We start from the raw sequence: 132,701 nt of genomic DNA, 5'->3' as shown, positions 1-132,701 counted from the left end.
AAAGAAAAAATATGACACTAAACAAGAAAGGAAAAAAAAAAAAAAAGCCTCATTGTATGCGCAAAGTGCGTGTGATGAGGCTAGTATACAATAAGAAAATTATCAAATCAGCCTTCTTTATTTCTGTTTTCTACTATTTGTATTAAACATCCAAATATTCTTTTTTTTTTAATTAAATTTTTTTTAAAAAAGGTCCTTATCTATCATGAACTTTCTAATTTCTATAACTGAGATTATTAGACCCTAATGACAATATAAGTTGTACTTGCGTATGTGTATGTATGTATCTTCAGTTTTAAATAAACAAAAATCAAATCATTTTAAATTATAAAAGTATAACACAATAAATAATGTAATAAACCTTATATTTTAAAACATTCTAATTTAAAGCTTAAAGCCTTAAAAGTTTTAAATGATTAACTAAAAGTAACAGAAAACCGAATAAACTGCATTTTAGACTTATCTCGGTACTACAAGACTCGTCACACGAGTAACAAATGATATTTTGCTACCAAAATGTTATGTCTGATTTGCATGGAAGGACATGTTGTGTCTATACAGATTCTTAGTTACAAACTTATATGCTTACAAGGTCAAATAGTTAACCAGTAGATTAGCGGACCAAAAATTCCCATTTCAGTAGTTCAACAAATCTGACTAATTCCAATTTTTATAATAAAAAATAAAAAAAAATCTGATTCCACCTTGTCAAAATAAAAATTAAAAAAAAAAAAAAATGATTCCTGACACACGTATGATTAATTTGTATGATCTTTTTTTTTTTTTTTTGGGGGTAAACCAACGCTGAAATAGATTAAACACTAATAAGTCTATTACAAAAAAGCTCGGTCTTGTCAAAAGCCAGCAAGTCCTCTACCACAAGTGGTGGATTAACAAAATTAACATAGTTTGAAGAAAAGGTGGCTCCAAACTTAGCCAATGCATCAGCAGATTGGTTTGCCTCCCTGAAAATGTGATGGACAGTTGAACTATGGAATTTCTTCAGTAGGGTCCTGCAATCATCAAGCAAAGACTCTAACATGAGATTATTTATCGAGTAATTAGTAAGAAGTAAAACAATAAGCTCGGCATCAAGCTCTACACATATGTCAGAAATTCTAAGTTGAGAAGATAGTGTGAGACCATAATTTAGAACCCATAACTCAGCCATGACTCCAGAAGTTATGATTAGTAATTTAGTATCCATTTTATAAATGGGTGCTGTTTAATGTGATAAAATTTAAACTAAACTATTCACGTTTTTTTAGAAATATGGAAAAAACTAAATATGTATTAAATGTGTGTCAGTTTAGATGGTGTATTGAAAAAATCAAAGTACAAGTCTAACATAAACCACAGTTGAAAAGTAAAATTTTGCCAATTTCCTATGCAGGTGGGATTTGTGATAGATCATAAATGAACCACAGCTGATTCATTAAAAGGTGCTGGCTAGCACTTGTTAACAAAGTCCTTTATAAATTAATTGACATGGGCTAATATTAATATGCCATTATGAATTAATAATATATATCATGATGCATAATTATTTACGCAGACAGTGACGAAGTTAGGATTTTGATTTAGGGGACAAGATTAAGATAAAATTAATTTTTTAAAAAAATTCTAAGTAAAAAAAAAATTAAGTTATTAAAAAAAAAAAATACTTGATTAACATAGAAAAATTATAATATAAATGTAAGTTATAATTTTTTCTTTTCATGCTTGGTTTCAAAAAAACATTTTTGAGCCTAGTGTTGTAGGAATTAGTATAATCATTATTATGTTTAAGATATTTCATAATTTAAACTAACTATAAATGTATATTTCAAACAAGTAAAAATGAAAACCATCAAATAGTAATTAATTCTTCTAAAAAAATAGTAATTAATATATGAAGTTAAAAATTAATCAAAGTATAAGTGTAAGGACTCAATTTGTAACGACCCCAAAATGATATCGGGTTCGCACGTTAACAGTCCCAAACAATATAATTTGTAGAGTGTGGGTTTGAAAGGCTAGACTTTGGTTATCAAACGGTAGTCAGTCATGGTGTTCATACAGAATTAAACTGTGTTCTCTCAAGGAGTCTTTCTCCTCGAGACGGTCTGGGAGGCTCTGGTTCCTGGTCTTTTTTTCCAGCCTCTTTCCCTGGACTGCTTATTTTTCCTTTTATATGAGCTTTCACTTCCTTTCCTTCGTCCACGTGTAGGTTCAACTTTTCAGGACTGATACTTGTCCCATCAACCCATACCCAGAGTGGTTAGGGGTGGTTGTAAAAGCTGAAAAGCATTGCTCTACCTGGCGCAGAGTATTCAATGGCATTAATGGCAACTTTTCCTTTGTCCTTTGTCGCCATACTGTCTAGGGGTCTTTTTTCTATCAACGCAGATATTTTAGGTTTTTCCCAAAACTGTTCCTATACCGTTCTTTCCCTTTCCTTCAGGAGGGCCTCGGGATGCCGAGGATAGAGTCATCCTCGGCTATGCCTCAAGGTCACTTGGACTTTTATTATATGTCCTCGGCCATATCCCACCTCGGCTCGGGCCTTAGGCCCCAAGGTAAACTGGGCCTGGGTCACAATTTCTATGGCCCCACAATAACCCCTCAAAATCCTGCTGCCTGACCTCTTGGTCGGGGATGAGGGTTTTGGTGATGTTAGGCCTGTATCATGACTTGCACAGCTTTGTCCCTCATTAATGTCGGTGTCTCTTCATCTGCCTAGAAAATGCGCCAGGTTACGAGATATTCTTCTAGATTTACTCACGATGCGTTCCTGCCGTTTCCGTGTACGAGGCGCGTCTTTAATAACTTCCCTTTACGAGGCCAATCAAATCTGACGGTCATAGACGGCGTTGGGGAGTTGAGTGGACACTATCTCGTTTGCAGCTCTTCTTGGAAATCTGTACGGATTAAATGCCACTGAACTTACCTTCCATATAAGAAGGAAGGCAAGAGGGTACTTCCTTTACATAAAGACCCTTTAACCTCTCTGAAGCCTTAAACCTCAAGTTGCGCTCAAAGTTTTCCTTATCAGTGCAATCAAACCTTAGAGTGTGATATGTCTAAGGTAAAAGCGGGGGTGAAGGAACCACACCCTCTCCAGAAGCACCGTGTCCTTCTGAAACTTAAGATGGCTCGGTCAGGACAGGGTAGGCAGAGACTCAAGATATTTTTCATCTTCCTTCAGCCAAAATTCGAAGCAGGTGTTAATCGCATCAAATTTTTGGTGCAACTGAGCTAGGGTTGCTCATCATCAGTACCATCTGATCTCTTTCGAGCATAGCTAATATAGTACCAGCATGATAGGAGTCAGGGCTGACGCAGGGATTAAGTATCCCTGCTTCTTCCTCTCTTCCTTCACTGGTGCCTCCTTTTGCCTCCCCTTCTTCTTCTTTCCCATCACCGGATCCATCCTAGTGCTTTTACTTCTTCCTCTTCTTTTCCTCTTCCATTGTAGGGGGTCACCCTCTCATACACGATCGCTACTGGAGCAGAGTTTTAGAAAGATTTATCATTTCATTGTATATATATATATATATATATATTTTTTTTTTTTTGCTTTTGTAATTAGCTTCCTGTATAGGCTTGTTTAAGCTCCTCATTGTACGCTGTACTACTTCTTTATATTAATAAAAGTTGACATTATTTTATTCTATGTATTCTTTCTTTTCTGCAATAGTTATGCTGTGAATGGATGTGCTACTGTATGACCTTTTTTTTTAATTATTCTAAGCGATACATAGGGCCGAAACCCTGTTAAGAAAAAGATATCTTTATGAGCTTATTGAAACTATTCGGCACAATAATACCGACCTGAAAAAAGGTTACACACCCAAGACTAACCAAGATGACAGCTGAATGCTCGGTACTGTGTAGGAGGTAATCGTCCGAGGAGGGGTAACCCCAAAATGAGCTGCCCATGCGGGTCGCCAAGTATTAGGGTGCTTTGCCACCTTCTTAACATCCTTCATAGCCTTAGCCATTTTTGGCATCCAGTCCGAGGATTGAAGTACGATCGTACTGAACTTAAACGCTCGTTTGCATCAGTTCCTTTAAAATTGAGGATCTGAGGACTGGTTGGGATCTTTATTCCGTCTAGGACTTAATCCGACTTTTAGTATATAATCATCCCGTAGGTCTGAGCAATCTAGAATTCTCCTTAAGTGATTGGTTTCTCCATAGGTTTGAGTCGGAGGACCATGCAATACCTTGGTTCTGTCCAAAATTTAGCTTTTTAAGTAGTTGGTTTCTCCATAGGTTTGAGTCCGAGGACCATGCAATACCTTGATTCTGTCCAAAACTTAGCTTTTTAAGTAGTTGGTTTTCCCATAGGTTTGAGTCCGAGGACCATGCAATACCTTGGTTCTGTCCAAAACTTAGCTTTTTAAGTAGTTGGTTTCCCCATAGGTTTGAGTCCGAGGACCATGTAATACCTTGGTTCTGTCCAAAACTTAGTTTTTAAGTAGTTGGTTTCCCCATAGGTTTGAGTCCGAGGACCATGTAATACCTTGGTTCTGTCAAAAACTTAGTTTTTAAGTAGTTGGTTTCCTCATAGGTTTGAGTCCGAGGACCATGCAATATCTTGGTTCTGTTCAAAACTTAGTTTTTAAGTAGTTGGGGAGATTAGCCCCTCGGCCAAGCCCCTAGAACCATCTGTGCTACTGGCGCTTTGAAGCGTAGCCCCTAATGGAAAAATGTAGCCCCTAGTGGAACTTTATGTTAGGGCACTACAACGGGCTGTTGGAAGTGATGGCTGGACTTTCTCGACCCACCGCCTGTGCCAACGCACAAGCCTCCCCACAGACGGCGCTAATTGTAAGGACTCAATTTGTAACGACCCCAAAATGATATTGGGTTCGCATGTTAACAGGCCCAAACAATATAATTTGTAGAGCGTGGGTTTGAAAGGCTAGACCTTGGTCATTGAACGGTGGTCAGTCATGGTGTTCATATAGAATTAAACTATATTCGCTCAAGGAGTCTTTCTCCTCGAGACGGTCTGGGAGGCTTTGGTTCCTGGCCTTTTTTCCCAGCCTCTTTCTTTGGACTGCTTATTTTTCCTTTTATATGAGCTTTCACTTCCCTTCCTTCGTCCACGTGTAGGTTTAACTTTCCAAGACTGATACTTGTCCCATCAGCCCATACCTAGAGTAGTTAGGGGTGGTTGTAAAAGCTGAAAAGCATTGCTCTGCCTGGCGCAGAGTATTCAATGGCAGTAATGACAGCTTTTCCTTTGTCCTTTGTCGCCATACTGTCCAGGGGTCCTTTTTCTATCAACACAGATATTTTAGATTTTTCCCAAAACTGTTCCTATACAGTTCTTACCTTTTCTTTCAGAAAGGCCTCGGGATGCCGAGGACAGAGTCATCCTCGACTATGCCTTAAGGTCACTTGGACTTTTATTATATGTCCTCAGCCATATCCCACCTCGTCTCGGGCCTTGGGCCCCAAGGTAAACTGGGCCTGTGTCACAATTTCTATGGCCCCACAATAAGATATTCAAAAAAATCTTATGAATACTTAAAAGTAAAGTTGATCACATAATTTTTATTTTTATTTTTATTTTATTTTTTAAAAGAGAGAAGAAGTAGAGTTGAAAAATAAAATAACTTAGAAGTTAACAGTATGATCAAATATTGAAAACTTCTAAAATATTATATGTATGCCTTGATTTCTTAAAGACGTTAGATGTTTTTATTATGAATTAATCTAAATACTCAAATAAACGTAGAATTCCAATCAAAATTAAAGAATTATTTGTACAATCAAGTGAGCCATAATACAAATTTAAAATTGGCAGTTCATGTAGTAATCGTACAGAGACCAGTGAATCTATTTAAAGAAAATTTATATGGAAAAAGAAAAAAAATGTTTTAATATTTTTTTCATTTCTCATAAAAGTGGTGTAAAAAATTTCTTAAAATAGATTATTAACCATTGCCTTAAGGATACTTGCTAGCATGACCCTTATATTATTTTCTTTTCTACTTTCTTTCTCTCTCCTAATTAATTTACCCCTAACCTTGCACAATTGCCTATTCTCAATGTTCTTGAGTTGCAGATTTTCTTTCTCATGGATATATTCTTATCTGGTATTTACGTATTGATTATTTGATATGTGAGGCCGTTTATTTTAATTTACCCGTAACCTTGCACAAGTGTCTATTCTTAACGTTCTAGAGTTGCATATTTTCTTTCTCACGGACATATTCTTATTTGGTATTTACGTATTGATTATTTGATATGTGATGCCGTTTTGCAAATGATTATTTGGGTCTATGTTTAAATTTCTTTATCTTCGATTCACAAATCTTGGGGTAGAAGGCGAAAATCAACGGCAGGTGGATGCTCTTAATAAGGGAGATATTTATCTTAGTGAGGAAGAGTTACAGTTAAATGAGCTTAGGATCTTAGATATTGTAAGAGAGAGATTGATAACCAAGAAGTATATATGAAGCCAAGAGATGGAACTCTTGGCAATAGGAGATGCAACATGTGAGAGAGATTGTTTTCCAAAATTATTTTTTGAAAAACAACTTATAGAAAATAAACCTTATTTTAATTATGGTTTTTTGTTGACTAAGAATTGTGGTTAACCATTTTTGTGTGTGTGTGTGTGTGTGCGCGCTACCAAACACTGAAAAAAATAAAATAAAATAAAAACTATTTTTACAAAAAGGTTTTTCAATGAAACATAGTGTTAGCTTAGGTTAGAACGAGCGATTGCAATCCCTCTTGACTGCATAACTAAGATCCTGTGCATCTATGGTTTTATTTAATAAAAAGGGGGGGGGGGGGGGGGGGGGATATCCTTAATAACAGTAAAGAGGAACCCATCCCCTTGATATTGATGAGAAGGGAAAGAGATATTTTATTAGCTGTTATGCCATTGCCTTACAACATCATGGTTAAAAATCTCTTGCAAAAATTAGCTCTTATCCACTTTATATTGATAACCAAGAAGTATGAAGCCAAGAGATGGAACTCTTGATGTGAGAGAGAGAGAGAGAGGGAACTCTTGGCAATAGGCACAACTTTTGGCAATGTGTTGGTTGAACCCAATGAATATACTCATTATGGGTTCAGTCTAATTAGAGATGGAGCTAGAACTTTGAGTTAGGAGGGCAATTTTACTGTAGGCAGTAGTTTCAACCTCTGATTCTGTTACTAAGCTGTTAAGTTTTTTTTTTTTTTTTTTTTTTTTTTTTTTTTTTTTATTGTGGGTAAGAACAAAATTATTTTTGTTTAGAATTTTTTAAAAGGACAGGGTTATTTATTTTGGATAAAATTAGTTAATTGAGCTTAATTTTGTTTTTGGTTTTACTAGTAATTTTTGTTGTTAAGTTTTTTTTTTGCTTGTATATTTTGTTTTAGATTTTAGATTATAAATTTTTTTATAGTCACTAAAATGAGGAAAACGCTAGAGCTATAAGTTTTTTTTTTTTTTTTTTTTTTTTTTTTTTTTTTTTTTTTTTATAAGTTACTAATGTGATAAGTGGTTATTGGTAAGTAAAAAAATGATGTGAGCGGTGTGCCCATATGTAAACTAATAAGAATTTGCTTTTAAAACAATTTGTAAAAATGTTATAAAAAAGTTTGAGTATAGCATTAATCTTAAAAAGATCAATGATATTGTTAAAGGGAAAGAAAATGTAATTTTATATAACAAAATTACTAAAATTAGTACACACACATATAATAATAATAATAATAATATTTAAAAAAAAAAAAAAAAATTAGGGGGCCATTGTCCCCCTAGTCCAAGGGTGGTTCTATCCCTGGGTCTAACCCAATATTTCTATAATTTCCCACTTGTACATAGTGGGTATGGGACAACTATACATCTCTCGTTTCAATTTATAGCATCATCCATTCTAGTATGACAACATCCTCATAAGTGTTTCAATTTGCCTCTGCTCCTTTGGTTACATTAGATTTAACATTTTTCATCCCTTTTGCACTTACCATTTTAAAGCTACGTTAAATCCCTACTAACTTTTATGCATTCAAAATTATGTCATAATGTTTAGGAAGTGACTAACTTGCAAAACTGTTTTGAGTGTAAACCAGTTTTTTGCAACTCAAGGTGATACATGCATAGTCACTTTGAGAGAGGATATGGGTTCAGTAATGCCTAAATTAATAGGACTTAAGAAGACCGCAAGTACGAGGGAAATTAGCTTACAAGCCTAAAATCTTCCACAAGCCTAAGAGCCTAAGGATTAATAGGACTTAAGAAGACCGCAAGTACGAGGGAAATTAACTTACAAGCCTAAGAGCTTAAGGATTAATAGGACTTAAGAAGACACAAGCCTAAGAGCCTAAGGATTAATAGGTCTTAAGAAGACCGCAAATACGAGGGAATTTAACTTACAAGCCTAAAATCTTCCGCCAGCCTAAGAGCCTAAGGATTAATAGGACTTAAGAAGACCGCAAGTATGAGGGAAATTAACTTACAAGCCTAAAATCTTCCGCAAGCCTAAGAGCTTAAGGATTACCTGGTTTACCTACATGCCTAGATAGAAATCTCTTGACAGAGAAATGAAATTTGTGTGGTCGTATTTTCTCTTGGATGTTTTGTGATCCAGGACCATTTTGACATTTTCCTGGAAGAATGCATCTTCTACTTATAACAATACACTTGCTCAGAACAAGAAATATAAAAATGCATCAAAAAAAATTAAATTAAAAAAAAAATTTCTAATGACAATGCCCTTAAGGTATTCGTTAAATTTTTCCTTAATTAGAATTTTTTTGTGTTTTTATCATAAACATTACAAGGAAATAATCATGAGAAATGTTGCAATTTTAAATAAGAAAAAGAATTAGTCGACGAGCAAATACAGAAACAAAATTAGACTTTTAGTTGAATCACAGTGAAACGTGCGAAACAAGTATTGTACTTTATTTTGTTTACAACACCTTGATTATGATTTGTCTCGAAAATTACTTCGGAAAGAGCGAGGGCCATGATATAATTGTGTTTGCGTCATGCCTCATTCTCTATTTTAGTCTTTTCTTCTTTGCTAGGCTTTCCTTGATTTTTATGCTTACGTACGTCCCCATGTAAATCTCAACTTAAATTTGTTTCTATTGGCTTCCTTTTCAAATTTATTTATTATTATTATTATTTTTTTTTTTGTGTGGAGAGAAATGGCTTCCTTTTCAACCTAAAGGGCAAAGGCTCTGAACAAGTGAATATGGTCAACCCGCGCATGAAAAGATATTTCAGAAATATTTAGGCCGTTTGGTAGAAAAGTTGGAACAATGTTATTTATAATTTTTTTGAAATACATATAAGTAAAAAAGTATGTGAAAATATGTATAATGTTGTTAAAAAATTGAGAATGAGTTGTTTAAGAACTCTACCAAACGGTGCCTTACTTTTTCCTCCGATTATATAAGTGCTGACGAGGTGCTAAAAAAAAAACAATGAAACAAATATCAGATACGAGTATACATCAAATACTATTTCCTTTTCCCCCCTTGTTTCACTATCCTCAATTAATTTCCATTCAAACAATTTAAGAATGTATGTAAATTAGAAGACAATTTAAATTAGAAGACTAGTCAAATCTTCAAATCATATTTAATGATCTTTCAAAATCATATTCTCCAATTATATTTATTCTGATTTATTATTTTTGACTTAATAGTTGATTCAAATAAAACCAGACTTTTGGTCTAATGATAAAGAGTTATTATTAGAAGCGGACACTATAGGTTGAAACTCTAAATAAATAAATAAAACTAGATCCCAAAAATTTTCTTTATGTAGAAAAAATTAAGAATGTATGTAAATTAAAAAAATATTCTCAAAATCTTCAAATCACATATAATAATCTTTCAAAATTATCAAGTGCTAGTAAGGATAATTTATCAAGAGATTTATATTCTCCTATGATATTTATTTCAATTTATACTTTTTTTTACGTTGATTTATTTTATTTTTCTAAAATAGAATTGATAAAACACATAAAGCGTTGTCAGTACATATATTCCTCGTTTCTCTCAATGGATGACTTGGGTTTCCTGTTAAAAGAAAACAAGGTGATAATAAAAGACATCGGATTGGTGTTAGCCAAAGACTCTCCAATGCTTAAATTAGTTAATCTTTTTTAGGAAATCTCTAATATGTATTGTAGCTTAGTTCGTGTGTGTTTACTTACTTGCTTTTTATGGCTTTATAGAGACAACTTATGAGTTATTGCAATTTGTTGATCTCCCCTAGACGTTGTACCTGAGCTGGGTGATTAAAAGTAATGGAATGGCTCATAAAGGTGTTTGTAACGGACATGAAGCGGCTCATGAAGGCACCTATAATGGTTTTATAACCGTTACTTATTGCTGGCTTGAATGTAATCTTCCATGTGGACCATTTATTTATTACTCGTCAAGAATCATTTCCAAATTTCTCGACACAAATTAATGTGATTTTAATTTCTATTCAAACAATTTAAGAATGTTTGTAAATTAGAAGGTTCTAGTCAAATCTTCAAATCATATTTCATGATCTTTCAAAGTCATATTTAATAATCTTCAGATCATATTCTCCATTTCTCTAATTATATTTGTGGGACGTCTGAGGACCAAGAAGAATAAGGAGCGGGTCTTGCACTAACTCATTGGAAAAGCGCGTTTGACCCGAGGAGTTGGTCTACCCGAGGAGAGGCTGAGAGAAAGAGAGTAAGAAATAGAAAATTAAACAGTGTATAACGTGATAAAAACCTAGGTAAGACTTATATAAGAACCCTTCCTCAAATGTGACAAAGGAGAACTTTTCTTACCATCAACTACCTGATTTGTTCCCCTGTATTTGACAACTGTATCACTAGCCTTAAGCTTAGCTTGTGACTAAACTGTAATTGTCTTCCCACCTCTACACAAAACAATTCTATTGTTTGGGTTTGGGTTGAAGTACAAGGAACCATTATTCTAAGTGGGTTTGGGCTGCTAAACCCAGTTCTTACAATATTTATTATAATTTATCATTTTTGACTTCATAGTTGATTCAAATAAAACCAGACCCAAAAAAAAAAAAAAAAAAAAAAAAGCAAACAATATAATACACCATTAAGGTTTTTTTTTTCATGTAGTAAGACACAAATTTCTTTATGTATATATAGATTACTAAAAAAAAAAAAAATTAAGGTGGGATTTAGAGAAGAATAAATAAAGAATGTATGTAAATTACAAAAATCTAGTCAAGATCTTCAAATCACATGCAATAATTGTAAGGACTCAATTTGTAACGACTCCAAAATGATATTGGGTTCGCACGTTAGGGGCCCAAACAATATAATTTATAGAGCGTGGGTTTGAAAGGCTAGACCTTGGTCACCGGACGATGGTTAGTCGTGGTGTTCATACGGAAATAAACTATGTTCGCTCGAGAAGTCTTTCTCCTCGGTACGGCCTGGGAGGCTCTGGTTCTTAGCCTTTTTTTCCCAGCCTCTTTTCTGGATTGCTTACTTCTCCTTTTATATTAGCCTACACCCCTCACCCAACGTCCACATGTAGGTTCGACTTTCCAGGACTGATACTTATCCCATTAACCCATACTCAAAGTGGTTAGGGGTGGTTGTAAAAGCTGAAAAACATTGCTTTGTTTGACGCAGAGTATTCAATGACAGTAATGGCAACTTTTCCTTTGTCCTTTGTCACCATATTATCAAGGGTCCTTCCTCTATCAACGCGGATATTTTAGGTTTTTCCCAAAACTGTTCCTATACCGTTCTGACCCTTTCCTTTAAGAGGGCCTTGGGGATGCTGAGGACAAAGTCATCCTCGACTATGTCTCAAGGCTACTTGGAATTTTATTGTATGTCCTCGGCTATATCCCACCTCGGCTCGGGCCTTGGGCCCTAAGGTAAAATGGGCCAAGGTCACAATTTCTTTGGCCCCACAATAACCCTTCAAAATCCTACTGCCTGACCTATTAGTCGGGGAGGAGGGTTTTGGTGATGTCGGGCCTGTATCATGGCTTGCCCAGCTTTGTCCTTCATTAATATCGGTGTCTTTTAGTTTGCCTGAGAAACGCTCTCGGTCATGAGACATTCCTTTAGTTTTACTCACGTCGCGCCTCTGGCGTTTTAGTGTACGAGACGCGTTTTTAATAAGCTCCTTTCACAAGGTGACGCCCATTAAATGGTTGTAAACGGTATTGGGAATTGAGCGGGAATTATCTCGTTCTGAGCTTTCCTTGGAAATCTGTACAGATTAAATGCCACCAGTCTTGCCTTCCGTATAAGAAGTAAGGCAGGAGGTCACTTCCTTCACGCACAGACCCTTCAATCTTTCTAAAGTCCTAAACCTCCAACTACACTCAAAGTTTTCCTTATCAGCATAATCAAACTTTAAAGTGTGATACGTTTGAGGCAAAAGCAGGGGTTAAGGAACCATATCCTCTCCAGAAGCACCGGGTCCCTCCGAAACTTAAGATGGCTCGGTCAGGGCAGGGCAGGGTAGGCAGAGACTCAAGATATTTTTTCTCCTCCTTCAGCCAAAATCCGAAGCAGGTGTTAATCGCATCAAATTTTTGGTGCTACGGAGCTGGGGTTGCTCATCATCAATACCATCCACTCTCTTTCGAGCATAGCTAATATGGCACCTGCGTGATAGGAGTCAGAGCTAACGCAGGGATTAAGCATCCCTGCTTCTTCCTCTCTTCCTTCACTGGTGCCTCCTTTCGCCTCCTCTTCTTCTTCTTTCCCATCACCAGATCCATCCTGGTGCTTTTACTTCTTCCTCTTCTTCTCCTCATCCATCAAAGGGGGTCACCCTCTCATACATAATCGCTACTGGAGCAGAGTTTAGAAATATTTGTCGTTTCCTTGTATCTTTTTATTTTTGCTTTTGTAATTAGCTTCCTGTATAGGCTTGTTTAAGCCCCTCATTGTACGTTGTACTACTTCTTTATATTAATAAAAGTTGACATTATTTTATTCTATGTATTCTTTCTTTTCTGCAATAGTTATGCTGTGAATGGGTGTACTATTATATGATTATTTTCTATTTATTTTTTTATTTTGAACGATACTTAAGGCCGAAACCCTTGTTAAAAAAAAAAAGGATATTATTCTGAGCTTATTGAAACTATTCGGCACAATAATGCCGACCTGAAAAAGGTTACATACTCAAGACTAGCTTAGATGACAGCTGAATGCTCGGTACCATGTAGGAGGTAATCATTCGAGGATGGGTAACCCAAAATGAACTGCTCATGCGGGTCGCTATGTATTAAGGTGCTTTGCCACCTTCCTAATAACCTTCATAACCTTAGCCATTTTTGGCATCCGGTCCAAGGACTGAAGTACGACCATACCGAACTTTAAACGCTAGTTTGCATCAGTTCCCTTAGAACTGAGGATCTGAGGACAGGTCGAGATCTTCATTCCGTCTAGGACTTAATCCGACTTTCAGTAAATAATTTTCCCGTAGGTCTGAGCAATCTAGAATTCTCCTTAAGTGATTGGTTTCCCCATGGATCTGAGTCTGAGGACCATGCAATACCTTGATTCTATCCAAAACTTAGCATTTTTAAATATTTGGTTTCCCCATAGGTTTGAGCCCGAGGACCATAAAATACCTTGGTTTTGTCTAAAACTTAGCTTTTTAAGTAGTTGGTTTCTCTATAGGTTTGAGTCTGAGGACCATGCAATACCTTGGTTCTGTTCAAAACTTAGCTTTTTAAGTAGCTGGTTTCCCCATAGGTTTGAGTCCGAGGACTATGCAATACTTTGATTCTGTCCAAAACTTAGCTTTTTAAGTAGTTGGTTTCCCTATAGGTTTGAGTCCGAGGACCATGCAATACCTTGATTCTGTCTAAAACTTAGATTTTTCTTTAAGTTTGGGGAGATCAGCCCCTCGGCCTAGGTGTGGGACATTGGTTTGGGGGGATTAGCCCCTCGGCCAAGCCCCTAGAACCATCCATGCTACTGACGTTTCGAAGCGTAGCCCCTAATAGAAATCGTAGCCCCTAATAGAACTTTATGTTAGGGCACTACAACGGGCTATTGGAAGTGACGGGGGGACTTTCTCGACCCACCGCCTGTGCCAGCACACAAGCCTTCCCCACAGACGGCGCCAATTGTAAGGACTTAATTTGTAACGACTTAATTTGTAACGACCCCAAAATGATATTGGGTTCGCACGTTAGGGACCCAAACAATATAATTTGTAGAGTGTGGGTTTGAAAGGCTAGGCCTTGGTCACCGGACGATGGTTAGTCTTGGTGTTCATACGGAAATAAACTATGTTCACTCGAGAAGTTTTTCTCCTCGGTACGACCTAGGAGGCTCTAGTTCTTAGCCTTTTTTTCCCAGTTTCTTTTCTGGATTGCTTACTTCTCCTTTTATATTAGCCTGCACCCCTCACCCAACGTCCATGTGTAGGTTCGACTTTCTAGGACTGATACTTGTCCCATCAGCCCATACTCAAAGTGGTTGGGGGTGGTTGTAAAAACTGAAAAACATTGCTCTATCTGATGCAGAGTATTCAATGGCAGTAATGACAGCTTTTTCTTTGTCATTTGTTGCCATATTATCTAGGGGTCCTTCCTCTATCAACGCGGATATTTTAGGTTTTTCCCAAAACTCTTCTTATACCGTTCTGACCCTTTCCTTTAGGAGGGCCTTGGGGATGCCGAGGACAGAGTCATCCTCGGCTATGTCTCAAGGCTACTTGGACTTTTATTGTATGTCCTCGGCTATATCCCACCTCAGTTCGGGCCTTGGGCCCTAAGGTAAAATGAGTCAGGGTCACAATTTCTTTGGCCCCACAATAATCTTTCAAAACTATCAAGTGCACGTAAGGATAAGTTATCAAGAGATTTATACCTCCAATGATATTTATTTCAATTTATCCTCCTTTGAAGGGTTCAATTTATCCTTTTTGACTTGATAGTTTTTATTTATTTTAGAAAATTGATAATTTTTTTTGACTTGATAGTATTAGTATTTTTATAATACCCAATCCAGAATTTTTTTTTTATGTATCACTAGAAAACGGAACAGTTGGGTGTCGTTACACACAGGCAAATCTATTTTCTCTCATCAATTTTATTCAAAAATATTTCCACCTCTTACTATTTTGATATTTCCTTAGGTTTTACTTTGAGATTAAATTCTATAAGGATGTACTGTAAAACCCATATTTTTACCTCTCTAATGCCAATATGTCACATTATCTTATCACATATTTAAGAATAAACACAATTACACTTAATCAATTTTAATACCCATATATAAATTCAACCAAATTGAGAATCTATCGATATATTATTAAATGTGGTAAGATATATTGAATTTTAAGTAAAATGTTAATATAATATTCACTTATTAATATCTTTCTAGAATTTAATATCTTTTTACTTTTAGCAAATTTCAAAGTCCCAGCTTCTCTGAGAGACGCACACAAATACAACCGTACGCGTGGAACGTGTAAGAGTCAATTACTCAATTTACGTGACTCCTTGTACAGTTTAAAAAGTCAATACCCCACGTTCTTCTCTAAGGCCTATACGGTATACATGTTTCTTTCTTTCTTTTTTTTGACTATCGGCCAAGCAACGGCGTTGTTCGTTTGTCTATATATACCCCCACAACAATGTTCCAACTCACAATTTACCATAAACAAAGACACTAAGAACTAGAAATAAATCTTTAGCTCTGTACGGTGATATACCTTTTCTCACACACCGTCACAGAGCTCAAGTATTTATCTATCACACCCATCACACCCAAACACAAACAAGCACTCATATTCACTCCAAGGTCTTAAAAATGCCTAGAAAAGGAATGAGGAGTATTTGCTTCAACTCCAAAACTTCATCTTTCTCTATGTCTCGATATTCTTCGCCTGCAAGAAACTCAATTTCAACAGGTACTCCTCGACGCAGCTTTTCGGAGTCATTGATCGAGCAGAGCATCGAAGCGGCCACGGTTTTGATAAACAAGTGGAACCCAGAAACCTCCACTTATGCAAAAGTCACATCTTTGTTCTACGAGAGCAAAAGTGAAGCCATGCAATTCATCAGGTGCGTGAACGATCTTCAGAAATCCATGCACGCCTTGGTCACCGAGAACTCGACCTCGGAGAAGCTCGTGCACGCACAGAACCTTATGCAGATAGCCATGAAGAGACTCCAGAAGGAGTTCTATCAAATCCTTTCCATGAATCGAGCTCACTTGGACCCCGAATCAGTCTCCGCTCGATCCTCACGCGCCTCCGCTCGATCAAGCATTTCTGATTTCGACGATGGTGGCTCAGTCTCACACGATGATGAAGTGCGCAACGTAGGCGATTCAATCGATGAAGTCGAAGAAGTTTCTTCCATAGCTATGACTGACTTGAGATCCATAGCTGAGTGTATGATCTCTTCTGGTTACGCCAAAGAGTGTATCAGTATATACAAAATTATCAGAAAATCGATTATCGACGAAGGCATTTATCGACTTGGTGTTGAAAAAATTAGCTCCTCACAAATCAATAAGATGGACTGGGAAGTTCTCGATCGCAGAATCAAGGATTGGTTGGAGGCAGTGAAAGTTTCGATGGCAACTCTTTTCAACGGAGAGAGAATCCTCTGCGACCATGTTTTCGCTTCCTCAGACTCGATCAGAGAATCTTGTTTCACTGAGATTTCCAAAGAAGGAGCTACTCTTCTCTTCGGATTCCCCGAACTCGTAGCTAAGAGCAAGAAATCTCATCCTGAGAAAATTTTCCGTGTGCTCGACATGTACACAGCGATTTCAACCAACTGGATCGAAATCGATTCCATCTTCTCATTCGAATCAACCGTCACCGTTCGAGCTCAAGCTCTCAACTCGCTGAACAAGCTCAGCGACACGGTCCGCTCAATGCTATCGGAGTTCGAGTCAACAATGCAAAAGGACTCGTCGAAGTCGAAAATCCACGGTGGCGGCGGTGTTCACACTCTGACTCTCACCACCATGAACTACCTCTCTCTCCTCGCCGATTACAGTAACATCCTCGCAGACATTTTCGCCGACTGGCCTCCGCCGCCGAGATCATCGTTACCGGAATCTTACTTCGAAAGTCCATCCACCGATGACTCTCCGGCACCGGCGATTTCCATGCGCATGGCTTGGTTAATCGTCGTACTTCTCTGCAAACTCGACGGCAAAGTAGAACATCACAAAGACGTTTGTCTCTCGTACATATTCTTAGCCAATAACCTTAACCACGTTGTCTCCAAAGTCCAAACCTCGAACTTGAAGTACCTTCTCGGCGAGGATTGGATCGCAAAGCACGAAGAAAAAATGAAACTATTCGCCGCGAATTACGAGAGATTAGCGTGGGGCCCAGTGATTGCAACGCTGCCGGAAAATCCAACTGCCACGATTACTCCAGCTCAGGCGAAGGAAATTTTCAGGAAATTCAATTCGAGCTTCGACGAAACTTGTAGGAAACAGAGCTCGTTTGTCGTATCGGACCCGAAACTCCGAGACGAAATGAAAGTCTCATTAGCAAGAAAGATTGTCCCAAGTTATCGGGAATTCTACGACGCTCACAGGTCTAATGTTGTTGGAGAGCGCAATGTTGGGTTAATTGTCAGATTTGCTCCTGAGGATGTGGGGAATTACTTGTCGGACCTTTTCTTTGGGAACAACAATAACTCGGGGAGTACAAGTGTTTCTTCTTCGTATTCCTCGTCTCATCAACGACATTCGTGGTCTAGAGGTTAAGGGCTGTTCGGTAGTAATGGTTAAATATTGTTGTTCAATTTTCTGTGAAAATACTTGTTAGATATATTATTATTATTTGAATACTAAAAATGGTTGTTTTAACAACAATATCAAACAGTTTTTGGGCTTAGTTGGCGATTTTTTGTTTTGAGAGCCAAATTTTGACTTTTTTTACTCGATTATATATAAAGATGTACATGTTGTTCATAGTTTTTCCTTTTGTGTAAAAGTACCGTTTGAATAATCAGTTTATACTACGACTTTTTAGGCTATGTTTTGTACTTTTGTCTAACATCGTTATGTACTTATATCCCTTTTCAATTCATTCTCACAAAAAAAAAAAAAAAAAAACCCTTTTCAATTTTTTATACCTGCGTTTTTAGGAAAGTGTTATTTCAGATTTTCTGTATCTCATTTAAGAGGTGTTTGGTAGGGTAGTTTGAAAATTATTGTTTGGAATTTTTTGAAATACGTGTGAGTGAAAAAGTCTGTAGAAATATGTATAATGTTGTTTAAAATGTGAAAATGTGAGTTTGAACTCACTCACCAAACAAGCAGCATCTACATCAGTATGTACAAAATTTTTTCCATTTTTCACATCTAAAACCTATTTTTTCTATTTTATACACCTATTTTTACAAAACACCCACATTAGTTTGCCTATTATACACATTTATTCAAATAAAATATTCATTTTTTAACATTGTGAACAGTAACCGTGAAAGGAGAGAGAAAGGAAAAGAGAGTGAGGTGAAGAGAGGAGAGGGAAAAAAAGAATAAAGAAATTATTTACACGGTGAACAATAACTGTGTATATATACACGATTACTGTTCATTTGTAAGACCATTGTGCATATTTAAACATTTTTACAAAGACTGATGTGGGAGGTTTTGGGGTTAAAATGTGTAAAATTGAGCACTTTTTGTATTTTAGAAGACTATCCATGAGCTAGTGTGGTTGCTCTTAGATTCTCAAACTCTCTCTTTTCATACTGTAGTCTTGTAGTACCTAATCCGGACATAAGTTAAACATAAGTGCGGGTTAAAAAATAAGTACATACTATAATTTATCGAAGTGGTTGAAACTTGAAACTGTGAGCGATAAACAATAACTTTCACATATTTTTATCGTGTTTTTGTTTTCTTTACCCTCTTGTGATTGACTACTTTAACAAATTATGGCAAAGTTTGTGTCCCTAAACCTTCTCCTACTTCAGATCAAGTTGTAAAAAGTAAGGCAGAATGAGTGATCGCTATATTTATGTGTGATGTCATGTTGTTGAAACAGCTAGTATATGTGATGCGATACTGTTGAAATATTAAACAAACATGTAGCCCGTATTTTTCCCGGGCTTGCTTAATTTGTTAATTATTATTAATAATCCTTCCACCAAACACTTGAGTAAAAACCAAACCAAAGAAAAATGGTGAAGTTCGCTTATATTTTAGTATTTATTTTTGGAACAGCTGACCGAACTTACGGCTCAAATCCTGATTGCATGGATGATCAAATTCAAGTTAGTGATAATTATAAAATTTCACTTTAAAAGTTATTCATCATCATTGATGATGATATATAAATTTATGGCTGGTCACCTTTGATGGGTGGAGCCTGACCAACTCGATGTCAACTAAAGAAAAATTCGAGGAACTCTCCCAAGTTAAGAACGGGCCCAAGAATTTACTTTAGGCGGGGCCAAGTATAATTGATTTTCTTTTATTAAATGCAAATTAGTATTTGTGGGGCCCAAATGATTAATGGGTCAGGCCCATCTATCCGGGGAGAATCCAAAGGCCCAAGCCGAGGAAGGTTATGGCCCAAGCTCGACAAGATAGCCTATGGATACCGCTGAGAGCAGTTCAGTCCTCGGCAGACGCAAAGTCCCCCCAGAAAGAAGGGTAAAAACGGTATAGGACTGAAACTTGGAAGAAAGATTTAAAATATCCAGGGAAAGCTGCTTTTACTGCCATTTAATGCTCTGAACCTGACAGAGCCGCATTCTTTGGCTTTTACAACCACCCCCAACGACTTTGGGTATGGACTGATGGGACAAGTATCAGCCTTGGAAAGGTTGACCCTATACGTGGATGAAGGATAGTGGACGTAGGCGAATATAAAAGGAAAAATAAGTAACCTAAAGAAGAGGCTGGGAAAAATGGCCAAAAACCAGAGCCTCCCAGCCCACCTCCAGGAGAAAGACTCCAGGGGTGAAGGAAACTTAACTATATACGAACATCCCGAAAAACGCACCGCCTGGTGACTAAGGTCTAGCTTTTCAAACTCACGCTCTACAAATGACATTGTCTGGGCCTTTTTACGTGCGAATCCAATATTGTTAGGTTCGTCATGAAACGTGTCCTTACAATTGGCGCCGTCTGTGGGAAAGGCTTGTGTGTTGGCATAGTCGGTAGGTCGAAATAGTTCCTCTTTTATTTCTAACAATTGGTTATAGAGTTTCAGCGTAAAGTTCCGTTAGGGGCTATGCTTCTTGATTAGGGGCTACGTTTGTCAGCGTTAATCGCACGAATAATTCTAGGGGCTTGGCCGAGGAGCTAACTCCCTTAAAACCAAGTTTCAGTGCCAAAGAAAACTAGGTTTTGGACAGAACCAGGGCATTGCATAGTCCTCGGACTCAAGCCTATGGGGAAACCAACTACTTGGATGAGGAAAACTAGGTTTTGGACAGAACTAGGGCATTACATGGTCCACGGACTCAAGCCTATGGGGAAACCAACTACTTGGATGAGAAAAACTAGGTTTTAGACAAAACCAGGGTATTGCATGGTCCTCGGACTCAAGCCTATGGGGAAACCAACTACTTGGATGAGGAAAACTAGGTTTTGGACAGAACCAGGGCATTGCATGGTCCACGGACTCAAGCCTATGGGGAAACCAACTACTTGGATGAGGAAAACTAGGTTTGGACAGAACCAAGGCATTGCATGGTCCTCGGACTCAAGCCTATGGGGAAACCAACTACTTGGATGAGGAAACTAGTTTTTGGACAGAACCAGGGCATTGCATGGTCCACGGACTCAAGCCTATGGGGAAACCAACTACTTGGATGAGGAAACTAGGTTTTGGACAGAATCAGGTTGCCCACGGACTCAAGCCTGGATGGGAAAACTAGGTTTTGGACAGCCTATGGTCCTAGGTTTTGGACATTTGCATGGTCCTCGGACTCAAGCCTATGGGAAACCAACTACTTGGATGAGGAAAACTAGTTTTGGACAGAACCAGGGCATTGCATGGTCCACGGACTCAAGCCTATGGGGAAACCAACTACTTGGATGAGGAAAACTAGGTTTTGGACAGAACAGGGCATTGCATGGTCCTCGGACTCAAGCCTATGGGGAAACCAACTACTTGGATGAGGAAAACTAGGTTTTGGACAGAACCAGGGCATTGCATGGTCCTCGGACTCAAGCCTATGGGGAAACCAACCACTTGGATGAGGAACCAACTATTTTAAAAAAAAAAAAAAACTATGGCACATAAACCTCAAAATCCATCCGAAGAGAGCTCCTCGTTAACAGATGGGTTAATACCTTGATTGCATGGATTCCTCGGTCTACCCTCGGATCCCCAGTATCAAAGGGGTTGATGCGGTACGGTGCAATATATTACCCAAAAGCACAACCAAAGTCCCTCGCTACTCGGCTACCCTCTCGGACGAATTATTTAGAGTTTATCGTTCCCGGACATTGCTCTAGCATGCATCGCGCAGCACTCAGCGATTATCCCGGTTAGTTCCAAGAGTTTAATTTATTGAGGATTAACCTTGTTATACTTGATAATATTTGTGAGTTTAAACCAGTAGGAATCTGTGTTAAGGCATTTTTCTGCCTGGAATATCATTAAGGGCAAGCTTACATTTAATATTCATGCATAAAGTAGTTGTTACGAAGAAGAAAGGTATGTATAGAGAAATAGACACATATTTTATTAAGACAAAGGAACAGTACAGTGTACAATAAAAAACTGAAACAAAGCTTACATTGAAGCTAACTACGTAAGTAACGAAAAATACAAGAGAGTGAAGATAAAGCCGAGGAGGTAGCACAGAGGAGAAGTTGGCTACTGCCTCGAGACCTTATTCCTCCTCAATGCTTTTGTACGCCCATAACTCAGGCAGCAAAAGAACCCGACTTAAGCCTCACACTGCTGAGGGAAAGATGCAGGGAGCCGGAAGCTGAGGAGCCTTCACCAAAAATTTGCCTGCGACAAGGCAGAGGCGCTGGGGGCGGAGAATCTTTCTTCTGACACACCAAAATTCTGGCATAAACAGAACCTGCTTCGGATTTTGACTAAAAGAGGGAGAAACACCTTTTCCCCTCTGTCAGACTGGAATATTCTCTTGAATTTATGCTTCCTTTGCCCGTACCTCACTATCTGGAGTCTCAGGAGGACATGGCGCCTTTGTGGCGGAGAGAGTTCCTTTGCCCCAATCCTCGCCTCAAACATGATGTACTAGGAGAGGAGACTGAAGGATTTGTGCGAAAGTAAAGCAACTTTCTCTCCTATTTATTTAAAAGATAAGGAGGTGGCATTTAATTCACGCAGCGTCCCAAGGAACGCTACAGACAAAATGTCTCCGGCTCGATTTCCAATGCCATCTGCAACCATAAGATTAAAGGAGTCTCGCGAAGGCGCACCTCGAACACTGGGACGCCAAAAAGTACCGCATGACCAAAGACTACAGAAATGCCTCCTAATTTGTGGGCTTAGTAAAATCGCGGCCCAGGCCCGTTCTGCATGGGGGTCCACGGACTACGGCCCACGCCGAGGAATAACCGTTGCCGAGGACAACCTCCTGCTCGGCAACTTGTCAGATACCTGAGGAAATGGATAAACTGAACCAAGGCCTTGTATGGTCCTCGGACCCAAGCCAGTGGGGGAACCAACTACTTGGATAAAAAAAAAAAAAAAAATTTTTGAGTTTCGTAAGATTGGCTACTTGATAAAAATGCCAAGTTACTTCAGCCACGGCTTAAACACCGTAAAAGGCTAAGGCCAACAAAGGTGTAAGGAAGGGGGTGGAACGCCCCAGTATTCAGTAGCCTAAGAGGGCTATTCATTTGGCGGGTGATATGTCCTCGGATGGTTATTTCTCACACGGCATCAAGCCTTCGGTTCTCTCCTCGGCTACTTCGGGGTAAGTATTACTTCTCACGGGTCGGCCTTATTGTGCCAAGCACTTCTATTAGAGTTATGGCGACATCTTTTTATTATCAAGTATTTTGGTCTTAGTCGTCATTGATTTAGATGCTATATTATTGTGCCGAGCAGCGCTTGCAAATTTATAAAAACATAGAGACATAACATGCGAAATGAAATAAACAACAATTTTTATTAATATGAAAAATTATTACAACGTACAAAAAGGGGCTTAAACAAGCCTATACAAAAGGTGAGCCGCCGAAGCAACACTAACATCCGCAGTACAGATAAGTAAACGGTCAGGCACCTTTTAAACTCGTCTTCAAAAGTCTCTCCAATCTCTGCCTCAATGTTGCTCATATTAGGAGAAGAACCTTCTTTGGAAAAAGATGAAGGAGAAGGAAATAGTAAGGAAGAAATCAATGAAGAAGATGTAGGAGATGAATGAAGAAGATGGAGGACATGAGTAAAGAAGGAGGAGAAGAAGAGAGAAGAGATGAAAAGAAAGAAAAAGGAGTAAAAGAGGGAGAAGTGAAAGCACCAGGATGGATCTGGTGCTGGGAAGACTAAGAAAGGGAGACGGAGGATAGCACCAGTGAACGAAGAGAGGAAGAAGCAGAGACACTTAGAGCCTGTTTGGTTAAGTAATTTCCACAACTCAATTCTCAGTTTCCATAACTCATAACTCAAAAATGGTGGGACCCATAGTAAAAAGGTTGTTTGGCCAAACGATAACTCTGTTTCCATAACTCTGTTTCCATAACTCAATTCTCTGATTTTTGAGTTATGAGTTATGGAAACTGAAAACACATTTTGGCTGCTTTCAGTTTCCATAACTCATAACTCAATGGTATTTTTGTAAATAAATCTACTTACCCGGTCCCACAGTCAGAAGAAATCACGTGGTGCGCTCCTTTTCAGAGGGTGTCTCCAACCGCTCTTCAGTCATATCAGCTCCTCTCTTCACTTCATCTCTTCATTTCAGTAAAGCAGAGCATCTCCATTCCAAGAAGCTCTCACTGGCTTGACCTCTTCACGCACAAGTTCACCGCTCCAAGCTCAGCCAACCGCGCCACCAGCCATGGTAACGAAATGCTTCTCTGTTTGCTTCGCTGGTTTCTTTTTTTTTTTTTTTTTTTTCCGTTTTTTTCGTTGTTTGATGTTTGGGTAAGCATTTTGTATGATTTATTGAAACCATAGATCTGGGTTTGCTTCAATGGTTATGGGTTTCCAGTTTTTTTCTTTTTTTTTTTCTTTGTTTGATGTTTGGGTAAGCATTTTATTTGAGTTTGAAACCGTGGATATGCGTGTTCTGCTTCAATGGTTATGGGTTTGTAGTTTTTTATTTTTTTTTCTTTGTTTGATGTTTGGGTATCCATTTTAGTTGAATGATTGAAACCGTGGTTGTTGTTTTGCTTCAATGGTTATGGGTTTTCGGTAAGAAGTTCAGTTGAAATCATGAAACCATGGTTATGGTGATGTATTGGTGGCCATACCAGATTCGTCAAACAGGGCACTGGTGTTAAACTAGATGATTTTAATTTTTATGATAGTGTCCTATGCCTTTGTCACTCATAACTCAACTTTAAAATGTTCTTTTTTATTATAATAATTATTATTATTATTATACCAATATGTTTGTTTGTGTGTAAATTGCTCTGGATATTCTGGATGTTAGCTTCTATTTATCACGCGAAAAACTTGCCATATTTCATTAGCAAGACACACAAAGCACACACACCAACTCAAAGAAACAATGGCACAGGCGTTGTCATCAAAACCCACAGCCAGAATCGCTTCAATTTTCATATACCCAATAACGTCATGTCGTGGAATTTCATTTTTACCATAAACTGATTAATGTGGGACTAGAGTGAGAATTTTATTTTTTCAAGTTCTTTAAAATTTGACTCATCTATATTTTGTTGGGTTGGTTAAGAGTGCCGAATTGTGCATTAGTTATGGTTGAATTTTGTTTTTTTTTTTAAATTAGAAATGTGAGGGATATTACAAGTTTTTCAAGCACCCATCACTCCTACTGGTTTTACCAGTAGGATTCAATTCTTCATTTACATATATATACTTCCATTTCTTGTTCTTTCATTATTGTTTGTTTGACCCATTTTTTGGTTGTTCTCTCTGTTTTCATGAATTATTCTCACTCTCAACAATATATACTGTCTATGTGCCACACTAATCAGTTTCTGGGTTAAGTTTTCCATGTTGAGAAGAGACAGTATAGTCTAGTGTTTGAAATTGAGTGATAAATTTGTAAACTTTTATATATAAAATTTCATTGTTTTTTCCATTATTGTTTGTTTGACCCATTTTTTGATTGTTCTCTCTCTTTTCATTAATTACTCTAACTTTGAACAATATATACTGTATGTCACTCTAATCGATTTCTGGATTAAGTTTTCCATGTTGAAAGGAGACAGAGTATGGTCTAGTCTTTTAAACTGAGTATGGTCTAGTTTTCCATTGTTTGACCCATTTTATTTTATTGTTCCTGTTGACTCTAAACAATATATACTGTGTGCCACTTTAGTCATATATACATATTAATATGGATCCTATGCTCAATATTTGTTCCTCTAAAAATACTGGGATATCTTTATTGTACTTGTGATATAATTGTGTATGAGATGTATCTGTTGTTCTTTAAGATGGCTGCGGACTTGAGAACATGGGATGCCAATTGTGAGACCGCATTGTGTGACTCCGTACTTGGACACATAGTTTGTGGGAATATGCGTCGTTATCGTGCCAATGAGCAAGTGTGGGAGGAGATCACAAACTTTATTAATGCCTGCTTGGGGAAGGCCTTTACTATGAGGCGGATAAAGAGGATGTGGAAGCATACTCGACGTGCTTATAAAAGATTAATGGTAGACCGTACCAGAGCTCTTGGGCCTAATGTTTCCCCTGTGTCCTCTCCAGACCGATTGTCCGATGACCCGCCTCAGTAAGAGGTGGATGTGTAGTCGAACTAATGTAGTGCATGTCCTTTTTGTTATACTGCTAACATATTTTGTTCCCATTATGTTCAGTAGCGTACTTTGTTATGGGTTACCATGTACTTAGCCATGCACTAACTTAGTTGTATTTGTTATGGGTTCCATCTTTTGTATACCTAAAGTACACAATATATGTGGTAAACCTCGATGAAGTATTTATATATTTTGTCTAAGCTATTTCTTATATATTGCCACTATTTCTTACATTTCGAGTATGCTTTTTCTTATCCATGTTGATTTAACTGTGGAATGTTTTTTACATTTTGGACTCTTTAATTCTACATGGTACATGAATCCTATAGTCCTATTAATCAATTGTTAAAATTATCTATCATGAGCTTACCACGTGAGATATTTCAAATAGATGGCACATGAATCACAAGAGGCAGATGAGAAAAAGTGGCCTCCACATGTAGAGCATACTTTTATTGAGATCATGTTGGAGGAACAGCTTAAGGGTAACATGCCAAGCGGTGTGTTTAAGGGTCCTACATGGGCATCAATTACAGCTGAACTTAATCGAAGGACCGGGAAAGACTTTGTGTTTAAGCAAGTGCAACAGAAGCACAATAGGCTCCGACTCAAACAACGCAAATGGAGCCAATTGCTAAGACACACGGGGTTGGGGTGGGACGAGCAGACCCAAACAGTTACTTGTTCTGACGAGGTGTGGCAGAATGTGATTGCGGTATGTTTACTTTTGTTTATTAATTATAAACCTATTGCAATTATTTATTTATGCAATTTGCCTCCAAGTTGGTAATATATGAATTGCTATGATCAATGTGCTGATGTTTCCAAGGATATTGCAGGCCAATCGTGGTGCAGCTAACTTAAGGAAACAGGGATGCCCAGACTACCCATCATTGCAGCAGTTGTTCGCCACTAGTACTGCGACTGGAAACCTCCAAATCTCCTCAAACACTCCTCCCCTGAATAGTGACGAAGAGCGTGCCCTAGAAGAAGAGATTGCCAATGCCAATGCCAATGCCAATGCCAATGCCGATGCAAGTGCACCCACTCAGTTGGACGATGACTGTTACACTCCTAACTTTGATAGTTTCCCACAAACTGTGGATGATGCTGAGGTTGAGGAGGTAACCCGGAGGGCGGAAAAACGTCCTGTGCAAGATGTAAGTGGCAAGGGTAAGAAGACCTCGAAGAAGTCGGATAGGGTGAGTGAAATGACTGCGGCCCTAAAGGAGTACAACGCAATGTCCGAACGTAGGTATAGTGGTAAACTTGGCAGGACTACCGGTTCATCCGACCAATTCGCTCAATCCGTTGTAGGGGGTGATCCTTGTTCACTTACGAAGGCAATGGACGTGCTGAACATGTATCCGGATTTGAGTAACAAGGCCTACATCAAGATGTCAAATGTTTTGCAGCAAAAGGATAATAGGGTAGTGTTTATGTGTATGCCGGAGCATAGGAGGAAATCTTGGATTGAGGACATTCTAAACCCGGAGGAGGATTGATGATGCATTGTATCACCTATGTCTAAGCTATTTGGTTTTTATGTAGTATGGATTTGGGTTGTTCTAGATACATTTATATTATGTTTCGTATGGATAATACTTTTTTTTATGTTATTTATGAACTTGAGATGTTTGTATGGTTTGTATTTCGTATGGATAATACGAAGATTTATCTTATTTATGAACTTGGGATGTTTGTATGGTTTGTGTTATATTATGTGACAGATTTGGATGTTGGATGTGTTGATTTTTAGGTATTTATTATGGTGATGATTGAATTAGGTGATTATATTATACCAATATATTACGTGATATACTTTGTGACATATTTGGATGTTGGATGTGTTGATTTTTAGGTGTTTATTATGGTGATGATTGAATTAGGTGATTATATTATACCAATATATTACGTGATATACTTTGTGACATATTTGGATGTTGGATGTGTTGATTTTTAGGTGTTTATTATGGTAATGATTGAATTAGGTATTTATATTATTTGTTTATATTACGTGATATACTTGTTTTATTTATTTATTTTTTTGTTTTTTTATAATCTATGGATGATGTTATTAGTAGGACTATTTGAATAGTGTGTTTCTGGTAACGTATAGGTGACTTATGGCGTCCGGAAATGACTGGTGGCGGGCGATCCAAGAGTATGACTTTAATGATGCATACTTCAACAACGTTGGTTCCAGCAATGACTGTGAATTTGATGTTGATGATGATGATGATTGGAGTGATTTGGATTCCGAACATGAAGAAGAGGCAGAGTTTAATTTAGTGAATCCTATAGTTGGGGAGATGTATACGTATATGCAGCGACATTATGATAAACAACCAATGCGTGCTAGTACGTTGACCGGTAAGGCATATATGGACGAGGTCACTGATGGTAATGCTATGAACTGTTATGAGATGTTCCGCATGACACCTGAATTACTTTTACATTTAGTGGATGAGTTGGCTCAACATGGTTACTTGAGGGACGGACGTGGTGAGGTGAATGCCACTCAGGCCGTGGCCATGTTATTGTACGTACTTGGATACAACACCCGCTTTAGATGTGTTGCCGACAGGTTTCAGCACTCAACAGAAACCGTGTGCCGGCATTTTCGTCAGACATTGCGAGCTGTCCACCATTACGCGAAGCATTTAATTAAACCTGATCAGAATGTCACAAGCCTCCCTGAACATCTTCAAGTGAACAAGTACTGGCCATGGTTTGAGGTACAAAACATTCTCTTACTTAAATAATTGGACATAACAATAAAATAATATGATATTTGATATATGCTTACTAAAATGAATGAAAACTTTCATGTGTAGAGATGTATTGGAGCAATTGATGGAACGCACGTGAGTGCCCGACCTCCTAAGAATGAGACTCAAGCACACAGGGACCGTAAGAGCCATATAACAACTAATGTGCTGTGTGTGTGTAACATGGACATGCAGTTCACATTTATCCATGGTGGGTGGGAGGGCAGTGCAAATGACTCAAGGGTTTTCGAGGAAGCGATCAGCGACCAGAAACATGGATTCCCATGGCCACCAACAGGTACTATACTGTGACTTTAACTAATATTATTTTCTCCTCCACGTCTAAGTAGAATGTTTATGAACAACTTAATTACGTGTTTGCTGGTTCTGTGTGTGTGTGTGTGTAGGGTCGTACTATTTAGTGGATTCGGGTCTACCAATTGGCACCAGTTTTCTCCCCCCTCACAAGTCAACTAGGTACCATGTGCAAGAATTCAACTCAAGTGGTAGACGGATAACATCAAAGAAAGAATTGTACAACTACAGGCATTTGTCCTTACGGATGGTTATTGAGCGGTCCTTTGGAGTGCTAAAGGCCCGTTTCCCCATTCTGAATTTAATGCCAAGTTATAAGCCGATTAAGCAGCGGTACGTGATTATTGTGTGCTGTGCTCTACACAATTTCATACGCATAAACAATCGGAGAGATAAATTGTTCAGAACAATAGGAGAGAGTGATGGCGAAGGTAGTGCGACCAATGGTGAAGGCGGTGGAGATGTTGGAGCATCAACAAGCTCAGCAACCCAAAGGCATGTACTAGAAATGTCAAGTGCATCAAAGAGAGCGATGGCCCAATTGAGGGACAATATCACTGACATAATGTGGAATGATTATGTTGCTCGTGGAAATGTGAGATGATTATATATTGAAAATGGAAATTGACCATTTCCTTCGCTGCATGATGTTGGGTTTGTGTAATTTGGAATATTATGTACTTTTGGTTTATAAGTATTTTGTATCTGTGTAATTTGGAATGCTTTGCTATTGTAGGGGGTCATCAGTGTGCTATTTTGGGTTTGTGTAATTTGGAATATTATGTACTTTTAGTTTATAAGTATTGTGTGTGTGTGTAATTTGGAATGTTTTGTTATTGTTAAGGGTGATGTTCTTGGTTCTTCTTAAGGGTGATGCATTTTTTGTGACTTGGATTTGTGTTTGTATTATTTGTTGATTTGCACTCTTTACCAACCAATAAGTGCACTTGATAATCTTAAGACAGTTTAATACCTCACTTATACAAGGTTCGTAGATTTATATAAAATCACCTCATCATTCCCCACATCATTGGGTTAAGTATATAGTAATCTACAGATATAGCAGGATACACTATTGCAAAATTTTGGATCACAACAACTACATAGCTGATCAAACTCTTATTTGAAAAAAGAAAAGAAAAAGATGGTCCAAAAAAAAAAAAAAAAAAAAGCTTAAATATAAAAGATATTTACATTACACACGTGATCGTCAATGGGTCATGGCAGACACAGTTGTGTATGGCCATGGCCCCCAAAAGCAGTAAAGAATACAAAATAAATGCCAACCATAGTCCAAGAAAAAAATAAAGCTAGCCTATACTTGTAGACCTTGTCTTCAGCAGTCCGGAGTGCGAGCTTAGTTTTTTTAGCCTTGCGCTTTGCTATCCTTAGAAGCTCCCGTGCTTCTGCTTCCCTTGCATGAGCCTCATCCCTTTCATTTCTTGCAGCTACGGCCTCGGCCTTATATTGGGCAAACTTTTCATGGACAAGTGGTGCTGTTGCACGGCCACGTGGACATGTGTTCTTGTCCAACCATTTGAAAAATTTACATGCCTGATCGGAGTCCTACATACAACATTGAAGGCATATAAAAGATGGTTAGCAAAGACTGTAAGAATATGACAAGTCAAATATGTAACGACAATAAAATCATGTAATACTAACCGGCGACCACTGCTGACATCCATAGAACCTCCTACCGAAATTACGGATAGATAGGGAGGTCCTTTCCACACACCGATCCATATCACACATATGGCCACTAGAAGTGGACTCATAAGTAGTGGCAGAAGACATATTACAGGCTGCGAAAATGAAAAACATGCAATAAGTCCAATAATAACACACTGGCAGGAGACATATTATAGGTATATTTAATGTTCAATTAGCCTCAAAACAAATATAATTTGAACAATTACTGAATTACATAGTCAACAACTCATAATTTGAACAATTACAGATATGATTTATGCTACATTGCTACTGCAGTTACTAGGCAGTAGCTTTTGCAGTTACTACATGAGTTTAGTCACAATATTCTACAAGTCCATCTTTGCATGTCTTTTGCAGTTACTAGGCTGGATGCATCGTAAGTTCCGCCAAAATAGCAGTGAACCACTAAAAGACTTTGTCATTGGTAAGACCTGTGCTACACAAACCTTTCTGTTAACATCTTCCAGTAAGTTTAAACCACGTAAATGATACTATCAAATTAGGTAATGCTATGACTAATTGACACAAATCATAAGAAGATAGTTACAAATGGCCATAAGCTAAGACTTCATATTTCAGTTTTAGAATTGCTATTTTTACAGTTGATTATAAAGACTGTGAAGTGATGTGCACTACCTTGGAAAGAAAGCAGGGGCACGATAAAGTCTTCACATACCTAATAAAAGAATCACTCTAGAAAAGACCTCTGTACATGCATGCCTTTATATCTTAAATATGGCCCCAAAAGAACCCAAAATGATCATGAAACCAAGGAATGAAAATGGTGTGCACTTAATATAAACAATGAAAAATCATGATTAAAACAAATGTCCAGGTGACACTAGTGCCAATATACAAAAGTGGACTCCCTAACAAGAGTCTCAAAAGTCTAACCCACCGCAGTTTATACTCAGCAGCAGCAATTCAAATGGGATCAAGGAGCACTGGATCAAAACAGATGCAGACTGTAAGTACAGATTTATCCTCTCCAAAATCCATTATGGAACAGGAACACTATCTGGTTTTATAACTTTCTGGTTATCAATAAAAAAAAGCTACCTGATTTATGTTTATAGAAGTGTCTACATTCTACAATTCCATGAGAAACTTGTGCTTTTATTTTTACAAACGTAAATCTTCCTAATTGAGGTCCTACTGTACATTACATGATTGTAGAATTCAAATGATACAAAAGGACAATTGGAAATCAACCCATTCTCTTCAATTTGTGACCTTGGCGAGTGAAGCATGCTGTCACATAATTTTGTAATGTGTTGTTTTAGGGAAGTTGAGCAGGAAGCCAATGGCATTATGTGTTTATTAGCTTCAGTTAAACAATTAAATAAAAGAGGCACTCCTCTTATAAGCCTATCTATGAGTGATCAATTTTAAATGTAAGGTACAGTAAGTAATCATAATTTGGCCATAATGGCATTGTAACTATAAATTTGAATGTATCTTAGAAACGCCTAAATTCTACTTGCGCTGCTGGAAAATTTTTTCCTAGACAAATGAATCATCAAAGAGGATTAGGATCCTCTAGAGTTCCTAGGTTGATTATACCATTAAGTTATCAAAATTTTGTCCATCCAACGTAAAATTAGTAGATTGAATTTAGTCACATAATCAACATTCAAACAAATATTAATTACCATTATTTTATTATCTATTTAAGTTATTGATAATGTGGTAAAATCGAATCCATTTGTTTCACCATTAATGGATAGAATTTTAAAAACTTCACAATGTAATTACCTAAGAACGAGTACAAATTTACGGTACTAAGTAAAAATTAGAGTAACAAATAATATCACTAAAACATAATTTTCACACAAAAGCAGACATGGAAATATATGAACATCTATGCAAATTATTGACAAAAAAAATTGTTCAAGGATCAAAGGGCTTTTTCAATACAAAAACCCATACCCATTGCCAGCTTTTAATCAAATACAAAGATCACAACTAGCAGAACTACCAAATAGGAAAACAAAACCCTTTCAGCAACAAACATATTTAAAAAGGAAATGGGTCACGACAGAGGAATACCTGAGCTGAGCTGAGTGAGGGAGGGAAGCACCGCCTTCGGTCGGAGGAGATCGTCCGTGACGAAATGGGGAAATGGGTGACGTTGGTGTTGTTGCTCGTCGGCGTCGCTGGGAAATCGGTCACGACAGAGGAGATTCTAGGCCGTGTACACGTCGGAGAGTTCGATGTTGTTCACTGGCGAGTGGTGATGGTCCTGACGAGGTGAGAAAGCTTGAGAAATTTGAATGGGTTTGGGTTTCCTCGTCAACGCCGCTGGGAAATGGGTCACGACGGCGAGATGGCGCCGCTGTACACGTCGGACACTTCGGCGTTGTTCACCGGTGATGATGGTACTGACGAGGCGAGGGAGGTTGAGACATTTTTCTGGGTTTGGGTTTGGGTTTCTGCTTTGGGAGAGAGACAGGGCTGAAGGGGAAGGGGAAATTAGAAAAAGGGAAATACTGAAGGGGGATGAAAATGGTACGCGGGTAACAAAACAGAAGTGGTCTGACACAGTAATAGTTGTGGGGTCCATGAATAGTGTGAAAAAATTGAGTGATGAAAATAAAAATGATGTTGCCAAACAAGTGTAAAAAAATGAGTGATGAGTGATGAGTGATGAGTGATGAGTTATGAGTGATGAGTGATGAGTGATGGAAATTGAGTGACGGAAATTGAGTGACGAAAATCCCTTACCCAAACAGGCCCTTAGTCCCTGCCTCGATCCTGACTCCCAACACACTGGAGCCATATTAGGTATGCTCATGAGAACGTGGTTGGTACTGATGATGGGTGTTCTTGACTTAGTCACATCGAAAGTTCGATGTGACGAGTCCCTGCTTCGGATTTTGGCTGAAAGGAAGGTAAGACGAATCTTAAGCCTCCGCCATCCTTGCCCTGACCGAGCCATTTCGAGTTTTATTAGAACATGACGCTTTGAGGAGGGGTATGGTTTCTTCATCATTTGTTATGGTGAATGTACTGTGATTTAGTGTATAAACTGATGGGTAAAGTAAACTCTAGGGGAGGCCAAGTATTTCAAATCTCAGAAGGATGAAAAGGGACTCTTTTACAAAAACAATAACCTCCTACCTTCCTTCTTATACAGAGGGTGGAGCGGGAGACATTTAATAGGTTCAGATCTCCAAAGGAATCTGCAAACACAAACATGCCGGTTCCGTTTCTCCACCTCATCAAAACAAACCGTCGAATTAAAGTAGTCTCGTAAATAAAGGTCATTAAAAGCGCGTTTTTGGATACCCAAACGATAAGAACGCATCAAGTGCAAAATCAAAAAACTGTCTCATAGACCGGTGCATTTCCTGGGCAGATGAAGAGCCACCAGCATTGTTGACAGGCCGAGTTGACTGGGCCATAATAAAGGCTCGGTGTTACCAAAACCCTCCTTTCCAACCAAGAGGTTGGATAGCAGGGTTTTGAGGGGCTATTGTGGGGCCCAAATGATTTATGGGTCAGGCCCATCTACCCGGGGAGAATCCAAAGGCCCAAGCCGAGGAAGGCTATGGCCCAAGCTCGACAAGATAGCCTATGGATACTGCCGAGGGCAGTTCAGTCCTCGGCAGACCCAAAGTCCCCTCAGAAAGAAGGGTAAAAACGGTATAGGACTGAAACTTGGAAGAAAGATCTAAAATATCCAGGAAAAGCTGTTTTTACTGCCATTTAATGCTCTGAACCTGACAGAGCCGCATTCTTTGGCTTTTACAACCACCCCCAACGACTTTGGGTATGGACTGATGGGACAAGTATTAGCCTTGGAAAGGTTGACCCTATACATGGATGAAGGATAGTGGACGCATGCGAGTATAAAAGGAAAAATAAGTAACCTAAAGAAGAGGCTGGGAAAAATGGCCAAAAACCAGAGCCTCCCAGCCCACCTCCAGGAGAAAGACTCCAGGGGTGAAGGAAACTTAACTATATACGAACATCCCGAAAAACCCACCGCCTGGTGACTAAGGCCTAGCCTTTCAAATCCATGCTCTACAAATGACATTGTCTGGACCTTTTTACGTGCGAATCCAATACTGTTAGGTTCGTCACGAAACGTGTCCTTACAGTATTTATTTAGTATTAATAAAATTTTGACAAGAAAAACGCTAAAGTTGCTATTAATTATGTTACAAGTTTACAAACTAACGTGACAATAGATAAAGTTTGTTAACTAATCACTATTAGTGTGTTAGTATGTTTACAAGTTTACAATTAGATTAGTGTCACGTTAAGAGCATAATAAATAAAACTTCAAAACTACTACCAATTTTATGATAAGATTCTAGTTCAGTGGAAGAATGGGAAGAAGAATTGATAATTGGAAGAAGGAACAAGGTAGAGAGAAAGAATGGGGAAGAAACAATGAAATTCTTATCTCCATGAGCTTTACAATCCTTACCCTCTCCTTATAAGCACTACACCATGTAACCAACTAACTACCTACTTGGCACCCTGGCCCAACCAACTAACAACCCACAATAGTAGTACAATTTATTTGCAGTATAGTCTAGTTACTACACACTCCCACGCACCCACATGCAGGCATACACGCACCCCTCCGCAGCTATATACGCACCACCTTCCACACTCCCTACACACCCTTACACACACAGTTGTCACACCTACACACGCACACCCCTGCAGCTTTATACGCACCACCTGTGCACACCCTTACACCTACTTACAAATATCTACAAATATCAATAGCCTACAACTGCTACAATGCCTATTTACAAATATCTGCAAATATCCACACATGCATACATTTACAAATATCTGCAAATATCCACATTGTCACACTATAGTACCTATCATTTTACTATATAATATTTACAAATTGATATGACAATGAATGTATTTGATATTGTAAGGACACAATTCCATTGCGGCCCAATAATGACGTTGGGCTCGCACATGAAAGATCCCTCACAATATGATTTGTAGAGAGTGGGCTTGAAAAACTAGCCGTTGGTCACGGGGCGATGCCCGGTCTTGGTTTTTAGAGGAATCCATGTGGAAAAAGGGGTTAGGCATGAACATTTAAGCCCTACGGCGTCGCATCCTATGGGATGGGACTCCTCGGACTTGATCCAAGAACCATTAAGGTCTTACCCCGGTTACCCAACGATGGGTCTCTTTCTGTGATCTCAAGTGTTGTTGAGGTGTTCTCACCCATGTAGTCTTTCTTTTTCGGGGGTGGGATGGGAGTCCCCTTACCAGATTCACTTACTTCTTCTTTTATACCAGCCTGCGTTCGCTGTCCTTCGTCCACGTGTAGGGTCAACCTTTACAAGGCTGACATTTGTCCCATCAGTCCAACCCCAGAATTGTGGGGGATGGTTGATAAAGCTGAAGAATACGACTCTGTCAGGTGTAGAGTCTTATCTGGGAAGGGTAGTAAGGATAACTTCCCCCAAGATATTTTAGATCTCCTTACAAATTTGTTCCTATATCTCTTTTTTACCCCTCTTCTCAATGGAGCTTTGGGTCTGCCGAGGACTAGACTGTCCTTGGCTGCCTCTCCGGACCATTTTTGCCTTACATTTTTGAGCTAGGGCCATCACCTTTTTCGGCTTGGGTCTTTGGACTCCCTATGAGCAAGTGGGCCTGGCCTATAAATTTGTTGGGCCCTACAATAGCCCCTCAAAACCCTGCTATCCGACTTCTTGGTTGGAAGGGAGGGTTTTGGTAAACCCGGGCTTTTAGTATGGCTTATTTAATTCAGCCCTGCATTAATGTGGGCGGTTTTCCACCTGTCCAGGAAACTCACCGGTTTACAAGGTAATCCCTTTAGTTTGCTCGTGACCCGCTCCTGCTGTTTGGCTGTCCAAGACGCGCCTTTAATGACTTCCCTTTTACGAGGCTCCTTTACGTCCGACGGCTCATCTGATGAGGTGGGGAAGTGGAACAGACACATCTTTATTCTTCAGATTCTTTTAGAAACCTGAATGAATTTAATACCTTCCGTTTTACCCTTCCTATAAGAAGGCAAGTAGAAAGCCATCACTTTCGTGCAGGCACCCTTTCATCTTTCTGAGATCTGAAACCCTCAACCTCCCTTAGCGTTCACTTAACCCAATTATTATTCCCCTCATCAGAATACGTTTACCATAACGAGTGATGAAGGAACCATACCCCTCCTCAAAACATCATGTTCTAATAAAGCTCGAAATGGCTCGGTCAGGGCAAGGATGGCAGAGACTTAAGATTTGCCCCACCTCCCTTTCAGCCAAAATCCGAAGCAGGGACTCGTCACGTCAAACTTTCGTCATGACTGAGTCGAGAACACCCACTATCAGCACCACCCGGCTCCTCACGAGCATACCTAACATGGCACCAGTGTGTTAGGAGTCAGGACTGAGGCAGGGGCCAAGTGCCTCTGCTTCTTCCTCTCTTCGTTCACTGGTGCCCTCCTCCGCCTTCCTCTCTTAGTCTTCCCAGCACCAGCTCCATCCTGGTGCTGTCCTTCTCCCTCTTTTGCTCCTCTCTCTTTCTTTTCATCTCTTCCCCTCTTCTTCTCCTCCTTCTCTTACTCATGTCCTCCATCTTCTTCATTCATCTCCTCCATCTTCTTCTTCCTTCTCCTTCAAATTCTTCTTCCTTCTCCTTCATCTTTTTCCAAAGAAGATTCTTCTTTCGATATGAGCAATACTGAGGCAGAGATTGGAGAAACTTTGAAGACGAGTTTAAAAGACACCTGGCTATTTACTTATCTGTACTGCGAATGTTAGTGTTGCCTCGGCAGCTCACCTTTTGTATAGGCTCGTTTGAGCCCCTTTTTGTACGTTGTAATAATTTTTCATATTAATAAAAGTTGTTGTTATTTTACTTCGCATGTTCTGTCTATGTTTTTACAAATTTGCAAGTACTGCTCGGCACAATAATATATCATTTGAATCAATGATAACTAAAGCCAAAATACTTGCTAATAAAAAAATGTCGCCATAACTTTAATAGAATTGTTTGACATAGTAATGCGTACCTGTAAATAGCGATATTTGCCCGAAACAAAGCCGAGATTAGAACTGGATGTTCTATGTGGTGTAGGAAGTAATTATTCGAAGGCATATCACCCGCAAAAATGAACAGCCCCCTTAGGCTGCCGAATAGCGGAGCGTCCCGCCATCATCCTAATACTCTTATTGGCCTTAACATTTTACAGTATTTGAGCTGAGGACTTTCCCTATCCGAGCAGTTGGTTTCCCATAGGCTTGAGTCCGAGGACCATGCAAGGCCTTGGTACTGTCCAACACTTGTAATTTTTCTCTGTTTTTTTTTTTTTTACTTGGTTTCCCCCATAGGCTTGAGTCCGAGGACCATGCAAGGCCTTGGTTCTGTCCAAAACTTGTGATTCTTATTTTTTGTACTTGGTTTCCCCATAGGCTTGAGTTCGAGAACCATGCAAGGTCTTGGTTCTGTCCAAAACTGGTGATTTTTATTTTTTGTACTTGGTTTCCCCATAGGCTTGAGTCCGAGGACCATGCAAGGCCTTGGTTCTGTCCAAAACTTGTAAGGTTTATTTTTTGTATTTGGTTTCCCCATAGGCTTGAGTCCGAGGACCATGTAAGGCCTTGATTCTGTCCCTGGGCCCCTATGCTGAACGGGCCTGGGCCGCGAATTTACTGGGCCCACAAATTAAGAGGTATTCCCGTAGTCTTTGGTTATGCAGTACTTTTTGGCGTCCCAGTGTTTGAGGTGCGCCTTCACAAGACTCCTTTAATCTCAGGGTTGCAGACGGCGTTGGAAATCGAGCCAGAGACATTTTGTCTGTAGCGTTCCTTGGGACGCTGCGTGCATTAAATGCCACCACCTCATCTTTTTGAATAAATAGGAGAGAAAGTCGCTTTACCTACGCACAAATCTTTCAGTTTCCTCCCTTAGTACATCATGTTTGAGGCGAGGGTTGGGGAAAAGGAACTCTCTCCGCCACAAAGGCGCCGTGTCCTCCTGAGACTCAAAAGAGTGATGTACGGGCAAAGGAGACATAAATTCAAGAGAATATTCCAGTTCGACAGAGGAGAAAGGGTGTTTCTCCCTCTTTTAGTCAAAATCCGAAGCAGGTTCTGTTCATGCCAGAATTTTGGTGTGTCAGAAGAAAGATTTTCCGCCACCAGCGCCTCTGCCTCGTCGCAGGCAAATCTTTGGTGAAGGCTCCTCAGCTTCCGACTCCCTGCACCTTTCCTTCAGCGGTGTGAGGTTCAAGTTGGGCTCTTTCGCTGCCTGAGTTATGGGCGTGCAAAAGCATTTAGGAGGAATAAGGTCTCGAAGCAGTAGCCAACCTCTCCTCTGTGCTACATCCTTGGCTTTATCTTCACTCTCTTGTATTTTTCTTTACTCACGTAGTTAGCTTCAATGTAAGCTTGTTTCAGCTTTTCATTGTACACTGTACTGTTCCTTTATCTTAATAAAAGATGTGTCTATTTCTTTATACACACTTTTCTTCTCCGCAACAACTACTTTGTGCATGAATATTAAATGTAAGCTTGCCCTTAATGATATTCCGGGCAGAAAAATGCCTTAACACAGATTCCTACTTCTTTAAACTCATAAATATTATCAAGTATAACAATGGTAATCCTTAATAAATTAAACTCTTGGAACTAACTGGGATAACCGCTGAGTGCTGCGCGATGCATGCTAGACCAATATCCGAGAACGATAAACTCTAAATAATTCGTCCGAGAGGGTAGCCGAATAGCGAGGGACTTTGATTGTGCTTTTGGGTAATATATCGCACCGTATCGCATCAATCCCTTTGGTGCTGCAGATCCGAAAGCAGACTTGAGAACCCTCGCAATTTAGGAACTAACCCAATTGTTAATGGAGAGTTTTCCTCGGATAAATCCCAAAGTCCATGTAATGCAGTTTTTCCTTACAAGTAGTTGGTTTCCCCAAAGGCTTGGGCCCGAGGACCATGCAAGGCCCTGGTTCTGTCCAAAACTTATGAGTTTTCTTTTTTGTACTTGGTTTCCCCATAAGCTTGAGTCCGAGAACCATGCAAGGCCTTGGTTCTGTCCAAAACTTTTGAGCTTTCTTTTTTGTACTTGGTTTCCCCATAGGCTTGAGTCCGAGGACCATGCAAGGCCTTGGTTCTGTCCAAAACTTTTGAACTTTCTTTTTTGTACTTGGTTTCCCCATAGGCTTGAGTCCGAGGACCATGCAAGGCCTTGGTTCTGTCCAAAACTTTTGAGCTTTCTTTTTTGTACTTGGTTTCCCCATAGGCTTGAGTCCGAGGACCATGCAAGGCCTTGGTTCTGTCCAAAACTTTTGAACTTTCTTTTTTGTACTTGGTTTCCCCATAGGCTTGAGTCCGAGGACCATGCAAGGCCTTGGTTCTGTCCAAAACTTTTGAGCTTTCTTTTTTGTACTTGGTTTCCCCATAGGCTTGAGTCCGAGGACCATGCAAGGCCTTGGTTCTGTCCAAAACTTTTGAGCTTTCTTTTTTGTACTTGGTTTCCCCATAGGCTTGAGTCCGAGGACCATGCAAGGCCTTGGTTCTGTCCAAAACTTTTGAGCTTTCTTTTTTGTACTTGGTTTCCCCATAGGCTTGTCCGAGGACCATGCAAGGCCTTGGTTCTGTCCAAAACAGCTTTCTTTTTTGTACTTGGTTTCCCCATAGGCTTGAGTCCGAGGACCATGCAAGGCCTTGGTTCTGTCCAAAACTTTTGAGCTTTCTTTTTTGTACTTGGTTTCCCCATAGGCTTGAGTCCGAGGACCATGCAAGGCCTTGGTTCTGTCCAAAACTTTTGAGCTTTCTTTTTTGTACTTGGTTTCCCCATAGACTTGAGTCCGAGGATCATGCAAGGCCTTGGTTCTGTCCAAAACTTGTAAGATTTCTTTTTTCTTTACTTTCGTTTATGTTTCGAATGTAAGCCCCTAGACCAGGGCGGGGAGAGCTAGTTTGTGGCCAAAAGCCCCTAGAGCTGCCCGCGCCGTTGGCATCGCAAGGCGTAGTCCCTAGCAGAAGTTTATGTCGGAGCAACAGCGGTGTGTTACCAGAGACGTAGGAAACCTCACGAACCTCTGCTTGCTAGAGAGTCGACTCCACCGCCACCCGCGCCAACGCGTAAGCTTTCCCACAGACGGCGCCAATTGTAAGGACACAATTCCATTGCGGCCCAATAATGACGTTGGGCTCGCACATGAAAGATCCCTCACAATATGATTTGTAGAGAGTGGGCTTGAAAAACTAGCCGTTGGTCACGGGGCGATGCCCGGTCTTGGTTTTTAGAGGAATCCATGTGGAAAAAGGGGTTAGGCATGAACATTTAAGCCCTACGGCGTCGCATCCTATGGGATGGGACTCCTCGAACTTGATCCGAGGACCATTAAGGTCTTACCTCGGTTACCCAACGATGGGTCTCTTTCTGTGATCTCAGGTGTTGTTGAGGTGTTCTCACCCATGTAGTCTTTCTTTTTCGGGGGTGGGATGGGAGTCCCCTTACCAGATTCACTTACTTCTTCTTTTATACCAGCCTGCGTTCGCTGTCCTTCGTCTACGTGTAGGGTCAACCTTTACAAGGCTGACATTTGTCCCATCAGTCCAATCCCAGAATTGTGGGGGATGGTTGATAAAGCTGAAGAATACGGCTCTGTCAGGTGCAGAGTCTTATCTGGGAAGGGTAGTAAGGATAACTTCCCCCAAGATATTTTAGATCTCCTTACAAATTTGTTCTTATATCTCTTTTTTACCCCTCTTCTCAATGGAGCTTTGGGTCTGCCGAGGACTAGACTGTCCTCGGCTGCCTCTCCGGACCATTTTTGCCTTACATTTTTGAGCTAGGGTCATCACCTTTTTCGGTTTGGGCCTTTGGACTCCCTATGAGCAAGTGGGCCTGGCCCATAAATTATTGGGCCCCACAGATATCATTTCAACAATATAATTAATAAATGTCTTAATTATTTATTTGTTGTGTCTCAACGATTAATAAATCAATTTTTATGACTTATCTAGTAAAATTTATAATAGTTGCTCCATCATTCTTAATAAATTCATTTAACAAATCAATTTTTTTTAAAAAAGACACATGATAGTGTTTTTGAATTATTTGCATTTTTTTCTTGAAATAAATCTAATATTGTAGCTAGATTTACCAATCAAATATAAATCATATTTATCATCTAATTATATGTCAAATATTATTGAACTAAAAATAATAATTAACATTGCCAAGGAAATAAAAAGAACCACGCTTCTAACTTTAAGTCCCAAACAACAAATAACCAAAGTCAAACAACTATACAACTTGAGTCATTTGCATATTAAAAAAAATGCTAATTAATCAATAAATGTTCTAAAGTTTACACAAAGTCAAAATCAATAAACATAAGTACACACACCACCCAAATACACTTGATCATATAGTGTAGAGTCACAAGGAACGAGATGTTTATTGTGTTTTATTGGCTTTTTTAAGGACCCAGTTTGGATCCCAAGCCCAAGAGTCAAAAGGATTTTGGCCCAAAGAGCCCAATATAATAAATTTGTAAAAAGTGGGTCAGAAAGCTAGGCTCCAATGAATTGGACAACAATTATGGCGGGTCTAGATAAACGGGTTTTATTTAAAGAAAATAGTCCTCGGCACAATTCGAGGAGATCAATTCTTATATATATTTCTCTTGAATTTGATTACAAGTCTGGTTCTTGTTTCTACAGTGTTTTTCTTTTTATTTTCCAATCCCCTTCCCTCAAGGCCTCCTCTTTATTTTATACTATCTTCTTCCTTTCATCTCCACCCTTCATGTGTAGATTAGGTCGCTGGTGTTGATCATTGTCCCATTAGCACCTTCTTCAGGTCTTTGGGAGTAATTGTAAGGCTAAAAATTACTATTCAGGCATCACTTTCACATTAATGCGAACAAATAGTTAGCTGCAGAGCATTTAATACGGTGGTGGCAGCTTTCTCTTAGATATTTCATAACTTTCCTTTGTCATGTGCTTTCATGATGTGTATTATTATTAATAGGATATCACAGAACGTTGCTCTGGATGGCAGACCACACCTTCTGACCTCTGCTTTGCTTAATTGAGGAGGCATTCCTCCTCGACCCACCTTCCCCAACCTTCTCAGTCATAGCTTGCTCATAGAGTTCTAATTCTCACGTCTTCACTATCGTTTATCTGTCCTCGGACTACTAAACATTCTCGGACAAGACCCACGGCTCAATATGTACTCATGGGCCCTTTATCCCTTTAGCTTTTATGACCAATTTTAATTTTTAGGGAGGCCAAATATAATTTTTTTTTTTAATTTCATATATATATATAAAATATAGTTCTATTACTGTCCTCAACCCTAGCTACCTCGTGTAAAATCAAACTTGAAGTATGTCCTTTCCCAACATAGAAATGTGATTGATCCCATTGGAATTGTTGAACCCTACCTTTGATACTTCAGGATCGTATCCATAACAAACCCTAAAGTCAAATATGAAGTACGTGTTGCAAGGGCTCCCCCCCCCCCCCCCCCCCCCGCCCCTAAAACAAAGTTTAAAAGGGGAAGAAGGACCTCCAAAAAGGGGTGCACAACATTTTTTCAAATATTGCATTTCTTTATAGATAAAGTTTGGTTATAACTTAACTCAATATCTTTTTATTAAATGTGAATTTTGACAAATCAAACATTTTCTTTTTATATTCTCCATGTTTGCAAAAGTTTCTAAAAATCAAAGATCAATGTTATATTATCAATTGAATGTTTAAATTTCAAGTTTTTATAGTCCAAAATTATTCATAAAAAAAAAAATAAAAAAAAAAACTTATGAATCGAATAGTAAATAACAATGAATTGACACGAAATTTAACATGTATGTTAAAAATATGCAATCCAATAGTTAGATTTACAAAATATGTAGTAGTGTTAACTTTTTAGTGAGAGTTGTAGCCATTATAAACTAGTTTGTAGCAAAACTTTGCCCCGAAAAGTTCATTACTAATTTATGTACCAAAGAGTCCTTGCTAGAATCATCCTTGACAAATCTCTAGTTTGTTTTTACTTTTTACCTTGTTGGTAGGTAATCTAGGTAAGATTTCACCATCCATCAACAATATCATCAATTAATATTATTGTTACCAACATTTTGATCAGGTTTTTTATTTTTTTATTTTTTTAATTATTATTTATTATTAACTTATTATGTTTGTACAATGCATAGAATAATAATAATTATTATTATAATAATGGAATACTTGCCTATCAACCTTTTTTTTTTGTTTTTTTTGTTTTTGGGTTTAAGACAATTTCACTTGCATGGTTTTTTCCCCCCGTTTATACTTACACATGAACGTTGAGGACAATAGGCTATTGAGTTGTGGTCTCGAGTTTCAAAATTTTGTGACTATTTGGAGATTTGGAGGGTGGTTTTGGGTGTCTGGAAAGAGGTTATTGTAGTCATGTTCTATGGTACAGCGGCATGGGACCCTTGGCTTATTGTTGCCCAAATTCTTTGCCTTCAATGCTTATACTATCTCTCTCTAGGAGTATTCTTGACATTTCTAGTCGGGACTCGAGTGTCTCGGATGAGCCTTGTGTATTTCTTTGATTATGCTGCTGTCACTACCTCTACCGTGACCGGTTGGTGTGTCATTGCTTCGTTTTTTTTGAGCTCTCTTGCAGGGTGAGAAAAAGTTTTTGACCTTGAAATAAATGAGCGACAATTCTCCTTAACAAAATGGTGAGTCAAATAACAACCGCTGCTTATATGGGCCCGAAAGAAGATTCTAGTTATAATTGGTTTGTATGGAAATGGTCATGTCAATAGACCCTTTCACTTTCTAGATATAAGCATATATATACATTTGAATCATTTAGAGCCTCTAAAAATTTCCAAGATTTTATGGCCTACCTCGTGACACTCAAACCTATATCATTTATAATGCCGGGTCATAAACAACACATTAATTGCATGCGGATTTTCCAATCTTTTGATGCTATTTTCAACGAATAGTTTTCTTTTTAACTTCTTCCCAAGTTGGCCTGCTGCTAATTTAAAACTATTTTTGTTGCTTCTTAAAGTAAGATTCAAAAAATACAGCAGAAGAAAAGTGCAAAACAGGACCAAGAAAACTTTTATAATAATTATATATATTGTCGGTGAAACCAACACATCAAATTAGATAATAAGCTTACCTATCAGCATGATCTGATGTACACTAACCAAAGAAATGGGGCACAACGAATTCTGAGACCTGTCAAGTGTCTATGTCAACCAAGAAAATGGGGAAATAAAAGTAGGTAAACAACATCAAAACAAAAATCTTATTTATTTCATCCTTGCTTAAAAGGAAAACACACTGGTTGCCTTTTACACACGGGAAGAGGTATTTTGTTGAAACAAACATCAAAGTCAAAATTACTAATTAGAGATTATATATGTAGTTATCAAGATACTACGCTACCGCCTTCTGATCTGCAGGTCGTGGAACAGACTGCCATCCTGTGCAATGCTGGAGAACTTGCTTAAGATCATCCGTGGGCAGTTCCACTGTCCATATAGGGTAGCGTTCGCTAGGATGAAACATTTTGTGTGCAGTATCCTTGGTCATTAGCCCCGCTTGAGTTGCACTTATGAATAAATCCCCTTCAGAGTTTATGCAGCCAGTTGCTGCCTCCTCCTTGTCAGTTGCCTAGACAGTGGTCACAAAAAACCAACTTCAATCTCGTTAGGAAAAACACGTCTCGGCTGTTAGATGCTGATACAATTTATTGGTCATGGACAAATTCATGTACTTCCAGTCAAATATACAATATCACAGGAAGGATCATTCTAACCAAATGGAGACGTGGTACTTTGAAAAAGATCATATTCCGCAATTCCACTACTCAAAAACTATTGATTCAACAGTTTTGATGGCATTTGTCTGTGCAGCTTAATTGGCAAGCATTTTTAAATATTGCTATTACTATCAACCAATGGATTTACAATGTAGGGGCAGCTAGTAAAATTCCAACATATATACTTTCACATAATGTCATGCTTTTCCCAATATCTAGCACAGGGATTCATAGTATCAACCATCCAGTAGATGAAAACAGGATAAGGCCACAAGGGGAAAATGGTTAACCAACATTTTGCTTGTTTGTATATGGCTAAGACGATCAAAAGGTGGATCTAACAAAGTAGGCAATTAGAAAAATCCAAAATAAACACAGTTCTAAATTATGTCATGCATCCTCAATTATCTAGTCAAGCAACAAAAAATATTTTGTTTCTCAATGCAGAGGCTAATACCAAAATCCATTAATTAAATAAAAAATGCATACGCATACACAAGACACATCAGATAAGTATCAGCTAATGGACCATTCCCTCCATCCTTCCATTCCTTGAAAGCTGAGTCTAAGCCTATCCTAAATACTAACAAAGCTTGACAATTAAAAATAAAAAAGAAAATGCAACATGAAACCATCACAAGGGTTTATGTATGAAATCGACAACTCAAGATATCTGTCTTCTTTTCTTATGGGAGGGTATGGGAGATTGTTTAGATTACTTTTGGAGCTAAAAATTCCTATGAACACCTTGAAAGTAGGGGTGGCAAAATCAACCCAAACCCATTTGTCCATCTAAACCCACCCACTTAAATTAGACCAAAATCCACCAAATTATTAATTGGGTTAAATGGGTATTAACCCAATTAAACCCAATTAACATTAATGTTTATTGGGTTTTAATTGGATACACAATTGACCCAATTATGATCCAACTATCATTTCTACAAATCACCCAACTCTAAAATTCCCCAAAACCACTAAAATTACCAAAATACCCCTCAACCTAAAAAATGACCAAAATAATACCTAAACCTAAAAATGACCAAAATACCCCTAAAACCTAAAAAAAAGACAAAAATACCTCTTAAACTTAAAAAATGACCAAAATACCCCTAAAACCTAAAAATTACCAAAATAACCCCAAAACCTACAAAATGACCAAAATACCCCCCTAAAACCCAAAAAATGACCAAAATACTCTTGAAACCTAAAAATGACCAAAATACTCTTGAAACCTAAAAATGACAAAAATACCCCAAAACCTAAAAATTACCAAAATAACCCCAAAACCTACAAAATGACCAAAATACCCCCAAAATCATAAAATTGACCAAAATACCCCCCCAAACTTGAAAATTACCAAAATACCCCCCTAAAACCTGAAAATTACCAAATACCCCCAAAACCCAAAAAATGACCAAAATACCCTCGAACCCCAAAAAATGACCAAAATACCCTCGAAACCTAAAAATTACCAAAATACCCCCCAAAACCTAAAAATTACCAAAATAACCGCAAAACCTACAAAATGACCAAAATACCCCTAAAACCTAAAAATTACCAAAATACCCCAAAAACCTACAAAATGACCAAAATACCCCCAAAACCTAAAAATGACCAAAATACCCCTGAAATCCAAAAAATGACCAAAATACCCCTAAAACCCAAAAAATGACCAAAATACCCCTAAAACCCAAAAAATGACCAAAATACCCCCCAACACCTAGAAAGTTACCAAAATACCCCTGAAATCCAAAAAATGACCAAAATACCCCTAAAACCTAAAAATGACCAAAATACCCCCAAAACCTAAAAATTACCAAAATCCCTTTGAAACCTAAAAAATGGGCAAAATACCCCCAAAGCCTAAAATATGACCAAAATACCCCTGAAACCTAAAAAATGACAAAAATACCCTCGAAACCTTAAAAATGGCCAAAATAACCCCGAAACCTAAAAATTGATCAAAATAATCTAGAAACCTAAAAATGACCAAAATAGCCCCCTAAAACTATAAAATGAACAAATTTCCCCCCTAAAACTATAAAATGACCAAAATACTGCCTAAACCTACAAAATTACTAAAATACCCATGAAACTTAAAAAATTACCAAAATACCCTCAAACCTATAAAGTGACAAAAATACCCCTAAATCTTTGAAATGACCTAAATAAACCCAAAACCTCTAAAATGGCCACAAACAACCTGAAACCTCTAAAATTACCAAAAATACCCTGAAACCCCTAAAACGGCCAAAATACCTCTAAACCTATCAAACAACCAAAATACCCCTCAAAATATCTAAAATGACCAACATACCACTAATCCTATAAGATGAACAAAATACACCCGAAGCCTCTAAAATTACCAAAAGAGGGGTTTGGGGTATTTTGGATGTTTCGAGGGTATTTTCGTTAAATTAAAGGTTCTAAGAGTATTTCAGTCATTTTGTAAGTTTTGAGGGAATGTCACTAATTTTTTAGTTTTTAGGGGTGTTTCGTTAACTTTTAGATTTTGGGGCCATTTTTTGTAATTTTCTAGGTTTTGGAGGTCGTTTAATAAATTTTTAGGTTTTGGGGATATTTCAATCATTCTTTAGGTTTTCGAGCTATCTTAGTCATTTTTAGGTTTAGGGGGTATTTTGGTCATTTTTTATGTTTAGGGAGTATTTTGGTCATTTTTTAGTTTTAGGAGGGATTTGGGTTATTTTTCTAGGTTTAGGGTGTATTTTTATTGACTTATAGGTTTAAGGGGCATTTTTGTCATGTTATAGGTTTCGGGGTATTTTGGTCATTTTTTAGATTTCGAGAATATTTTGGTCATTTTAAGGTTTAGGGGTTATTTTGGTCATATTTAGGTTTTAGGGGTACTTTGGTCATTTTTTAGGTTTTAAGGGGTATTTCAGTTAATTTTTGGGTTTCAAGGGTATTTCGATCATTTTTTAGGTTTTGAGGGTATTTTGATCATTTTTTGGTTTCTAGGTTATTTTGGTCAATTTTTAGGCTTCGGGGTTATTTTGGAAATTTTTAAGGTTTCGGGGGTATTTGGTCATTTTTAGGTTTCGGCGTTATTTTGGTTAATTTTTAGACTTCGAGATTATTTTGGTAATTTTTTAGGTTTCGGGGGTATTTTGGACATTTTTTTTGGGTTTTGGGGGTATTTTGGTCATTTTTAGGTTTCAGGAGTATTTTGGTCATTTTTTGGGTTTCAGGGTTATTTTGGTCATTTTCTATGTTTCGGGGGATATTTTGGTAATTTTTTCGTTTCAGGTGTATTTTGGTCATTTTATGGGTTTTGGGGGTATTTGGTCATTTTGTAGGTTTTGTGATTATTTTGGTAATTTTTAGGTTTTAGGGGTATTTTGGTCATTTTAAGGTTTTTGGGGGTATATTGGTCATTTTTGGTTATTTTGGTTTCGGGGGTATTTTGGTAATTTTTTGGGTTTTGGGTGTATTTTGGTCTTTTTTTTAGGTTTTGGGTGTATTTTGGTAATTTTTAGGTTTCAGAGGTACGTTGGTCATTTTTTGGGTTTTGGGGGCATTTTGGTAATTTTATGGATTTCGGGAGTATTTTGGTCATTTTTTGGGTTTTAGGGGTATTTTGGTAATTTTTGGGTTTTGGGAGTAATTTTAGGTTTCGGGGGTATTTTGGTTATTTTTTGGGTTGCAGGGGTATTTTGGTTATTTTTTGGGTTTTGGGGGTATTTTGGTCATTTTTAGGTTTGGGGGTATTTTGGTCATTTTTTAGGTTTTGGGGGTATTTTGGTTATTTTGATAATTGGGTAATTGGATGGGTTGAGGTTTACCTATAATAATTGGGTTGGGTTGGATTTGGGTTAGAAGGAATTAGTTAAATGGGTTTTAATTGGATAAATGAGTTTTATATACCCAATCCAATTATACCAACCCATTTGCCACCCTTACTTGAAAGTTAATTTCAAAGTTCAATCCAACTGGTCATGAACTATAAAGAAATAATGCTTGTAGAAGGGCACTACAGGTCAGGTCAGGACTCGGGAGTCTTTTCACAATTCTTGATTAATGAACTACATGTCACACACCTTTATGAGTGAGAGAGCGCACAGCCATTCTACTCAATTTTGCATCATGTGCAGAAGTCACATACCATCTATTCCATTGCTATGAGGTGTCCTCTTTCCATCGGATAATTCTTCTATAATTCAGTTAGGCATCAGGGGCCTCATCATTGAAAATCTTTTGCCTGTTTTTTTTTTTTTTTTTTTTCACTCTATTTTTCCTACTTCTAAATGTTGGGTGCTGTATGGCTTCTAGATAGCAAGATTATTAATCTCAATCATTGACACTTGAAGACATACGAAATATTGAAAGAAATTCACTGTTAAATGGAAATGGGGAACCAAAAAGAGGATAAAAAAAGCTCCTGTGGAATACTAAAATTAGTCACTCATGTTGAGAGGAAGCCAAAATGTCTTAATTTATGCAATCATAGTTGTTGTGCTCCTATACGACATTTAGAAAGGAACATAAAGAGAAAGATATCATAGATAAAAACACAATAGAGACAACGGAAATTGAAAAAAAAAAAGACACAGAAAATCCATAGGTTTGCTTATCCATTCTACTTTCATGTACTAGCAAAAAAATATCTACCTACTGGAAAGCAGAAAATTATGAGCATATAAAGCTCTCTTACTGCAGATAAATTTTTTACAAGAATAAGAAACTGATACTTTAATGCAAAAATGTGTCTTTATGTATGTTACATAGGTAATCTCCCAAGGATTTTTAAATTTTTTTTTCCTTTTTCCGTTTCAATTAAAGAATGCTCAAAGAGCTGAATTCACAACCAAAATCCTGTTGTGTTTGTGTGTATTTACATCTATGTATACAAACTTTACTTAAGCCCTCAGACAATTAAAACCAATCAGTTCTAGATGATTGTGCCGACTTCAGAAAGTTCTAGATGATTGTGCCGACTTCAGAAATGTACTTAGTTCAAAACTAGAAAGTGGATATACCTTCTCTGTGAGATATTTAAATGCCACCTTCTTTTGTCCTGCTTCATATATATTGCATTGGGAGTATATCTTTTTTTTTTTTTTTGAGAAGTACATTGGGAGTATATCTGATATCACAATATAGACACAAAATCATTAATCACCTAGAGTAGGAAAAAACTTGAAACCTTTTAAATGTTCAAACCAACAAATAATAGAATTTGGTTAATAAATAGCACCTGTGATTCCACACTGGCACAAACAGCATAAATGCCTCAATGAGTAGCTGTGTGATGGGCAAGTATGTAGTAAGTTAGGCAACGTTTCAAAGTTTTAAGGAAAATAGCATTTCGAGTTTTAGAAACTTGAGATCCATATTAAAACCCGAGTCCCAAAGACTCGTTTTGCGAGTACTTGGCTGGACGATTTGGACTGAAAATGCCACATAGATCTCGAGTCTTTAAGACTTGAGTTCCATGCAAAAAAAAATTTCCCCTATAGTGGCGTTTTTCTGCAAATTTTTTTTATAAGTGTGATCACCACATACCAGGTTCTGGGAGCCCTATAGTGGCGTTTTTAAACCTTATAGTAACGTTTTAAAGCCATATAGCAGCGTTTTTATGCAATTTATAGAAATCGAGTCTTTAAAACTCGATTTTCATGTGGATTTTTTTTTCACATCAGACCCATCCGCTTACAAATCGAGACTTAAAAACTCGAGTCTTAGAACTCGAGTTTTAGACACTCGAGATGCTAGTTTTTAACATTATTTTGAAACGTGACAACTAACTAAATTTTTTAATATTTATTGTTATTTAGAAAAAAAAAAAAATCCTCAGTTTCTGGTATAATTGTTGTAAAGATGCACTTTCCCATATCTAACTCGAGGATGCCGCTGTTTGGTCCCATAAAAAAAACAATGGTGAATGGTCACTCGAATGCATCTGTCGCCAATATGAGAACTGAGAAGGGTCTGCTCCAATGAGCATTGTCTTGTCATGTTGTAAAAAGTGACACCTGAAGCCAATGTTTGAAGACGTTAACTATTATTCTTTATTTTTCAATTAGAGAAATTTCTTGAAACATGGAATTTTAATCTCACCTAGAAACAGTAATATCTGTGCTTTCCATCATCATAGTCACGAAGGGACTGCGCTTTGCGGTCCTTTGTGAACGAGTTATATACTTCTTATTTATAAATCTCAATTGTAGTGACAAGAAATTCTTGTGTCAGTTTGCTCCTTGTTTAATTTTTACATGTCTACCAATAATAATTTTGTATATTTGATTTCTTTTTTAAACATCGAGATTGCATTAAAGGTTCAAGACAAACTATTTTAGTACATATCATTGAAATTAGAGTTTAGAATCTCTCAAATGTCAACACACAACTATCATTCAATTATTCAAATGTACATATCAAATATAAAAGGCTGTACCAACCTTGCATATTTGATATGTACGTTTGTTTTTACACGTATTGAAAAGAATGATTTGGTAATTTAATAGTAGGAAGTGAGGAGATATCAACTTTGATTCTTGTAATAAAGAACAATAGCCCATATCACAGAGTTAAAAAAATTCTAAACAAATATTATCAAATGAGCAAAATACATTTGAAGTCTAGGCTTTTCAAAGTCCTATTTAATTTTTCTTTTACAAATATTTTTTGTTAGGAGGTTGGCAAAAATTGGAATTAACTGAACTGTAATTTATTTTTTTAGATAACTTAAATTCACTTTATTTTCATAGTGAATTTATCTACAGTTTTGAAGGCCTTATTTTTTTAAGGTATAATGATACTTTTATCTAACTTATTTTTTAAGTAAACTATTTAAGATTAGTATAAATTATTTTATTTTTTAAATTCATGGAAAATTAATGGCAACAAAAAATTCTCAACAACTTTTATTTTGCTTGCAACCATTTTAACCTTTCGTATTCCGACAATTAGATTTTCTTTTATGAATTTCGCAGTTCAAATTTGTGATCTCTTTTAACATCATAACCTTTTTAACAATTGCTAAATTGTCACCAATAATTATGTTTCTTTGAATTTCTGGTGGTAGAAAATGATTTTTTTGCTGGGAAAATGTTTGGTTCCAAACTAGTTTAGAATTATCTTTCTTCAATCTTTTATATGGTGATTGAAGAGACCATTCACATATAATTTTAGTCACACTAATTTTATATAAGTCATGTGACTTATTTAAATAATACACACGAATAATCTTATAAATCACCACGTAATAGGTTGAAAAAGATAGCTCCAAATCAATGTGGAGCAAAATTTTGTTTTTTTTTCATGTCTCCTAAAAATGTCAATTTCATCAAGTCCAGCCCCTATGTGATTGTAAAATTATTTTTTTTTATTTTTTTTTTGCTCTTGTAAAATTATTCAATTCTACAATAGTAGTTCTTATTCTCAAATAATTGTGGATCCCACCAGGGGTCCCACACAAGAGCATACACTTGTTGTGAAAAGAGAGAGAGCTCTTACTTTAGAACCGAACAATTTCTCCTATGTGATTCTTTCTTGTGCATTCTTTGGCTCTAAGAAGTAAGTTAACAAAAATGTTTTAAAACTTAGAAATGAACTCCTATAATTAATGTTAAAGTACATGAGAAAGACCATTCATGACCAGTTTTGCAAATTTTGATCAAATATTAAAATAGAAAATGTATACATTTTTTTTTTTTCTATTTTAATTGCCCACTTTTCAAATACACTACCTATCTCTCATCATTGTTAAAAATCTCACACTTTTCATTTTGTAGTATATCTTATTAAAACCATTTGATAAATTTCTTTTTTCTTCCCCACACTCCCCAATGCCCAACAACATCATCTCACGTATAGGCAAGCAAACCTACACTCAAACCTAGACCTAAACCCAATAGTAGACTCGACCCAACCATGAATCCACCACCAACCAAAGTAACAATTGGGCCTTCCCAAACCTCATTTCCCCTAAAAGTTTCTTATGTCCTCGAAGCCGTCACCTCATGAGACCACTAACCCAAGTTCCTTTCAAATTGCGTCATCATCACCACCAAAACCTAAACCTAAACCCTAAAACTGAAATCCATCAAATAAAAAATATTCAACATCTTGTCTTCCAAGCCTGGCTGAGAATGGTAGTGAGGTCACTTTCATGCAATGTGCAAGGTTGAAATTCTCTTAAGCATCTATTCTTTCAACCATCTATGTAATGCTAGTCTATTCCTCTCCCCTTGATTGACCTCCTCCCACCCTCAATATTTTGTTATAGAGTTCATCTAACTTGTGCACAAATTAATTCGTATAACGACCCAAATAAGTTGTGGTGAGCCGAACTCAGTTCTCTCAATACTTACTTTAGGCTCTTTTCAATGACTCAAGATTCCGTATTGGCTTTGGATCAGGAAATTGTCCCAAAAAGATCCCACAACAATATACCTCAAATTTAACTAATAAAAATACAATTAACCTTTATAAATGAATAAAATAATTTAAAATAAATATTTCTTACACTCTCATCAATTACCAATACCATATAAGGGGCAAAAAAACAAATTCTTGTTATTTGATATTAAAAAAAGAAAAAGAAAAAAGATATGATTGTCTTTTTCGCCTTGTCCACCTCCATGATATCACAATCCTTTTGAACTAGACATTGGTCCCAGTCTCTACTTCCATTCCAGCTAGCCAAATGTGGCACATAACTATTGGACGACTCGTCGCTATTAGAAATGAGCAACTTCAATGTAGGACGAGTCGCTGTGAGCTTTTAATGGCAGTTAACTTGTTGACAGCTCCTATGATTGTGCCTGAGGAACTCGAACTTCTGTTATGAATTAAAATGTTGAATTTGCAAATTTAATGGTCCGTTTGATAGAGCATTTTAAACACATATTTTTAGTTTTTAAACAACATTACACGTATTTTCATACACTTTTTCACCCACACATATTTCAAAAAAGTACAAACAACATTATTTAAACTTCTTTACTAAACAGGTCCTAAAGCTGTAAAAGGTCTATGTCTTTCAGCCTTTTTCATTAGGAACGCCAAAAGGAATTAAAAAGTTATATTTGGTCCATGCTGAAGGTTCATTGTCTTGAATTACTTGTACAAGCTTCTTAAATTTGATTAAATTTAAATCGCCATCAATTTTGAAATATGTCAATTTTGATTTTACGTGTACGAATTCATGATGGGTTTGCATCCTTATGAAAATCATGAAGGTCCTTGGAATTTAGAAAGCGAAATTGCATGAGTAGAAAATGTTACATCCATAGTTTCACTTTCAAATGTATATGGTTGAGCTATATAGTTCATAGATTTATTTGTTAGGTATATAGCGTAAAGTCATATACATTGGATATTAATGGGAAGAGTGAAAGATTAATATAATATGATTGAGCTCATACTCTTAGATTTTGATTTTTTTAGTTAAATCTGTTTCTATATGTTATATTAACTATTCAAGGAATTTCTGCAAGGAATCTCTATATGTTATATTTAAAAATTATAAATATACAAATAAACTAAAAGCATAAAAGTAAAAGTAGTTGATGTCAAAAGAGGCTAGGCACTAATCGATCACAGATGATAAATGCCATTGCAACTTGCGTGCATGTTATATATAATAGTTAGTAATATAATTACTATTTTAATTTCGAAATGTCGCTGTGAATGTCTCTTTCTTTACGCTGTCCTATTATTCTATACTTCTATATGAAGTTATGATCCGAATTCAGCTATATGTCGTTGGCAATATATACCTTTTTTTCTTTTCTCTTTTTTTTGTGGTGTTTAAGCCCTGAAAAGTGAATTAGGACCTTTCAAATTTCAATAGACTGACCTACCTAATTAAGAAATAATAAAGCTCCCACTTTTTTTTTTTTTTTCTTTCTTTCTTTTGATGAATTTCAGCCACTACCACAATTTTTTTTCCTGGTTTTTGATTAATAGTGAACAACAAAGCCCTAGCACGTTTTCGAATGAACTTGGTTTAATTCATGACTGGATTATTATTATGTAGATATGTTTAACCAAAAATTTAGGCAACTTTCTTTTGCCAATTGGTTATTCTGTTGACAATTTAACTAACCTCATATATTTTTTGTTGTGGCCTTGAAATGACAGTTTTGCTTTCACATGCATATTGTTTGACGATGTGTTGCTATTCGTTGAGAAAGAAAATAACTTTTGAAGAATCGTGACTCTTGTCGATATCAACTCGATACAATTTGAGGTCTAAGACCATACCTTTAAGTTAAGTATTTTTTATATATTTAAAAATGTATAAAATGATATTTATTTAACCAGCTATAATATAATTTTTTTTTTAAATGCAAGATTATATATTAATTAAAATTTTGTGTTTAGATTATAAATTTCAAATTATCAATGTGGGTCACGAACAAGTCCTACTAATTTCCCTTTGCCTTCTAAGTTTTTTCCTTCACTAATGCATCATCCATGGGCTTCTTATACGCCATTCATAAGAATCCCGTGTCAACCTAGCACGCTCATCCATGGGAATCCGATCCACACTTCCATGTTCTCGTGCTACACTGTGATATAGCACTATTGACAATACTAATTTGTTTGGTCTTTTTTCAGGATTGTTTGGGTGAGCCTTTTAGGCTTGCTTTGTCCTTGCTCCGACTTGGAAATTTACCTTGAGCACCTCACCACCTTGCCACACCACTTGTTGGGGAGTTAAGTCAATTAACACATTGGAGGAGATTCCAATTGAAATGTTAACATAACATCTAAAGACACCACTTAATCCATAAGATTAAATTTATGAGTTTGAGCTCTTAAATTAACCACTCCCTCTTGTCATTTTTATTCAATCTGAAATTTCACTCACACGTATATTTCCAATAATATGAGATATAATATATATAATAAATAATGTTAAAAGATATGCTTTATACGTGTGTGTGTGTAAGTGTTTATTTTATGGATTAAAAAATTATTGATATATTTATCTTGATCACCTTAATTTTTTTAATATTATTTTTGCCTCTAGGCTACTCCACTTAATCCTATTATGAAATAATCAATCTGAAGTTGGTTTTTATAAATTCTAATATTGAAAATTTTCTTTCTACCTAAACAATTGTCAAAGCATTGTCAGTAAAATTCTATAAGTGATACATACAATAAGAAAACAAACTAATTTTGATTATATAATCAAGAATTGTTAAAATACATATTTGAATATCTTTGCAATTAATTTCATTATTATATTTCTATTTTAGTAGTATTTCATTATCTTTTAACTCTTATATATATATATATATATATATATGAATTTCTTATACATTTGTAAGATTTTAATCTAAATTATTAATTATATTATTTATATTGCTAATAAAAAATTTATCAAGAAATCCAATTTAAGATTCAGTTAATTTGATTAAATTCAAATCAAATATGTTGTTTTTGAGAAGTTAACGGCAAACCACTTGACGGCAGTGAAGGGAATAGCCAAACTGACAGGAAATGATAGTTGCGGTACAAATTAATTGAAAAGAATGAATCTTTAAAAATGAAATTGAAAACATGTCAAACATAGAAAGAGTAATTTGTGATTTAGCATTAGTTTTAAGTGTAGTTTATTTGAGCTTTTGTTAGTTTTAGTTAATAGTGTTCACTAAGAAGTCAATTAAAAATATTTAGAAGTTTTAATTAGTTTTAACTAAAAGTAATTGAAATTTAAGGTTTTTTTTTTTTTTTTTTGAGAGAGTTTCAACTTATGGCGTCCGCTCCTGATGATAACTCTTTATCATTAGACCAAAACACCAATCAGTCTTTGGTGTAGGCGGAGATTAAATCCTAGATCTCTTATACAACCATAAAAAACTTTACCAGTTAAGTTAACTGGAACCCACGAAATTTAAGGTTTAAATTAATAATTCCTCTAAATTATGGGGGAATTATATAATCCATCATTAATTCTACCTAATGAGCCTTAAAAACAAACTTCATCAAGAACAGGCTACTTGCTTTCTCTAAAATATCGATGAAAAAACTGGGACAACTAAACAGGAAAGAAATTGAACGAAAATTTTTATTATACATGTGATCTTATTAGTATTTACAATGAGTTATAACCGGACATTTTGATTTAAAACCTAAACGAGAAGCACATGTTGATGTGAGTCATGTGACCAAGATGCAGAAACAGCCATTAAAAGAAGTCATTGATCTTATTCCAGGTAAGATCATGATCATTTTGTAGAAGAATAAGTCTAATAGACTTGCCAAGAGTCCCAAGACCATTTTAGTTTTTGTTTCGTTTTTTTATTTGATTTTATTATTAAAAAAAAAAAAAAAAAGCTCTCACACAAGGGAAAAAGAATATTAGATTCTAACACAAATACAAAATATAAAAAAACGTGTTAGTTCAATTAGCAATTCCTATTATTTTCAATAGAAGTGTCCATAATCAAATCCCCCCCCCCCCCCCCCGGCGCTGGCGCCAATAAATAAAAATAAATATATAAAAGCTTCTAAAAAAATTCTAACGAACAAATTTTGGTGGGGGGCGAATGGACTGAAAGCGATATGGGATTGAACATCAATGTTGTCATTATTAAATTTTTTTTTTTTTTTTTAAATTTTAAAATGTTATTGTAAGGACACGATTTTTAACGATCCAAAGATGGCTTTGGGCTCGTATGTAAAAAGGCCCGAACAATATGATTTGTAGAGAGTGGGTTTGGAAAGGCTGGACTTTGGTCGTTGGGTAACGGTTTAGTCAGGATTTTCATGGAAGCCCATTCGAATGTGGATTTGGTTTGTACGTCTAAGCCTTACACGGATGTGGTATGAAGATCTATCTCCTCGGAATTGGTCCGAGGAGAGTCTCGCCTTCGCCGTCCTCCTTTTTATGAGTTCGTCTTCCCCCTTTTTCTCTGGTTCCGGGGCCGCCCCTTTGTCAATGCAACGAGCTTCCCTTTTATACTAGTATTTCCTTCCCATTCTTCGCCTACGTGTCCGTTTCTCCTTGTTCGGGGTGGTTACTCGTCTTGTTAATCCTCACATCAGAGTGGTTGGGAAAAGCTGGATAGCATGGTATGAGTATGGGTTTGTCAGGCGATGGGCTCCACATTAAGGTGTTGGCAGCCTTCTCCCTTGTGCTGCTCCTGTACTGAATTTGTCCTTTTCTTCAGGCTTTTTTTTGAGATGTTGGGCGTAAAGTCGTCCTTGGCCATATCCTTGGACCTTCAAGGAGCTCTCATTGTGCGTTTTTAGCAGTAAGGCTCCTTGGCCTGGGCTTTGGGATTTTAATACAAAGTGGGCTGGGACCTCAGATTTCAGACCCCACAGTTATCATTATGGGATTGAACAAATGACCAAAAGGAATAAATCTAGTTCCCCCTCCTCTCTCTCTCTCTCTCTCTCTCTCTCTCTCTCTCTCTCTCTCTCTCTCTCTCTCTCTCTCTCTCTCTCTCTCTCTCTCTCTCTCTCTCTCTCTCTCTGGTTCTAAGAAGTAAAGGACTTGGTTTAGGTCTAATGTATTTAGTTCACTAGATCTGGTCAGATGGTGACACATATATAAAAGTGGACATATGTTATCATCTCAACGAATCCAATACTACTGGACACTAGGCCTAAGCCTGACCCAGAAGCAAACACATATTAGATAATTTATTTATATTTGTACATCCCATTTATTTGAACTAGTTTGTAACCCTATTTATATACATGAATACACTTAAAGATATATAATAAGATACATAATATAATTCATATATATATATATATATATAATTTAAATACTATTGATAGTTATTTTTATATTTTGTTAACTTTTTAAAAAAATTTGTAAGGATATTATTGGGTATAAAATGTAAATTGTCAATTTTTTTTTTTAATTATTGTGAAGCATTTTTTTTTTATGATTCATTTATTCTAGAGTCTTTGATTTTTGTACTTAATAACTCACTTGTACGAATATTTATAATGTGGTTCTACATTTGATTTTAAAATTAAATAAAATTTTTTAAAAATAAATAATTTAGGACACATGGTGCAAAATTGAAACTTTAATTTGAGTTTTTCTCAGTTTCATCTATTATTATATATATAGATGAATATTTATGATGTGGTTCTACATTTGATTCTAAAATTAAATAAAACTCTTTAAGAATAAATAATTTAGGACACATTGCGCAAAATTGGAATTCTAATTTGGAATTCTAATTTGAGGTTTTCTCAACTTCACTTATTATTATTATTTTATATATATATTGTATGGACTCGATTTGTAACGAACCGTAACAGTATTGGGTTCGCACGTAAAAAGGCCCAAACAATATCATTTATAGAGCATGGGTTTGAAAGGCTAGACCTTGGTCACTAGACGGCGGGTTTTTCGTGGTGTTCATACATGGTTTAAATCGTGTTCGCCCTGGGAGTCTTTCTCCTAGAGGCGGGCTGGGAGGCTCTGGTTTTTGGCCATTTTTCCCAGTCCCTTTCCCGGATTGCTTATTTTTCCTTTTATACTAGCCTGTCTTCCTTATCCAATGTCCACGTGTGGGGTTCGATTTTCCAAGACTGATACTTGTCCCATCAGCCTATATCCAGAGTGGTTAGGGGTGGTTGTAAAAGCTGAAGGATATGGCTCTGTCAGGTGCAGAGTATTGAATGGCAGTAAGTGCAGCTTTCCCTTTGTCCTTGGTCGTTAAACTATCCAGGGTGTCCTTCCCTATTGATATAGATATTTTTAGATTTTTTTTTTTAGACTGTTTCTGTTCTGTTTTTGTCCTTCCTTCCAAGGGGACCTCGGACATGCCGAGGACTGAATCGTCCTCGGCTGTGTCCCAGGACTATTTTGTACTTGTATTATCTATCCTCGGCTATAACCTTCCTCGGTTCGGGCCTTGGACCCCAATAAATAAATGGGCCAGGGCCACAGATTATCGGGCCCTACATATATATATATATATATATATATATAGATTCCTAAAAGAACTAGCATTATGAATTTGACAATAAAGCTCAGTTCATTATTATCTAAATAGGATAATACTATCAATAAAATTAAAAAAAGACAATAATATGTATGAATGTGGAAGTACTAAACGGTCTAAACGCATCTGGAAAATAATCACCAACCAGACTATTATGTATACAGTAGGTTCATCATAGTAAATAATTTTCCATGGCAGAAGAACTCATGAGTCACACATGTATAAGCCGTCAAATAGGACTGTGAAAGTTTCCAGAGATAAATAAACGAGAAATGAATGCAATGCATTTAATTAATAGAAGACTCAAAAAGTCCATAAATCTGATATCTCACAGCTTCTAAGCGTTCACATAAAAATGGGATAGAAGCAAATTGAGGCAATCTGAATGAGTCAAACACGAGCATAGTAATAAGTCATGCTGGTTGATGGTCCAAGAAGCCAACACAATGCACACAGAAGATAAAGTTCATTAATTGGGTGACTAAAGTTTTACTTTCTATTGCCAGGTTCACGCATTGGTATACGTACTTTATTTACATGGTCATATACCCATACGTAGAATCAGGGACGGAGCTACACTTAACAATTGGGGGGTGGATTCCCCCCACCCCCCCCCCCCTCCACGCGCCCAAATTTTTAAAAAACTTCATAATAATTTATGCATAGTTTGCAATTGTTTAAAATATTAGACTTAAAATCAATATTTGGCCCCTCTAAAAAATAAGAGCTGGCCTTGCAAAAAAGAATTGAGCAACTAATTATTGGGTTCCAAAAAATAGTTGATAAGAACAACAAACTATCCACCTTGTAACAAAAATAGTTGTTAATTTCAAATTTTTAGGTTTTTTCCTCTCTTAATTGGTAGTTTTGGTTGTTGAGTTCAAAAAGTAAGTTTTTAATAAAATAAAATTTCTCTTAGAGTTATCTTATTTTATTTGGGACTAAGGGTCCGTTTGGATACAGCTGAAAACTGAAAACTGAAACTGAAAACTGAAAAACACTGTAGCGAAATAATTTTTAAATGTGTGAATAGTATCGTGGGACCCATTTTTAATGAAAAAGTTGCTGAAAAGTGAAATTTGTGGGTCCGTGAACAGTACACGATGTGCTGTGATTGGTCCAAAAAAATTTGAAAAGTCAAAGTTTGCGGCTACTGTTCATTGAACAGTGCATGAACAGTAGCCGCAAACCCAAAACGCGTGAAAAAAAAAAAAAAAAAAAAAAAAAAAAATGAAAAACGCAGACGCAGGATTGGGCGAAAACGCCCAATCCAAACGCACTCTAAGTCTTTTTGTTGTTTTTGTTAAGTTTCAAATCGTTTGTCAATTCTTAATTAGTTAGTCACAAAACATTAAATGAAAAAAAAAAAAAAACTACACTGAGGATATGTGACATTAGGGAGCAACAATACTTAAAAATCAATTTTCTATTGTTAAGTTTCCAATTGTTTTTCAACGCTTTATTTAGACTAAAAATGTTGAATGATAAAAAAAATAAAGGACAATTTTATGTTAGGGGTAAAAATGTAGCTATGCAAATGTATTTATGTATGAATATGTAATTTGGCCCCCAAACTAAAATTTCTGGCTACACCCCTACGTAGAATGACAGGGTTGAATTGGAAATGGTCCTGCATGGTTTATAAAACCGAGTAGATTTTGTCTTGCTTGGGGTTTTACTTTTACTGTTATACTCAGTAAAATACTAATATTTATATAAAGTTTTATAAAAGTATTTTAGTTTGACTAACTCTTATGGATTTTTCTCTTTGGATTGGTTTTTATGTGATTTAGGAATATCTCTAAACTTTACCTTTAATAAGGAAAAAACTTGAGGACAATCCAATAAAAATATTTTTTCAACTTCTTTTAAAATACTTACAAGCCTAAAATCTTCCACTAGCCTAAGAGCCTAAAGATTAATAGGACTTAAGAAAACTGCAAGTACAAGGGAAATTAACTTACAAGCCTAAAATCTTCCACAAGCCCAAGAGCTTAAGGATTACTTGGTTTGCCTACCTGCCTAGATAGAAATCTCTTGACAGAGAAATGAAATTTGTGTGGTCCTATTTTCTCTTGGATGTTGTGTGATCCAGGACCATTTTGACATTTTCCTGGAAGAACGCATCTTCTATTTATAAGAATACACTCGCTCAGAACAAGAAATATAAAAATGCATCAAAAACATTAAATTAAAAGAAAAAAATTTCTCATAAAAATTTCCTAAAAATATTTCCAATAACAATGCCTTTAAGGCATTCTTTAAATTTTCCCTTAATTAGAATTTTGTGTTTTTATCATAAATGTAAGGACTCGATTTGTAACGACCCAAAATGATACTGGGTTTGCACGTAAATAGGTCCAAACAATATAATTTGTAGAGTGTGGGTGTTAAGAACTAGATTAACTTTTGTGGAATGAAAAGATTCACCCTCACGTATATTGAAGGCTCAGAGCTGACACAACAATCGGTTTTTTTCTAGTAATCGATACAGTTCTTTTGCTTTTCACGTTCTTCTTCCTCAGTCTATGCTTTTTTCTCTCTTATATATTCTGATCCTTTTGGCATGTTCTTCTTTCAGTTTATATACCACCCTCTGTGTTCCATCCTCACCACACATGTGTAGGTTGGGTTCGGGAGATTTCTTTCTGTCCCATCTAGCGTTTTCTGGAACTTCCTTACAGCTGCCTCCTTACTGTTTAGGTATCACCTCCATATTAATGCGGTCAGAGAGTTGGTTGAGAGGTAATTAATGTAGAGGCAGCTGTAGTTATAGATATTTGTTTGCCTTTTCTTTCTTACCCTTGGTCTGTTATCCCATCTTCAGTGGTGACATAATTTCGAGGTCCGGTTGTAACAGGACCGCGTCCTGATCGTCCTCGGACGCATACTGCCGAGGAGTATGGCGTCCTTGGACGAATACGGAACTCTACTTTCGTGATATTGACTACCACTCCCCCTCGGTAATTACCCTTATGACCTGACTTGGCCTCCTCGGACGGATATGCATCCTCGGATGGGCCACAGGCCCAATGATCCTGACCTTAATCATGAAAAATGTTGCAATTTAAAATAAGAAGAAGAATTATTAGTCGACAAGCAAAGACAGAAACAAAATTAGACTTTTAGTTGAACCACAGTGAACCGCGTGCGAAACCAGTATTGTACTTTATTTTGTTTACAACACCTTGATTATGATTTGTCTCGAAAATTACTTCGGAAAGAGCGAGGGCCATGATATAATTGTGTTTGCGTCATGCCTGATTCTCTATTTTAGTCTTTTCCTCTTTGCTAGGCTTTCCTTGATTTTTATGCTTACGTACGTCCACATGTAAATCGCAATTTAAATTTGTTTCTATTGGCTTCCTTTTCAACTTTTTTTTATTTTTTATTTTTGGTGTGTGTGGAGAGAAATGGCTTAATTTTTTATTAAACCAAGAGTCTATTGCAAACTAACCCGCAAGGAAATGGGTATCAAAAGATACAGTAGTTTTAGGATTTACAAAAACATTAGGGGCGCTATCACTAGCGCAATCAAAAGTTAATACATCCAACAAGGAAAAAGGAGGAGTAACATAATAAACAAAATCCTTGCGTTGTGAACTTCCTATTTTAGCAAGTCAGTAGCGTGGTTGGCCTCCCTATAGCAGTGGTTGAGTTGGACCTGATGGAAAGCTTGGAGAATGTCCCTGCATTCAGCCACCAATGGCCAGGTTAGCATATTAGAAGAAGATGAGGAGGAATAGACCTTGACAACATCAGAGGAATCAACATTAACTATAAGATAATATATATTAAGTTGTCTTGCCATGCGAAGCCCTTCTCTCAAAGCCCAAAGTTCAGCCATTAGGACCGTGGCAGTGCCTAATGGTTTAGAGAAACCTTGGACCCAAGTCCCATTCGAATCACGAAGAAGACCACCCGCACCAGCATGGCCATTGGTAATGGAAGCATCAGAATTTAGCTTATACCAGCCCGGTGGGGGTTTGTTCCATTTGGCATTGAGCTGAGGCCTTGCACTGGGGACTTTAGACGAAGCTGTGAGAAAATGATACTCTAAAGCTTTTGCAACACACTCTTTTAGAAGCTATTGGTTCAAGGGTTTAGCTTGGTAAGTAGCATAATTTTTGTTAGTCCATAGAGACCAAATACCAAAAATAAAAAGAGTGGACCATGGTATGCCATGGTGCCGAGAGGGCAGAGTAGAGGAGCAATTGTCATGCAACCAATCTAATAGAGGGAGGCTGAATGAGTTGTATAGACCTGTAGGAGGGCCAAGCCAGTTCCAAAAACTGACAGAGTAGGGACATTCTCTAAGCATGTGGCTAATGGACTCGGTTTGTGATTTACAGATGGAGCATCGCTGATCAAGGCTTAAACCCCATGAACCCAAAACTTCTTTTACAGGTATGCTATTATGAGTACAAAGCCAAATAAAGAGGACGAGCTTTGGAGGAACTCTAAGCTTCCATATCCAAGTGAGAGAGGGAGTGTTTGGGTTCAAGGTATTTAAACCCTTTGCTGTAGTATAGGCAGTCCGAAGAGAGAAGACAGCATCATTAGTGAAGGCCCAAGCAATCAGGTCTTCCCCTTGGGAAGCTAAATTGGTGGGGATAGCTTGAATGATTTTCAAAATATTATTAGGGAGATCAAAAGAGAGCTGTATGTTCCAATTGCCATATGTGTCAATGGCTTGCCTGACAAGTTGATTTTCCTCACCATAATTGAGAGGGCCAATTAATTGGGCTCTTAGAGGGCCGAGAGAAATCCAGTTATCAAACCAAAAGGAAGTAGAGGCACTAGAGGTAATTACCTTCCGTATGCTGCTATCCAGAAGGGGTTTAGCTGCTTTACAAGTTGCCCATGTGCGGGAGCAAGAGCCTTTAGAGGTCCATGGGTTCCTACTAGTATTGTTGGAGAGGTATTTAGCTTTTAGAACTTGAGCCCAAGGGGAGTGGTCCTTATACAGTAATTTCCAGTTCAGTTTAGCAATAAGAGCGAGATTCCGCGGTCTTGTTTCAAGAATACCCAATCCACCATGGTCTTTAGGCCGAGTGACAGTGTCCCAATTCACAAGGTGCATCTTCCTTTTTTCTAGAGTTGAGCCTCAAAGGAAGTTTCTATTTGCACGGTTGATTTCTTTGCAAACTTTACTTGGCAACAAGGCACCTTGCATGACATAATCAGGAATTGCACCTGAAGATGACTTAATAAGGGTCCTCCTACCAGCAAGGGATAGTAGCCTAGCTTGCCATCCTACTAGCTTTTCTTGCACTTTATGGATAATGAAGTTAAAGTCCCTAGCACCACGATCAGCAAATTTTAGCAGGAACCCAAGATGCTTGTCAATTTGTCGGGTTTCGAGCATGCCCATAGAACTACAAATTGCTCTTCTAGTTTCTTCAGCAGTGTTTTTCGAGAAAAGGACTCTAGATTTTTCCTTGCTAATTTTCTGCCCAGAGAGCTGACAAAAAGTAGTTAGCACTTCATCAATTGTCTCACTGTTCTTAAGACTAGCTTGGCTGAAAAGCATTAAGTCATCGGCAAAGAATAGATGGGAGAAGGTTGGCTCGGACCTAGAAGCTTTGATGGGCTTCCAAGAATTATTTGCAATTTTATCATGAATAAGAAGCCCAAGATATTCAAGACACATAATAAAAATGTATGGTGATATCGGGTCTCCTTGTTGGATACCACGGGATGGACTAAAAGTAGGGAGCTTACCACCATTAAAAAGCACGGAAACAAAGGTTGACGAAATACAATCCATGATGATGGCAATGAGATTAGAGGGAAAATTAAAATGGACAAGAACTTCCCTGATAAAACTCCATTCAAGGCGATCAAAAGCCTTTTCAAGGTCGATCTTTAATGCCATAGTGCCAACCCTCCCTTTTTTCTTTTCCATAGAGTGAAGAATCTCTTGGGCTATAATCATGTTGTCAAGCCCTTTTCTACCAGGGATGAAGGCCGCTTGAAGTGGAGAGACTAAATGCTGCACATGGGGCCTTATTCTATTGACAATGATCTTTGAGACAATTTTATAAATAGTTGTGCAGAGACTAATTGGCCTAAAATGGCCAAGGACTTCCAGGCTATTTCTTTTCGGAATGAGAGTCACCAAGGTATGGTTCAGATATGAGGGAATTCGCTTAGTTACGAAGATAGTCAGAATTTCATCAATGACTGATGATCCAAGAATGTGCCAAAAATGTTGGGAGAAGCCAGCATGAAGACCGTCCACTCCTGGGGCTTTATAAGGTTTCAAAGAGGAGAGGGCTTTGAGAATTTCCGTATTCGAGAGTATGACAGAAAGCTTGCGGGAGTCCTCTTCAGAGAGAGCAACAACCCATTCAATTTCCAATTCTGTAGTGGAGATGGAGGTCAAGTGTTGGGTTTGACAAAGCTCTTTGTATCCACTAAGAATAATGTCCATCACCTGATCTTTGTCCTCAACCCATTCCCCAGATTGATTCATGATCCTCCGAATTCGATTGTTCTTCCTCTTAATAATTGTTTTTGTGTGGTAGAATGTTGTATTTCTCTCACCAAAAAGTTGCCAGTCCACCCGAGATTTTAAAGCCCAAAAATCCTCTTCTTGATTTAGTAAAGAGGTATATTCCAGGGAGAGTTCTTGTTCCAGAGAAAGAAGGAAAGCAGAAGGTCGAGTAGCTAAAGCTTTCTACAAATCCCCAATTCTAGCAAGGAGCTGCCTTTTCCTTGCAAAGATGTTCCCAAAAATATCCTTGCTCCAGGTGGTTGCCAGATCTTTGAAGGTGGAGATGGCTAGACCTAGACTTGGCATAATCTCCCAGGCCTTTTCCACAATTTACTGAAAACCTGGATGGCTGAGCCACATTTTTTTCAAAATGAAAAGGCCGTTCCAGTCTCCTCTGACCATTCTCAAATAATCTCAGGAGAAGGGGGCAATGATCCGAGCTCACCCTAGGAAGATGGGTGACATTGTCATTAGGGAAGAGTAAGGTCCAGTCAGGATTAGCCCAACATCTATCGATTCTTTGTTGGATTAATGCATTGATATCTCTACGATTGGTCCACGTGAAAGAGGCACCAAAGAAACCCAGATCAATCATGTTACAAAAGTTCATGCAATTCCTATAGGCTGTAGTGCGTCTAAGGCTAACTGGATTACCCTCTAATTTTTCATTAAAATCACCCACAATGGTCTAGGGAAGGCCATGAAGAAGAGAGATTGAGCACAAATTATCCCAAAGAATTTGACGTTCCTCAAATCTAGGACTTCCATATATAGAGGAAAGAAGCCAAGGAGAAGGAGAGGATAATACCTTAAATATAGCATGTATCTCTTGTTTCGTGGCAGTGAGCACGTCCATGCCCACCATATCCCTGTGACATAAAAGCCAAATTCCTCCAGCATAGCCAATGGGATTAGTTGTGTGGATTCCATCGTAAGGCAGGGTACGAAGGATTTCACCAGCTCTAGAGCCACTTATGCGAGTCTCTGTGACAACCACAATGCCAGGAGAATGAAAATTTGTTAGATCATGAATAGTGCTACGAAAAGAGGGCTTCATAGCCCCTCTACAATTCCAAACTCGTATATTCATTTTTGGGGATAGAGAGGGAGAAAAGGACTTACAATCCTGGGCAAAAGCCCACCTGGTTGTCATCCATTTCCATCCCACCTGCCTCAATTCCTCCTTGGGCATCACAGGGTTCTGTGCTAGTGTAATGGCATGCTCTAGCAATTGCAATTGCGTCTGCCTTGTAACAGTCCCCAAGGTGAAGCTCTCCGTGAATGACAGAGTCTGAATGAGCTTGAGCTGTGGAAGAGTCCTTTGAATCAAAACCCCTGTTGTCTCGCCCGTGAGAAACTTTCTCAGAAAAATTTCCACTGGAGCTAGCTCCCTTTCTAGTAGGTCTAGTGATATTTCTGAGAGGTCGGATTGCAAGCGATCCCCTGAGGTGCTCGATGTCCTTTGACCCAGAGGAAGCAGAGGTGGTTTGTCTAAGCTGAATCTCCACCATGGATTCGGAGTGTTATGTCATGCTGGGTGCGTGAGAGGAAGGCACCCATCCCTCTTACTTTGCTCTGTCAGAGGGAAGATGAAACTCCAGGAGTTCAGCAGATCTTTGTCTGTCCACCCATAGATCATGAGCGGATCCCATCATATGTTGTTAATCATGGAGCTGCTGAGCTCTGCCGCATGATTGTTGATCTAGATTGCCCACGGCATTGTTGGGTTTTTGCGAAGCAAGGGAGAGAGGAGCTTCTGTGAAGCTTGATGGTGCTCTGGCACTAAACTGGAAGGTTGTAGAACTTGAAGGATTTGTGGCTTTATTTGAGGCTTTAATGGAAGCAATGGACTTTGTGGACTTTGAAAGGTGCCCGTTTCTTTGACTTCCTTTTTGGTTCAGGTTCTTTATTTTTTAGATGTGGGCTTTGGAGTGAGGTGGGCTTTGGGTTTGGTGGACCACGTGCTTTGGTGATGCTCAGAGGAAGCAACCTACTTTCTTTTACCTTTCCCAATTGATGAGTCAACATCTGTGTACATGACTTCATTTGATGTGACCCAAGGGAGAGGCTTCCCATGCTTAGAAGCAGCGTAAGTGGTGCTTGCAGTCGGCTGATGGGATGGATTGGCTGGTTGAGGGGACTTCTTGGCATTGTGCTTTCTTCGAGAGACTAGCGTCCAAGGACCAAAGGTGTCCAACTCAGTTGGTGAGGGGGTGGTGGAGTGTGGAGGGGTGGTTGTTGCATCAGGGGTCACTGTGGGATGATCCCCTTGATCTGTACTAGCATCAGCAGGGGCGGAGGTAGTGGGTTGCTGTGGTCCCTTAATCTCATATTGACAAACTTCTTTCTTATGCCCCAAACGTCCACAAGTAAAACACAACGAGTGAATACCTTCATACATGACTTGCTGCTTGTATTTGCCAATGAGGACAGTAGTTTTTAATGGCTTCTCTAAATTAACTTGGACACACAGCCGTGCATAGCGTCCTTTGGCATTTGCAGCTGTGTGACTATCTATGCGGAGTACTGGACCAATGGAGGAACCGATTTTCTTTAGGACTACAGTATCATAGTATTCAATGGGAAGCCCAGGAAGTCTTACCCACACTGCTACCTGTGAGAGGTTGGCATCAGACGCTGAAAATTCTGGTTGCCATGGTTTGATGGCCAAAAAGTGCTGTCCAATGAACCATGGGCCATCACTTAGAACACGGTCCAAGTCTTCCTTAGCTTCAAATTTTGCTAGGAAATAATCATAGCCCAAGTCCACAAGATCAAGTTTACCTGAAGGTTTCCATAGTTCCTTGACACGCTATGATAGGTATTGGTAGCCAACAGTGCGACCAAAGGTTTTTAAGATGAGTGGATGAGACCATTGAGACCTGATGTGCACCTTGTCTTCTTTAGAGAGAGAAACTGTGGAAAAGTTTTCACAAATATTTTCTTCCTCCGTGTCAGACTCCACGTCTTCTTGCATTTGATCCAAGAGGCTGAACGCACTTTCATACGCTCCTGGCAATTGTCCAAGTAGCTTGTTCTTTTCGCTAGATTCATTGGAGTGGAACGAGAATCCACCCGTGTGTCCATCTTTTATTTTTTTAGTGCTTCTCTGGAGAGTGTCTTCTTCTTCACTTGAGAGTGATGCCATAGGTTCCAATGGCTTCCTTTTCAACCTAAAGGGCAAAGACTTTGAACAAGTGAATATGGTCAACCCACGCATGAAAAAATATTTCAGAAATATTAATTTACTATTTCCTCCGATTATATAAGTGCTGACGAGGTGCTAAAAAAAATAAACAATGAAACAAATATCAAATACGAGTATATATCAAATACTATTTCCTTTCCCCCTTTTGTTTCACTATCCTCATTTAATTTCCATTCAAACAATTTAAGAATGTATGTGAATTAGAAGAAAATTTAAATTAGAAGACTAGTCAAATCTTCAAATCATATTTAATGATATTTCAAAATCATATTCTCCAATTATATTTGTGGGAGGAACGAATCTTTCCCCAATCAGGTATTGTTTGCTTTGGGAATGGGTCAAGGAACCAATGCCACTCTCACAAATTTGCTCAATCTCACATCGTGGAGAGACGTCTCCCACCCTTGCCTTATAAGCGTTGAGCCTAAGAAAGTGTGTACCACTACTACACATGTGGAGCAAGTCTTAAAAACTACCATATGCCTGTACGTAGTGCACTAGGGTGGCATCAGCCTCAACGGTCTAGTCCCGGGAAAGGTGGGGTTTCCCTTTAAATCCCAAACGGGAATGGGTCGAGGAGCCGATGCCACCCTCACGAATTTGCTCAATCCCACATCGGGGAGAAACGCCTCCCACCCTTTTGCCTTATAAGCGTTGAGCCTAAGGAAGGCGTCTCTCCCAGATGTGAGATTGAGCAAATTCGTGAGGGTGGCATTGGCTCCTCAGCCCATTTCCAAAGCGAAAAATACCTGATTAGGGAAAGATTCATGTGTAGTAGTGGTACACCCTTCCTTAGGCTCAACGCTTATAAGGAAAGGGTGGGAGGCGTCTCTCCCAGATGTGGGATTGAGCAAATTCGTGAGAGTGGCATCGGCTCCTCGGCCCATTCCCAAATCGAACAATACCTGATTGGAGAAAGATTCGTTCCTCCCCCAAAAAGGCGCCTTTTGGGGTTTTAAGGGAAATCCCCACCTTCCCCGGGACTAGATCGTTGAGGCGATGCCACCCTAGTGCACTACGTACAGGCATATGGTAGTTTTTGAGACTTGCTCCACATGTGTAGTAGTGGTACACCCTTCCTTAGGCTCAACGCTTATAAGGCAAGGGTGGGAGATGTCTCTCCCCGATGTGAGATTGAGCAAATTCATGAGGGTGGCATCAGCTCCTCGGCCCATTCCCAAAGTGAACAATACCTGATTGGGGAAAGATTCGTTCCTCCCAGAAAAAGGAGCATTTTGGGGTTTAAGGGGAAACCTACACCTTCCCTAGGACTAGACCGTTGAGGCTGATGCCACCCGAGTGTACTACGTACAGGCATATGGCAGTTTTTGAGACTTGCTCCACATGTGTTGTACTGGTACACCATTCCTTAGGCTCAATGCTTATAAGGCAAGGGTGGGAGGCGTCTCTTCTCGATGTGGGATTGAGCAAATTCGTAAGGGTGGCATCGACTCCTTGGCCCATTCTCAAAGCAAACAATATCTGATTGAGGAAAGATTCGTTCCTCCCACAATATTTATTCCAATTTATTATTTTTGACCTAATAGTTGATTAAAATAAAACCAAACTCTTGGTCTAATGATAAAGAGCTATTATTAGAAGTGGACGCTATAGGTTGGAACTCTCTAAAAAAAATAAAATCAGATCCCAAAAAATTTCTTTATGTAGAAAAAATTAAGAACGTATGTAAATTAGAAAAATATTGTCAAAATCTTCAAATCACATATAATAATCTTTCAAAATTATTAAGCCCTAGTAAGTATAAGTTATTAAGAGATTTATATTCTCCTATGATATTTATTTCAATTTATACTTTTTTCTATGTGGATTTATTTTATTTTTCTAGAATAGAATTGATAAAACATAGAAAGTATTGTCAGTACATATATTTAGGAATGGCAACGGGTTGGGTTCGAGCCGGGTTTTTTCATACCCGGACCCGACCCGTGGGTCTATCCTAAAAACCCAAACCTGGCCCGTTTATTAAACTGGTTTTTTTCTTAACCCTAAACCGGGCCTGTCGGGTACCCACGAGCCCCGCCAGCCATGCCATGATTTGAGCCTAAACCGTGGCCCAATCCCAAAAAAAAAAATTGCCTAAAGCCTTCATACCGTGGCCCAATAATTTAAAAAAAAAAAAAAAAATTGTTTGCCCAGATTTATTATTTTTGAAAATGTGTTTGACAGATTCAAGGCTTGAATCATGAATCTAGGCAAACATATATATATATATATATATATATTTTAATACTAGCAGGAGTATACTTAGGTAGAGAAAATCAAAGAATAAAATACCCACATACAAAAATTGTTGAAAAATAATAAAGATTTGAGGATCGGCAGAGAAAATCAAAGGATGAAATTGAAAACTTGAAAATAAAAAGACCCACCAGGAAATCATGGATGAACAATGACCAAAGATTTACGATTTTCCTTTTCAAAATAAAAAAAAACAAACACAAATCCTAACACAAACACAAACACAAATATTTCAAATTTATAATTTTCCCATTCAAAATCACAAACACAAACACAAATTCAGATTTATGATTTTCCCATTCAAAATCACAAACACAAATTCTAACACAAACATAAACAACTCACATGATTGAGACGAAATGAACCAAAAAAAAAAAAAGGGATAGAGAACGAGGTGGTCTGGTGGAGACACATGGAGGAAGCGAGGCGACTAGAGGCGCAAGTGATGGTCGGTGGTGAAGGGTTTCAGGCTAATCAGGTCGGCAGTGACATATGCTCAGGCCGGCGGTGACAGATCAGGTGTTAGGGCTGAGTGAGAGGGAGTGACCAAGAGAGTGGGAGAGGGGAAAGAGACATGCGGCTGAGTGAGAGTGAGTGAAATGAGAACATGGTGCTAGGGGATTTTTTTTTTTTTTTTTTTTAACTTATATATATATGGGGGTATTTTAGTATTTTTAAGTTACATATAAACGGGTCCGAGTCCGGGTCTGGGTTCGGGCCGGGTTTTCGTTAAAACCCGGACCCGACCTGGACCCGCTTCGGGTTTCTTTTTTTTTAAATCCATACCCGACCCTATAATTTATCGGGCCGGGTAAAATCTGACCCGTTAGGGTCGGACCGAGCCGGGTATTCACGGGTCGGATTTCAATTGCCATCCCTACATATATTCCTCGTTTCTCTTGATGGATGACCTGGGTTTCTTGTTAAAAGAAAACAAGGTGATAATAAAAGACATTGGATTGGTGTCAGCCAAAGACCCTCCAATACTTAAATTAGTTAATCTTTTTTAGAAAATCTCTAATATGTATTGTAGCTTAGTTTGTGTGTGTTTACTTACTTGCTTTTTATGGCTTTATATAGACAACTTATGAGTTATTGCAAGGTTTGTTGAGATCCCCTGGACGTTGTGCCTAAGCTGGGTGATTAAAAGTAATGGAACGGCTCATAAAGGTGTTTGTAATGGACATGAAGCGGCTCATGAAGGCACCTATAATGGTTTTATAACCGTTACTTATTACTGGCTTGAATGTAATTGTCCATGTGGACCATTTATTTATTACTAGTCAAGAATCATTTCCAAATTTCTAGACACAAATTAATGTGATTTTAATTTCTATTCAATCAATTTAAGAATGTATGTAAATTAGAAGATTCTAGTTAAATCTTCAAATCATATCTAATGATCTTTCAAAGTCATATTTAATAATCTTCAAATCATATTCTCCATTTCTCCAATTATATTTGTGGGATGTTCGAGAATTGAGAAGAATAAGGAGCGGGTCTTGCATCAACTCATTGGAAAAGCACGTTTAACCCAAGGAGTTGGTCTACCCGAGGAGAGGCTGAGAGAAAGAGAGTAAGAAATAGAAAATTGAATAGTGTATAACTTGATAAAAACCTAGGTAAGACTTATATAAGAACTCTTCCTCGGAAGTGATAGAGGAGAACTTTTCTTACCATCAACTACCTGATTTGTTCCTCTATATTTAACAACTGTATCACTAGCCTTAAGCTTAGCTTGCGACTAAACTGTAATTGTCTTCCCACCTTTACACAAAAAAATTCTATTGTTTGGATTTGGGTTGAAGTACAAGGCACCACTATTCTAAGTGGGCTTGGGCTGCTAAACCCAGTTCTTACTAAACCTAGTTCTTACAATATTTATTATAATTTATCATTTTTGACTTCATAGTTGATTCAAGTAAAACTAGGCCAAAAAAGAAGAAGCAAACAATATATACACCATTAAGGTTTATTTCATGTAGTAAAACACGAATTTCTTTATGTATATATAGATTACTAAAAAAAATTATTTAAGGTGAGATTTAGAGAAAAATAAATAATGTATGTAAATTACAAAAATCTAGTCAAGATATTCAAATGACATGCAATAATCTTTCAAAACTATCAAGCGATTTATATCTCCAATGATATTTATTTCAATTTATCCTCTTTTGAAGGGTTCAATTTATCCTTTTTGACTTGATAGTTTTTACTTATTTTAGAAAATTGATATTTTTTTGACTTGATAGTATTATTATTTTTATAATACACAATCCATTTTTTTTTTTTTTTGTATCACTACAAAACAGAACAGGTGGGTGTCATTACACATGGGCAAATCTATTTTCTCTCATCAATTTTATACAAAAATATTTCCACCTCTTATTATTTTGATATTTCCTTGGGTTTTACTCTGAAATTAAATTCTATAAGAACGTAGTGTAAAACTCATGTTTTATCCCTCCAATCCTAACATGTCATATCATTTTATAACATATTTAAAAATAAACGCAATTACACTCAATCAATTCTAATACTCATATATAAATCTAACCAAATTAGGAATCTATCGAGATGTTATTAAGTGTAATAGGATGTATTAAATTTTAAGTAAAATACTGATATTACAATTATTTATTAGGTAGTGTAAAACATAAGTTTTACTATCTATCATTGGAAAATTTAACCCCTTTTTACTTTTATCAAATTTCAAAGTCCCACCCACAAGGAAAATTATTAGGTACTCTTGGAGTACCATAAATGTGTAGTCCCCCATTTCACATGAATGATGGGTTCCACTAATTAAATTCATGATACTTTGAGAGTACACAAAAAATATGTATTTATGATACTCTGAAAATACACAATAATTTTCCCACCAGCAAATACAAGTATAAAACTGTACGCGTGGAACGTGTAAGAGTCAATATCCCACGTTCTTTCCTAAGGCCTATTCAGTATACACGTTTCATTATTTCTTTAAGCGATAAGAGCATCTCAAGCCGGCCTTGGAAATGTCAAATGTAAGCAACATTTGGCATTTAGGCCCAAAATACACCCAGCAGCTGGAAGGCCAAAAGTTGGAAATTGCAAATTTTTTTGGCATAGTGCTACAGTGCCATCTTACATGTAAGATGGCACTGTAGCACTATGCCAAAAATAATATTAATATTTTATTCAGCTTTTTTTTCTCTCTCATCTCTCATCTATCTCTCCGTCTTTCTCTGTCTCTCGCACTTTCCTCTCTTTCTCCCTCTTCTCTATTCACACTCTCAGATACTCCATGGCGTTGAGCATCACGCACCACATCAGAGCTCTCGCCGGAACTCCGAGCCAATCTCTCCGTGACACGAGCCGAGACACGAGCCGATCTCTCCTTGATGATGCCGTTGGATAGCGTGACGATGAACAACGCGGTGAATAGGTGGAAAGCGATGAACGCGAGTTTGCAGGTGCTGAAGAGCGCTGGAGTGGAGGGGATCATGATGGACGTGTGGTGGGGATTGGTGGAGAGAAAGGTGGCTGGATCGTACAATTGGGGTGGGTATGGATCGGTGCAGATTGGTGGGTTTCTCGGTGGAAATTGGTGGGTTGCCAATGTCGCCGATGATGTTTTCGCTCAAGACCGCTGATGATGGTTTCGCTCAAGATCACTGATGTCGCCGATGATGGTTTCGCTCGGTGGATGTGGCAGTGATCTAGTGGGTTTTTTTTTTTTTCCTTAATTTGGGTTTTTGGTTCCGGTGGGATTTTGGTGGGCATGGTGGCGTGGTAGGAATGGTGGTGGTGGTCGGTGATGATTGGGTTTTTTGGTTGTTGAGAGAGGGACAGAGACTCAGAGAGGCAGGGAGAGGGATGAGAGAGAGAGATAAGGGATAGATAACTTTTAAATATTATTTTATTATATAATTTATATTATTTTAGTAAGTAGGATTAGAAAATAAAAGTTGAATGTTGGAAGTATTGAAAAATGGTATGGTATAAGTAGTAAAGTAGCTTTTTGAGATTGTAAAATAGGATGAGATGGCATTTCCGGATAGAGATGCTCTAGTGTGTGTTTGGGTTGGACTTAAGTTGCGTTGCATTGCGTTGCGTTTCTGTTTTTTTTTTTTTTTTTTTTTTTTTTTTCACGCATTTTCATTTGGAGTATTGCGGTTACTGTTCAATGAACAGTAATCGCAATTGTTGACTTTCTGCAGTGAACAGTGCATATATGCATTGTTCACGGACCCACAAATTACACTTTTTATCAACTTTTTCATTAAAAATAGGTCCCACGGTACTATTCACACATTTAAAAATTATTTTGCTACAGTGTTTTCAGTTTTCAGTTTCAGCAAAATAAGTTCTATCCAAACACACCCCTAATAGTCGCGTTCATTTCTTTCTTTTTTTTTTTTTTTTTTTTGAACTTCGGCCAAGCAACGGCGTTGTTCATTCGTCTATATATACCCCCCACAACAATGTTCCTACTCACAATTTACCACAAACAAAGACACTAAGAACTATAAATCTTTAGCTCTGATACGGTGATACCTTTTCTCACACACCATCACAGAGCTCAAGTATTTATCTATCACACCCATCACACCCAAACACAAACAAACAATCACTCAAATTCACTCCAAGATCTTAAAAAAGCCTAGAAAAGGAATGAGGAGTATTTGCTTCAACTCCAAAACTTCATCTTTCTCTATGTCTCGATATTCTTCACCTGCAAGAAACTCAATTTCAACTGGTACTCCTCGACGCAACTTTTCGGAGTCATTGATCGAGCAGAGCATCGAAGCGGCCACGGTTTTGATAAACAAGTGGAACCCAGAAACCTCTACTTATGCCAAAGTCACATCATTGTTCCACGAGAGCAAAAGTGAAGCCATGCAATTCATCAGGTGCGTGAACGATCTTCAGAAATCCATGCACGCCATGGTCACCGAGAACTCGACCTCGGAGAAGCTCGTGCAAGCACAGAACCTTATGCAGATAGCCATGAATAGACTCCAGAAGGAGTTCTATCAAATCCTTTCCATGAATCGAGCTCACCTGGACCCCGAATCAGTCTCCTCTCAATCCTCACGCGCCTCCGCTCTATCAAGCATTTCAGATTACGACGATGATGGCTCAGTCTCACACGATGATGAAGTGCGCAACGTAGGTGATTCAATCGATGAAGTTGAAGAAGTTTCTTCCATAGTCATGACTGACTTGAGATCCACAGCTGAGTGTATGATCTCTTCTGGTTACGCCAAAGAGTGTATCAGTATATACAAAATTATCAGAAAATCGATAATCGACGAAGGCATTTATCGACTTGGTGTTGAAAAAATTAGCTCCTCACAAATCAATAAGATGGACTGGGAAGTTCTCGATCGCAGAATCAAGGATTGGTTGGAGGCAGTGAAAGTTTCGATGACAACTCTTTTCAACGGAGAGAGAATACTCTGCGACCATGTTTTCGCTTCCTCAGACTCGATCAGAGAATCTTGTTTCACTGAGATTTCCAAAGGAGCTACTCTTCTCTTCGGATTCCCCGAACTCGTAGCTAAGAGCAAGAAATCTCATCCTGAGAAAATTTTCCGTATGCTCGACATGTACACAGCGATTTCAACCAACTGGATCGAAATCGATTCCATCTTCTCATTCGAATCAACCGTCACCGTTCGAGCTCAAGCTCTCAACTCGCTGAACAAACTCAGCGACTCGGTCCGCTCAATGATATCAGAATTCGAGTCAACATTGCAAAAGGACTCGTCGAAGTCAACCGTCACCGTTCACACTCTGACTCTCACCACCATGAACTACCTCTCTCTCCTCGCCGATTACAGTAACATCCTCGCAGACATTTTCGCCAACTGGCCTCCGCCGCCGAGATCATCGTTACCGGAATCTTACTTCGAAAGTCCATCCAACGATGAGTCTCCGGCACCGGCGATTTCCATGCGCATGGCTTGGTTAATCCTCGTACTCCTCTGCAAACTCGACGGCAAAGTTGAACATCACAAAGACGTTTGTCTCTCGTACATATTCTTAGCCAACAACCTTAACCACGTTGTCTCCAAAGTTCAAACCTCGAACTTGAAGTACCTTCTCGGCGAGGATTGGATCGCAAAGCACGAAGAGAAAGTGAAACTATTCGCTGCGAATTACGAGAGATTAGCGTGGGGCCCAGTGCTTGCAACGCTGCCGGAAAATCCAACGGCCACGATTACTCCAGCTCAGGCGAAGGAAATTTTCAGGAAATTCAATTCGAGCTTCGACGAAACTTTTAGGAGACAGAGCTCGTTTGTCGTATCGGACCCGAAACTCCGAGACGAAATGAAAGTCTCATTAGCGAGAAAGATTGTCCCAAGTTATCGGGAATTCTACGACGCTCACAGGTCTAATGTTGTTGGAGAGCGAAATGTTGGGTTAACTGTCAGATTTGCCCCTGAGGATGTGGGGAATTACTTGTCGGACCTGTTCTTTGGGAACAGCAATAACTCGGGGAGTACTAGTGTTTCACTATTTGGCGTAGCCCATATTTCACTACCAGGCTAACCGTGCGGCTCGAATCATGGCAAATCGACTTTAGATTCTTTGAATGTGATTGGATATGTCCCTATTTGGAGTCTATTGTATGAGAATTTCTCGTTTTTCCAAGCTTGCTTCATTTGTTAATTATTATTAATAATCCTTCCACCAAACACTCAAGTAAAAAACAAACCAAAGAAACATCCTATGAACAGAAAACAAAGAAAAGTGGTGTAGTTGGCTTATATTTTAGTATTTATTTTTGGAAAATTTCAGCTTATCGAACTTACGGCTCAAATCCTGATTGCATGGATTATCAAATTCAAGTTAGTGATAATTATAAAATTTCACTTTAAAAGTTATTCATCATCATTGATGATGATATATAAATTTATGGCTGGTCACCCTTGATGGGTGGAGCCTGACCAACTCGATGTCAACTCAAGAAAAATTCGAGGAACGCTCCTAAGTCAGGAACGGGCCCAAGAATTTACTTTAGGCGGGGCCAAGTATAATTGATTTTCTTCTATTTAATGCAAACTAGTATTTATTTAGTATTAATAAAATTACGACAAGAAAAACGTTAAAGCTGCTATTAATTATGTTACAAATTTACAAACAAACGTGACAATAGATAAAGTTTGTAAACTAATTACTACTAATCGTTAATCTGTGCGATGCACGGGATAGTTAAACAAAATTTATACACATTCACTTTTATTGGTACAATCATAGTACTTACCCCCCACTATTAGTATACAGACACCAAGTGCGGTCGTCGTAGCCCTTTGAAAGAACCTTCCCCAATTGGACCCTATCAAAAAAAAAAAAAAACCCAATTAACAAAATTGATCCAAAAGGGTCTAAAAAGCACACAAAATCAATTCAAAAAACAAAAATATGAGACAAAGTAATTACTTTCCGCTGCCAATGAAATCGTCTTTTGTATTGCTTTTCCAAACTGCAGCACTTATCTCTCTAAGGCCTTCAATTAACGAAAACACAAATTTCTCTTGGAATACCGGAGTATTATGACCATCTATACACACATACACAAAAAAAAAAAAAAATCAGCATAACTCACTATAACTCTATAGAAGCCTAAAAAATATAAAGAGAATTTAAAGGGGTTGAATTTGATATTTACGTTTGGAGAGAGAGAGTTTGCAGAAACTATAGCTTTATATTTCTTAACTTGAGAGAGGGGTAAGTTTGTTAGGGTTTTATTTCTTAACTTGAAAGAGGGGTAAGGTTGCTAGGGTTTTGAGATGTTATAATGTTTTTATTTTTATTTTTAAATATTGTGCTGACGTGGAAAATTGTGGTGCCAGCAGAGGTTTCGGTTATATATATATATATATATATATATATATATAGATTAGTGTGCAAGTATGTTTACAAGTTTACAATTAGGTTAGTGTCATGTTAAGAGCATAATAAATAAAACTTCAAAACTACAACCAATTGTACTATATCAGTAGTATTATGCCTGTGCGATGCACGACTTAATAAAAAAACTTATATATAAATTAATTTTTTTTTTATAATTGTAAGGACTCGATTCGTAACGAACCGTAACAGTGTTGGGTTCGCACGTAAAAAGGCCCAAACAATATGATTTTTGTAGAGCGTGGGTGTAAAGAACTAGGTTAACTGTGGTCTCTCCTCAAAAGATTCACTCACAAGAACGTTCAAGGCTTTCAAGTTGGTACAATGAATGTCTTTCTTTAGTGACTAGCGCAAGTCCTTTTCTCTTCTCTCACTTTCCTCTTTCTTGTTTATCTCCGTTCCTTTTTTTCCTTTTTTTGTTCCGATCCTCTCTTTCATACTCTTCTTTTAGTTTATATACTCCCCTTTGCGCTCCATCCTTACCGCACACGTGTAGGTTGGGTCCAGAGGATTTCTTTCCGTCCCATCTGGCACCTTTTGGAATTTCCTATGGGTAGCTGTAAGGCTGCTTCTTTACTGTTCAGGTATCACCTCCACATTAATGTGGCCAGAGAGTTGGTTGAGAGGTCATTAATGCGGAGGCAGCTGTAGTTACAGATATTTGTTTGCCTTATCTCTTTCATCCTTAGTCGGTTACTCTTATCCTTTACGGTGACCTAATTCTGAGATCTGATCGCAGTAAGACCACGTCCCAATTGTCCTCGGACGTGATCGTCCTCAGATGCATACTGCCGAGGAGTATGGCGTCCTCGGACGGGTACACGTCCTTGGATGGGCCACGGGCCCAACAACCCTGAATCAATTCTGAACCCTATGGGCCCATTAATCGAACGGTCCCCACAATAACCCCTCAAAATCCTACTTTTCGACTCCTCGGGCGAAAAGGTGGATTTTGACGTCATAAGCCTGCACCTGTGCGCATTCTGGGGCATGCCCCTGACGCTTCAGCACCCCGATTCTGGCAGCATTAAATTCTGATAACTCCCTTGTCTCCCACGTTCGATGGTGAGATCTAAATCAAACGGCAGGGGGCTTTTCTTGTTTTGTGAGTGGGAATTTCATCGCTCACAATCCTCATATAATTATAAAGGCGCTACCTAATTAAACCTGCACCTTACCCCTGATGATTACGTGGTTCCAGAGCTTATTCATTGAATTTGCCTTCTTCCAGTCTTCGCTATTCTTCTGGCAACTAAAAATAATCGTACGTTGTCCGAGGTCCTTCCTTTAAACCTGTAAGTCCTCTTGAAGTTTTTACCATTTTTGTTTAAAGCCAGAAAGTCTTTTCTACTAAGTTTTTTAGAAAAATAGGGAAACAGAAGAATCCCTTTCGATGTCTTGTTGACTCCGAGGAGGGTATTAGAAACTTCCGCTCTAAGTACAAAATCCCTCCAACGGTAGGGATGAGGTATGCAGCCCAAGGGGAGTGGGTTGATGCCAGGCAAATTGGGGAAGTAGTTATCCCCATGATCGCCTTTATTGAGGGCGGGATGACTATCCCCATGGGTAGTATCACCAGGGGCTACCTCAACTTTTTTAGGCTATCTCCCACTCAATGTGCCCCCAATATGCTTAGGGTACTGGGAAGTGTAGACGCTCTGAATCAGAGAATGGATCTAAAGCTAACCCATAACGACGTGAATTGGGTGTACAGCCTTCACCGCCTAGCTAACCAGGACTATTATCTCAAGTCAAGATATCCTGAAGTAAGGCTAATTCAGTGCCTCCCCACTTCAAATAAGAACCTAAAAGAGGATTTCCTTATTTTTTCTGGGGAATGGCATGATGGTCTACCTTGCCCCACAGTAGAGGGAACACCAGGTGGGTGCGAAGTTATAGACCTATGCTATTTTTAGCTCACGAACACATTTTACTTACCTTTATTATTTTCGTGTATTACAACTTTAACTTTTAGAATCAGCGGTTTTGCAGATAGACGTTACACGAAGCCCAATCTCAGATTAGTCAATAAAGCGAGCCTAGACAGGTTATTGAAAGCTGAAATGTACGTGAACGAGGCTGATGGTCAGCTACGGACAGCACATTTAATTCTTGGCTATACCCCCCTTTCTTTTGGCTTTCAGGCGCCGAAGTGCGTGATTAGGGCACGCGATCCTCGGCTTTACCGTATCAGTGTTGCCTACGAAGGGTTTATTGTTCCAGAGGGTATTCCACTTCCCAAATACACACCTCGCACAGAGCCTCTTTTCGTGGCCGGCGTCTCGGCGGGACCTTTTTCACCCTCATCTTCCCGTAAGAAAGAGGGAACCAATAGGAGAAGGAAAAGGGGAAAAGACAAGGAAACCGTTGTAACAGTATCTAAATCTGCGGACGATTTCGGGATTTTCGATCAGCCCACAAGCCCCGAGGAAAATCCTGACGAGATGGGGATACAAAGGCAACCCCAAAAAAGCTTGATGGAGCTGATGGAAGGTCAACCGGGAAAGTCTGCACCTACTAAAACAATACCATCCCAGGCTTCACCTCTTCCAGCCAGGTTTCCTTCTCCAGTTCCTCGCCACCCTCCTCGATCATCCCCGCAACCAACGCCGCCCAGCGCTGCCGAGCAGGGAAAACGCAGGGAATAGAAGGGCAAGGAGGTGGCAGATGCGAGCAAGTCTCATCTCACTCGAGAGGAGGATGTCCAACGAGCTGCAAAGCAGCAGAAAACTAGGCATCCCGCTACGCGGGGCCATGAGAAATCCGATTCCCCACATCCTGATTCACAAGCGTGGCTGCCAGTTCCTATGCTCGGTGGGGAGCCACTGCGAGACGATGCCTCTATAAGGGACTTTAATGGCGGCATCGGGTGTCATGTAGCCTCGGCCATAGAGGAGCCCTTATTGCTCCCAAAAGATATGGCTGAGATAAAGAATATGAGGAAAAATCAAATCATCCTTGACAACAAACGATACTTGGGCATGGTGAGAAGCTGTCTTTTACACTGTTTCATTCTATGACTGTTACTTACTAATGCGCACTTTTTATTAACTATAACGCTGCCTCACCCCCCCCCCCCATTTTTTACAGATCATCCAAAATATTTTCAAGCTAGATGAGATGCTCAATGCTTGCTCTAATCAGCTAGACGGCGAAAGGAAAAGAAGGGTAATGGCTGTACAGACCTTGTCCAAATCTGAACAGGATTTAGTCGACGCAAGGAAAAAACTACAGGTAGAAGAAGAAGCTCGCAAGAGTGCTGAATCGACATCAGAAGGCTACCAGAAGCAGGCCGAGGAACAAGCAAAGCTTCTGCGCGAGGCAAATGCCGAGCTGAGGAAGACTCAGGAGCAAGTTCTTGTTCTTAAGAAGCATCTAGAGGAAACTCAGAAGTTAAGGGAGCAAGCTGAAAAGCTCAGAGAACAAGCCGAGAAAGCGAAAAACAAGTTCGAACAGGCAACGAATGAAGCCGAGTAGAGGGGCTACGAAATTGGGGTAGCTGAAACTGAGAGAGCTTTAAGAGCCGAGGTTTCGGAGGTGTGCCGCATCTACTGCGCGAGAACCTGGAGCGAGGCTCTTAACCGTACTGGGGTTGAAGCCTCATCTGAGCTACGTAAGCCAGAGAACGTATATTACCCCGAAACGATACGCTCCTTAACTCCTCAACCATACCAAGCTGATACTCCTCCACCAGCTATTGACCCTAATGAGGAGGCTTTGCCTCGCAATTCCCCTCCAGGAGCTTCCCCAAATAAATCCACCACTGCTTTGAAGGCAGAGACAGCCTCATAGGGTTTTCAACAAGAACTGGACTCCACAGTTCTATCAACCGGGGGCATTACCAATTGAAAGTAAAAAAGTAGAAATTGTTTTGTAACTTTAAGTAAATACTTAATAGAGGACTTTTTCGCTTACTTTCTTATCGTTTTGACGGCTCCAAGTTACCTTCACACTCATTTACTTTGTCATCGTAATTTTGTATGGGTTCATTTTAACCACTTTTTTCATTGTACGCCAATCTTGCATTCGAAACTCTTTCTTTCTGACTCCTTAATGAATGTTCATAGGGCATTATTTTCATCAAGTTTTATGATTTTAGAAAACTCATCACAATTCTATTTATCATTTAATACTTCAATATACAACTTAGAAGGCCAATTTCTACCGAGTTTGTGGTCCGAGGATTTGGTATAACATAGTTTCCGTTTAACAATACAGCATGAATGATAGGGTGTTAACTTCTACTAGGTTTACGATCCGAGAACCTGGCATAACCTAGTTTTTGTTTAACAATTCAATATGATAGGATGTTAATTTCTACTAAGTTTGCGATCTGAGGACCTGGCATAACCTAGTTTCTGTTTAATAATTCAATATGATAGGATGTTAATTTCCACTAAGTTTGCGATCCGAGGACCTGGCATAACCTAGTTTCTGTTTAACAATTCAGTATGATAGGATGTTAATTTTCACTAAGTTTGCGATCCGAGGACCTGGCATAACCTAGTTTCTGTTTAACAATTCAGTATGATATGATAGGATGCAAAATTTATAGGATGCATATTTGGCGTAAGTTAAAAGAGAATATTTGAATGAAAATTTCTTACTAATAATAATACCTTCTGAGATTATTTACATTCCAAGGATGGAGTACAGGTTTTTCATCTAGGTCCTCTAGATAGTAAGCCCCTATTCCTGCTACAGAAGTAATCCGATATGGTCCCTCCCAATTGGGTCCCAGTTTTTCCCAATTTGGATTCTTAATGGCCCCCAGGACTTTCCTCAGCACCAGATCTCCTATGGCTAACGGCCTCATCCTCGCATTGCCATCGTAGCCTTGCTTGAGTTTGTGCTGGTAGTAAGCTAGCCGAATCATCGCGCTTTCCCTTCGTTCTTCAATCAGGTCTAAACTTTTTTCCAACATCGCATTATTATTACTCGAAGAGAATGCACTGGTCTTTAACGTTGGGAATCCCGTTTCCAGGGGAATGATGGCCTTGGCCCCATAAGTCATGGAGAAGGGAGTTTCCCCCGTCGAACGTCGGGGTGTTGTCCGATACGTCCAAAGCACATGTGGCAGTTCTTCTACCTATTTTCCTTTCGCGTCATCCAGTCTCTTCTTAAGCCCATTGACGATAACTTTGTTAACAGCTTCAGCCTGTCCATTACCTTGCGGATAAGCTGGAGTGGAATATCTGTTTCTTATTCCCAGTTCCGAACAATATTTCCTGAAGGCATTGCTATCGAACTGGAGCCCGTTGTCCGAAACAAGAGCTCGTGGGATTCCAAATCGCGTAACAATGTTCTTCCAGACAAACTTCTTCACATCTATGTCCCTGATGTTCGCCAAGGGCTCAGCTTCAACCCATTTAGTGAAGTAGTCTGTGACGACCAGCAGGTACCTCTTGTTTCCTACAGCTTTAGGAAAAAGGCCGACAATGTCCAGCCCCCATTGCGCAAAAGGCCAAGGGCTTGAGAGAGGGTTAAGAACTCCTCCCGGTTGGTGAATATTCGGAGCATATCTTTAACACTGATTGCATTTCTTAATGTACTCCTGCGCTTCTCTCTGCATATTCGGCCACTAATAACCTTGCGTTAGTGCTCGGCATGATAGAGACCTTCCTCCTATATGGCTTCCACAAATGCCCTCATGCAACTCTTCCAGGATTGATTTTGCTGTCTCAGGAGGCACGCAGAGCAAGTATGGCCCAGAGAAGGACCGTCTGTACAGCTTTTTATCCTCGGATAACCAGTACCGAGGTGCTCTCCTTCGTACTTTCTCAGCTTCCACCTTATCCTCGGGCAATGTGTCGCTTTCGAGAAATTTTAGTATAGGGTCCATCCAACTTGGCGACAAATTAACTTGACGGATTTGGCAAACCTCCTTTTCTGGTGTAATGGGAGTACACAAGTCTTCGACGATAATCACCCGAGGAAAATTTCGTACTGAGGAGGTGGCAAGGGTCGCTAAGGAGTCAGCGTGGGTATTTTCACCTCGTGGAATATGTAATACGTCGAAAGATTCGAACTCAATTCGCATACGCTTAACCCGGTCCAGATACCCTTGCATCCTTGGGTCTCTGGCCTCCAACTCTCCGGTTACCTAGCCAACGACCAGCCTCGAGTCCGAGAACAGTTTCACCACCTTTCCACCCATTTTATGGACCATGCTCATTCCCATTATCAGAGCTTCGTACTCTGACTCATTGTTAGTAGCCGAGAACCCTAGTCTTAACGACTTCTCGATGATGACCTCTTCGGGGGATATCAAAACCAATCCCAATCCAGCCCCCCGTTGGTTTGCGGCCCCATCCACATATACTTTCCACACAGACCCTCCTTGTGCGGATATCACGCCAACCGATTTTTCATCCATGTGATCTTGATTCCTTCAGGGCACTCGGTGAATTCAGTCACCAGATCGGCGAGAACTTGACCCTTTACAGAGATGCGGGGCAGGTATTTGATGTCAAAAGCACCCAAAATTGTACCCCACTTGGCAATTCTGCCGGTGCAGTCTGCACTTCTAAGTATGGATTTAAGAGGCAATTGGGTCAAAATAACTACAGTGTGAGCTTGAAAATATTGCGGAAGTTTACGTGTTGCATGGACCACTGCCAGTATGGCCTTTTCTAATGATAGATATCTCACCTCGACTTCATGGAGGGATTTACTTACATAATAAACTAGCCTCTGAACGCCATTGTCTTCTCGAATCAAGACGAAACTGACTGCGTGAGGAGCTACCGCCAAGTAGGCATACAACACTTCATCCACCTCAGGGCTAGACATGATCGGCGGTTTGGACAAATAGTCTTTCAACTGCTGGAACGCCTTAGCGCACTCCTCGGTCCATTCAAATCCTTGCCACTTATGTAACAGACGGAAAAAAGGACGACACCTTTTAGCCGACCTGGAGATGAACCGGTTCAACGCAGCAGTCATCCCAGTCAACTTCTGCACCTCTTTTGGATTCTGAGGCGCTTGCAAATCGTTAATAGCCCTAATCTGGTCTGGATTCACCTCAATTCCTCTATGGGTCACCATGTAACCCAAGAATTTCCCGGAACCTACGCCAAAGGAGCACTTTGAAGCATTCAGGCGCAATTTGTGTTCTTTCAGTATCCCGAAGATGCTAGTGAGGTCCCCCACATGTTCAGTTACTACTTTACTTTTCACGACCATGCCATCGATATAAACTTCAATACTTCTGCCCAGCTGTGGCTCAAACATTTTCGTCATCATGCGTTGGTAGGTAGATCCAGCATTTTTCAAACCGAAAGGCATCACCTTGTAATGGTAGTTCCCAACCGGGGTCACGAAAGCGGTCTTTTCTTGATCATCGGCGGCCAGCGGGATTTGGTGATACCCTTGAAAGGCATCCAAGAAACTCATCCTAGGGTGGCCCACGGTCGCATCCACCAACTGGTCAATCTTCGGTATAGGAAATGGGTCCTTAGGGCACGCCTTATTAAGATCCGTGAAATCCACGCACACTCACTATTTCCCCGTTTTCTTCTTTACTACCACCGTATTGGCCAGCCATTGGGGGTAAAAGACTTCTTTGATAGCCCCAGCCTGTTTTAGCTTGGCAACTTCACTTCTGACTGCCTCGGCATGCTCTTTCGATGGTCGTCGAGGAATTTGCCTCCTTGGGGGAATGGCAGGGTTCACGTTGAGTGGGTGACAAATGAAATTTGGGTCTACTCCTGGGGCTTCATACGGATCCCATGCAAAGACGTCCACATTGGCTCGGAGGAACTCCAGCAAACTCGCTTTTTCTAGCAGAGGCAACTTGGCCCCAACCCGGAAGAATTTTTCTGGATCATCAGCAACAATTACCTTTTCCAGATCTTCACACTCTACCCCACTGGTTGGTACGTCTAAACCTGATGCTGGGGACTTTAATTGCTATGACTCATTATCGGCTGTAGCCGAGGTTTCTGCCTCTGGCCGATGCTGAATGGCCGCTACTTGGCATTGCCGAGCAGCCGCTTGGTTCCCTACTATCTCCAGCACTTGGTCTTCGGATGGGTACTTCACATTCTGATGTAGGGTGGATGAAACCGCTTTAAGTGTGTGAAGCCAAGGTCTGCCCAAGATAGCCGTGTACGGAGAATAAACATCTACGACAATAAAATCCACCTCCACCACCTCCGTGCCTGACTGCACGGGCAGCCTGATTAGCCCCATAGGAATGACCAACCTTCCCTCAAAACTGACTAGAGGGGAGTTATAGGTTGTCAAGTCCCCCGGTTTCAAACCTAGCCCCTTGTACAAATTCGGATACATCATATCCGCTGCGCTTCCCTGATCAACCATCACTCTTCGGACATCGTACCCACTAATCCTCAGTGTTACCACCAAGGCATCCTCATGGGGTTGTATGGTTCCAACCAAATCTTCGTCTGAAAAACCCAAAATCAAGGGGACACGCCTCTTGGCTCTCTTCGATGCTTGAGAACAATCCTCGGACGGGGATTAAGACACCGACAACACTCTCGTAGGGCAAGATCCAGTCCTTCCCGGGGCCGCAAAGATGTCATTGATTGTTCCCCGGGGGAGCCTTGATGAAGCATCCCCACGCACCTCGGAACCTACTTGGCTCGCCCTTCCACTGGAGTGGTGCAAGAGTTACTTTAATTTCCCTTCTCGGACCAATTGCTCCAAATGGTCCCATAAATTCCTGCAGTTGTCTGTCGTGTGCCCATGGTCCTGATGGTAGTGGCAATACAAACTCGGGTTGCGTTTTGTAGGTTCTCCCACCATCCTGTTCGGCCATTTGAAGAATGGCTCGTCCTTTATCTTCTCCAAAACCTGCTGAACAGGTTCCCGAAATACTGCATTAATAACCTGGGCGTCCGCCGAGGCCGACTGCCCAACAAAGTCCCTCCTTGGTCGGTTATTATTATAACGATCCGACCTGAAATCCCTCCTCTCCTGAGGGATCGTCTTGGCCTTTCCTTTCCCCTGAAGTTGATCCTCCTCTATCCTTTTGTACTTCTCTATTCTGTCCATTAGCTGGCGCACACTGGTGACAGGTTTACCCGTCAAGGATTTTCTCAAGTCGTGATCAGCTGGGAGACCGGCTTTGAAAGTGCTTATAGCCACAGCGTCATTCTTCCCCCCTATTTCGTTAAACATTTCCCAGTACCTATCCGAATAGCTCTTGAGAGTCTCGCCCTCTCGCATAGACAAAGTCAACAAGGATCCCAGAGGTAAAGGAGTTCGGCTGCATGTAATAAAGCGAGCACCGAAAGCCTAGGTCAGTGCTTTAAAAGATCCAACAGAATTGGCCCTTAAGCCATTGAACCACCTCATCGCCGTTGGACCCAAACTCAATGGAAAAATCTTGCACATCAGAGCATCATCCCTGGAATGAATAGCCATCTTCTGGCTGTAATAACTTACATGTTCCACCGGATCCGAATGGCCATCATACAAAGAGTACGTAGGTTGATTGAACCACCGAGGATGAGTAGCATCATCTATGCTTCTTGTAAAGGGTGACCTGGAAATTTGACTCAAGGCTTTGTTCATGGCATCGTTTCCCAAGCCCCTGCTAGTTGGACTTTTACGCCTACGCCTATGGTGACGCTCCTCTTCGTAAGAGAAAGTCTCGCTTTGCGGAGTCCTCGACCTCCGCCTGTAGCTAGTTCCATCCGACTCCCCGGATGATGGTTCAGAGCGAAGTGGGGAACGTTCCCGTCGTGCATGGCGCAACTCTCTCTTCAAGTCCGCAATCTCACGTTGCAGATCCCCACCATGCTTCGCTTGGGAAACGTGACTCTTCCCGCGTGTACGGCTCCTTGTGGTATGAGTGGTATGTATACTCCCCTCTCGGACTTCCCTCCGTTCGGGACTCCTTCGAGGACCACCATGCTGAGAGCCCCTTGACTCCGCCTGATGCAGGTTGACATCATTCTGATGCAGCCTCGCTGCGGGATGAGGTAGTTCCACTCCTTCCATCGAAAACGTTGTACCAGAGGTTGTACAAGCTAACACAAGCTCTTCCCACAGACGGCGCCAATTGTAAGGACTCGATTCGTAACGAACCGTAACAGTGTTGGGTTCGCACGTAAAAAGGCCCAGACAATATGATTTTTGTAGAGCGTGGGTGTAAAGAACTAGGTTAACTGTGGTCTCTCCTCAAAAGATTCACTCTCAAGAACGTTCAAGGCTTTCAAGTTGGTACAATGAATGTCTTTCTTTAGTGACTAGCGCAAGTCCTTTTCTCTTCTCTCACTTTCCTCTTTCTTGTTTATCTCCGTTCCTTTTTTTCCTTTTTTTGTTCCGATCCTCTCTTTCATACTCTTCTTTTAGTTTATATACTCCCCTTTGCGCTCCATCCTTACCGCACACGTGTAGGTTGGGTCCAGAGGATTTCTTTCCGTCCCATCTGGCACCTCTTGGAACTTCCTATGGGTAGCTGTAAAGCTGCTTCTTTACTGTTCAGGTATCACCTCCACATTAATGCGGCCAGAGAGTTGGTTGAGAGGTCATTAATGCGGAGGCAGCTGTAGTTACAGATATTTGTTTGCCTTATCTCTTTCATCCTTAGTCGGTTACTCTTATCCTTTACGGTGACCTAATTCTGAGATCTGATCGCAGTAAGACCACGTCCCAATTGTCCTCGGACGCGATCGTCCTCGGACGCATACTGCCGAGGAGTATGGCGTCCTCGGACGGGTACACGTCCTTGGATAGGCCATGGGCCCAACAACCCTGAATCAATTCTGAACTCTATGAGCCCATTAATCGAACGGTCCCCACAATAATATAATCAAATTTAATAACAAATAAAATGGTAAAAATATTTTTAAAATTAAGTACATGGAAAATGTATATTATGTAAGTATTTTTTTTTTTTGAAAAAAAAGATATTATAAAATATTTTTAAAAAATTATGGCAAGTTTTAAATTTCTAAAAGATCTTAGTATTAAAATTGTAATTTGATTATGTGTGTGTGTGTGTGGCAGTTAAAAATCTTTCCATTCTAATTATAGATAAATTTCTTGCATATATGGCCCAAAAAAAAATCCATAAACTACCAAAAAAAAATCCATAAATTACAAAAAAATGTAAGTGTGGGGACCGGCCCAAAATAATAGGCAGGTTGGGCCCTAGGCCCGTCCGAGGACGCAGCCTGTCCGAGGAGACATCGTGGCCCAAGCAATCCTTATTCAGGTCCACTGGGGTAAAGAGAACATGTCCGAGGAGTAATTTCTCCTCGGATACTGTAAAATCCGGATCAAAGGTGCATCCAAACCACTATAGTCCATCTTCCAAATACTAAATATCTCAGCAAAGACTGCCACCACCACATTAAATGCATTACAACTACTCTTCTGGCCGCATTAATGAAGAGAAGACCCCTGAACAGTGCTACCTTGGCTACCGCAACTCACAAAGAATTGATAGGGGTGTCTGATGGGACAGGTGCTCAAGTAGGGGTTTGGATGATCAATAAGTGTAAAGCCCAGATTATTGGAGAGGGCCTATATAACATGTAAAAGTCTCCCAAGAGAGGGGACGGAGAAATAGGAAGAGAAAATACAGTAGGGAAGTCTTACTGCATTGATCTGTGTCCATTAATCAAGTTTTTAGCCTTATCATCTGTGAGGGACCTCTCTTCACGGTGGCATTTTCGTTCTTATTTCTGTATTCCCTTAACCCATGCCCATACTCTACGAAAATTCATTATGTGGGACTTTTTGGGCCAAGACTAGACTGATAAGGCTTGGGCCACTAAAATTGTGCCCATACAATTGACGCCGTTTGTGGGAAGAACTTAAGTATCAGTAGGCGCAACGGTTAAGCATGGCAGGACTGGGTCCACACCAGGAGAATCCCCACCAAACTAATCCTCAACAAACAGAACCTATTGAATCCCAGCGGCAAAATAATCCTTCCAACCCAGGCAACAGAAGGAATCATGAAGGAAGCGTACATATTGTCCAGACGAGCCAAAGTCATACCCAGATAGGTAGTCACGTATCTCAAAGGCGAAACAATCATCAGGCCATGCAGCGAGAGATAGATGACTTGAAAAGAAAGTTGTGACGTGTACAGTGAAAGCGATTTCCCTCCAGCTCAGATGCATCCTTTAACAAGGAGGACGTGAGTTATCGACGGAGGTCGAGAACACCCTCGAGTGAAACCTTTTCTTACGAGAAGGAGTCACACCCCGTGCGAAAGTATGAGAGCCCATCCAGCAAGGGTTTGGGTAATGACGCCATGAACAAGGCATTGGATCAGATCTCCAGATCACCCTTCGGGCACAGGATTGAAGGGGCTAAATTACCCCGACGCTTTAATCAACCAACGTTTTCCATCTACAACGGCCGAGCAGACCCGGTGGAGCACGTGAGCCAGTTTAACCAAAGAATGACCATCTACTCCCAAAATGAGGCTCTGATGTGCAAAGTTTTCCCGTCCAGCTTGGGGCCAATGGCGATGAGATGGTTCAACGGCCTAAAGACAAATTCCATAAGCTCCTATAAGTAGCTCACTCAGGCTTTTTGTTCTCGCTTTATTACAAATAGCAGAGTCCCACGACCCCTAAGTTTGTTATTATCCTTGTCCATGCGTGAGGGAGAGACCCTAAAGGCGTACTCGGATAGGTATTGGGAGATGTATAACGAGTTGGATGAGAACTACGATGATGTCGCTATCAGCATATTCAAAAGCGGTCTTCCCACCGAGCATGGCTTAAGGAATTCTCTCACTGGTAAACCCGTTGCCAACGTTCATCAATTGATGGATAGGACTGACAAGTACAAAAGGGTGGAAGAAGATCAGTTACAAGGAAAATGAAAGGAGAAGATCATTCCCCCCAAAGGGAATGATTTCAGGTCGGAACGATATAACCCTAACCAGCCGATGAGAGATTTTTCGAGACAGGCTGGACAAAGCAACATGCAAGCGGTTAATGCCGTATTTAGAGAGCTAGTACAGCAAGTTCTGAAGAAAGTGAAGAACGAACCCTTCTTCAGATGGCCGGGAAAAATGGTTGGGGACCCTTCGAAACGCAACCAGAACCTGTATTGTCACTATCATCAGGAACATGGGCATACCACTGAGGATTGCAGGAATCTATGGAGTCACCTAGATCAGCTGGTCCGAGAAGGAAAGTTACGTCACCTTTTACACCCCTCAAGCGGTTATCTGGGCTAGGCAATGCAAGAGCCTCGAAAAGATGTATCATTAAGACCTTCCACGGGGACGATACACGTCATCCTCGCCGCTCCAGGAAGAACCGGGTCATTTCCTTCCTGGGTGCTGTCTATGGCTCGGCTCTCCGCCGAGGGCAGGGAAAGAGAATCTAAAAGGTCTAAAAAGGGAAGCTCTTTAATATTGGGGTTCTCGAAAGAGGATAAGAGGGGAACTATCCAACCTCACGATGATGCCTTAGTGGTTACGCTGAGAATCGGAGGTTTTGATGTGAGGAGGGTACTGGTAGACCCGGGCAGTGCCATAGAGGTAATGTACCCTGATCTATATAAGGGGCTAAACTTAAAGCAGGAGGATTTGACGGCTTATGACTCTCCCCTTACCAGCTTCAAAGGGAAGACCGTTGTACCAAAAGGGTAGATCAGATTATCCATACAAATCGGGTTAGAGGTGATAGAGGTGGACTTTATCGTGGTCGATGCTTACTCGCCCTACACAGCGATAGTAGCTAGGCCATGGATCCATGCCCTGGAGGCCGTATCTTCTACACTTCATCAAAAGGTAAAATACCCATTCGGAGGTCGAGTAGAAGAGATTCATGGAGATCAGGCCATGGCTAGGCAATGTGTGGTGGCTGCCATCTCACGCCAGTCCAAGGCTGAGTCATCGGCTTCTGAAAACTTATAGCAATCAACCACCTCGGCAGGGAAAAACAGTGGGCTAGCCAAGGAGATAAGGTGTGAAAGTTTGGAAAAGTTTACTGTTGAAAACGATCCCGAGAGATTTTTCCAAGTCGGCTCAGAGTTACCTCCTCAAGAAAAAGAGGAACTGGTCAGATTTCTGAGGAAAAATGTTGACGTATTTGCATGGGACGCTTACGATGCCTCGGGGGTTGACCCTAGTCTCATTTGTCACTACTTGAATGTTAATCCATCTTCTATTCCAAAAAAGCAGCCACCCCGACGCCCTTCGAAGGAACATGCCAGTGCCGTTAGCGACGAAGTGACGAAGCTGAAAAAGGCAGGAGCCATCAAAGAAGTTTTTTACCTTAAATGGCTGGCAAATACGGTGGTGGTAAGGAAGAAAACGGGAAAATGGCAAGTCTGCGTGGATTTTACAGACTTGAACAAGGCATGCCCGAAAGACCCGTTCCCGTTACCTAGAATAGACCGACTGGTAGATGCGACTGTAGGCCACCCTCGAATGAGCTTCCTGGATGCCTTCCAGGGCTATCATCAGATACTACTGGCACTAGAGGATCAGGAGAAAACGACGTTCATGACACCGGTCGGAAACTACCACTATAAGGTGATGCTTTTCGAACTAAAGAACGCAAGGTCAACCTACCAAAGGATGATGACCAGAATGTTTGAACCTCAGCTAGGCAAGGTTATTGAAGTCTACATAGACGATATGGTGGTAAAAAGCAAGGTAGTATCTGAGCACGTGAAAGACCTGGAGACCATCTTTGGCATCTTAAGGGAGTATAAGTTGCGGCTCAATACTTCTAAGTGTTCATTTGGGGTCGAATCTGGGAAATTCCTAGGGTATATGGTAACTCACAGAGGGATAGAGGTAAGCCCAGATCAAATCAAGACGATTAATGGCCTGCAGACTCCTCGGAATCTGAAAGAAGTGCAGAAACTCACCGGCATGATCGCAGCGTTGAACCAGTTCATATCATGGTCTGCAGACCGATGCCGACCTTTCTACCTCTTAAAAAATAAGTGGAAAAGGTTTGAGTGGTCAGAGGATTGTGTCTTGGCCTTCCAGCAACTCAAAGAGTACTTGTCACGACCACCCATCATGTTTAGCCCTGAGGTGGACAAGGTACTGTTTGCATACATAGCAGTAGCCCCTCATGCTGTAAGCCTGGTATTGATACGAGATGATAATGGAATATAGCGACCGGTGTATTACGTAAGTAAATCATTACATGAGGCTAAAGTGCGCTACTTACCACTAGAGAAAGCAATTTTGGCAGTAGTGCATGCCACGTGAAAACTCCCCCATTACTTTCAGGCACACATGGTCATTGTTCTAACCCAACTTCCCCTTCGATCGGTGCTCCAAAGCGCCGATTACACAGGAATGATCGCCATCTGGAGTGCACTTTTGGGGGCCTTCAACATTAAATACATGCCTAGGTCCTCTGTCAAGGGTCAAGTCCTCGCGGACCTAGTTGCAGAATTCGCTGAACCCTCTGTAGAAACAATAACAAAGAAGGAAGACATGGATGGAAAATCGGTTGGCACAATCTCAGCACGGGAAATTTTCACGTTGGAAAGTCTACGTGGACGGTGCGGCCAACCAAAAAGGATCTGGAATTGGGCTAGTTCTAATATTGCCCGAAGGTATCGCCCGAAGGTATTGCCATTGAAAAATCGCTAAGACTCGGGTTCTCGGCTACGAACAACGAGGCCGAGTACGAAACTTTAATTTAAGGAATGATGATGGTTCAAAAATTGGGTGGAAAGGTAGTGGAAGCGTTCTTGGACTCCAAATTAGTCGTTGGCCAAGTAATGGGTGAGTTAAAAGCTAGAGATGCTAGAATGTAAGAGTATCTCGGTCGAGTCAAACGCTTGCAGTTAGACTTTGAATCCTTCAATCTGACGCATGTTTCCAGAAGTGGGAATACACATGCAGATTCGCTGGCCAGTCTTGCCACTTCCTCTGCGCATGATCTGCCGCAAATGATCTTGGTTGAGGATCTATGCTAGACAAGTTCAATTAGAAGAGACACCGCTTAGGTCCATCAGGTTAGAAAGAGTCCCAGCTGGATGGACCCTATAGTGAACTTCCTCAAAAGACGATACATTACCAGAAGGAAAACTGGAAGCCGAGAAGATACGGAGGAATGCTCCTCGGTTTTGGTTATCGGAAGACCAATAGCTATACCGGCGCTCCTATTCTGGGCTATACCTATTATCTATACACCCAGAGGAATCCGAGTCCTTGCTTGAAGAGCTACATGAGGGGATTTGTAGAAGTCACACAGGAGGGAGATCACTGGCACACAGGGCACTCACCCAAGGATATTGGTGGCCGAACATGCAAAGAGAGGCCCAAGAATATGCGAAGAAGTGTGATCAGTGCCAGAGATTCGCCCCAAATATCCACCAACCAGGAGGAATCCTTAACCCCCTCTCCAGCCCCTGGCCGTTTGCTCAGTGGGGCCTTGATATTGTTGATCCTTTCCCTAAAGCAGCAGGGAATAAGCGATACATAATAGTCGGCACCGATTATTTCACCAAATGGGTAGAGGCTGAACCTTTGGCCAACATCAGGGACGTGGATGCCAAGAAATTCATTTGGAAAAACATTATTACGCGCTTCGGAACTCCGCACACCCTCATCTCGGACAACGGCCTTCAATTTGATAGTAAGAACTTCAGGGAATACTGCTGCGAGTTTGGAATCACAAACCGATATTCCACTCCTGCCTACCCCCAAGGAAATGGGCAGGCCGAGGCCGTGAACAAAGTCATAGTGAACGGATTGAAAAAGAGGTTGGATGACGCAAAGGGGAGATGGGTGGAAGAGCTCCCATATGTTTTATGGACCTATCGGATGATGCTGTGGCGGTCAACGGGCAAAACTCCCTTTTCAATGACTTATGGGGCCGAAGCCGTACTCCCAATCAAGAATAGCTTCCCCACATTGAAGTCTAACACTTTTACCCCAAACAACAATGACGAGTTATTGGGGAGAAGCCTAGACTTAGCCGAGGAAAAAAGGGAAAAAGCAATGATCCATATGGCCTGTTACCACCAGAAGCTAAAGCAGGGTTATGACGTTAATGTAAAGCTACGACCTTTGAGTCCAGGTGACCTCGTGATGAGAAAGATTCTCCGCAGCGCTAAGAACCCTTCTTGGGGCAAGCTAGGACCAACCTGGGAAGGATCGTATCGCATCACATCTGTGGCCGGAATAGGTGCTTATTACCTAGAAGACTTAGATGAAAAACTGTACCTCGCCCATGGAATGTAAATAATCTAAGAAGATATTATTATTAATGAAAACAGTCCTGCTTATGTTTTGTTCCATGATCATCGCATACCCATTGGTCGATTTCCATCTATCCAAGTTTTAAACAGAACCTAAGTCCTGCATAGCTCTTTGGACCACAGACTTAGGGGAAATTAATAACTTGAGGCATATATCCAAGTTTTAAACAGAACCGAAGTCCTGTATGTCTCCTCGGAACACAAACTTAAGGGAAATTAATAAGTTATGGCATCTATCCAAGTTTTAAACAGAACCTAAGTCCTGCATGGCTCCTTGGACCACAGATTTAGGGGAAATAAATAACTTATGGCATCTATCCAAGTTTTAAATAGAACCTAAGTCCTGCATGGCTCCTCGGACCACAGACTTAGGGGAAATTAATAACTTATGACATCTATCCAAGTTTTAAACAGAATCTAAGTCCTGCATGGCTCTTCGGACCACAGACTTAGGGGAAATTAATAACTTATGGCATTTATCCAAGTTTTAAACAGAACCTAAGTCCTGCATAACTCCTCGGACCACAGACTTAGGGGAAATTAATAACTTGAGGCATCTATCCAAGTATTAAACAGAACCTAAGTCCTGTATGTCTCCTCGGAACACAGACATAGGGGAAATTAATAACTTGAAACATCTATACAAGTATTAAATAGAACCTAAGTCATGTATGGCTCCTCAGAACACAGACTTAAGTACTGCATGGCTCCTCGGACCACAGTAATAAAATAAGGTATGTTCGTAGTTTAGTATAATTGCATCTATTGTTCTAAGTTCGCTGTACGACACTGCCTTTTCTCATTTGTTTATATTTGTGTATATTGTTGCAAACATTAACTAGAGGAACAGTATCAACTTTGAACAAAATAATGAAACTATATCAACATCAGTCATAAATATCAAAAGAGAGATGGAAAAAAGAACATTCTATATTAATAAGCCAAGATCAATACAAAGGGAAGTCTTTACAAGAGAACAAAAAATAAGACAACTCCCATTCTAAGGAAAATACAGTAATAAAAACCCTAAGAAGCTAAGCCTCAGTAGGAGGATTCTCTTTCTGCTCTGGCTGAGGAGGAGGATTCTCTTTTTGCTCTTACTGAGGAGGAACCTCTTTGGCTTGGGAATCTGCCCCAAGACCCTCCTTGGCCTTGTCAAGCAAGGGGATGGCATCAGGAATAACCAGGGTCTGCCCAGAAGCTTCAGGGGAGCCATCAGGGATCTCTTGGATCTTAGGAGGGAAGAAGACCTTCTCGGACAATCTCAAGGCCGAGTCAGCAGGAACCCCTGCAGCATCAAGGGCATGAGCCCATGAGATACTACAGTAATCCCTGCATACCTCTAGAAGCTCCTCAGAGAGCCTGGCTTCAGTCTCCCCCGCCCCGAGCTGATAAGAAGCCTTCTTTTCAGCCTCAGCTGCTTCCCGAACTAGCTGAGCCTCTTCTTTAGCCAGCCGGAGCTCCTCCTCAGCTTTCTGTAACGCAGCCTTGAGATCCAACACTGTTTGCTTTTCAGTGGCAAGGTTGGTCTCGGTCACAAACAATTTTTGGCGCTGGTCCTCGGCTTGGGTTTCAGCGTTCTTCAGTCCAGCCTCAGCACTCTTGCGGCCTTTCTCTGCCTCTTTGAGCTTCTCCAAGAGTTCAAAATTCTCCTACTTAAGGGACCCCACAGATTTCTCCACCTCTACACAAGATTGGGCCTCAGTTTCAGCCAAGTTACGATTGTTGCGGCAGTACTCCTTGGCCACAAATACTTGCTGAGTAATCTGTCCATAAAACAACAAAGCAATATCTTAGAATATGCCAAGGTCTAATCATTTTATCAAAGGATAAAAGAATCACTTACCATTGCAAGGTCCCTCTTGAGGGATAGAAAGAGCTCGGGCTGAGAGAATCGCCTGTAGGCCTCCATGTCCCGAGGAAAGAGCACTGGCTACTCCAAGGCCTCAGCTATGTATCTTGCTCGGCCCCTGTTGTATTCTCAGACAGAGGCAGTATAGGGAATAGTGACCTCGTCTACCTCCAGCTTTGGGCTCCAAGTGCGCGGGTTAACACGCACTTCGGCCCGGTTCTCTTCATCCCGGCTTTCTACAGAGGGAGCCCTTTTATTCTTCTGCTCCCGGGTGGTTTTTTGGTGCTTGCTCGGGCGGAGAACCACCTCGCCTTCCTCAGGGGTCTCGACCGGCCTTTTCTTCTTTAGGTCCGGGTTAACCTTTAGGCCGAGATCGGAAGGGGGCTGAGGAGCGACTGGAGGAAGAACAGGGGTCTGCGACTGAGCTGGCGCCTTTGAAGATTGACCTTTGCCTCGGGAGGCCATCAATTCTCGTAGGCTTTTTCCTTTGCCGGAGGCCATATTATCTACTTCATCTTCTGAGGAGTCTTCCGGGCAGGCTATTATAATGGGGGCGCCGACCACAGAATTTCAATCCTGCTCTCCCTCAAGGTCTGAAAGCTCAATCAAAGGAGTTTTGGGAATCTCCTCTTCAAAATAAAACTCGTCTATCTCCTCCTCAAGAGAAAGACTAGAAGATTCGGTCTCTCCCTCAGCTTGCGCAGCAACTTCAAGGTTGTCTGGTGGAGGCAATTGTGCAACTGGAGGATTCTGAACACCAGGTAACACAACTGGCTTGAGATCCTGTTTGGCCAAAAACTTGGGCTTGGACACGTTAATCCTAGCCAACCTCGGACTACCAGCTCTTATGGCGTGGCCAATGTCTTGGAAAGCGTGGGATAGGGGTTGGTAGCCCAAAACCAGATGAGCCGCGCGTAGTTGGCCGTCCTCAGTAACGTAGATTTCTGATCTCAAAAGGTAGTTCAAGGCCGGAACATTTACGTGGCTCAGCCGAGGAGCAATGTGAGCTTTATCTGCAAAATAGCCGAGAAGGAGATTATGGTTAGGTTATAAAATTTGTTGATTCTAAAAGAAAAAAAAAAGAAAAGAATGAATCTAAAGGGCTAAGCCCTTTCCCTAAAGGATTGGCCCTAAAGGCGCCGCACTTGGAATTCCTGCCCGAGTTGGACAATGAATACCATCGCTCCACTCTCCTGAGGCAATGAAGAAATCCTTCTTCATAGTCTTATTGGATATGGGGAGACAGGAGATTAGCCTAACGACCTCAGACCGAGATTCAAGATAATACCCCTCCTTCTCGATGTAGTGGCACTCGTACAAATGAACCACATCATGCCAGGTGAGGCCTAGACCCATTCGCTCGTTCAGGACATCTACGCAGCCTAATATCCTGAACATGTTTGGAGCGCACTGATGCGGTGTCAACCTATGGTGGAACAAGTAGTCCCGGGTAATCCTACGCATGGGAAGTGTCATTCCCCCTTCTATAAAAGCAATCATGGGATTAACAACTTGACCCACGTCTCTATCTGTTAATACTCCTTCTAGGGGACAATACTGAAGAAACACCCCCTGTGGGATGTGATATTTCGCCCTAAAGACCTCCATAGTAACCGGAGTGTCTACTAGATTCTTGAATCTACCCATCTAAGTTGAACTAGAGGGACGGGAAGAAAAACCGAAGTGAAAATTGAAATCCAAGGAGAAATTCGAAGCAACAAAACAAGCGGAACTTACGAGTATCTTCACAAACGATCTGTAAGATGCTTGGAGATCTTTTCAAGGAAGGATGCTTCGCGGAAACGGCTATAGAAAGTTGAAGGTCGGAAATGTTCATAAAATCTCTGGGCGCTGGAGTTCTCTGGAGTTCTCTGGACTTCTAATATGCAGATAAAAAAGAAGAACGAGCCTCTCTAGGGCTTTATATAGCTAGGGGGAAAAAGGAAATCAGTCCCGCTCAAGAATTCAGGGAAGAATGTCAGCCGTTGGATCTACGTCTTGCCGTTGGATAAGGGAGACATAAAGCCACCTGGAGTAAATAGCCGCGCCTCGTAAATTGTAGCGCGTCAAAAGTAACTGCCCCCACACATGTGAACCAAGATCTAACTAACTCCATCCTTTGTAAGGTCAAAACCCCATTTTTCTCCTCGGAAGGAGATCAAAAACCGGTGTTTTGAGGGGCTATTGTGGGGACCGGCCCAAAATAATAGGCAGGTTGGGCCCTAGGCCCGTCCGAAGACGCAGCCTGTCCGAGGAGACATCGTGGCCCAAGCAATCCTTATTCAGGTCCACTGGGGCAAAGAAAACATTTCTGAGGAGTAATTTCTCCTTGGATACCGTAAAATCCGGATCAAAGGTGCATCCAAACCACTATAGTCCATCTTCCAAATACTAAATATCTCAGCAAAGGCTGCCATCACCACATTAAATGCATTACAACTACTTTCCTAGCTGCATTAATGAAGAGAAAACCCCTGAACAGTGCTACCTTGACTACCGCAACTCACAAAGAATTGATAGGGGTGTCTGATGGGACAGGTGCTCAAGTAGGGGTTTGGATGATCAACATGTGTAAAATCCAGATGATTGGAGAGGACCTATATAACATGTAAAAGTCCCCCAAGAGAGGGGACGGAGAAATAGGAGGAGAAAATACAGTAGGGAAGTCTTACTGCATTGATCTGTGTCCATTAATCAAGTTTTTAGCCTTATCATCTGTGAGGGACCTCTCTTCACGGTGGCATTTTCATTCTTATTTCTGTATTCCCTTAACCCATTCAACAAACTGTTTAAACTAACTGAAATCAAGTTCTTTAACCCATACTCTACAAAAATTCATTGTGTGGGACTTTTTGGGCCAAGACTAGATTGATAAGGCTTGGGCCACTAACATTGTGCCCATACAGTAAGTATTTAGACTACAATATAAATGTAAAATTTTATCTATAAATTACCAATCATAACCACTTTAATGTTTCCATAAGGGAGGAGATAATCTGTATAATCAATTAAGAACACCAAATAAAAAAAGTATCAATAATTAAGATAAATTGCATTATCTATTTTTTTTTTTAAATCATATAATTTAAGCAATAATTGAACTACTTTAATAGAAAAATAGAAACTAAAAAAAAAATGAAGATAGCTCTTCTCACGTAAATCTCATATTTTCATATTGTAGATGAGCTCCATCCCAAATAGATTCAGTGATAATATTTTGACTGAAACAAATATTCTATAAATTACAAAAAAAATATAAGTATCTAGACCTTCTTGAGTATCACAATCAAAATAATTTAAAAAATAGATAAATGAAAGTACATAAAGAAAAATGAAAAATTGTATTGCAATGTAAATGTGTAAAAGTTTACATATAAATTACCCGTGTCTAACTATTTTGATGTTGTCATTTGTATCTAGCCATCTTGATATTGCTATAAGTGAGGAAATAATCTACACAATCAATTAAGAACACTAAATCAAAAAAATTCATCAATAATTAAGATGAATTACATTATGTAAAATATTTTTAAAAAAGCATAGAACTTAAGCAATAATTGAACTACATTAATAGAAAAATGCAAAAAGTAAAAAGTAAAAAGAAGATAGCTATTCTCATTGAAGAAGCCAAATCCTTCATTTAGTAGTTCTTCACTTAATTAATTTTGGTTTTTTTATGTATTGATTTTAGCATTCTTAAATAGTAGAGTGGAGTAGATTTAGTAGAGTTTTAGTTCAACTCAATTTCTCTTGGATTCAAGAGTTTTCGTTCAACTCAGTTTCTCTTGGATTCAAACTTAATTGGTAGAGCTATTTTATTTTTACGTGTATTATTATATGTTTTTTTTTATTGGCTGTTTTCTTTTTAAGTGTAGCTATATCGATTTTTTTTTTAATCATAAAAACGTGCTCTATGTTGTTGTTGCTGTTTTTTTTTTTTTTGTTAAGATTTTTTTTTTCAACTCAAACGTGTGCTATGTTGCAGGTTTTTTTTATATAAATTTTTATTTTTATTTTTATAAAGGATTAGATAAAGAATTTAGATTGAAATCAAATAAAGATAAAATTTTGATTGTAATTAAATTATGATTTTTATCAACTTAGATTTTACCTTTTTTTTTAATTAAGAATTTTTTTTATAAAGGATTAGATGAAGAATTTGGATTGTAATCAAATTAAGATAGAATTTGGATTGTAATCAAATTATGATAGAATTTGGATTGTAATCAAATTATGATTTTTATCAACTTAGAAATTATAGGAGAAGTTAAAATCATATAAATGTGTACTATGTTGTTGGTTCTTTGATTTTTATAAAAAAATATGGTTCTTTTTTACGTGTAGTATTATTATTATATGTTTTTTGTAGGACACGATTCGTGGCGGACCGTAACAGTGTCTGGGTTCGCACGTGAAAAGGCCTAACAATATCATTTGTAGAGCGTGGGTTTGGAAGGTTAGGCTTGATCGACAGGCGGTGGGTTTTTCGTGGTGTTCGTACAAGTTTAAGTTTTCCTTCACCCCTGGAGTCTTTCTCCTGGAGGTGGGCTGGGAGGCTCTGGTTTTTGGCCATTTTTCCCAACCTCCTCTCTAGGTTCCTTATTTTTCCTTTTATACTCGCCTGCGTCCACTATCCTTCATCCACGTATAGGGTCAACCTTTCCAAGGCTGATACTTGTCCCGTCAGTCCATACCCAAAGTCGTTGGGAAGGGTTGTAAAAGCCAAAGAATGCGGCTCTGTCAGTTCAGAGCATTAAATGGCAGTAACAGCAGCTTTCCCTGGATATTTTAGATCTTTCTTCCAAGTTTCAGTCCTATACCGTTTTTACCCTTCTTTCTGGGGGTACTTTGGGTCTGCCGAGGACTGAACTGCCCTCGGCGGTATCCAAAGGCTATCTTGTCGAGTTTGGGCCATAGCCCTCCTCGGCTTGGACCTTCGGATTCTCCCCGAATAGATGGGCCTGGCCCATAAATCATTTGGGCCCCACAATAGCCCCTCAAAACTCGGCTGTCCAACCTCTTGGTTGGAAAGGGGGGTTTTGGTGATGCCGAACCTCTTCCTACGGCCCAATCAATTTGGCCTATTAATAATGCTGGCGGCTCTTCATCTGTCCAAGAAATGCACCGGTCTATGAGACAGTTTTTTGATTTCGCGCTTGATGCGTTCTTATCGTTTGGGTATCCAAAATGCGCTTTTTATGACCACTATTTACGAGACTACTTTAATTCGGCGGTTTGTTTTGATGGGGTGGAGAAACGGAAGGGAGGAGGTTATTGTTTTTGTAAAGAATCCATTTTCATCCTTCTGAGATTTGAAATACTTGGCCTCCCCTAGGGTTCATTTTACCCACTGGTTTATAAACTAAATCGTGATACACTTTACCATAACAACGAGTGATGCAGGAGCCAAACCCCTCCCATAAACGCCATGTTCCAATAAAGCTCATTATGGCTCGATCGGGACAGGGGTGGCGAAGACTCAAAATCAACCTCACCCTTCTTTCAGTCAAAATCCGAAGCAGGGACTTGTCACGTCAAACTTTCGGCGTGACTGAGTCGAGAACACCCATCATCAGTACCAACCGCTCTCCTATGAGCATACCTAGTATGGCTCCAGTGTGTTGGGAGTCAGGATCGAGGCAGGGACTAAGTGTCTCTACTTCTTCCTCTCTTCCTTCACTGGTGCTATCCTCCGTCTCCCTTTCTTAGTCTTCCCAGCACCAGATCCATCCTGGTGCTTTCACTTCTCCCTCTTTTGCTCCTTTTTCTTTCTTTTCATCTCTTCTCTCTTCTTCTCCTCCTTCTTTACTCATGTCCTCCATCTTCTTCATTGATTTCTTCCTTACTATTTCCTTCTCCTTCATTTTTTCCAAAGAAGGTTCTTATCGTAATATGAGCAGTATTGAGGCAGAGATTGTAGAGACTTTGAAGACGAGTTTAAAAGACGCCTGACAATTTACTTATCTGTACTACGGATGTAATTGTTGCTTAGGCAGTTCACATTTTGTATAGGCTCGTTTGAGCCCCTCTTTGTACGTTGTAATAATTTTTCGTATTAATAAAAATTGTCGTTATTTTATTTCGCATGTTTTGTCTCTATGCCTTTTTTTTTTTTTAATTTACAAACGCTGCTCGGCACAATAATGTAGCATCTAAACCAATGACGACTAAGACCAAAATACTTGATAATAAAAAGATGTCGCCATAACTTTAATAGAAATGCTTGGCACAATAAGGCCGACCAGTGAAAAGTAACACTTACCCCCTGCTAGCCGAGGAGAAAAACGAAGGTTTGATGCCGTGTGAGGAATAACCATTTGAAGATATATCACCCACCAAATGAACAACCTTCTTATACGACTAAATGCTGGGGCGTTCCACCACCTTCCTTACACCTTTATTGACCTTAACTTTTTATGGTGTTTAAGCCGTGGATGAAGTGACCTGACATTTTTATCAAGTAACCCATCTTACGGAATTCAAACCTTTTCTTATCCAAGTATTTGGTTTCCCCATTGGCTTGGGTCCGAGGACCATACAAGGCCTTGGTTCTGTCCAAAACTTGTAATAATTATAATTTTTTGTACTTGGTTTCCCCATAGGCTTGGGTCCGAGGACCATGCAAGGCCTTGGTTCTGTCCAAAACTTGTAATTTTTTATGTACTTAGTTTTCCCATAGGCTTGAGTCCGAGGACCATGCAAGGCCTTGGTTCTGTCCCTGAGCTTCTATGCTGAACGGGCCTGGGCCGCGAATTTACTGGGCCCGCAAATTAAGAGGTATTTCCGTAGTCTTTGATCACGCGGTACTTTTTGGCGTCCCAGTGTTCGAGGTGCGCCTTCTCGAGACTCCTTTAGCCTCAGGGTTGCAGACAACGTTGGAAATCGAGCCAAAGACATTTTGTTTGTAGCGTTCCTTGGAACGCCGCGTGAGTATAATGCCTCCACCTTATCTCTTAAATAAATAGGAGAGAAAGTCGCTTTACTTTCACACAAATCCTTCAATCTTCTCTCCTAGTACATCATGTTCGAAGCGAGGGTTGGGGCAAAAGAGCTCTCTCTGCCACAAAGGCGCCGTGTCCTCCTGAGACTCCAGATAGTGAGGCACGGGCAAAGGAGGCACAAATTCAAGAGAATATTCCAGTTTGACAGAGGAGAAAGGGTGTTTCTCCCTCTTTTAGTCAAAATCCGAAGCAGGTTCTGTTCATGCCAAATTTTTGGTGTGTCAGAAGAAAGATTCTCCGCCTCCAGCGCCTCTACCTTGTTGCAGGCAAATTTTTGGTGAAGGCTCCTCAGCTTCCGGCTCCCTGCATCTTTCCCTCAGCGGTGTGAGGCTTAAGTCGGGTTCTTTTGCTGCCTGAGTTATGGGCGTGCAAAAGCATTGAAGAGGAATAAGGTCTCGAGGCAGTAGCCAACTTCTCCTCTGTGCTACCTCCTCGGCTTTATCTTCACTCTCTTGTATTTTTCGTTACTTACGTAGTTAGCTTCAATGTAAGCTTTGTTTCAGCTTTTCATTGTACACTGTACTGTTCCTTTGTCTTAATAAAATATGTGTTTATTTCTCTATATATATCTTTCTTCTCCGTAACAACTACTTTATGTACGAATATTAAATATAAGCTTGCCCTTAATGATATTCCAGGCAGAAAAATGCCTTAACACAGATTCCTACTAGTTTAAACTTACAAATATTATCAAGCATAACAAGGTTAATCCTCAATAAATTAAACTCTTGGAACTAACCGGGATAACCGCTGAGTGCTGCGCGATGCATGCTAGAGCGGTGTCCGAGATCGATAAACTCTAAATAATTCGTCCGAGAGGGTAGCCGAGTAGCGAGGGACTTTGGTTGTGCTTTTTGGGTAATATGTTGCACCGTATCGCATCAACCCCTTTGATACTGGGGATCCGAGGGTAGACCGAGGAATCCGCGTAATCAAGGTATTAACCCATCTGTTAACGCGGAGTTCTCTTCGGATGGATTTCGAGGTTTATGTGCCATAGTTTTTTTTTTTTTTTTTAAATAGTTGGTTCCTCATCCAAGTAGTTGGTTTCCCCATAGGCTTGAGTCCGAGGACTATGCAATGCCCTGATTCTGTCCAAAACCTAGTTTTCCTCATCCAGGTAGTTGGTTTCCCCACACAGAGATATGACAATGCCTTGGTTTTTGTCCAAAACCATAGTTTTCCATCATCCAAGTAGTTGGTTTTCCCATAGGCTTGATCCGAGGACTATGCAATGTCTTGGTTCTGTCAAAACCTAGTTTTTCCTCATCCAGGTAGTTGGTTTCCCATAGGCTGAGTCCGAGGACTAATACCTTGGTTCTGTCCAAAACGCTAGTTTTCCCTCAATCCAGGTAGTTGGTTTCCCATAGGCTTGAGTCCGAGGACTATGCAATCCTTGGTTCTGTCCAAAACCTAGTTTTCCTCATCCAGTAGTTGGTTTCCCCATAGGCTTGAGTCCGTGGACCATGCAATGCCTTGGTTCTGTCCAAAACCTAGTTTTCTTCATCCAGGTAGTTGGTTTCCCCATGGGCTTGAGTCCGTGGACCATGCAATGCCTTGGTTCTGTCCAAAACCTAGTTTTCTCTTTGTGTGGGATCTTGGCTTTAGGGGAGTTAGCTCCTCAGCCAAGCCCCTAGAGTTTATCCATATGATTAACGCTATCAAGTGCCTAGTTTGCTCTTTACGGGGGACCTTGGCTTTAAGGGAGTTAGCTCCTCAGCCAAGCCCCTAGTCAAGAAACGTAGCCCCTAGTAGAACTTTATACTAGAACTCTATAACCAACGGTTAGAAATAACGAAGAAACTCTATCGACCCACATCCTATACCAACATACAAGCCTTTCCCCACAGACGGCGACAATTGTAAGGACACGATTCGTGGCGGACCGTAACAGTGTCGGGTTCGCATGTGAAAAGGCCCTAACAATATCATTTGTAGAGCGTGGGTTTGGAAGGCTAGGCCTTGATTGACAGGCGGTGGGTTTTTCGCGGTGTTCGTACAAGTTTAAGTTTTCCTTCACCCTTGGAGTCTTTCTCCTGGAGGTGGGCTGGGAGGCTCTGGTTTTTGGCCATTTTTCCCAACCTCCTCTCTAGGTTCCTTATTTTTCCTTTTATACTCGCCTGCGTCCACTATCCTTCATCCACGTATAGGGTCAACCTTTCCAAGGCTGATACTTATCCCGTCAGTCCATACCCAAAGTCGTTGGGAAGGGTTGTAAAAGCCAAAGAATGCGGCTCTGTCAGGTTCAGAGCATTAAATGGCAGTAACAGCAGCTTTCCCTGGATATTTTAGATCTTTCTTCCAAGTTTCAGTCCTATACCGTTTTTACCCTTCTTTCTGGGGGTACTTTGGGTCTGCCGAGGACTGAACTGCCCTCGGCGGTATCCAAAGGCTATCTTGTCGAGTTTGGGCCATAGCCCTCCTCGGCTTGGGCCTTCGGATTCTCCCCGGGTAGATGGGCCTGGCCCATAAATCATTTGGGCCCCACAGTTTTTTTTTTGCTATTTCCTGTTTAAGTGTAGTTATATCTGTTTTTTTTTTTTTTTTAATCATAGAAAATGTACTATGTTGTTGGTTTTTTTTTTTTTTTTTAATTAAGATTATTTTTTCAACTTTAACGTGTACTATGTTGCTAGTTTTTTTTTTTTAATTAAGATTTTTTTTTATAAAATAGAATTTAGATTTTAATCAAATTATGATTTTTATCAACTTAGAAATTATAGTTGAAATTAAAATCATATAAACGTGTACTGTGTTGCTGGTTTTTTTTTTTTAAATTATGATTTTTATCAACTTAGAAATTATTGGAGAAGAAAAATTATATCTATTTTTAAGAAAAATCTAAAAGAAAATTCTACAATTTGGTGAAGCCACTTGGCATAACCACGGCTTTTAAGCCCAACTTTTATTATATAGTATGTAGGGGCACAATTTTGGTAGCTCAATCCTTGTCGGTCAAGTCTTGGCCCAAGAAGTCCCACACAATGAATTCTTTTGTAGAGTATGGGTTAAAGAACTTAGTTTCAGTTAATTTAAACAGTTTGTTGCATGGGTTAAGGGAATACTGAAATAAGGATGAAAAATGCCACTGTAAAGAGAGGTCCCTCACAAATGATAAGGCATAAAACTTGATTAATGGACACAGATTAATGCAGTAAGATTTCTCTACAGTGTTCTCTCCTCCTTTTTTTTCTCCGTCCCCTCTCTTGGGGGACTTTTTACATATTATATAGGCCCTTTCATATCATCTGGGCTTTACACTTGTTGATCATCCAAACCCCTACTTGAGCACCTGTCCCATCAAACACCCCTATCAATTCTTTGTGAGTTGCGGTAGCCAAGGTAGCACTGTTCAGGGGTCTTCTCTTCATTAATGCGGCTAGGAGAGTAGTTGTAATGCATTTAATGTGGTGGTGGTAGCCTTTGCTGAGATATCTCGAGTTTCCTTCCTTTTTACGTATTTGGAAGATGGACTGTAATGGCTTGGACGTGCCTTTGGTCTGGATTTTGCAGTGTTCGAGGAGAAATTACTCCTCGGACATGTTCTCTTTGCCCCAGTGGGCCTAAATAAGGATTGCTTGGGCCACGATGTCTCCTCGAACGGGCTTTGTTCTCGGACGGGCCTAGGGCCCAGCCAACCTATTATTTTGGGCCGGTCCCCACATAGTATATGATATTTACAAATTGATATGACAATGAATGTATTTAGTATCATTTCAACAATATAATAAATAAATGTCTTAATTATTTATTTGTTGTGTCTCAACTATTGATAAATCAATTTTTATGACTTATCTAGAAAAATTTATAATAGTTTCTCCATCATTCTAAATAAATTCATTTAACAAATCAATTAAAAAAAAAAAAAAGACACATGATAGTTGTTTTTGAATTATTTGCTTTTTTTTTTCTTGAAATAAATCTAATATTTTAGCTAGATTTACCAATCAAATATAAATCATATTTATCATCTAATTATATGTCAAATATTATTGAACTAAAAAAAATAATTAACATCGCCAAGGAAATAAAAAGAACCCCGCTTCTAACTTTAAGTCCCAAACAACAAATAACCAAAGTCAAACAACCATACAACTTGAGTCATTTGCATATAAAAAATGCTAATTAATCAATAAAAGTGTTCTAAAGTTTACAAAAAGTCAAAATCAATAAACATAAGTACACACACCACCCAAATACACTTGATCATATAGTGTAGAGTCACAAGGAATGAGATGTTTATTGTGTTTTATTGGCTTTTATGACCAATTTTAAATTTTGGAGGCCAAATATATATATATATATATATATATATAATATAGTTCTGTTATTGTCCTCAACCCTAGCTACCTCGTGTAAAATCAAGCTTGAAGTATGTCCTTTCCCAACATAGAAATGCGACTGATCCCATTGGAAATGTTGAACCCTACCTTTGATATTTCGGGATCGTATCCATAACAACCCCTAAGTCAAATATGAAGTATGTGTTGCAATGGTAGAGAGATTTTCATTTTCTCCCCCCCACCCCCCAACAAAGTTTAAAAGGGGAAGAAGGACCTCCAAAAAGGTGTGCACAACTTTTTTTCAAATATTGCATTTCTTTATAGACAAAGTTTGGTTACAACTTAACTCACTATCTTTTTATTAAATGTGAATTTTGACAAATCAAACATTTTCTTTTTATATTCTCCATGTTTGCAAAAGTTTCTAAAAATCAAAGATCAATGTTATATTATCAATTAATTTTAAATTTCAAGTTTTTATAATCCAAAATTATTCATTAAAATAAAAAAAAAAACTTATGGATCGAATAATAAATAACAACGAATTGACACAAAATTTGACATACATGTTAAAAACATGCAATCCAATAGACAAAGTTTGGTTACAACTTAACTCAATATCTTTTTATTAAATGTGAATTTTGACAAATCAAACATTTTCTTTTTATATTCTCTATGTTTGCAAAAGTTTCTAAAAATCAAAGATCAATGTTATATTATCAACTAAAATTTAAATTTCAAGTTTTTATAATCCAAAATTATTCATAAAAAAAAAAAAAAAAAACTTATGGATCAAATAGTAAATAACAACGAATTGACCCAAAATTTGACATGCATGTTAAAACATACAATCCAATAGCTAGATTTACAAAATATGTAATAGTGTTAACTTTTTAGTAGGAGTTGTAGCCATTACAAACTAGTTTGTAGCAAAAGAGTCCCCTGTTAGAATCATCCTTGACAAATCTCTAGATTGTTTTTACTTTTTACCTTGTTGGTAGGTAATCAAGGTAAAATTTCACCATCCATCAACAGTATCATCAATTAATATTATTGTTACCATCATTTTGATTAGGTTTATTTTTTTATATTAACTTATTATGTTTGTACAATGCATAGAATAATAATTATTATTATTATTATTATTATTATTATAATGGAATACTTGCCTATTGACCTTTTTTTTTTTCTTTTTTTTAGGACAATTTCACTTACATGGTTTTTTTCCCCGTTTATACTTACATATGAACGTTGAGGATAATAGGCATTTGAGTTGTGGTCTCGAGTTTCGAAAGGGTGCGTCATGGTTTGAAAAAAGTTTTTGACCTTGAAATGAATGAGCAACAATTCTCCTTCACAAAATGGTGAGTCAAATAACAACCGCTACTTATATGGGCTCGAAAGAAGATTCTAGTTATAATTGGTTTGTATGGAAATGGTCACGTCAATATGCACTATCACTTTCTAGATATAAGCATATATATTATCATTTTCAAAGTTTCCATGCATATATATTTGAATCATTTAGAGCCTTTAAAAATTTCCAAGATTATTGACCTACCTCTTGACACTCAAACCTATATCATTTATAATGACGGGTCATAATCAACACATTAATTGCATGCGGATTTTCCAATCTTTTGATGCTATTTTCAACAAATAGTTTTCTTTTTAACTTCTTCCCAAGTTGGCCTGCTGCTAATTTAAAACTATTTTTGTTGCTTCTTAAAGTAAGATTCAAAGAATGCAGCAGAAGAAAAGTGAAAAACAGGACCAAGAAAACTTTTATACTGTAATAATTATATATATTGACAGTGAAACGAACACATCAAATTAGATAACAATCTTACCTATCAGCAAGATCTGATGTACACTAACCAAAGAAATGGGGCACAACGAATTCTGAGACCTGTCAAGTGTCTATGTCAACCAGTAAACATTTTGTGTGCAGTATCCTTGGTCATTAGCCGCGCTTGAGTTGCACTTTTGAATAAATCCCCTTCAGAGTTTATGCAGCCAGTTGTTGCCTCCTCCCTGTCAGTTGCCTAGACAGAGGTCACAAAAAACCAATTTCAATCTCATTAGGAAAAACACGTCTCGGCTGTTAGATGCTGAAACAATTTATTGGTCATGGACAAATTCATGTACTTCCAGTCAAATATACAATTTCACAGGAAGGATCATTCTAACCAAATGGAGACGTGGTACTTTGAAAAAGATAATATTCCGCAATTTCACAACTCAAAAACTATTGATTCAACACTTTTGATGGCATTTGTCTGTGCAGCTTAATTGGCAAGCATTTTTAAATATTGCTATTACTATCAACCAATGGATTTACAATGTAGGGGCAGCTAGTAAAATTCCAACATATATACTTTCACATAATGTCATGCTTTTCCCAATATCTAGCACAGGGATTTATAGTGTCAACCATCCAGTAGATGAAAACAATGTAGAGGCAGCTAGTAAAATTCCAACATATATACTTATAGTGTCAACCATCCAGTAGATGAAAACAGGATAAGGCCACAAGGGGAAAATGGTTAACCAACATTTTGCTTGTTTGTATATGGCTAAGACGATCAAAATGTGGATCTAACAAAGTAGGCAATTAGAAAAATCCAAAATAAACACAGTTCTAAATTATGTCATGCATCCTCAATTATCTAGTCAAGCAACAAAAAATATTTTGTTTCTCAATGCAGAGGCTAATACCAGAATCCATTAATTAAATAAAAAATGCATACGCATACACAAGACACATCAGATAAGTATCAGCTAAGGGACCATTCCCTCCATCCTTCCATTCCTTGAAAGCTGAGTTTAAGCCTATCCTAAATGCTAACAAAGCTTGACAATTAAAAATAAAATAAAATAAAATACTAACAAACCTTTAAATAACACAATTAGAGTCGGTTCCTACCTATCCTGACTAAGACCTCCAATATCCAAAGATTCTCATGTATATGTCTCATGAAAATTCAACTTGTTCATACGAATGATTCACATATAGCCAGCAACATAAAACCATCACAAGGGTTTGTGTATGAAATCGACAACTCAAGATATCTGTCTTCTTTTCTTATGGGAGGGTATGGGAGATTGTTTGGATTACTTTTGGAGCGGAAAATTCCTATGAATACCTTGAAAGTTAATTTCAAAGTTCAATCCAACTGGTCATGAACTATAAGAAATAATGCTTGTAGAAGGGCACTACAGGTCAGGACTCGGGAGTCTTTTCACAGTTCTTGATTAATGAACTACAGGTCACACATCTTTATGAGTGAGAGAGCGCACAGCCCTTCTACTCAATTTTGCATCATGTGCAGAAGTCACATACCATCTATTCCATTGCTAGGAGTGTCCTCTTTCCATCGGATAATTCTTCTATAATTCAATTAGATAGGCATCAGGGGCCTCATCATTGAAAATCTTTTGCTTTTCTTATTTTTTCCTCTATTTTTCCTACTTCTAAATGTTGGGTGCTGTATGGCTTCTGGATAGCTAGATTATTAATCTCAATCATTGATACTTGAAGACATATGAAATATTGAAAGAAATTCACTGCTAAATGGAAATGGGAACCAAAAAGAGGATAACGAAAGCTCTTGTGGAATGGTAAAATATAGTCACTCATGTTGAGAGGAAGCCAAAATGTCTTAATTTATGCAATCATAATTGTTGTGCTCCTATACCACATTTAGAAAGGAACATAAAGAGATAGATATCGTAGATCAAAACACAATAGAGACAACAGAAATTGAAAAAAAAAAAAAAAAAAAGACAGAAAATCCATAAGTTTGCTTAACCATTTCTACTTTCATATACTAGCAAAAAAATATCTACCTACTGGAAAGCAGAAAATTATTAGCATATAAAGCTCTCTTACTGCAGATAAATTTTTTAAATGAATAATAAACTGATATTTTAAAGCAAAAATATGTCTTTATGTATGTTACATTGTAATCTCCCAAGGATTTTTTTAAATTTTTTTTCCTTTTGCCATTTCAATTAAAGAACGCTCAAAGAGCTGAATTCACAACCAAAATCCCGTTGTGTTTGTGTGTATTTACATCTATGTATACAAACTTTACTTAAGCCCTTAGACAATTAAAACCAATCAGTTCTAGATGATTGTGCAGACTTCAGAAATGTACTCAGTTCAAAACTAGAAAGTGGATATACCTTCTCTGTGAGATATTTAAATGCAACCCTCTTTTGTCCTGCTTCATATATATATATATATATATATATATATATATATATTAAGCATATCCGATATCACAATATAGATACAAAATCCTTAGAGCTTGTTTGGATGGGATAAGTTTTGAGTGATATCACTCAGTTTTCTATTTCTATCATCCAAAACAAATGGGTCTCATAAATGGATGTTTGTTTGGCTTGATTTTGGATGATTGTTTCCATTACTAAATTCTCTAATTTTTGAATGATGAGTTATGGAAACTAATGTTGGGTGCACTGCACCATGTGTCCAGCCCACATGTTTTTGTCAAGAGCTCATTTAATGAGCTTGTCTTTAATGTTTCTTTATCTTTTCTTCATTATGTACAAAAGTCACCATTAGTAATTGGAGTGGTTGGCTTAGGCGTGTCCAACATGGTGAAGGAAGAAAGAAAAGAAAGAAGCAAAAGCAAGAGTCATTCTGCTATGGCAGAGCTGAAAGGAAAAAGGAAAGAAACAAGCAAGGCCATTCGGCCAATGAGAGCTAAAGAAAGAGATTTTGGTTGAAGCAAAGTCAAAGTAAGTGGCTTGCACTTATTGTGACTTGATGTGAATAGTGTGAAAGGAAGAAAAGAAGGAAAAGATGATGAAATAAATAGAGAGGCCATTCGGCCAGTGCAGAGAGGGGAAAAAGAAGTGAAGTCCCAAGAGTGTGGTGAGGACTAGTGCAGTCTTGAAGAACTGCGTGAGTGAGAGCAAGCAAGAGAGGAGAAAAATAGAGAGAGTAGAGAAAAATAAAGAGAGTAAGAGAAAATACACAGTGAGGAAGAGAGCAGTGAGTGAAAAAAAAAAAAAAAAAGAGTTTTTTTTTACCTCAAGTTGTATCTCTAAGTGTTGTAATCTCTATTTTATATAGTGAAATTATTCGGAGTTTGTCCCGTGATTTTTCCCTTCAAGGAGAAAGGGTTTCCACGTAAATCTTTATGTTTTTGTGTGGTTGTGCTTCCACTGTGCTTGCTAAAATTTATTCACAGTAATATAGAATTTTTCCCAACAAGTGGTATCAAAGCGTAGGTTCGATTGGGAGCAATGGCCGGAGAAGAAGGAAAGACGTCAAGAATCGAGAAGTTTGACGGCACAGACTTTGGTTATTGGAAGATGCAAATCGAAGATTATTTGTATGGGAAGAAATTACACCTTCCTCTTTCTGGAAGGAAACCAGATAGTATGGAAGAAGAAGAATGGAGTCTTCTTGATAAACAGGTGCTAGGAGTTATACGATTAACTCTAACAAGATCAGTTGCATACAACGTTATGAAGAAAAAGACCACAGTGGATCTTATGAAGGCTTTGTCTAGTATGTATGAAAAGCCTTCGGCTAACAATAAGGTGCATCTGATGAAGAAGTTGTTTAATCTGAAGATGGTGGAAGGTACCATGGTTTTAAAAATCGGAACGGACAAAGAACCGGAAAAGAGACTGATTATCGGTTTTATGGTCCGACCGGGGTCGGACCGATGGTCAAACCGATGATGTCATAATTAATATAATTTAAATATTTAAATAATTTTTATATGAATTTTGAATTTTAATAACTTATTTTAAGAAAATATAAAATATAGAAATTTTTTTTCTTTTTTTGCATACTACCTATTTTTTTCTGGTTAATAATTATTGACAAAAAAAGAAAAAAGAATAATCTATCAGTAAGGTTTCATATATTTATTTTTATAAATAATAGTTTAACTTTACCTATTCATCTATTCAAAATAATAAAAAATAAAAAAATCTCCCAAAGTCAAGTGATTAGACAACTCACTGACATATCTATCTCCTTTCCACCCACCATCTCACTCCCAGCCACACACGTTTACCTTTCTTTAAGAATCTTTTTTTTTTTTTTTTTTTTTTCCCTCATAAATCTACAACCCCACACGGTTTACCATCAAAAGATTCAAAAGTCTTATTTTTTCGGTTCTCACTTCTCAGTGTTTTGTGTTTTGTCTTTCACTCTTTTGTCCTCCAGGCAGTACCTCCATCCGTCCCCCTCTCTCTCTGTAAGTTAGACAAAATCCTCTCATTCACTGTCTCACCGAAGAGCCGTGGGTACCTCATACCAGTCCAAAAGGCTGGTTTCAACACCAAGCATGAGCATTCAGTAATTTTCTCACTCTCTCAAGCCTAGCAGATCTGAGAAAAAAGAAGATTTTTTGAGCAAAAAATCTGTCCTTACACACTTATACCGACAGATCTGAGAAAAAAAAAAAAGATTTTTCTGCAAAATAAAGCTCCATTTCAAATCTCTTTCATCAATTTTGTAAAACCGGTTTAACCTTTCCGGTTTCCGATTTTTCCGGTTGAACCAACGGTTACCGGTTAAATCCGGTTTTTCTTCCATTTTCGGTTTTTAAACATAACCGGACCGGATTACTCTCCGGTTCCCGGTTGAACCGGTCGAACCGGTCGGTCCGGTCCGGTTTTTAAAACTATGGAAGGTACTCCTGTGGCTCAACACCTGAATGAGTTTAACACCATCACAAATCAATTGTCTTCTGTGGAGATTGATTTTGATGATGAGATCCGTGCATTAATTGTTTTGGCTTCTTTGCCAAACAGTTGGGAGGCCATGAGAATGGCAGTGAGCAATTCTGCAGGAAAAAGCAAACTCAAATATGATGATATTCGAGATTTGATTCTAAGTGAGGAGGTTCGCAGAAAAGATGCTAGTAAAAACAATGCACAAGATCAAGCTCTTGTTATGGAGAACAGGGGCAGAAATAGAAGTAAAGGGCTTGATGATCGGGCCAAATCTAATGACAGGTCACAATCAAAAGGTAGATCTCAGTTTAAAGAGATGAGAGAATGTTTCCATTGTGGGAAAAAGGGTCACATAAAAAGAAATTGCTGGCATTGGAATAAATAACAAACTGAAGAGAAAGATGAAAAGAATGATGATGAGAAGAATACTGCAGCAGTTGTGTTTCATGAGGATGTTTTGATGCTCTCTCTTGAAGAGCAAAAATGTAAGCATGTTGCTAAGAATGATGTTGAGTGAGTTGTTGATTCAGCAGCTTCCCACCATGTTATCCCTACAAAAAGGTTGTTCACCACATACAAAGCAGGCGACTTTGGTGTTGTGAAGATGGGTAACTCCAGTTATTCAAAAATTGTGGGAATTGGTGATGTATGCATCAAGACAAATGTTGGTTGCATGTTGATATTGAAGGATGTGCGGCATGTTCCAGATTTAAGGATGAATGTGTTGTCTACTTTGGCTTTGGATCGAGCGGGTTATAGTAACCATCTTGGCAATGAAAGATGGAAACTTTCTAAAGGATTATTGGTTATTGCAAGAGGACGTGCTTGTTGCGGTATGTACAGGACTCATGTGAGGACTTGTAAGAAAAAGTCCAATGCAACCAAAGTTTTTGAGAAAACTCAACAGTTGAGAGTTGATAGTAATGGTGTTGCAACCAAGAGAGTAAAATTATCTCTACCTGAAAGTGATTTAAATGAGAAAGTGATATTTGATGAAAAATATCATGATGCTAGGAAGAATGATGAAGTGAAAGATTGTGAAGGTCTTGAGCAGGGGGAGCCAAGAAATTGGATTAAGGATATCCAAAGTGAAATAAATTATTTGAGAATGAAAGGAATTAATTTTGATGAAATTTTCTCAGTGTTAGTGAAGATAACGAAGAAGGTTGAGTCTGGTGTTGACTTAGCCGGAATGAATTCTAACTGAAGAGTTGGATCGAAGATCTCCTCCATAGTGGGTTGGAGGGGGAGATTGTTGGGTGCACTGCACCACGTGTTCAGCCCACATGTTTTTGTCAAGAGCTTAATGAGCTTGTCTTTAATGTTTCTTATCTTTTCTTCATTATGTACAAAAGTCACCATGAGTAATTGGAGTGGTTGGCTTAGGTGTGTCCAACATGCTAAAGGAAGAAAGAAAAGAAAGAAGCAAAAGCAAGAGTCATTCTGCTATGGCAGAGCTAAAAGGAAAAAGGAAAGAAACAAGCAAGGCCATTCGGCCAATGAGAGCTAAAGAAAGAGATTTTGGTTGAAGCAAAGTCAAAGTAAGTGGCTTGCACTTATTGTGACTTGATGTGAAGAGTGTGAAAGGAAGAAAAGAAGGAAAAGATGAAGAAATAAATAGAGAGGCCATTCGGCCAGTGCAGAGAGGGGAAAAAGAAGTGAAGTCCCAAGAGTGTGGTGAGGACTAGTGCAGTCTTGAAGAACTGCGTGAGTGAGAGCAAGCAAGAGAGAAGAGAAAAATAGAGAGAGTAAGAGAAAATACACAGTGAGGAAGAGAGCAGTGAGTGAAAAGAAAAAGAGAGGTTTTTTTTTTTACTCAAGTTGTATCTCTAAGTGTTGTAATCTCTATTTTATATAGTGAAATTATTCGGAATTTGTCCCGTGATTTTTCCCTTCAAGGAGAAAGGGTTTCCATGTAAATCTTTGTGTTTTTGTGTGGTTGTGCTTCCTCTGTGCTTGCTAAAATTTATTCACAGTAATATAGAATTTTTCCCAACAGCTGAAGACACATTTTAGGTATTTTCAGTTTCCATAACTCTGTTTTCAATAGCATTTCTGTAATTAAAACTATATATTGGGTCCCATGGTTAGAGTTAGCCGCAAACTTTTTTTTTTTTTCACTAGGTTTGATAAGTCTGGTTTCTTCATCTTCTTTTTCCTTTCACCTTCTTTTTCCTTTCACACTAGGTGGCTTCTTCTTCTTCTTCTTTCACTAGGTTCTGGTTTCTGGCTTGCTTCTTTTTTTTTCATGAGGTTCTGTGAGTTTGGGTTTCTTTTTCTCTTTTTTTTTTTCCGGGTTCGGTTTGTTTGGGTATTGGGGGTTGAGGAAAAAAAAAGAAAAAAAAAAAAAGCTATATCAAGTTACAGGTATGGTGCCTACAAATAGTTGAAAATTTTGAGTGATGACAAGTTGAGTGATAATGCCAAACAGGTGGGGTGTGAGAGTTGGGGTATTTTAAGTGATAAGTGATGAGTGACGAAAACTAAGTGATGAAAAAAACTAACCAAACAAGCCCTTAATCACCTAGAGTAGGAAAAAACTTGAAACCTTTTAAATGTTTGATCCAACAAATAATAGAATTTGGTTAATAAAAATAGCACTTGTGATTCCACACTGGCATAAACAGCATAAATGTCCCAGTTTTTGGAAACATTTTTTCAGAAATTGAAAAAGTTGTCAATACTTTTTCAATTCTCAAGAAATTTTTTTCTAAAAATAAAAATTAGGGTAAATTGCAAAGTACACCCCTAACGTTTGGGAGTGATTGGATTTTACACCCCAACGTTTTGGAACTTTAATTTTACACCCCAACGTTTTGTTCCGTTAGCAAATCACCCCCCGTTAGTTTCTACTGTTAACTGCCATGTCATATTGCTGATGTGTTTTTTTTTTTTTTTTTTTTGCCAAATAAACCCCAAAACGTCACAGTTTCAACTAATAATAAAAGCTTACCTGTCACAGTAAAAACGGTGGCGTTTTCCACAATGCTAAAACACAAAAAATCTAAACATAAACTACACTGTTTCATCTATTTCTAAAATCCCAATCCCAAACCGAAACTGAAAACCCACGAAGGAAGCAGACGTAAGTTCATCGAAGGCTCCAAGTTAGCTCCAAGGCGGCGGCAGCGGCGGCGACGGGTAAGGCCAAAAATTCTCTATGGTAATGACAGAAAAACTACAAGCTTAAACAACAATTACAAAATAATAACACCTTGAGCTGGATTACAAGGACATCGGGCGCTTGATGTATTGACATTTGCTTCCTTGCCACCACCAATTTCTTACAACTAAAACAACCATGATTTCCTCAATTAAAGACACAACAAGAACCACTTGAATAATAAGGAATTCAACAAAATAACAACAAGAACTTACTTATCACACTTGTACTTATTGTTTCCATCCAAAACTTCGAATTGAAAGAACTTTTGAAACGCGTCTCTAAGCGAATTACTAAGCAAAACATCAAGACTAATGTCCATTATCTCGTCCACCTTATTCGACTCATTACCACAAGAAAAACACTTCACCTGGCTCTGCAGCACACCTCCAAAAATCTCCTTCACCACCGAACTACCACTACTGGTATTGCTACAACCATTACTACTACCATTACTAACATTCTCACCTCCCTTGCAGCCATTATTGCAGCCATTTTGTTATACACATGATACAAACCCAGATGATCGACATTTTCTCCCTCTCTTTTTGGATTTTCCTTGCCATTGCTGGATTGGAATTTTGGGTTTTTTATTGGGTTTGCTGGGGTTTTTGTTGTTTGGGTTTGTTGAGGCTTTTGTTCAATTTTTTTTTGTTTGAGTTTTTGTTTCTGGATGCACAGAATGACAGAAAAAACTACAACAATGAACATAGAAACCCCAAAAATTTGTCAAAGAAAGAGAAAGCAAACCACAGCTATGAATCCCCAACAAATCCAAATCCAACAATGACAAGAATAAGTGAAATCTAAAAAAGAGAGAAATAGAGCTGGAGAGAAGAAAAAGAGTCTCACTGTGGCTGTCGCCGTTGTGGCCGCCGTTGTAGATTCACGATGGGTCTCTGCCCTGCGAGCTGGGAGGGAGTTGCTTCCTTCGTGGGTTTTCAGTTTTGGTTTGGGATTTTAGAAATAGATGAAACGGTGTAGTTTATGTTTAGATTTTTTGTGTTTTAGCATTGCGGAAAGTGCCACCGTTTTTACTGTGGCAGGTAAGTTTTTATTATTAGCTGAAACTGTGACGTTTTGGGGCTTATTTGGCAAAAAAAAAAACACATATCAGCAATATGACATGGCAGTTAACAGTAGAAACTAACCGGGAGGTGATTTGCTAACGGAACAAAACATTGGGGTTTAAAATCAAAGTTCCGAAACGTTGGGGTGTAAAATCTAATCACCCCCAAATGTTAGGGGTGTACTTTGTAATTTAACCTAAAAATTATTATGTGGCCTAAGAGCACACATTAACAAAATCCTTACCATAGAGATGCACTTTCCCATTTCTAACTCGAGGGTGCCGCTGTTTGGTCCCATCAAAAAAACAATGGTGAATGGTCACTCGAATGCATCTGTCGCCAATATGAGAAGGGTCTGCTCCAATGAGCATTGTCTTGTCATGTTGACAAAAGTAATACCTGAAGCCAATGTTTGAAGACATTAACTTTTATTCTTTATTTTTCAATGAGAGAAATTTCTTGAACCCACGACCCTTTGATCCGAAGTCAAACGCGCTAATCCACCGCGCTGTGCGGTCCTTTGTGACCGAGTTATGTCTCTTATTTGTGTTAATGGACACCGTAAGTGTAATATTTTTGTATTTTTTCTGACAAATTTTTTTGTCTTTATTGACCTTTATGTCAAATTTTTAACTTTTTCAAGTACCATATGGTGTTCTTTTTGACTTTTTTGACCAGTTTGTTTTGTCTTTTTTCACCTTAACAAGTACCGAACCGGTGCTACCAATAATAATTTTGTATATTTGATTTCTTTTTTAAACATCGGGATTGCATTAAAGGTTCCAGACAAACTATTTTAGTACATATCATTGAAATTAGAGTTTAGAATCTCTCAAATGTCAACACACAACTCTCATTCAATTATTCAAATGTATATATCAAATATAAAAGGCTGTACCAACCTCGCATATTTGATATATCCGTTTGTTTTTACATGCTGTGAAAAGAATGATTTGGCAATTTAATAGTAGGAAGTGAGGAGATATCAACTTTAATTCTTCTAATAAAGAACAATAGACCATATCATGGAGTTAAAAAAATTCTAAACAAATATTATCTGTGGGGTTAAAGAATTTGACAATCCCGGCCCACTTTATATTGAGCCCGAGACCTACGCCGAGGAGGGAGAAATGGCCGAGGACGAGCAAAGAAAGCCCAAATAGCCTAGAAACGTTGCCAAGGACGATCCTGCTCTCGGCATCCCAAATCCCAGGAGGAAAGAACAGCACGCCGGCAAAGGCAGCCTCCCAGAGCGCCCCCAGGAGAAGGACAAGTACAGTAGGATACCCATGGGTGTATGGTATAGGAACAATTCAAGGAGAAACTGTCACATCCGCATTGAATGCACCCAACTAACGTTCTGACCGCATTAATGAGGAAATGACCCCTGAACAGTGCAGCCTTGGTTGCCGCAACTCACAGAGGGTTTGGGAAGGTGGCTGATGGGACGCGAGCACTCGAGTAATGACCTACATGATCAACAGGTGGAGGGTCAAGATCGATTGGAAAAAAGTATATAATGTGAGAGACCCTCCAAGAATGGGGGATCATAGCAGAAAGAGCAGGAGGAGAGAAAAAGGAGAGGACGGTAGCAGTTTACATGATCTTGGAAACCTCGGTAATCTAGTACTGAAGGAAGAAGAAGAATACTAAGTTCCTCGAACGAAACGCCCGATGACAAAATTTCATGCTTTAACCCATATCCTTGTTACTCAGCTCATACATAACCGTGTCTAGTAGTTGTAATTCGAACTAAGACCTAGTTCTTAAACCCATTCTCTACAAATTTATTGTATTGGGCTAGTTGGGATTGAGACCTTTCATCCAACAGTAGAAGTGCTCAAACCCAGTCCCTACATTATCAAATGAGCAAAATACATTTGAAGTCTAGGCTTTTCAAAGTCCTATTTAATTTTTCTTTTACAAATATTTTTTGTTAGGAGGTTGGCAAAAATTGGAATTAACTGAACTGTAATTTATTTTTTTAGATAACTTAAATTCACTTTATTTTCATAGTGAATTTATCTACAGTTTTGAAGGCCTTTTTTTTTTAAGGTATAATGATACTTTAATCTAACTTATTTTTTAAGTAAACTATTTAAGATAAGTATAAATTATTTTATTTTTTAAATTCATGGAAAATTAATGGCAACAAAAAATTCTTAACAACTTTTATTTTTACTATAACCATTTTAACCTTTCGTATTCTGACAATTATGGCATGTTTGGTAGACTATAATAGATACTGTAATCATAACCGGCCCTACCCTTAGGCGAATTAGGCAATTGCCTAAAGCCTCCAAGTGGAAGGGGGCCCCAAAGGCTGTGTCTTTAGGCTATTTGGTCTTTCACCACTTGTCCTTGGCATCTACTCTCCTCGGCACGAACGCTAGACCCTAGTGGAAAGTGGGCCAGGTCATAAGTTCTCTGGCCCCACAATGTCAAACATAGAAAGAGTAACTTGTGATTTAGCATAAGTTTTAAGTGTAGTTTATTTGAGCTTTTGTTAGTTTTAGTTAACAGTGTTCACTAAGAAGTCAATTAAAAATATTTAGAAGTTTTAATTAGTTTTAACTAAAAGTAATTGAAATTTAAGGTTTAAATTAATAATACCTCTAAATTATGGGGGAATTATATAATCCATCATTAATTCTAACTAATGAGCTTTAAAAACAAACTTCATCAAGAACAGGCTACTTGCTTTCTCTAAAATATCGATGAAAAATTGGGACAACTAAACAGGAAAGAAATTGAACGAAAATTTTTATTATACATGTGATCTTATTAGTATTTACAATGAGTTATAACCAAACATTTTGATTTAAAACCTAAACGAGAAGCACATGTTGATTTAAAACCCAAGACCGTTTTAGTTTTTGTTTTGTTTTTTTATTTGATTTTATTATAAAGAAACAAGCTCTCACACAAGGGAAAAAGAATATGAGATTTTAACAAAAATACAAAATATAAAAAAACGTGTTAGTTCAATTAGAGCATCAGCATTGGGACTTTCATATGCCATATCTAATGAAATTTTGGCATTTCAAGCCTAAAAGAGCCAGCATCTGGAATTGTAAAACTGAAGAATTGTAAAAAAATTTAGGATTGTGCTACAGTGCCATTCTACATGTAGAATGGCACTGTAGCACTATTGTATAAATTTAAATAATATTTTATTCTCAACTATCCCTCATAACTCCGGAATGCTCTCTGTCTTTCTCAATTCTTTCTTCCTTTTCTCTCATATGCTCTCTCCTCTCTTCAAACCCAAACATCATCCCCCTCCCAACATCAACATCACACATCACAGTAATTCATTTTTTCTGATGGGTTGCGATCCGGGTTGTGTTTTGTGTTCTGCTGTTGTTGTTGTTGTTTTTTTTTTTTTTTTTTTTTGCTGTGATCGGTGCTTAAAGGAAGAGGTGGGTATGGCTGGGTTTCTGGGTTGCTCAGATTGGCGATGGGTTTGGTGGAGATCGGCGGGCGTGGGTCATTGGGTTTGGTGGAGCTCAGTGTGGGTCACTGGGTTTGGTGGAGATCAGCGAGATTCCATTGCCTTCTCTTCTCGGAAAAGCCGAAATCTTATGGGTTCGGTGGAGATCGACGGGCGTGGGTCACTGGGTTTGGTGGAGCTCAGTGTGGGTCACTGGGTTTGGTGGAGATCAGCGCGCTTCCATTGCCTTCTCTTCTCAGAAAAGCCGAAATCTTATGGGTTCGGTGGAGATCGACGGGCGTGGGTCACTGGGTTTGGTGGAGCTCAGTGTGGGTCACTGGGTTTGGTGGAGATCAGCGCGCTTCCATCGCCTTCTCTTCTCGGAAAAGCCGAAATCTTATTGTCGAGTTTATTAGCTCCACCGCTCCATATTGCCAAAGGTTTGCCCCACCCGAAATCGTCATCGTACATCAGAAATCTCGGCGAACTTCCCATCTTTATCATTGCACCGTCGAAATTCCCCAACGGAAAAAGCCTCGGCTCTCTCTCCCAGTCCTTGACTCCACGATGCATCGTTTCGTTATCGTGCGACACTACGTTTTTGTGTAGGCTCACTGGGTTTGGTGGAGATCGGCGTGGGTCCGATGCTACTGGGTTTCTGGTTTTCTGTTGTGATGCTAGTTTTTTTTATTTTTTTTTTTATTTTTTTTTTTTACATGCGTTTTTGTTCCGGTGGGATTTTGGTGGGCAGTGGACAGTGGTGGCGTGGTGGGCATGGTGGAGGCGCGGTGGTGGTGACTGGGCAGTAGAGGCGTGGTAACAGAGGTTGAGGGAAGGGGAGGAGAAAATTGGGAAAAAAACAAAAAATGAAGAAAATATATTTTATTGTGTAGATAAATAATTTTAATGAGTAGAATAGGAAAATAAAAGTTGGAATGTTGGATGTATGGTAAAATGGTATTGTATAATTAATAAAGTAGCTTTTTAGAATGGTAAAATGGGATAGGATGGCATTTCGGGATGTGGATGCTCTTAGCAATTCCTATTATTTTCAATAGAAGTGTCCAATAATCAAATTACCCCCCCCCCCCCAATGTATCAAATTATAAAATAAATAAATAAAAGCTTCTAAAAAAATCTAATAGACTTTATATTACGAACAAATTTCTTTTGGGGGCGAATGGACTGAAAGCAATGTTATCATTATGGGATTGAACATCAATGTTGTCATTATCAATTTTTTTTTTTTTAAATGTTATTGTAAAGATCCGATTTGAGTTCCTACCCCAACAAGTGGATGGAATTAGGCCCAAGAAGCCCAAAACAATGAATTTGTAGAGGAATGGGTTGGAAAACTGGGCTTTAGTTGGTCAAACAACGAGCTAGATAGGCATGATGACAAAAAGATAAAAATGGACAACTGTAAAATGAAGAAAGAACGTCCTTGGCGAAATCCGAGGACAATGGTTCTTGTATAATGCTCTTAGATAACGTTACAAATTTGATTGTGAATTGTTACAATATCTCTTCTCTTAATTTTTCGATCTCCTCATCTTGTTTCCTCCTTCTTCTTTTATACTTCTCCTCCTTTTCATCTCCACCTTCCACCTGTATGCTGGATGGTTGGGGCTGATACTTGTCCCATCAGCACTTCTCATAATGTAGTAGCTGTAAAGCTGAAATACACTGTTCAGGTATCACTTCTACATTAATGCAGTCAGGGGATTAGCTGCAGTGCATTTAATACGTAGGTAGCAGCTTTCTCCCCAGATATTTTGGGGCTCATCCTTATCTTATATCTCTGCAATGCTTGTCCGCCCCAACTGAATTTCAGGGGTTGTCATCCTTGCTGTCAAACCATCTTCCAGGACCTTGGCCAAGTCCGGCCGAGTAAGTTTTCACCCTCGGCACACTCTCCGGAGTTATTATGACCAAACCCCACCTTTTATTTATCAGCGCAATCTCCTCTGACGAAGACTTCTCCTCCTCGGGTAGATCCTCATTCTCGGCTTGGGCCACAGGCCTAATATATGAATAAATAATGAACTTCTGGGCCTAAGGGCCCTACAATAGCCCCTCAAGATTCCCCTTTCTGGCTCCTCAGGAAGAAAGGAGGATTTCGATGTCTCTAAATTAGCTCCGTGCCTATTTCGCTCTTCCTCTACTTATTAAGACACCCTTCTGTCTACCCAAGATGCGTTCCTGGCGCTGCAGCATTTGAGGCACGTCCTTATTAAATTCTGGTGGCTTTTTGTCCCTCACGTTCTACGGCATGATGCAAATCGTAAGGTTGAGGGCTTCGTTGGGAATTGAGTGGGAACTTTCCCGCTCTCTGCTCTTTCCTTGGTATAAATATCTATTAAATCAACTTTTTTCTCACTTTAGCATTCATTTCGTTCTAGCGCTCATACCTTGAACCTGCACACTTTTTCAACTTTCCTGAGCCCTTACAAATACTAAAGACCTGTCTGAGGACACCTTTATTATTTCCGTAAGTCTTCTTGAACTTTTACTCTTTAATTTTCTACACCTTCCTCTTTTCTTCTTGTTTTTTCTTTTTCTCCTCAGTTCTAATTTCCTTTCTCAATCTCTTTAGTTTTCCCAGCTTTTTCTAGAAATGGGTAGATTTAAGAGTTTAGTAGATTCAGAGGAAGGGATAGAAAGCTTTAGGGCTCGTTATAGCATCCCTGTAGGAGTAGGAATTAGGTATTGTGATGAGAGTCAATGGCATGAGGATAGGCAAGTCGGGGAGGTAGTATTCTTGATGATTGCCTTCATAGAAGGAGGGATGAAAATCCCCATGGGTGGAGTCACTAGAGACTACCTTAGAGCTCATAGGTTGGCTTCCACTCAGTGTGCCCCTAATATGTTTAGGATCTTAGGCTCTGTGGATGCCCTCAATGAAAAAATGGGTTTAGGTCTAACCCACCACGATACTTGAAATCAAAGTATCCCGAGGTTAGGCTCATTCAATGCCTCCCCGAATCCAACAAGGGGCTGAACAAAGACTTCCTGATCTTGTCAGGGGAGTGGAGTGATGGTCTCCCTTGCCCAACGAGAGAGGGAGAACCAGGTGGGGTACTAGATCTAGGGTACTCATTTATAAGTCCTTTCTTTGATTTGCTGTATTTTTATATCTGATAAAAATTTATTTCACTAATGGATTTGCAGACAGACGTGATGTTGAACCGAATTTCAACCTGGTCAACAAGGATAGCCTAGACAAAATCCTTAAGGCCGAGGTGTTTGTGAATTCGGACGGTCAGTTACGAGTGGCTTACTTGATCCTAGGATACATGTTGATCTCATCAAGCTTCCAAGCTCCTAAGTGTGTCATAAGGGCCAGAGACCCCCGCCTACACCTGATAAGCGTAGTTGTGCCAGGTTTCCTTCTTCCTGGTCCAAAAGTAGAGAGCGCAGAAATCACAACCTCCATGCTTGAAGGTATGCCAAAAGTAAGGGCCTCGTCGCTACAACAAACAACTAGTGCGGCCACTTCGTCTCACCCCCCCAACATACAAGAAGAAGAAGTGGTAGAAGTAGCTGATTCTGAGGATGAGTTTAAAGTTTTCAACCGAGTCTTGTCCCCGGAAATTTCAAATCCTAATCTCGGCCTTCCGTTCTCACCAATAATCGACGAGATGGGGATATAGCACAAACCAAAGTCTAGTTTGCTTGATTTAATAAAGACTCAACCTGGGAAGGATGCACCTGAGAAGGCTGCTCAGACTAAGCTTCCTACTTCTCCACTTGCCTTGCCCTTTCAAGCGGCAGAGCTGAAGAGGAAGAGAGAGTCAAAAGGGAAGGAGGTGATGGGAGCTGGAAAAACCCTTCCCCCCCGCGAGGACGAGGTTCAAAAGGCATCCAAACAAGCCAAAACGAGGCAGAGGGTCATCGAGAGGGTTGCTGAGAAGAGGAGCAATCCCCAGGTTGGGCCTCCAGCCTGGCTCCCTGCCCCAATGCTGAATGGGGAACCTCTCCCTGCTCCTCAATTTTTGACTTTCAAGGAGGAGTAGCCGGTTACATGGCTGACGTAGTGGAGCAAGCCTTACTCCTCCCTGAGGACATGGTCGAGCTACGAGATATGAGGAGACATGAGGTTTTCCTCAATCTCAAAAGATATCTGGCTATGGTACGTCTCCCTCCTTTCTTTCTAACTTATTCTCTTCACTTTCCTTTTCTAATTCTTTTTTCTTACCTTGGCAGGCTGTTCAAGCATCTTTCCGGGCCGAGGAGATGGCCAACTCCTGCCATCGACAGATGAAGGAGGAGGAAGGGAGGCGCAACGCTGTTGTGGATGCCTTTCACGTGGTCGAAAAGAGCATCCAAGAGCTTAAGAAGAAGCTGCAGAAGGAGGAAAAAGAAAGGAAGTATGCGGTGACAGCCCTGGAGAATGTTGAAAAACAAGCAGAAAGCCAAAGGCTGCTGCTGCGTACTACTGAGGACAACCTGGCCTCCTCCAGAACTCAAATTGCTGCACTAAAAAAGAAATTGGAAGGGGTTGAGAAGGCTTGAGAGGAGGTAGAGAAAGCCAAAGATGAAGCAGAGTAGCATGGCTATGACGTAGGCGTGGCCGAGACTGAGGACGCCCTTAGGGCTGAGGTCCCTGCTATTTGCAGAACTTACTACGCCCTAACATGGGACAAAGCCCTCAACTAGGCTGGGGTTAAGGCCTCTTTCATGCTCAGGAGGGTAGAAAGTGTCTACTACTTGCCATCCATATGCCTTGCGAGTACTTCGAATTCTAAGTAGCTGAAGCCCAAGGAAGTCCACCCAAAGCCCTTCCTGCAGCTAATACTTCTTCTGAGGGTGGAGAGTAAGCCGAGGACACTACAAGAGCTGGGGATGCCAACAAAAGCATAGTCCAAGGTGTTGACTTAACTCCAACTGTTCCAGGGGATCTCCTCAAAGAAAAAGAAACCTCTTAGAGCATGGAGCTGGTGTTGGCAACTCTTGCCATACCCCCAAAAGTGGACCCAAAGGATAAGGCTCAAGTACCACCCACAGCAGCAGATACCCAGCCTCCCAAAGATGTAAAGGAAAAGCTTGTAATAAAGATGAAAAAATAGTTGTATCTTTTTCTTGTTATCTAGCTGCCTTTGTTAGAGGCCTAAACTTAATGGAAGTTGCAAATTTTCTTTTTATGATTTTGGTTTTTATGTTGCCCCTACTTAAAACTTTGCTTGTTGTGATGAGATATATCTTGAGTGACCAATCCGTCTAAGTAACAACATGTACCTTATGCAAAAATATGATTAGTTTTAAAACAAATTGAATCTACTAAGTTAATCACCGCGGCCATGCCTAATTCTTTTTTGAAAAACTTACACAACATTGTAACGTGAGCATAGGTTTTAAAGTTACAATTTGCCTTACTTAAAAACAACTTTATAGGACCTGAGTGGCAAACCACTTTCATACGGACATGGGCATGCCTGCAAATGCTTTAAGTGATGCTCATGAACATCTAATTGAGACCATTGTTGCAATGACACTTTTGTCGCCCATTGTAACTGTACCTAGAGTATGTCATGCTTAAACACTTAGGTAATGGTCAAGACCTGTTAACTTTCCTAAGGCAGATGGTCCGAGTAACCAAGCTTAGCTAAGGTTCTGTTTGATGCTCAGGAAAATATTTCTAAGTATTAATTTACCCAAAACAGATAGTCCGAGGAACCAGACTTAGCTAAGGTTCTGTTTAATACTTAGAATAATTTATAAAGTTATCAATTTTCCCAAGGCATGTGGTCCGAGGATCCAGGCATGGCCAAGGTTCAGTTTGATACTTAGATAGATGTCAAGGAGTATTAATTTTCCCAAAGCAAATGGTCCGAGGAACCAGACATAGCTAAGGTTTTGTTTAATACTTAGAATAATGAATAAAGTTATCAATTTTCTCAAGGCATGTAGTTCGAGGAGTCAGGCATGGCCAAGGTTCAGTTTGATACTTAGATAAATGTCAAGGAGTATTAATTTTCCCAAAACAGATGGTCCGAGGAACCAGGCATAGCTAAGGTTTTGTTTTATATTTAGAATAATTTATAAAATTATCAATTTTCCCAAGACATGTGGTCCAAGGATCCAAGCATGGCCAAGGTTCAGTTTGATACTTAGATAGATGTCAAGGAGTATTAATTTTCCCAAAGCAAATGGTCCAAGGAACCAGGCATAGCTAAGGTTTTGTTTAATACTTAGAATAATGAATAAAGTTATCAATTTTCCCAAGGCATGTGGTCCGAGGAGTCAGGCATGGCTAAGGTTCAGTTTGATACTTAGATAGATGTCAAGGAGTATTAATTTTCCCAAAACAGATGGTCTGAGGAACCAGGCATAGCTAAGGTTCTGTTTAATACTTAGAATAATGAATAAAGTTATCAATTTTCCCAAGACATGTGGTCCGAGGAGCCAGGCATGACCAAGGTTCAGTTTGATACTTAGATAGATGTCCAGAACATATGACAAGCAATATAACAAACCCAAAATAGGGTGAAGAGAATCTCCATTAATAATAATATCTCCTTATGTTATATACATTCTAGGGGCGTGGTACGGCCCTTTCCTCTAGATCTTCTAGAAAATATGCACCAATCTTGACCATTGATGTAATACGATAGGGCCCCTCCCAATTAGATCCCAACTTCCCCCATGTTGGGTTTTTGGTAGTCCCCATAACTTTTCTTAGAACTAAATCTCCAGGTGCCAATGGCCTTAGCTTCACGTTAACATCATATTTTTGTTTGAGCTTGTGTTGATAATAAGCTAATTGGACCCTGGCATTTCCTCTCCATTCCTCAATTAAATCTAGGCTCTTTTCCAACAACCTATCGTTGTTGCCCAGAGCGAAAGAACTTGTTCTAAGTGTGGGGAACCCAGTTTCCAAAGGAATGACAGCTTCGGCACCATAGGTCATTGAGAAAGGCGTCTCTCCAGTAGATCTACGAGGTGTAGTCTGGTAGGTCCAAAAGACGTGTGGCAATTCTTCTACTCATTTCCCTTTTGCGTCGTCTAGTCTTTTTTTGAGTCCACTCATTATAACCTTATTGATAGCCTTGGCTTACCCACTTCCTTGTGGATAGGCCGAGGTGGAATACCTATTCTTTATTCCCAAATCACAGCAGTACCTCCTAAAGGTTTTACTATCAAACTGAAGCTCATTGTTCGAAATGAAGGTATGAGGAATTCCAAACCGAGTGATAATATTCTTCCAAACAATTTTTTTGGCGTCCACGTCCCTGATGTTTGACAGGGTTTTAGTTTCGACCCATTTAGTGAAGTAATCCGTACCGACCAACAAATACCTCTAATTCCCTACTGCCTTAGGGAAAGGCCCCACAATATCTAAGCCCCACTGAGCGAAAGGCCAAGGACTGGTCAAGGGATTAAGGACTCCTCCAGGTTGGTGGATGTTTGGTGCAAATCTTTGGCATTGGTCACACTTCTTTACATAGTCTTGAGCTTCCCTTTGCATGTTTGGCCACCAGTAGCCTTATGTGAGGGCCCTGTGAGACAGAGATCTGCCTCCTGTGTGGCTTCCACAAATTCCTTCGTGCAATTCTTCTAGGAGTAACTCCACTGCGTCAGGGTGCACGCACAACAGATACGGGCCAGAAAAAGATCTCTTATATAGTTTCTAGTCTTCGGACAGCAAAAATCGAGGTGCTTTTCTTCGCACCATGTCAGCCTCAGATTTATTCTTGGG

The 132,701-nt window shown here is 39.2% G+C and overlaps 5 protein-coding genes and 1 long non-coding RNA gene across 6 annotated transcripts; 4 read left to right on the top strand and 2 right to left on the bottom strand.

Annotated features, from left to right (window-relative positions):
* Positions 1-15,639: 15,639 nt before the first annotated feature.
* LOC115952541 (exocyst complex component EXO70H1-like) lies at positions 15,640-17,923 on the top strand. The gene has a single exon (XM_031069708.1). The coding sequence runs from the start codon at positions 15,783-15,785 to the stop codon at positions 17,706-17,708; it is 1,926 nt and encodes a 641-aa protein (XP_030925568.1). The 5' UTR covers positions 15,640-15,782; the 3' UTR covers positions 17,709-17,923.
* Positions 17,924-26,093: 8,170 nt separating this feature from the next.
* LOC115951338 lies at positions 26,094-27,454 on the top strand. Its single transcript, XM_031068547.1, has 2 exons — positions 26,094-26,574; positions 26,699-27,454. Exons 1-2 carry the CDS (start codon positions 26,251-26,253, stop codon positions 27,362-27,364), a joined length of 990 nt encoding a protein of 329 aa, XP_030924407.1. The 5' UTR covers positions 26,094-26,250; the 3' UTR covers positions 27,365-27,454.
* Positions 27,455-27,985: 531 nt separating this feature from the next.
* On the top strand, positions 27,986-29,549 carry LOC115952125. Its single transcript, XM_031069204.1, has 3 exons — positions 27,986-28,597; positions 28,697-28,928; positions 29,038-29,549. The coding sequence occupies exons 1-3, from the start codon at positions 27,986-27,988 to the stop codon at positions 29,547-29,549; spliced, it is 1,356 nt and encodes a 451-aa protein (XP_030925064.1).
* Positions 29,550-30,111: 562 nt separating this feature from the next.
* On the bottom strand, positions 30,112-33,235 carry LOC115953904. The gene is made up of 3 exons (XR_004083797.1): positions 32,708-33,235; positions 30,611-30,750; positions 30,112-30,511 (listed from the first exon to the last, which is right to left on the bottom strand). It is a non-coding gene; the product is annotated as an uncharacterized LOC115953904 (long non-coding RNA).
* Positions 33,236-45,060: 11,825 nt separating this feature from the next.
* Positions 45,061-51,137, bottom strand: LOC115952124. The gene is made up of 4 exons (XM_031069203.1): positions 51,134-51,137; positions 50,687-50,721; positions 50,469-50,537; positions 45,061-45,320 (listed from the first exon to the last, which is right to left on the bottom strand). Exons 1-4 carry the CDS (start codon positions 51,135-51,137, stop codon positions 45,084-45,086), a joined length of 345 nt encoding a protein of 114 aa, XP_030925063.1. The 3' UTR covers positions 45,061-45,083.
* A 25,759-nt stretch (positions 51,138-76,896) lies between these two features.
* LOC115952687 (exocyst complex component EXO70H1-like) lies at positions 76,897-78,946 on the top strand. The gene has a single exon (XM_031069888.1). The coding sequence runs from the start codon at positions 77,048-77,050 to the stop codon at positions 78,929-78,931; it is 1,884 nt and encodes a 627-aa protein (XP_030925748.1). The 5' UTR covers positions 76,897-77,047; the 3' UTR covers positions 78,932-78,946.
* Positions 78,947-132,701: the final 53,755 nt, after the last annotated feature.

This window comes from Quercus lobata, chromosome 7 (genome assembly GCF_001633185.2).
Source record: "Quercus lobata isolate SW786 chromosome 7, ValleyOak3.0 Primary Assembly, whole genome shotgun sequence".
NCBI lineage: Eukaryota > Viridiplantae > Streptophyta > Magnoliopsida > Fagales > Fagaceae > Quercus > Quercus lobata.
The sequence above is the reverse complement of the archived record's forward strand: the minus strand, read 5'-3'. Positions and strand labels throughout refer to the sequence as shown.

Coding starts and splice junctions, on each gene's coding strand:
- LOC115952541 (XM_031069708.1), top strand. CDS start 15,783: ATGCCTAGAAAAGGAATGAGGAGTATTTGCTTCAACTCCAAAACTTCA.
- LOC115951338 (XM_031068547.1), top strand. CDS start 26,251: ATGGCACATGAATCACAAGAGGCAGATGAGAAAAAGTGGCCTCCACAT. Junction 26,575..26,698: donor TGTGGCAGAATGTGATTGCG/GTATGTTTACTT, acceptor AGGATATTGCAG/GCCAATCGTGGTGCAGCTAA.
- LOC115952125 (XM_031069204.1), top strand. CDS start 27,986: ATGGCGTCCGGAAATGACTGGTGGCGGGCGATCCAAGAGTATGACTTT. Junction 28,598..28,696: donor AGTACTGGCCATGGTTTGAG/GTACAAAACATT, acceptor TTTCATGTGTAG/AGATGTATTGGAGCAATTGA. Junction 28,929..29,037: donor ATTCCCATGGCCACCAACAG/GTACTATACTGT, acceptor GTGTGTGTGTAG/GGTCGTACTATTTAGTGGAT.
- LOC115952124 (XM_031069203.1), bottom strand. Junction 50,538..50,686: donor GTGCCAGTGTGGAATCACAG/GTGCTATTTATT, acceptor AAAAAAAAAAAG/ATATACTCCCAATGCAATAT. Junction 45,321..50,468: donor TTAAATATCTCACAGAGAAG/GTATATCCACTT, acceptor ACCACTGTCTAG/GCAACTGACAAGGAGGAGGC.
- LOC115952687 (XM_031069888.1), top strand. CDS start 77,048: ATGAGGAGTATTTGCTTCAACTCCAAAACTTCATCTTTCTCTATGTCT.